General features: G+C 45.0%; 1 protein-coding gene across 1 annotated transcript; it reads right to left on the bottom strand.

Moving 5' to 3' along the window:
- Positions 1-43,450: 43,450 nt before the first annotated feature.
- On the bottom strand, positions 43,451-45,058 carry LOC123406692 (transcription factor MYB2-like). The gene is made up of 2 exons (XM_045099922.1): positions 44,618-45,058; positions 43,451-44,356 (listed from the first exon to the last, which is right to left on the bottom strand). The coding sequence occupies exons 1-2, from the start codon at positions 44,850-44,852 to the stop codon at positions 43,614-43,616; spliced, it is 978 nt and encodes a 325-aa protein (XP_044955857.1). The 5' UTR covers positions 44,853-45,058; the 3' UTR covers positions 43,451-43,613.
- Positions 45,059-144,179: the final 99,121 nt, after the last annotated feature.

The raw sequence follows: 144,179 nt of genomic DNA on the forward strand, positions 1-144,179 counted from the left end.
AGGTTCGACGTTGTTTTATGCGTATTTGAGTTATACGGTTGGTTGCCGAATGTTGTTCGGAGTCCCGGATGAGATCACGGACGTCACGAGGGTTTCCGGAATGGTCCGGAAACGAGGATTGATATATAGGATGACCTCATTTGATTACCGTAAGGTTTTCGGAGTTACCGGGAATGTACCGGGAATGACGAATGGGTTCCGGGAGTTCACCGGGGGGGCAACCCACCCCGGGGAAGCCCATAGGCCTTGGGGGTGGCGCACCAGCCCTTAGTGGGCTGGTGGGACAGCCCAAGAAGGCCCTATGTGCCATAGGAAGAAAATCAAAGAGAAAAGGAAAAAAAAGAGGAGGTGGGAAAAGGGGGGAGGACTCCTCCTTCCAAACCTATTTGGACTCGGTTTGGAAGGGGAGAACTCCCCCCCTTGGCTGGGCCGAAGTCCTTGGGGGTCCTTGGACCCCAAGGCAAGGCTACCCCTCCTCCCCCTATATATACGGAGGTTTTAGGGCTGATTTGACACAACTTTGCCACGGCAGCCCGACCACATATCTCCACGGTTTTACCTCTAGATCGCGTTTCTGCGGAGCTCGGGCGGAGCCCTGCTGAGACGAGATCATCACCAACCTCTGGAGCGCCGTCACGCTGCCGGAGAACTCTTCTACCTATCCGTCTCTCTTGCTGGATCAAGAAGGCCGAGATCATCGTCGAGCTGTACGTGTGCTGAACGCGGAGGTGCCATCCGTTCGGCACTAGATCGTGGGACTGATCGCGGGACGGTTCGCGGGGCAGATCGAAGGACGTGAGGACGTTCCACTACATCAACCGCGTTCACTAACGCTTCTGCTGTACGGTCTATAAGGGTATGTAGATCACACATCCCCTCTCGTAGATGGACATCACCATGATAGGTCTTCGTGCGCGTAGGAAATTTTTTGTTTCCCATGCGACGTTCCCCAACACTCCGTACCTCCCTATATGCGGACAATGCAGCTTTTTTCATGGAACCTATCAAAAGCGACATCGACAACCTAGCTAGGATTTTGCACCACTTCGGCGAGGTCAAGGGGCTGGCCACTAACTTCCTCAAGAGCTCAGTCGTGCCCATTCGTTGTGGGAACATCGACGTCCCAAATATATTGCAAAGTCTCTCGGCTGCCCAGGCATCTTTCGCCATAAAATATTTGGGTCTTCCACTCTCGGTGCGGCAACTAAAGACGGATGATTTTTAGTTCCTCAAGGACAAGGTGGCCTCCAAGTTAGTCACTTGCGATGGGAAAATATCACTGCTATTGGACGAGAAAATCTTGTCAAGTATGTCCTCTCTTCCCAAGCAACGTTCTTCATCACCCCTCTTGTTGTCCCCTTGGGCACCCTCCAAAGCCTTACCGAAATGGAAAAGGCCTTTCTTTTGGCGGGCACGGACAAAAAAACAGGTGCCAAATGTAAGGTGAAGTGGGCCACTGTATGTCACCCACTAGAATATGGTGGGCTTGGTGTGCTCAACATGGACAAGTTTGCAAGGGCGCTTAGGTTGCGATGGTTATGTCTTCGATGGAAGGAACCAGCGAAGCTGTGGATCGGGTTGGGTAACCCATGTGATGAGGTTGACCGTACCTTCTTATATGCCTCCACAACCATTATTGTTGAAAATGGTGCTCGCACGCCCTTCTGGGCGCCCCTTGGGTGATGGGTCGAAAGCCCAAAGACATTGCACTGTTAATTTTCAAGGCGTCCAAGCCGAAAAAATGGAAAATTATGGAGGCTTTGCAGGACGACGCATGGATATCCAAAATCAACATGACAGCCAACTTTACCATCGTGCACTTCATGGAGTTCTAGAGATTTGGGTCACTCTACGTGATTTCTAGCTTTATGAAGACATGAAGGACGCCATCACCTGGAAACACACCACCAACGGCCTTTACTCGGCGGCTTTCGCCTACAGTGCCCAATTCATGGGTTTGACACGGTCCCCAATGCTATGCACGGTGTGGAAGGTTTGGGCACAACCTAAGGTAAAATTCTTTGATTGGTTAGCGATGCAAAATCGAGTGTGGACTATGGATAGATTGGCTAAGATGGGCTGGCCAAACTGTGGGCTATGCCCTCTCTACAAGCAAGTGCAGGAATCAGTGGATCATCTTATATTCAAGTGTAGGTTGACACTCACGCTCTGGGGCATGATCAAGGGTTGGGTGCAGCTGGAACACCTTGATACTTCCACATGGCTACAACTATTTTCCATGAAGGGTTGGTGGATTAGCTTCTCCGACACTACTGTTCTTGACAGGATAGACATAGCTTCGATTGCAATGCTAACCTCATGAGCCATTTGGAATGAGTGAAATGCTCACGTCTTCCACTACAAATGCATGCTAGCAATGATCATAGTTAACAATATCAAGAAAGACGCGGCTCTATGGGTGGCCGCCGGTGCCAAAATGTTGGGTTCAATCATGCCGCGAGAGTAATTGATTTCTGTATCTTAGGGTGTTGTATCCTCAACAAACTCTATCCTCCTCTTAATTAATATAAGAGGCGAGTCTTTTGCCTCCGTTTCGAAAAAGCATCCACATTACACGAAGTGTGCACAAAATACAGAAAACGAAAGCGCCACCCAAAGATGATAAGTTTAGAGCATCTAGAACCAGATATCCCAAACCTGCCTCAAACATCAGAGCGGATAGTCCGATAACTGGCCGGTAATAAAACCGAGAATCAGATGGACGCCTCAAACCGGGCTCAAATGTCCAAGATGACCGACACCCTCATATCTAGACTAAATATAAGGCGGATATGAAGAGGCCCGGGTGTAATCACACCCGACGCATCCCGACCGACCCGATTCCACATATATTCGTTATGATCCCCTGTCCTGACCTAACCCCAACAACTTCACACCACTCCCCTTCACTCCACTCTGCCATGCAAGCTCCCGTCTGACGATCTTGGGCATTCTTCCACATGGCGGGCAACGGAGATCTTAGTCCTACTTCCTTTTCAGATCGATCGATCATGAGCTCATCCCACGCAGCCCCGAGAAGGAGATAACCGTTCGGCTTCCGCTCCACCGGTCCCGGGAGGAGGCCGCCCGAAAACAGCGGTCGGACTCCTTCCGTCGGGAATCTATGGCGTCCGCACAAGTGGTGCATGCATCCGCCAGTAGGGGTGCCATCGCTGCCTCACCAAAGGCGGTGCAGTCTGTGTGGCATCCAAACACGATGGCAGACGTGCAATGCCTCCGTTGCTGCATCGAGCTGGAGGACGCACCATGGGTGTCCTCCGACACAGAATAGGGCGTGACGTATCCGTCGTGCGAGTGAGAGAGCGCGGAAGGCGGCGACATCCCTTGCATCGGTGAACATTGATGAGGCGGAATCGCATTCTCCGATGTCGCATATGATGAACCGGTGCGACCACCATAACCGCGTCTTGATGGACGTCGACTCTTCTCAGGAGAGATCCATCATTGATCTCACATCCATCGGCATCGTCCAGGTTATGGGATCCGATAAAAAAGAGTATGGCATGGGAGATAGTGAGAGCTCCACTCTCGTGAGTCGGTTAGCGTTGCATGTCCTATTTTACCTCGTCGGTGACCGGACCAACATTCCGGAAAGTGTAGCTGGCTACCGGACATTGGTACGATGAAGGTGGATGAGCTCCGCTTACAAATAGTTTTACGTTACATGTAATAATACGAATTTAGGATTTCTAATTTACGAAAGGGAGAAACTTTGCTTCTTATCTTTTTTTTAAAGATTGACGAATCAAATGATATTTCTGTTCTAATTTCTGCCGCTTCTTCTCCCTCTGAATCAATTTTTTTTTGCCATAATGGGTTCAATTCATTCGGCATTTCCATTTCCAATTGGTAAGTTATATTTTCTCCTTATCTGATTATAGAAAAGATTATTTAGGGTATAAGTGCAACTCCAACAGGGCCACCCATTTACGATGTCCGATTATAGAACATAAGTATTTCCCTCCGTTTGGGTCGGCGCGGACACAAAAGTTGGCCCAACGCGCCGACCCAAACGGACGCATGTCCGCTATTCGTCCGCGAGCGACCATTCCCGACCTATTTTTGAGCCGTATATGGATCAGCGCTCTTACGTCTCCAACGTATCTATAATTTTTATTGTTCCATGTTATTATATTATCTGTTTTGGATGTTTTATATGCATTTATATGCTGTTTTATATTATTTTTGGGACTAACCTATTAATCTAAAGCCTAGTGCCAGTTTCTGTTTTTTCCACATTTTTGAGTATTGGAGATAAGGAATATTAAACGGAGTCCAAACGGAATAAAATTTTTGGAAAGATTTTTCTTGCACCAGAGGACACGCAACAGGCTTGGAGTAGGGAGCAAGGAAGTTGTCGGGAGGCCACAAGTGTGCAGGGCGCGCCCTGGGGGGTGGCCGCGCCCCTGGCTTGTGGCCCCCTATAGGTCTCCTAACCCTAATTCTTGGCCTATAAATACCCAAATTTTCCCGTATGGCCAAAGAGAGCAACGAAAACAGTTTTACGCCGCCGGGAGCCTCTGTTCCCGAAAGATTCAATCTGGGAGCCTTTCCGGTAATCTGTCGGAGAGGGAATTGATCACGGAGTGAGTAGTTTATCACAGACCTACGGGTCCATAGCTAGTAGCTAGATGGCTTCTTCTCTCTTTGATATTCAATACCATGTTCTTCCTAATCTTCATGGAGATCTATCCAATGTAATAAAATTTTGCACTGTGTTTGTCGAGATCTGATGAATTATGAGTTTATGTTCAGATTATCCATGAATATTATTTGAGTCTCATCTGAATTCTTATATGCATGATTTGATATCTTTGCAAGTCTCTTCGAATTATTTGTTTAGTTTGGCCAACTAGACTAGTAAATCTTGCAATGGAAGAAGTGCTTAGTTTTGAGTTCAATCTTGCGGTGTCCTCACTCAGTGACATAGTACGGGTAGCAAGGCACGTATTGTATTGTTGCCATCAAGGATAAAAAGATGGGGTTTTCATCATATTACTTGAGTTTATCCCTCTACATCATGTCATCTTACTTAATGTGTTACTCTATTCTTCATGAACTTAATAGTCAAGATACTGGCATGAGTCGGTCGATGTGTGGAGTAATTGTAGTAGATGCAGAATCGTTTCGGTCTACTTGATACAGACGTGATGCCTATATGCATAATCATTGCCTTCGATATCTACATAATTATTTGCTTTTCTATCAATTGCTCGAGAGTAATTTGTTCACCCACCGTATTATTTTCCTTTATGAGAGATGCCTGTAGTGAAACCTATGGCCCTCAGGTCTATTTTCCTTATTATATTTTCATATCTATAAACCAAAAGTACCAAAAATACCTTGCTACAATTTATTTACTTTTGTTTTACTTTCACATCTATCACTACTTTATACCTATCTCTATCAGATCCCATCCTTGCAAATAACTCTGAAGGGATTGACAAACCCTTTATAGCGTTGGGTGCAAGTGTTTGATTATTTGTGTAGGTACTACTATTGGAGCCTTGCTTGATCCTCCTACTGGATTGATACCTTGGTTCTCAACAAACGGAGGGAAATACTTATCTACTTAGTTGCATCACCCTTTCCTCTTCAAGGGAAAACCAACGCAAGCTCAAGAGGTAGCAAGAAGGATTTCTCCCGCCGTTGCCGGGGAGGATACATAGCAAGATCACGCTTACCAAGTACCCATCACAAACTCATCTCTTGCATTTACTTTATTTGTCATTTGTCTCTCATTTTCCTCTCCCTACTTCTAAAAATACTTTCAGAATATACCAAAAGGATTTGCCTTTTTATTCGCCCTTTTCTCATTCGTCTTTTTGTTTGCTTGCTTGTGTGCTAGATTGCTTTGTTTGTCACGATGGCTCAAGAGAATACCAATTTATGTGATTTTTAAACTACTAATAATAATGATTTTATTAGTACTTCGATTTCTCCCGCCACTAGTGTGGAATCTTGTGAAATTAATGCCGCTTTGCTCAATCTTGTTATGAAAGAACAATTTTCTGGCAATCCGTCTAAATACTTTCGTTGAGTTTTGTGATATGAAGAAGAAGACAGATGTGGATAATGAAATTGTTAAATTAAATCTATTTCCTTTCTCATTATGAGATCGTGCCAAAACTTGGTTTGCATCTTTACCTAAAAATAGTATTGATTCATGGCATAAGTGTAAAGATTCTTTTATTTGCAAGTACTTTCCACCCGCTAAGATCATCTCCGTTGGGAACAACATAATGAATTTTAAACAACTTGATCATGAACATGTTGCACAATCTTGGGAGAGAAGGAAACTAATGATTAGGAATTGCCCCGTGCATGGTTTGAGCTTATGGATGATTATACAAAAACAATTATGCAGGATTGAATTTTCCTTCTAGAAAACTTTTAGATTCAGCCGCGGGTGGTACCTTTATGGAAATAACATTAGGAGAGGCTACTAAACTCCTAGATAATATTATGGCAAATTACTCACAGTGGCATACCGAAAGATCTCCAACTAGTAAAAAAGTGCATGCTATGGAAGAAATAAATACTTTGAGTGGAAAGATGGATGAATTAATGAAATTTTTTTCTAGTAAGAGTGCTCCTATTGATCCCAATGATATGCCTTTGTCTTCTTTGATTGGAAAAAATAATGAATCTATGGATGTGAATTTTGTTGGTGGGAACAATTTTGTGAATAACGCATATAGAGGTAATTTCAATCCTAGGCCGTTACTAATTCCTCTAATAATTATGGAAATTCCTACAACAATTCTTATGGAAATTATAATAAGATGCCCTCTGATCTTGAGAATAATATTAAATAATTCATTAGCTCTCAAAAAGGTTTCAATGCTATGATTGAAGAAAAATTGCTCAAGATTAATGATTTGGCTAGGAACGTTGATAGAATTTCTCTTGAGATTGATTCTTTGAAAATTAGATCTATTCCACCCAAGAATGATATTACTGAGTGTTTAAAATCTATGAGAATTTCTATGGATGAGTGCAAATAAAGAATCGCTAGAATACGTGCTAAGCGCGAATAGCTTGAAAAAGTGTTTTCTCGTGAAAATATTGATGAAGATCTAAAAGTGATTGGTGTGACACCTAATGAATCTTTGTTTTATAGCATAAAACTTGAAAATATGGGACTAGAGATGAGTCAGCTTTAGCTTAAAGGCATCCAGTGACTCGGAGTTCATGGATCTTAGTGATAATATTGATAAAAGTGGGATGGAAGAGGTCAAAACTTTAAATAGCAATGAGCCCACTCTTTCGGATTTCAAGGATGTTAATTATGATAGTTGCTATCTAGTTTATTGTGTTTCCTTGTTGAAATGCATGTTGAATTCTCCGCATGCTTATAGTTAAAATAAAGCCTTTACTAAACATATTCTGGATGCCATGATTAAATCTTTTGAAGAGAAACTTGAGTTGGAAGTCTCTATACCTAGAAAACTTCATGATGAGTGGGAACCTACCATTAATATTAAAATGAAATATTATGAGTGCCATGCTTTGTGTGATTTGGGTGCTAGCGTTTCCACAATTCCAAAAACTTTATGTGATGTACTAGGATTCCGTGAATTTGATGATTGTTCTCTAAATTTGCATCTAGCGGATTCTACAATTAAGAAACCCGTGGGAAGGATTAATGATGTTCTTGTTTGTTTTGCTTTTTTTTGTTTCTGTTTTTTAGTGTTGCACATATTATTACCTCTGTAATAATTTTGTTTTCTTGTTTTAATTAGTGTTTGAGCCAAGTAAGACCTTTGGGATAGTCTATGATGTTTGCACGTTGATTTTCTGAAAAACATAAACTTTCGCTCTCAGTCCAGGAATTTTACAAATTCACTGGAACGTGCTTTTGATATGAATGTTTTACACAATATTGGTTTAAAAATTTCCCAAAATTTCCTAATTTTTCAAAAAAATTGGATTACATAAGTATTCCAAGTAAACAGATTTCTACGGACTGTTCTGTTTCTGATAGATTCTGTTTTCTTTGTGTTGTTTGCTTATTTTGATGAATCTATGGATTGTATCGGAGGGTATGAACCATGGAGAAGTTGGAATACAGTAAATATTACATCAGTATAAATAAATAATGAGTTCACAACAGTACCTAAAGTGGTGGTTTATTTTTCTTGTACTAACGGATCTCATGAGTTTTCTCTTGATTTTTGTGTTGTGAAGTTTTCAAGTTTCGCGTAAAGATTTGATGGACTATGGAATAAAGAGTGACCAAAGCCTAAGCTTGGGGATGCCCAAGGCATCCCAAGTCATATTCAAGGATACCAAAGAGCCTAAGCTTGGGGATGCCCCGGAAGGCATCCCCACTTTCGTCTTCAATCCATTGGTAAATTTACTTGAGGCTATATTTTTATTCACCACATGATATGTGTTTTGCTTGGAGCGTATTGTATGATATGAGTCTTTATTTTTTAGTTTGTCGCAATCATCCTTGCTGAACACATCTTTTGAGAGAGACACACACACACTGAATCGTGAATTTATTAGAATACTCTTTATGCTTCACTTATATCTTTTGAGCTAGGCAATGTTGCTCTAGTACTTCAGTTATATCTTTTAGAGCACGACAGTGTTGTGGAATTACTAAACTCTTGTACCTCGCTTATATTATTTTGAGAGTTCTTTAAACATCATGATAATTGGTCTAGGTTATGAATTTAGTCCTAACATAATAGGCATCTGTCACATCCCTGAAACCCTAATCAAGTTAGCATTGTGCTCATCTCTTCTTTGCATTGCATCCAAGAAAATTTCAACAAGAACAAAGCAAGTGGTGAAGAAAACTCAAAAACCCTAGCCACTTCTCAAATTCAAAGAAATTATAAACTTGTTCAAATCAATGAACCCAAAATGGCCTCAAGAAAAGTTCAACTTTTCTGATAATTCTTGAAAGCAAATAAGCAATGAAGAAAACCATTTTCTTAATACATTTAGCATTTTAAATAAATGCAAAAGGCTACTAGTTTCAAGTTTTAAATTTGAATTCAAAAACTTTAAGTTTTCAAAAATGCTGAAAAACTTCAGGAATGGTTGGATATATTCCAACAAATATTCTGGTGTGTTCAAAATATTTTTGGTAAACTATTTTGGAGCTGAAATAAAAAGCAAATCAAAATAGTTAGCAAATCAGAAAAACAAAACAGAAAAAAATGGAAAGAAGCTTACATGTCGCCTGAGGAGGCCCAGCCCACCAAGGGCAGGGGCGTCTTCTTCCTTGTGCCTTCTGGCACAAGACCGAACGCTCACGGCGGCTCCTCCACCTCCTGCTTCGCCGTGGCACGCTCGGGTGCTCCCCAGGACAGCGCGACAGCGGGGATAACCTCCCCGAGCACGTCCCTATCCGTTCCCGTGCACCATTCCCCCCTCCTCTCGGTTCTCTCCTCCCCCTTCTGCCGCCATTGACAGGAGCTCGAGCTCGAGCTACCCGTGCCTCTGGCCCCTAGATCTCTCCCCCGAGTGCCCCATTCGCTCCGCCTCGACGAGCTGGTCCTCCCTGCAGAAGTAGAGGGTCCCCCGAGCCCTGCAACGCCCACGGCACCGTCGTCTTCAAGCTTCGGCCACCGACGAGCTTCGATCGATCGGTCGGCTACAGCCCCTCCCCGAGCAGTTTGAGCCCAGCTTCGCCTCCACCGTCAGCTTGCGAGCATTTCCCCTCTGTTTCCCCTCTCTCTCCGGCACTCTAGCCCCAAGACCCATGAACCCGAGCTCCGGCAGCCGCCTCGGCTCGTCGCAGGCATGCTCCGTCCACCCATAGCCCCTCCTGATGCCCGTGGAGGATGAGGCCGAGCCTAGGGATCATCCCAGTGCTCTCGGCACTCGATTTCGAGCACCACAGCGCGATTTGGTGCGTCTCCGGCGAAGATCCTCCGCGGATCTGGTCGCCGCCGATCAATCTCCGGCGGGGGACAACGTGGCCGGCCTAATCCCGGTGGATTAGCACTAAGCAGCCACTGAAAGTGGGCCCTAGCAGTGAGCCAAACCCACTTAGGGGCTGGTCAGCGCGGGATTAGCTCGTGGGACGCTGACCAGTGGCCCCCACCTGTCAGGTTTGACCTGATCAGGTTAGTTGACCTACTAACGCAACGCTAACGTGGTTATGACGCAATAAAGAGTTTTCTGATTTAAAAGAATTCTAGAAAAATGCCAAAACTTCTAAAAATCATAGAAATTAATCTGTAACTCCAATGAAAATAATTTATATATGAAAAAGTATGAGAAAAATCCAAGGAATCTGAATATGTCATTTTCAAACAGGTTTGAAAATGTTACTGGACCAAACATATAGAATAATGACTAAGTTAAATTTTATAAATGCTTTGCAGATGGAATTTGAAAATCATTTGAATTCCACTTCAAATGCTATGACCAAACATTGTTCAGTCACAACCAGCAACTTAACATATCATTTCCATGCATGTTAAAAACAAGTTGATCTGAGCATCAGGTCGAATCAATTAAAATGGTATTCGAGAATACCTCGTTTGAAGTGATATTTGAATCTGATTCAAATCAACTTCAAACCTAATAAATGTTAGCTATATTAGCATACCACCTTGCATCCTCATTCCAAGCTCATGCATCATCTTGTTGCATATGATTGTTATTGATTGTTGTCATTTCTTTCGGTAGGCTCCGCTCCTCCGGATTCCATCGAATATCCGACGGACGGATATTGTCCCTCCTCTGAGCAACAAGGCAAGCAACCATTTTGATCATCCCGATAAATCTCATGTTCTCGCTCCTGCACTTACTTATTGCATTAGGATCAAATGCTTCAAATGCTTTTGCCACGTTAGTTGAACCCACTTCCTTTGCATGACCTGTCTTTGTCACAGTAAATAGCCGAACCTTGCAACCTAGCATACCTGGTAGATGCTTGAGCCATGAAGTGCCTTATCCTGCTATGCATGCTATGCTTAGAGTTGTGTATGGTCTGTCATCTGGGAGATGAACAGAATTGTGAGAATGTGTTCAGTAAGTAAAGGTTGTGTGTTGAACCTGATTTGGTAAAGGTACCGGTGAAAGGCTATGTAGGAGTACATGGCGGGTTGTTTCATTGGAACCGTCCTTAGGAACTGAGTTCCGTGTATGTAATCCAAGACGAGATACTACCACATGCTGGGCCCTGAAATATGACCCCGCTCGACTTATTAATCGCTTAGTACTCGGTCCAGGAGTTGCAAGTAGTTTCTGGTGTTTATAGACATGCTGGAGGCCGTGCATAGCGCTGACCTGAGAGGTGGGCTGTGATGCGGTAGGCAGTGGCACGATGTACCAAGTGGCACCCGAATGGTGGGCTTGGGAACCCTGCGCACATCGTTTGAGGCCGTGGCGGAAACCTCGGCCGGACTTCCGTGCGGGTTATCCTCAGATAGGCGATAGACCTGGACTAAGTATTAGCTTGGTTAACGGTCGTGGCCGACTCCCTCGTTGAGCTTCCGCTTGAAGGTTGCCAAGGTGCATGACGTGCACATGGCGATAAGTGGTGAGAGCGTGTGTGAAGAAGTACACCCCTGCAGGGTTATAATCTATTCGAATAGCCGCGTCCGCGGATACGGACTACTTGGAGACATATGTTGTTCATAGATAACTTCAACGGCTACTCATAAAATTGTCAAGATAAGCGTGAGTGTCGTGGACGATATTTCCGTATGGAGACGGAATGATTGCATGATGGAGTATTGTTGTGGTGTTAGTGGACTCGTGTGCGAGAAATAAAGTTGTCAAAAATTGTTTTAAAATACAAGTTGTCTAGCCACGAGTCAAATGCTGGCTTTCCGCATGAAACCCCACAATTCCTTATTGATACATTGCATGAGTAGATAGTTACCCTAAAGTCTTGCTGAGTACCTCCGTACTCATGTTTGCTTAATATTTGTTGCAGAGGTTGTTAATGACCCTAACGGAGGGTTCTTCCTAGACATCGACGACGACAAGTAGCTGGTATCCCAGCTACGATCTGGCCCTAGGGTGGGTCTGTAGTATAGTCAGGCCACGTGCCTTCTAGTTTCATCTGTCTGTACTCAGACAGTTTATGTACTTCCGCTGGCTTGTAACTTGAATGACTGTTATGATGGGTCGTGAGACCCTACTGTGTAATATTATGTGTTTGGCTCTTCCGAGCCTTCTAAATAAAGCTTGTATGTTTATGGTTATGTAGTGATGCCATCGATGTATCTATACATATGGGTATGCCATGCATAGGTGTGTCGTACTAGATATGTATGGGGTTCGATTACCTAGCCGTAGACTTTAGTAGCATTCCTTACAGGGAAATGCCCCTTTGTGATCCAACGAGCCATGGTAGCTCGCTACTGCTCCGGATACATTGGTTGACCGGCGTGCGTCCTTCTTAGCTGTTGTGTCTGTCCCCTTTGGGGAAATGTCACGCGATGTGATGGAGTCCTTGTAGCTTGCTACGACTCGTCTACATTCGCTGGTGACCGACACCTGCTTTGCTGGGTCATGTATGCCTATCCCTGTGCGGAACTGCCACTTTGGTTTATGACTAGACATGTCGATCCGGGTTCTTTGTCATTGGATTGCTAGCGACACAATTGCATACGCGGGTCAAAAAGTGCAAACGGTCCCGGCTAAGGTAAGGCTGCAGCCGTGGGGTCAACCGTGCGTGAGACCGCAAAGAGATGCGATGTGTTACAGGCTGGATTCCTATGGCTTAGAATCGGGGTCCCGACAGCGTTGGTATCAGAGCCTGACTGACTGTAGGACTACTAAGCCAAACTAGTCAAAGTTGAGTCTAGAATTGCTTTAGCTATATATAAGGGAATTGTTTGTGGAAGGGAACGTAAGACTCTTGTTCTCTTCTCAAGTTATTCTATTCTGGTCATCCTCGTCTTTTCTACGGGAATTAGGGACTAGGTTACTCATCTTCTTCTAGGCTCGTGTTTCTGATCGATAGATTATAGGACTATGGGTCGAGAGATATTTGGGTTTCTTTCATCCCTAGGAAAAAGGAAGTAAGTTTGATGATCAGAGAATTGAACTTGATAGTTGAGTGGTTACGCTATTCTATTTTTGGGTTGTCTCAAAATTGTTTTTGAGCATTTACACCCGTTATGCTGCCCAATTTTGCATTCAGAGCTCTAATGCTTTTGCATTACTCTCTATTTTTTCAGATGCCTGGTCGTCCTTCTCGTCAGGTGGTTCGTCTGACCAGGTGCATTGATGTGCCGGGTCATATAGCCATGCTGGTTAGGGTGATGTCGGTGTGCGGTTACCGCTGGTACCCAGAGTACACAGTGGAGGAATAGTATCGAGACTTCAACCAGAGCCATTATATCTGCACTGTTAGGGTATTTCCAGACTACACTGGAGCCTAGGAGCCAATCCATTGGTCCTATGGATTGGGAGTCACTGTTGACATGGCAGTACAAGATGCTGCCTATTCAATGCTGACCATTATGAGGGCGAGACATGCACTGTTGCAGAATTCAGAGTTCTGCTATGTTCCTGCCTCTCAGCCAAGTGAAGAGGGATACCTCAGCGGGGTCTATTTTGATTCCTCTATGGAGGATCCGTTACTGCAGTCCACTGCTGAGATGCTAGAGAACAGAGACAGGGATGCTCGTGCTCTCTGTATGGAGCTTTATGCCACACGTGCCCGTCTGTGGACGGCTTTGACGCAGCTGGCACCGGTAGTCCAGACAGGGTATGGAGATATGGAGATGCTGAACCCTGTTAGGACCCATCTTCCGGCCCATGTTGACTGCCCCGCTATAGGAGGAGTCACCCCTCTTCGGGGACCCCTACTACCACCAGTCAGGGGACCAAGGCCACATCCGTGTCCCTATGGATCCCACGGATCTCAGGCCAGAGTATTTCCTAATCCGCAGGTTGAGCTTCCAGGCCATGGAGGCAATCTTTATGAGATGTTCTATGCGGATGCCTGAACCATGAGTGGAAGGATAGTATGGTAGTAGTTGTACTTTCACAGTCCTGTGTGACTTGTGAAGTATGCTTGTGATGTGAAATGAATTCTCGAGGCTTAGATAAATAATGTATAGGAAGCTTGTAAGCCTCTGATGAGTAGTTTCATAATTTCAGTAGTTTGCTCTTCGGTTAAGGTTGTACTGAACTATGTAAGGGTGTGTATGAACCATGGTGTATATATAGCAGTTGCTTGTTACCATGTTGTTCGGATATTCATTTCGGCATTCCATGTGTTCAGTGCATTCTTAATCCATAGCTAGTATTGATGATGATATTGGTCTAAGCTGTGAGTTTGTTTGTCAGGATGGTGTTCACCAGGTTGAACCGTGCCCCTGCTCATAAGCAAGGCGAGGGTAATCAAGCGTCGCAGGAAGACCTGCCTCACCCGCCCTCTCTGGCGGAAGTGATGCTTGAGGCAGAGAGGAACAAAAGGGAGACCAACCGACTGTTAGAGCGTATTGAGCAGAATACGGCTCGTCAGCCTAGGAATGCTGCAGTGTCCCTCAATGACTTTGTGAAGCTGAATCCTCCAAAGTTCCATCACTCCGTCGATCCCCTCGACGTTGATGACTGGCTGTGCAGCTTCTCACGTAAGATTCACTCTGTTAATGTTTCTGAGGCCGACAAGGTGACCTTCGCGGCGTATTTTCTGGAAGGACCCGCCAATCTGTGGTGGGAGAACTTTGAAGCTATGCGTCCTGCTGAACCAGCAGCCACATGGGAAGACTTTAGTGCAGCCTTCCATGTGCACCATATTCCAGAGGGCCTGATGGACAGAAAGAGAGAGGAGTTTTGTGCATTCACCCAGGGAAAGTTGACCGTGGATGCCTATAGCCGTGAGTTCGGTAACCTCGTCTGCTATGCAACAGAGGAGGTGTCTACTGACGCCAAGAAGCAAGCAAGATTCCGTAAGGGTCTAAGCCCTGAGCTTCGCCGTGATTTGCGCCTCCATGAGTGTGCCAGCTTCCAAGCCCTGGTCAAAAAGGCGATCAGTGCCGAGACTGGTCATACCGACTTCGAAGCCACAAAGAAGCACTCCCGTGACTTTGGCTTGTCATCTGGTTCTGCGTTTCCAAAATGCAGGCTGTGGGTTCCAAACAGTTCTCTGCCGCCAAGATACACTCCGAGGCCATCCTATGTGGCGCCTCAAACGAATCAGACCAACCCTCCAGCAAAAACCTATGGTGGTCCAGCTAGCAATGCTGGACCACGTGCCAACCAAGTGATATGCTACAAGTGTGGAGAACCAGGGCACTATTCCCGTGAGTGTCCTTAGAATGTGGGTTCCAAACAACCCGGAAAGTCCGTCGGGCAAAGCTTACTATGTGAAGCCAACTCCTGCATGTGGCCATGTGAACTATGTCTCAGCAGAAGAAGCTGCAGAGGATCCCGACGTCATACTGGGTACACTTCTTGTTAATCATCACCGAGCGTCTGTTCTTTTTGACACTGGGTCTTATCATTCTTTCATTTCAGAAAGTTATGCACAGTTGCATAACATGTCTTTTTGTGATATGCCAATTCCATTGGTTGTCCAAACTCCTGGTAGTAAGTGGCAAACCTCTAGGATAACCTATGACAATGAAATTATAGTAGACAGGCTAGCTTTACTAGCCTCATTGATAGCCCTGAAATCTTCGGATATTAATATCATCTTGGGTATGGACTGGATGTCAGCTCACTATGCCAAGACTGGTACTCATTCTAGAAATTCAGCTTACCCATCCCTCGGGTGAGATAGTCAATGTCTCTACCCGAGTTACCAAATGCCAACTCTATTCCCTCAATGCCAACCCTCTTCCGGAACATGAAGACATTCCGATAGTCCGTGACTTCCCGGATGTTTTTCCATAGGAACTGCCAGGAATTCCACCTGACAGAGATGTAGAGTTCGTGATAGATCTTGTTCCGGGAACTGTTCCAATAGCTAGAAGACCATATAAGATGGCACCCCTGGAGCTATCCGAACTTAAGAAGCAACTAGATGAGGCCTTGAATAAAGGTTTCATTCGTCCTAGCTCTTCTCCTTGGGCTTGCCCTGTCCTCTTCGTCAAGAAGAAGGATGGAACGGATCAGATGGTTGTAGATTACCGACCAGTTAACCTGGTCACCATAAAAAACAAGTATCCGCTCCCCAGGATCAACGACCTGTATGATCAGCTCGCTGGATCCTCAGTCTTCTCCAAAATGGATTTGAGGTTGGGATACCATCAAATCAAGATCTAGAATGGGGACATTCCAAAGACGGCTTTTGTTACTCGTTATGGCCAATACGAGTACACCGTCATGTCCTTTGGTTTAACCAATGCTCCAGCCACCTTCTCTCGCCTGATGAATTCAATCTTCATGGAGTATTTGGAGAAATTCGTCATGGTATACCTCGATGATATTCTCATCTACTCGAAGAACGAACAAGAACATGCCGAGCATCTAAGGCTGGTATTGATGAAACTTCGAGAGCATCGCCTTTATGCCAAGTTTTCAAATGTGAATTTTGGTTACCGGAAGTGACCTATCTAGGTCACGTAATCTCTGGTAAGGGTATTGTTGTCAATCCCGAGAGAGTTCAAGCTGTCCTTGCTTGGACTCAACCTGAATCGGTTAAGCAAGTTAGGAGTTTTCTTGGTTTAGCGAGCTATTGTCGCCGCATTGTCAAGAAGGATAAAAAGTTCGAGTGGACACCACAGTGTGAGCATAGTTTCCAGGAACTGAAAAGATGCCTGACTTCCGCACCTGTGTTGCTACCACCAGATTTTTCTAAGGACTTTGTTATCTATTGCGACGCCTCGCGACAAGGATTAGGTTGCATTCTCATGCAAGATCGTCATGTGATTGCATATGCATCTCGACAGTTGCGTCCACATGAGGATAATTATCCCACACATGATCTTGAGCTTGCAGCTGTAGTCCATGCACTAAAAACCTGGCGACATTACCTTCTGGGTAATCGTTGCAAAATATTCACTGATCACCAAAGTCTGAAATATATCTTCACCCAGCCGGATTTGAATCTCAGGCAAAGACGGTGGGTTGAGTTGATCTCGGATTACGACTTAGGGATAACTTACACCCCGGGGAAGGCCAATGTCATGGCTGATGCACTAAGTCGTAAATCTTATTGTAACAATTTGATGCTACAACGAGGTCAACCACATCTCTATGAGGAATTTCGGAAGTTAAATCTTCATATTGTTCCTCAAGGATTCCTTTCTACCCTGGTGGCGAAGCCTACCCTTAGGGATCAAACTATAGCTGGCCAAAAGCGTGATAAGGGGATATCACGGATCAAGGAGAATATTATTAGCGGAAACGCTAATGAATTCTCCATGAATGATCAAGGTGTTGTGTTCTTCCAGAATCGTCTAGTGGTTCCTAAGAACCCACATCTAAGGCAGTTAATCCTCAAGGAGGCTCATGATTCTCCTCTCACCATTCATCCCGGTAGTACTAAGATGTATCAGGACCTAGGCCATAGGTTCTGGTGGACTAGGATGAAGAGAGAAATTGCTGAGTTCGTTGCTAACTGCGACGTTTGTTGTCAAGTTAAGACAGAACATCAAAGGCCTGCTGGCACCCTTCAACCTTTAGCTATTCCTGAATGGAAATGGGATAAAGTCAGTATGGATTTCATTACCGGATTTCCCAGGACCAAGAAAGGACATAATGCTATCTTCGTGGTCATTGACCGTCTCTCCAAAGTAGCTCATTTTCTTCCAGATCGTGACAGTATAACAGCTAGCCAGCTGCAGAGTTATATATCTCTCGAATAGTGTCTCTTCATGGTGTCCCCCCTGGAGATTAACTCAGACCATGGGAGTATCTTTACTTCTCGCTTCTGGGAAAGTTTTCAGAATGCTATGGGGACTCATTTATCTTTTAGCACTGCTTTCCATCCTCAATCAAGTGGTCAAGTAGAAAGAGTGAATCAAATCCTAGAAGATATGCTCCGAGCTTGTGTTATATCGTTCGGTATGAATTGGGAGAAGTGCCTTCCATTCGCTGAATTTGCTTATAACAATAGTTATCAATCAAGCTTGGGCAAAGACCCTTTTGAAGTTCTCTATGGACGAAGATGTCGAACACCTCTTAATTGGTCAGAAACCGGAGAGAGGCAACTCTTTGGCCCGGATATGATCCAGGATGTAGAAGAGCAAGTTCGCATTATTCGTGAAAAGTTGAAAACAGCCCAGTCTCGTCAAAAGAGCCAATATGATCGTCATCATAAGGCTGTGACCTTTGAAGTTGACGAGAAGGCTTACCTTCGGGTTACACCTTTGAAGGGTACCCATCGATTCGGTATCAAGGGCAAGTTGGCTCCTTGTTACATTGGTCCTTTTCACATTCTTGCCAAACGAGGAGAAGTTGCCTACTAGTTGGAACTTCCTCCGCGTCTTTCCAAGGTTCATGATGTCTTCCACGTCTCGCAACTCGGGCGTTGCTTTTCGGATCCTATCCGTGAAGTGAACCACGAAACGCTTGATCTCCAAGATAACCTTTCATACCGAGAATACCCTATGTGTATTCTTGATCAAGCTGAGCGTACCACTCGACGTCGAAACCTCAAGTTTCTTAAAGTTCAATGGTCAAACCATTCTGAAAAGGAGGCAACTTGGGAAAGAGAGGATCGTCTCTGACTTGAGTATCCTGCGTTATTCCCGACGACTTCTAAATCTCGGGACGAGATTCTTTTGCGTGGGGGCGAGTTGTCACATCCCTGAAACCCTAATCAAGTTAGCATTGTGCTCATATCTTCTTTGCATTGCATCCAAGAAAATTTCAACAAGAACAAAGCAAGTGTAGAAGAAAAACTCAAAAACCCTAGCCACTTCTCAAATTCAAAGAAATTATAAACTTGTTCAAATCAACGAACCCAAAATGGCCTCAAGAAAAGTTCAACTTTCTGATAATTCTTGAAAGAAAATAAGCAATGAAGAAAACCATTTTATTAATACATTTGGCATTTTAAATAAATGCAGAAGGCTACTGGTTTCAAGTTTTAAATTTGAATTCAAAAAATTTAAGTTTTAAAAAATGCTGAAAACTTCAGGAATGGTTGGATATATTCCAACAAATATTCTGGTGTGTTCAAAATATTTTTGGTAAACTATTTTGGACCTGAAATAAAAAGGAAATCAAAATAGTTAGCAAATCAGAAAAACAAAACAGAAATTTTTTTGGAAAGAAGCTTACCTCTCGCCTAAGGAGGCCCAGCCCACTAGGGGCAGGGGCGTCTTCTTCCTCCTGCCTTCTGGCAGAGGAGCGAACGCTCACGGCGGCTCCTCCACCTCCTTCTTTGCTGTGGCACGCTCGGGTGCTCCCCAGGACAGCGCGACACTGGGGATAACCTCCCCGAGCACGTCCCTATCCGTTCCCGTGCACCATTCCCCCTCTCCTCTCGGTTCTTTCCTCCCCCCCCTTCTGCCGCCATTGACAGGAGCTCGAGCTCGAGCTGCCCATGCCTATGGCCCCTAGATCTCTCCCCCGAGTGCCCCATTCACTCCGCCTCGACGAGCTGGTCCTCCCTATAGAAGTAGAAGGTCCCCCGAGCCCTGCAACGCCCACGACACCGTCGTCTTCAAGCTTCGGCCGCCGGCGAGCTTCGATCGATCCCTCGGCTACAGCCCCTCCCCGAGCAGTCTGAGCCCAGCTTCGCCTCCACCGTCAGCTTGCGAGCATTTCCCCTCTTTTTCCCCTCTCTCTCCGGCACTCTAGCCCCGAGACCCATGAACCCGAGCTCCGGCAGCCGCTTCAGCTCGTCGCCTGCATGCTCCCGCCACCCATAGCCCCTCCTGATGCCCGTAGAGGATGAGGCCGGGGATCATCCCAGTGCTCTCAACACTCGATTCCGAGCACCGCAGCGCGATTTGCTGCGTCTTCGGCGAAGATCCGCCGCGGATCTGGTCGCCGCCGGTCAGTCTCCGGCGGGGGACGACGTGGCCGGCCTAATCCTGATGGATTAGCACTATGCAGCCACTCACCGTGGGCCCTAGCAGTGGGTCAAACCCACTTAGGGGCTGGTGAGCGCGGGATTAGCTCGTGGGACGCTGACCAGTGGCCCCCACGTGTCAGGTTTGACCTGATCAGGTCAGTTGACCTACTCACGCAATGCTAACGTGGTTATGACGCAATAAAGAGTTTTCTGATTTAAAAGAATTCCATAAAAATGCCAAAACTTCTAAAAATCATAGAAATTAATCTGTAACTCCAATGAAAATAATTTATATATGAAAAAGTATGAGAAAAATCCAAGGAATCTGAATATTTCATTTTCAAACAGGTTTGAAAATGTTACTGGACCAAACATATAGAATAATGACTAAGTTAAATTTTATAAATGCTTTGGAGATGGAATTTGAAAATCATTTGAATTCCACTTCAAATGCTATGACCAAACATTGTTCAATCACAACCAGCAACTTAACATATCATTTCCATGCATGTTAAAAACAAGTTGATCTGAGCATCAGGTCGAATCAATTAAAATGTTATTCGAGAATACCTCGTTTGAAGTGATATTTGAATCTGATTCAAATCAACTTCAAACCTAATAAATGTTAGCTATATTAGCATACCACCTTGCATCCTCATGCCATGCTCATGCATCATCTTGTTGCATATGATTGTTATTGATTGTTGTCATTTCTTTCGGTAGGCTCTGCTCCTCCGGATTCCACCGAATATCCGACGGACGGATATTGTCCCTCCTCTGAGCAACAAGGCAAGCAACCATTTTGATCATCCCGATAAATCCCATGTTCTCGCTCCTGCACTTACTTATTGCATTAGGATCAAATGCTTCAAATGCTTTTGCCACGTTAGTTGAACCCACTTCCTTTGCATGACCTGTCTTTGTCACAGTAAATAGCTGAACCTTGCAACCTAGCATACCTGGTAGATGCTTGAGCCATGAAGTGCCTTATCCTGCTATGCATGCTATGCTTAGAATTGTGTATGGTCTGTCATCTGGGAGATGAACAGAATTGTGAGAATGTGTTCAGTAAGTAAAGGTTGTGTGTTGAACCTGATTTGGTAAAGGTACCCGCGTGAAAGGCTATGTAGGAGTACATGGCGGGTTGTTTCATTGGAACCGTCCTTAGGAACTGAGTTCCGTGTATGTAATCCAAGACGAGATACTACCACATGCTGGGCCCTGAAATATGACCCCGCTCGACTTATTAATCGCTTAGTACTCGGTCCAGGAGTTGCAAGTAGTTTCTGGTGTTTATAGACATGCTGGAGGCCGTGCATAGCGCTGACCTAAGAGGTGGGCTGTGATGCGGTAGGCAGTGGCACGGTGTACCAAGTGGCACCCGGATGGTGGGCTTGGGAACCCTGCGCACATCATTTGAGGCCGTGGCGGAAACCTCGGCCGGACTTCCGTGCAGGTTATCCTCAGATAGGCGATAGACCTGGACTAAGTATTAGCATGGTTAACGGTCGTGGCCGACTCCCTCGCTGGGCTTCCGCTTGAAGGTTGCCGAGGTGCATGACGTGCACATGGCGATAAGTGGCGAGAGCGTGTGTGAAGAAGTACACCCCTGCAGGGTTATGATCTATTCGAATAGCCGCGTCCGTGGATATGGACTACTTGGAGACATATGTTGTTCATAGATAACTTCAATGGCTACTCATAAAATTGTCAAGATAAGCGTGAGTGTCGTGGACGGCATTTCCGTATGGAGACGGAATGATTCCATGATAGAGTATTGTTGTGGTGTTAGTGGACTCGTGTGCGAGAAATCAAGTTGTCAAAAATTGTTTTAAAATGCAAGTTGTCTAGCCACGAGTCAAATGTTGGCTTTCCGTATGAAACCCCATAATTCCTTATTGATACATTGCATGAGTAGATAGTTATCCTAATGTCTTGCTGAGTACCTCTGTACTCATGTTTGCTTAATATTTGTTGCAGAGGTTGTTAATGACCCTAACGGAGGGTTCTTCCTAGACATCGACGACGACGAGTAGCTGGTATCCCAGCTACGATCTGGCCCTAGGGTGGGTCTGTAGTATAGTCAGGCCACGTGCCTTCTAGTTTCATCTGTCTGTACTCAGACAGTTTATGTACTTCCGCTGGCTTGTAACTTGAATGACTGTTATGATGGGTCATGAGACCCTACTGTGTAATATTATGTGTGTGGCTCTTCCGAGCCTTTTAAATAAAGCTTGTATGTTTATGGTTATGTTGTGATGCCATCGATGTATCTATACATATCGGTATGCCATGCGTACGTTTGTCGTACTAGATATGTATGGGGTTCGATTACCTAGCCGTAGACTTTAGTAGCATTCCTTACAGGGAAATGCCCCTTTGTGATCCAACGAGCCATGGTAGCTCGCTACTGCTCCGGATACATTGGTTGACCGGCGTGTGTCCTTCTTAGCTGTTGTGTCTGTCCCCTTTGGGGAAATGTCACGCGATGTGATGGAGTCCTTGTAGCTTGCTACAACTCGTCTACATTCGTTGGTGACCGACACCTGCTTTGCTGGGTCATGTATGCCTGTCCCTGTGCGGAACTGCCACTTTGGTTTATGACTAGACATGTCGATCCGGGTTCTTTGTCATTGGATTGCTAGCGACACAATTGCATACGCGAGTCAAAAGGCGCAAACGGTCCCGGCTAAGGAAAGGCTGCAGCCGTGGGGTTAACCGTGCGTGAGACCGCAAAGAGATGCGATGTGTTACAGGTTGGATTCCTATGGCTTAGGATCGGGGTCCCGACAGCATCCAAGAGGGATATAATAAAAACTTTCATATTAAGTGCATTGAATATGATGAGAAGTTTGATTCCTTGCATATAGTTTTGAGAGGTGAAGATGGTAATATGAGAGTCATGCTAGTAAGTAATTGTGAATTATAAAAAATACTTGTTTTGAAGCTTGTGATTCCCGTAGCATGCACGTGGTGAACTGTTATGTGATGAAGTCGGAGCATGACTTGTTTAATGATTGTCACCCTTTGTGTGGAGCTCGGGATCGCACGATGGTTAAGTCGTACCAACCCTTCACCTAGGAGCATGTGTTTAATACTTTGCTTCGATAACTAATAGGCTTTTGCAACAAGTATGCGAGTTCTTTATGACTAATGTTGAGTTCATGGATTATACACCCTCTCACCCTTCCACATTTGCTAGCCTCTCTAGTACCGCGCAACTTTCGCCGGTACATTAAACCCACCTTCCTCAAAAGAGCCACCATTTATTTTCCTCAAAACAGACACCATATCTACCTATTATGGCATTTTCATAGCCATTCCAAGATATATTTCCATGCAACACCACCGTCCCGTTTTTTATGACACGCACCATCACTTCCATATTGCTTATAGGGTCATACTTTGTTCTAGCTATCTAGTTTTAATCTTTGAGTTGTAAGTTCATAAAAGTGTGATGATTTGCATTATTAGAGCATTATCCCGTGCGAGAAAAGGATGATCGAACCTATGATTCCCTCCCAAGTTGGGATGAGTATCTGAACTTAAAAAAATAATATAATAAAAGATGCCAGCGAAGCCCATAAAAAATAAAAGAGGCCAAAGAAGCCCACAAAAAAAGATAAAAAAATATAAAAAGAAAAAAAGAAGAAACAAATGAGAGAAAGAGAGAAGGGGCAATGCTACTATATTTTTCCACACTTGTGCTTCGAAGTAGCACCATGTTCTTCATAGAGAGTCTCCTATTTTGTCACTTTCATATGACTAGTGAATTTACATATTTTGCACGACCACTTAGTTTCCTTTTTGAGATTTCATACACTTATATCTCTAGTGCATTTGTTGCATGGCAATCCCCACTCACTCACATTAATATCTATTGATGGGCATCTCCATAGCCCGTTGATATGCCTAGTTGATCTGAGACTATCTTCTCCTCTTTCTTTTGCAACCTCCACCACATTCTATTTCACCTATAGTGCTATATCCATGGCTCACACTCATGTATTGCGTGAGAGTTGAAAAGGTTTGAGAACATAAAAAGTGTGAAACAATTGCTTGATTTTCATCAGGGTTGTGCATGATTTAGATACTTTGTGTGGTGAAGATGGAGCATAGCCAGACCATATGATTTTGTAGGGATAACTTTCTAAGACCATGCTATTTCGAAAGGAAGCAATTACCTTATTAATATGCTTGAAGTATTATTGTTTTTATGTCAATATAGACTTTTGTTTTGAGTCTTATGGATCTGAATATTCATGCCACAATAGAGAATATTACATGAATAAATATGTTAGGTAGCATTCCTCATCAAAAAAATCTGTTTTTGTCATTTACCTACTCGAGGGCGAGCAAGAATTAAGTTTGGGGATGCTTGATACGTCTCCAACGCATCTGTAATTTTTGATTGTTCCATGCTATTATATTATCTGTTTTGGATGTTTTATATGCATTTATATGCCGTTTTATATTATTTTTGGGACCAACCTATTAATCCAGAGCCTAGTGCAAGTTTCTGCTTTTTTCCATATTTTTGAGTATTGCAGATAAGGAATATTAAACGGAGTCCAAACGGAATAAAATCTCTGGAAATATTTTTCTTGGACCAGAAGACACGCAACAGGCTTTGAGTAGGGGGCAAGGAAATTGCCGGGAGGCCACATGCCTGCAGACGCGCCCTGGGGGGTGGTCGCGCCCCCTGGCTTGTGGGCCCCCTACAGGTCTCCTAACCCTAATTCTTTGCCTATAAATACTCAAATATTCCCGTATCGCTAAAGAGAGAAATGAAAATACTTTTACGCCGCCGGGAGCCTCTGTTCCCGAGAGATTCAATCTGGGAGCCTTTTCCGGTAATCTACCAGAGAGGGAATTGATCACGGAGGGCATCTACATCAACTCCATTGTCCCTCCAATGATGTGTGAGTAGTTCACCACACACCTATGGGTCCAAAGCTAGTAGCTAGATGACTTCTTCTCTCTTTGATATTCAATACCATGTTCTTCATGATCTTCATGGAGATCTATCCGATGTAATACTCTTTTGCGGTGTGTTTGTCGAGATCCAATGAATTGTGAGTTTATGTTCAGATTATCCATGAATATTATTTGAGTCTCTTCTGAATCCTTATATGCAAGATTTCATATCTTTGCAAGTATCTTTGAATTATTTGTTTGCTTTGGCCAACTAGATTGGTAATTCTTGCAACGGGAGAAGTGCTTAGTTTTGGGTTCAAACTTGCGGTGTCCTCACCCAGTGACATAGTAGGGGTAGCGAGGCACGTATTGTACTGTTGCCATCAAGGATAAAAAGATGGGGTTTTCATCATATTACTTGAGTTTATCCTTCTACATCATGTCATCTTACTTAATATGTTACTCTGTTCTTCATGAACTTAATACTCTAGATACAGGCAGGAGTCAGTCGATGTGTGGAGTAATAGTAGTAGATGCAGAATCGTTTCGGTCTACTTGAGACAGACGTGATGCCTATATGCATAATCATTGCCTTGGATATCTTCATAATTATTCGTTTTTCTATCAATTGCTCGACAGTAATTTGTTCACCTATCGTATTATTTTCCTTTACGAGAGAACCCTCTAGTGAAACCTATGGCCCCGGGTCTATTTTCCATATTATATTTTCAGATCAGTAAACCAAAAATACCAAAAATACCTTGTTGCAATTTATTTACTTTTGTTTTACTTTCAGATCTATCACTACTTTATATCTATCTCTATCAGATCTCATCCTTGCAAATAACTCGGAAGGGATTGACAACCCCTTTATAGCGTTGGGTGCAAGTGTTTGATTATTTATGTGGGTACTACTATTGGAGCCTTTCTTGTTCCTTCTACTAGATTGATACCTTGGTTCTCAACAAACTGAGGGAAATACTTATCTACTTCGCTAAATCACCCTTTCCTCATATAGGGAAAAACCAATGCAAGCTCGAGAGGTAGCAGGCGTAGACACGAGACGGACCGCTCGCGCTCGCCTTCTGCTCCCCCGGGCCCGCTGGTCGATGGCACATTGGCCTCCCCCCATCCAACAACAACCCTCGCCCCCTTCGTCGTCGCCGCCACCGCCCATTTTTTCCTGTGACTCTGCCAGCTGTCGGCGCTGCAACATCTGCTCAGCATCGCCGCCACCTCCGACGTCGCCTAGGGAACCGACTGCTTCCCATTCCCGTTCCCCACCGACACAGCCGCGACCGCGACCAAGAAGCCACGTCGCCGCCCCCGGCCAGATCCTCACCAGCACGCGCGTCAGACGACGGCCCCTCGTCGGACGCCGGTAGGGCAGCTAGCTGGTCCGTGCGCGCCACAACTCCCTTCGCCGACCGTCTCCTTCATCGACGCCCGCAAGCTGTTCGATAGTTTGCCAAGGTACAAAATGGACTCCGCCGACGAGTTCTTTTTTTACAATTTCCTTTGCAACTCCGATGATTCGTCGTCCGATGACGAGAAGGATACTACCTGGGTGACGGTATCTATCCTCAGTGGACCACTATTGTCAAGATAATCCCCAACCCTCTCGGAGAGAAGAGGAAGAGATTTGCCCAAGAGCAAGAGAGTGCTAGGAAGGATGTCGAGCGTGCCTTTGATGTTTTGCAATCTCGATGGGGCATCGTTCGGTATCCTGCTAATACGTGGAGCATACAAAAACTGTGGGAGGTGATGACTGCTTGTATGATCATGCACAATATGGTAGTAGAAGATGAGTTCCCGGAGCGTCTATACGATCAAGGTTTCAGTTTTAGGGTCAGAATGTTGTGCCTGAGCATGGAGGAGCAGCAACGTTTGAACAGTTCATCCAATTCCATCATGACATGTGTGATTGGAAAACTCACGTACAACTCCAAAATGATTTGGTTGAGCATATGTGGACTCATGTTGACAACCAATAGATGTATCTTCTTTATTCGGCTTGCAAAACTATGCGAGACATTTTTACTTTTATTCGGCTTGTAAAACTATGCTATTTTATTCGGTTAAAACTACGTTATTTGACTATATGTTTGAATGAAAAAATAATGTAAAAAATGGGCTATTTATTGGAATATAGCGGACAACCGGTCACACCGACACATATGGGTCGACGTGTTGGGTGCAGTGTCGACCCAAATATAAAACAGGATGGATACTGGACGGGCGATCGATTCAAACGGACAAAAAATAACAAAATCGCCATCCGTTTGAATCGGCTAGTTGAAATTGCTCTCTAATTGGTCACTGTCCGCAGATGCCTCCGTTGACGTCCGCGGGCGTTTGCCAAATCCAGCTGATGGTCTAAGGTGACACCCAAACAGCTAGCAGGTGAGCGTCAGAAACAGACCGCGACATGCCTATGATCACCGCACTGTTGATCGACGCATCAGTCTGTCACACAAATGCAGACATCCATAACTTGCACCCGAAAGGGGGCTAGTGGAGGAACATGTCACTGCTGATGCGAAGCAGGATCGGCGTTCAAACTAGTTTGAAGTCTCTAGCTATAGCACTAGACAGTCAGCAGGCAAAGCCAAAGGCGATTCATCCAGTGCGATCAACCGATTTGGACGGTCGGGATCCTCCCCTGGTCTCCCAGCTCGACTAATCAGCGCCGGTCGTTTGGGTCCTGGGGGGAGCTAAACTAATTGCGGAAGCCGCACGAGTGGGCCTGGCCTGCCTTATCTGGTCTCCGACGTCATTGCACCACGTGGGGCCACGCCACGTTGACTGGACGACCGTCGCCGGAGACCGAAGACCGCAGCTTTGACCTCCCAGCTGGCTCCCAGGACTGAGCTACACGTGACACCTCATGCGCTTGGCCGGTTCGCTGGCGGCGGGCCTGCGGCTGCTCCCAGTGCACGTTTATAAGGAGATTTTTACGCAGTCCACTGGACAAAATCACAAGACCCTCCTTAATTGAATTCGAAAAATATCAAGCGAGCATAGCTTATTCGCAGCGTTCGTATGTATCTACAGTACAAAAATGCATTTTTTTTGCATGTGTAAGATAATGAAATTTTCGTTCAGTTGGAACTTCTTAGAAGAAATGGTTTGTGTCGTGTGTGTAAGAAAAAAATGACTTGGAGTAAATATGGCATGAAAATCAAAAAGGACAACCTACACCAGTTGCTATTTGGAGCAGTAATATTTCTGAGCTCAAATTCTCCACAATTATGCGGGTTTAACTCTGTAAATTGTGAATCCATCCATTCATGCGGCACACTTCTTTTGGTAATTGATTCACTAGTGTAAACAACTCCCGACTCCTAGTTGGTGTTCTACTACATGAGACCGTGGACTACACATTAAAACCATGAGCTCTTCTTCCGTACACCCCCCCTAAACGTATAAGGGCAGTATGATCATTGCACGTTCTGTACCGTATCTGTCGCCCCGTCTGCCCGCCCATCGTACATACGTCACGTCACCCACGCGTCGGCGATTTGGTTGAAAAAAAACCTACCTTCATCACTCCCGACTCCGCCGCCGCCGCACACGTCGCCTCCAACGCCCCCCCCCCCCCTCCCGCACATCTCCGCCGACGTGGCTCCACCCCCCCCCTCCCGCACGTCTCCGCCGACGCCGCGAGTCCAGCACACGTCGCCTCCAACGCCGACAGGACACCCCCACCGTCTCGTCTCCGCCGCCGCCGGTACGCCGCCGCACACGTCTCCACCGGCAACATGACCCTCTCCCTCCGCTTCGACGCCGGCGGTTGCAGTGACCGACGTGGCACCGACATCGAACGATGTCGATCAACCCTTCGACGACGGACAATAAGTTTTTTCATTTAATCCATACAATTTTTCATGATTTCATTGTACATAGATACAATACCTATTGAAAGGTTTATTAATAGATCAAGACAACACCGGATATGCCAGCGATGACTCTAGTAGTGAGGATGAATCTTCGTCATTGAATGCAAATAAATCACTCGCACACAACTATATGAGTCAGGATGAATCATATAGTGGTAATGTAAGTGTTGTGTACGTTGACTATAAATAATGAAAATATAAGTTATTACATTAACACTTACAATTGCTATTGAATTTAAATAGGTGCATGCTAATGATGACAATGACGATTATGATAGTGATGATCAATCTTATGCTGAAAGTGGAACCCAGGTATGTTTTAAATATGTTGTTGTATTATTACTAACATATAAATTGTATTACCACTTACACTTTTGAATCTGCACAGAGAAATACCGATGGTGACGCTGAGACGAGAACCTTACATGATGACAATGATGAGGATGATGACAATAATAAGGATGATAACAATGATGAGGATGGTGATAATGATGAGGATGATGATAATGATGAGGATGATGATAATGATGAGGATGATGACAGTGCATCTAATGAAGAAAATATGAGCGAAGTAAGTTATATTACATGTTCAAATTACTCATGAAAACTGAAAACATATCAAAAGACTGACGAACATGGTGATATGTTTTATTTTGCAGGGGGTGTTGATGGTTCTAATGGGAACGATGAGCATGTTGGCGATCTTGATTTTGACCTTGACATCGGCTATGATGAATATCAGCAAGAGACATTGGATAGGCATTGGGAAGTCATGGCCAAGACATTCAGGTCAGAAGGAGAGGCGTACATGTTCTATAACCAGTACGCCAAAGATCGTGGATTCAGTATCAGGAGGGACTTGAAAAGATTTGGAAAAGGTTCCCAAAAAGTTTTACGCATGAGGAGGTATCTGTGTTCCAGGACAGGAAATCGACAGGCCAAAATTTTAACCATGGAAGGCCGGACCCGCAGACTGAGACCGGAGAGTCGATGTTTCTGTGAAGCCCATTTAAAAGTGAAGCTTGATAGAAAGAGTGGACTTTGGTATGTCAGCAGTTTCTTCGATGATCACAACCATGTTCTTGGAAAACCGGACGAAGTCCCTTTCCTCCAGTCTCACAATGTAATCAAAGATTTCCAGAAAGCAAAGATTTTAGCTATGGCAGGAGCTGGGATAAGAAAGAATATCATTTTTGATAACTTTGTCAGCAGGTACGGTTCGTACGCTAAGACAGGGTTTGGAAGGAGGAAATTGTATAATATGTGCTACAGGGAGAAGATGAAACTGCTTGTCCAAGGTGATGCTCACACTGCTATAGGAATCATGTTGGCTAGAAAGGACAGGGATCCAGATTTCTTCTTTGAGCATACCGTTGACGCTGAAGGTAGGCTGAACAACCTGTTCTGGTGTGATTCGCAATCACGTCGGGATTATCTTGACTATGGTGATGTCACTGTGTTCGACAGATATGTACAAGATGAATAGGTATGGAATGCCATTTATCCCTTTTGTTGGTCTCAACAATCACCGTTGCACTACGGTTTTTGCATGCGCCATTGTTTCAGATGAGACTGAAGGTACGTATGTTTGGCTGCTAGAGACATTTTTGAAAGCTCACTGCCAGAAGAAGCCCCAGTATGTAATTACTGATGGAGATGCAGCGATGATAAGGGCTATCAGGAAGGTGCTTTCTGACGTGTGGCATCGTCTATGTTCATGGCATATTGAAAAAAACATGCAGAAACACCTCCACCACCAGTCATTGAAGGAATTCAGGTCACTCTTGTACTACGCCACCACACATGCAGTTTTTGAGGAGAGATGGGCCGCGTTTGTTCAGAAATGGCAGACAGAGAAAGCAAAACATGGCTCCATAGGATGTACAGGAAGAAGAAGCTTTGGGCTGCATCATATTTGTCTGGTGGGTTATTTCTTGGTATGCGTAGTAATCATAGGAGCGAGAGCCTAAATTCATGCCTGCACCTACATCTGGACTACGGTATGACAATTGTTGATATGATTGTGCACTATGAGAATTGCATCATGCGCCTACGCGAGAATGAATCGCATGACGATTGCGTGGCCTCACAGACTCTACCAGTAGCAGTGACTGAGTGTAAGACCATTGAGGTGTTTGCTGCCAAAGCATTCACGAAGGCAAACTTTTACATCTTGCAGGAAGATTTAAAAAAGGTACATCAGCTTGAGGTAATTGATAGATTAATAGGAGCAGACAGTCACAGATTCATGGTTGCTTGGAAAAATAACAGGGATCATAGGTTTAATGTGGACTACGCACCAGGTAACTCTGCAGAAACTATAAAGTGCAGTTGTCGAAGTATGACTCGCAAAGGCGTTGCTTGCAAGCATATTCTTCATGTTTTGAATGCACTCAACTTACCTGCAATACCTAAGTGTTGTATCCTGCGACGGTTCACGAAGAAAGCAAGATCTGGATTGCCCGTGAAGCGCACCAGCGATCTGTTTTCATGGGGTTGGATGGGTAAGGAGGCCAGAGCTAGATATAGTACGTTGAGCAGTGTATCTGCATAAGTTGCTCATATCGCATGTCATAATCCATTCTTATTCGACAAGATGCTGGCAGCAATGAAATAAATTATAACGAATAAGGACATCTTGAATAATGAAGAACCCAGTCAGCAAAGCTTTGTGAGTAATGATGAATTTCAGCCTAAGAAGAATCATATTCTTATTCGTGATCCACTGAAGGTGTCCACCAAAGAGGCACCTAAACAGAATATTAGAGGTCAGGGTAAGAATGCTCGTGAGGTGACCAAAAATGGAAGACCAAAAGCATTTGATGAGAAAAGCGGACGTCTATGTAGACTATGCACACTTCCAGGTCATAACAAGGCCACTTGCAACCAAAATCCAGAGTACGTATGTCGTTTGTTATTTTACTTATGTTGTTTCGTTTCGGTAATTATTTTCTTATAACCTACAATTTAATTCATGCAGTAATTGGGGTTGAAGACAGAAGCGGTGTTATTGTAATCTTTAGATTTTTATATCTGCAATAATATTGTGTTACATAAGACAATATGTATATGTTTTTCTTGTTATTTAAGATAATACGTATATGTTTTTCATGTTATATGTTGTTCATTTTATATAAGACAATACTACGAGCACTTCAGCCGACATCGATTGTGCTATTTTTTAAATGCAAAATGCATGTACCGACGCCATGACGACGCTGTGTGTTCTGGATAAAACCCCGTCGCGTCGACCGCATGCGCCGACGTCATGCGGGAGCAGTTGACCCCGTCGTTTTCTGGGCAAAAAACGTCGCGCCGACTGCATGCGCCGACGTCAACGCGGGGCCACTTATCCCGTCGTTTTCTAGGCAAAAAACGGCCCGTCGACTGCATCCCCCGATGCCACGAGAACGCAGATGCCCGTTGGTTTTTTCGTGCAAAAAAAGACGTCGCGGGGACTGCATGCGCCGACGTCACGCGCGGCCGTTGATCCCGTTGTTTTCTGGGCTAAAAACGTCGCGCCGACTGCATGTCGCGCCGACGTCGCGCCGACGGTATGCGCCGACGTCGCGCCGACTGCATGCACCAACAACATAGCATAGTTGATAGAATTTTCAACAACAACGTAATATTTATATATTACTAAAACTATATAATTACTATTACATATAAAATGTTTAAACACAAAATATGATGAAATCATCTAGTCCCCTAGAAAACTCAAACACGCATGAATCTCCTCTGATATCATATATTTCTTTCTCCTTGCAATCCTAATAACTTTGTCTTTAATTTCCCCAAGTGTGTTCTTTTTCCATCAACGAGTCTAGAACCTGGATCTCTTCCTTTTCCTTATGTATGACGACCGTAACTCAATGGGTGTTATCCTTGTTGAGAGCCGTATAAGTCTGCATAAAGAAAAAAAAAGAAAATATTAACTAGATCAATGCAACATTTTTAATACTACTGCATTATTTGTATACATTACAACCACAGGAACATACCTTAGGTGCTTTGAAACACTCGTTGATACACCTATTTACGGGTTCATTAGAATTTGACACTTTTTCATACTCATTACAGTTTACATTCTTATCCTTTCTATATTCAAGCAGCCACGTCACCCTCCAAGTAGGTATTATGTAACGTTCGTCTTTAGCTTCCCCCAACAAAAAAGATGAGTACGCATTCATAACCTCAAAATAATATAACAAATGTAATGATTGTACTTTGTTGTCAAATATAATTTTAAAAATACAAATAACTTACATCACCGCTTACCCATTGGCGGTTAAGAATCTGACAAGCTCTGTCTGCAGTCAAAGCGTCGGTCACACCATCATTGAAAATTTGTGTAGCTTTATATTTCTTTGAGCGCTTACATGCGCGTAAAAACATAACACTCGATTTTATCACATCGACGTCAGCACTACTTTTCTTACCATCTACTTTATTAAACAGTTCTGCAAATCACAAATTAAAATTAGTAAGCGTAACTCTACAATAAACTTTGTTCTACGAAAACAATATTGATTCATAACAATCTTACTCGCTTTGGCAGAACGTTTCGCATGCTTGATGGGTTTAACAACAACAAAAGGAGACTTTATGGCTCTTGATGCAGTGCGTTTACGTTTGCCAATCCCCTTTTCCACTTGCTCATCTACTCCATTATAATGACCCGATTCGTGTGATGAAATTTCATTTGTATCTAAAGACGTGACCGTCTTCTCATCTGATACCTCAGGTACTTCGATAAGATCACTCCAATCACTCTTGAAACTATTCAGATATTCTGGAGTGCAATAATAAGGTACCTTACCTTCGTCATCGTTCTTTTGCTTATTAATTTTACCTTGAGAAGGTGTGCGATAGTTGTCCTTATCAAACTGATAAACAAACTCCTTATGACCAAATGCACCATCATTTGTAGATTCATTAATGTCACCATATAGATTCTCTTCTTCTTCCTCCATGTTACCGGTTCTATAGAACACACCGGTTTTGTTCATTTTCTCAATCATCCTCTAAAAATATATTTATTAACAAGAGTTATTTAAGTCAATGAAATACATTATGCACGATAGTAAAATAGTGTTGCGTCGTTACCCGTGCGCATAACTCTGGCAAGCGACGCATTTCCTTGCGTATTTCCTTCAGCTCATGCCAAATGCGGTCCATAACATTACTCGCGGAAGCTTCTGATGTGTTGCTCTCTTTCTTCTTTCCACTAACAGTAGATTTTTTAGTACTTGATCTTTTATTATTTTCAGCTTGTTCTTGAGCAATTTTTTTCACCCTATACTCATATGTAATATTGTCATCAATCTACAAAAACAATAATTAGAGACCGATAATTATACATCTAATTTAGACAATAAGTCAAACCATGGAAATGTAACATTAAAAAATAAATTTAGAGAATATAAATTACCTTTCCAACGCCACGACCATAATCATAGTCGTATTTGTCTCTTTTCTCCGCGACATGTTCCGTCCAATTCCTCATCAAGGGGCTCATAAATGACAACGGATCATATTTTGGACCTATAATTGGTTGTATTTTCTCCCAATAGGCATACTACAATACACCAAATAATTTAAATAATATATATTTGACTAACAATACGTGAGTAATAAATCGAATAATACATGCCTGCAAAAGGGCAAGGTTTCCATGTGGCCATTCCCTCACACGGCCGTCCTCTAGAACCTTTCCAATATTCGAAAGAAATAATTTCAAAGTAAACTCGTTCTAGTTGAACTTACTTATCATCCTTTTGTCCTTAACTAAGGCATAATATTCTTTCGGAATATATTCATAGGAGACTGGTGCGATTACTGCTCCCAACAAAACTAGAAACGTCATCCGGACAAAGTCATCATCCGTGTTTTCATTCTTCACAATTTTATTGATAAGATCATCAATCATGATCTTACCCTTTTTTGTGTCCACAAAATTAGTTGGTATTCTTTTCATCATCATGCCCTATTGAAATAAGGCCTTTACTACCGGCTGACTCTTGAACCATGAATTTTTTGTTATGGCGATTGTAGCCTTGGATCAAAAAGTGAAGTAAAAATTCACACATCTTAACGGACGACATTTGTAACATGCCTTGCAAATCCGTTTCATAAAACGTAATTTTTTGAGTTGCTGAAAGTTTATCAACAAGACTAACCCACTTCTCAACAGAACATAGAATCACACCGTCGATTTCCATCCTTCATAATTTAAACAATTTGTCACGTACGATGCAATTTATTTGATATTTCAATAATAACATGAACATTATAAACATACTTACCCAATTATAATGCCGATGAAGGAAGAACGGACGAACGAACGGTGAAGGCCGCGGCGACGCACTGACGTACGGTCAAGGCCGACGGCGACGGACGGTGACGACCGACGGCGGACGGATGGTGATGGTGACGGACGGCGACACGCGGACGGACGGTGATGGCCGCGGTGACGGAGTTGTGATGGCGCGGCGTCGGGATGGATGGAGGGCGGCGAGATAACGTCGGCGTACGGCTAGGCGTCGGGGGAGAGGGGGTGGCGAGATCATGTCGGGTGCCGAGCAAGGCGTCGGGGGCGCGGCGGCGGCGAGATCACGTCGATGTGGCTAGGGTATGCAAGGTCGCTAATCCCGCCTTCGTGCGAAAACAATATGACGACGTGGGGTGTATTTTTTTCATTTTTTTCCATATGAATATTTGCAAGTCTCCTACATGAAATCTATCCATATGAATTTGCAACTCCCCTTCATGAAATTTTTTCATTTTTTTCCACGTTTCATGATGAACTTCACAAGGCGGCACGTCAAATTTTAGAATTTTCCACGAATCCATGCTTTTTTTATGAATTTTCATTCAAAAACCGGCAAAAACAGATGCCGGACGTGACGCAACGTGCGTTTGATCTCCGATTTCGTTGACATTTTGCGTGGAATCATTGCATGTGCATTCTCAGGTGCCGGCAAAAGTTGGATGAATTTCATGAATGCAAGCATGTATTTCATGTGCAACCCATGGGTGTCGGTATGGACGGAAGGGGTGCTACAACGCCATCTTGCAACTCCCCTTCATGAAATTTTTTCATTTTTTCCACGCTTCACAATGAACTTCACAAGGCGGCATGTAAAATTTTAGAATTTTTTGACAATCCATGCTTTTTTTTAAATTTTCCATTCAAAAACCGGCAAAAAAGATGCCGGACGTGACGCAACGTGCGTTTGTCTCCGATTTCGTCGAAATTTTGCGTGGCATCATTTCATGTGCATTCTCAGGTGCTGTTAAAAGTTGATTGAATTTCATGAATGCATGCATGTACTCCATGTGCAACCCATGGGTGTCGATATGGACGGAAGGGATGCTACAATGTCATCTTGCAACTCCCCTTTATGAAAAAATTTCATTTTTTCCACGCTTCAGGATGAACTTCACAAGGTGGCACGTTAAATTTTAGAATTTTCAACCAATCCGTGCTTTTTTTATGAATTTCCATTCAAAAACCGGCAAAAACAGATGCCGGACGTGACGCAACATGCGTTTGAACTCCGATTTCGTCGAAATTTTGCGTGGCATCATTGCATGTCCATTCTCAGGTGTCGGCAAAAGTTGGGTGAATTTCATGAATGCATCCATGTACTTCATGTGCAACCCATGGGTGTCGGTATGGACGAAAGGGGTGCTACAACGCCATCTCGCAACTCCCCTTCATTAAATTTTTTCATTTTTTTTTCAAGCTTCACGATGAACTTCACAAGGCGGCACGTCAAATTTTAGAATTTTCTGACAATCCATGCTTTTTTTTTTGAATTTCCATTCAAAAACCGACAAAAACAGATGACGGACGTGACGCAACATGCGTTTGGTCTCCGATTTCGTCGAAATTTTACGTGGCATCATTGCATGTGCATTCTCACGTGTCGGCAAAAGTTGGGTGAATTTCATGAATGCATCCATGTACTTCATGTGCAACCCATGGTGTCGGTATGGATGGAAGGGGTGCTACAACGCCATCTTGCAACTCCCCTTCATGAAATTTTTTCATTTTTTCCAGGCTTCACGATGAACTTCACAAGGCGGCACGTCAAATTTTAGAATTTTCCGACAATCCGTGCTTTTTTTTGTATTTCCATTCAAAAACGGGCAAAAACAGATGTCAGACGTGACGCAACATGCGTTTGGTCTCCGATTTCGTCGAAATTTTGCGTGGCATCATTGCATGTGTATTCTCAGGTGCCGGCAAAAGTTAGGTGAATATCATGAATGCATCCATGTACATCATGTGCAACCCATGGGTGTCGGTATGGACGGAAGGGGTGTTACAACGCCATCTTGCAACTCCTCTTCATGAATTTTTTTTCATTTTTAACGCTTTCTAATGAACTTCACAAGGCGACACGTCAAATTTTAGAATTTTCTGAAAATCCGTGTTTTTTTTGAATTTCCATTCAAAAACGGGCAAAAACAGATGCCGGACGTGATGCAACGTGCGTTTGGTCTCCGATTTTGTCGAAATTTTGCGTGGCATCATTGCATGTGCATTCTCAGGTGCCGGCAAAAGTTGGGTGAATTTTATGGATGCATCCATGTACATCATGTGCAACCCATGGGTATCGGTATGGACGAAAGGGGTGTTACAACGCCATTTTGCAATTCCCCTTCATGAAATTTTTTCGTTTTTTTCACGCTTCCTAATGAATTTCACAAGGTGGCACGTCAAATTTTAAAATTTTCTGACAATCTGTGCTTTTTTTTGAATTTCCATTCAAAAACAGGCAAAAATAGATGCCGGACGTGACGCAACATGCGTTTGGTCTCTGATTTCGTCGAAATTTTGCGTGGCATCATTGCATGTGCATTCTCAGGTGCCGGCAAAAGTTGGATGAATTTTATGAATGCATCCATGTACATCATGTGCAAACCATGAGTGTCGGTATGGACGGAAGGGGTGTTACAACGCCATCTTGCAACTCTCCTTCATGAAATTTTTTCATTTTTTTCATGCTTCCTAATGAACTTCACAAGGCGGCACGTCAAATTTTAGAATTTTCTGACAATCCGTGTTTTTTTTTGAATTTTCATTCAAAAACGGACAAAAACAGATCCCGGACGTGACGCAACGTGCGTTTGGTCTTCGATTTCGTCGAAATTTTGCGTGGCATCATTGCATGTGCATTCTCAGATGCCGACAAAAGTTGGGTGAATTTCATGAATGCATTCATGTACATCATGTGCAACCCATGGATGTCGGTATGGACGGAAGGGGCCCGGACGTCCGGCCCTTGGACGAGAGGAAGACGCCGGATGTCCGAGAGATTGGCTCTGTTGCTTGGCTTCGGATTTCCGAAGGTGTCGGATGACCGGGGTCCGGACGTCCGTGAGGCGCCGGACGACCGGACATTGGTTGATCTAGTTAGACTAAAGGAGTGGAGTGGTAATGTATTTTTAAGCAAGTTTATCGCGAAACTCCGTGATTCCCTCTTAATAGCGCGGGATCCCTATACTCAAAAATAACAAGTAGAAGGATAGACTACATCGTCTTGTTTCTTCGTTCTCGAGCCTATGTGTGGTCGTTCGGTGGCTCTCGGACGTACGGACCCCGGATGGCCGACGCCTTCGAAAATTCGGTGCCAGTGAACATACACAAATCGTCGGACCTATATCTAATAGGATCACTCATATCATACTTAATAAATAATAATAAGAACACTTAATTTAAAAAACATAATAAAACTTCTTACATAAGCATAGATCACGAACGATTACATTCGATTTTAATTAAACATTAATAAAACTAATATCTAATCTAATCGGACTCCTCGAGGTAGACGACGTCTGGCCCCTCCACCGCGCCGTCCCCGCCCGCGCCGTCGTCGTCGTCAGAACTATCGCTGAGGTTATCCCAGTCGATGTCGTCGTCGTCGTCGTCCCCGACGACGGGCTGCGGGTTCGGCCCCAATGCCGCCGCCGCCTGTATCGCCGCCGCGATTTCCGCCTCCTCCCTCACCGCCGCCGCCGCAGCCGCAGCCGCCGTCGCCTGAGAGGCCCGCAGGTCGACGAGGAGCCCCGGGGTGTCGTCGGGGTCGCCGTCCTCGCGGAGGCCGCCGGCGGGGGCTGGGGAATTGGGCCCCGACGCCTTTGGCGACGCTGGTTGCCGCCGCAGTTGCTGCCGCCGGGGTTGCCCGCGCGCCGGTGCTCGGCGATGACGCGCCAGTAATGCTTACCTTCCCAAAAGGCGTGACGAGCGTGGGCGTTGTACCGGCCGCCGCGGTGCCTCCGAAGCTCCTCATTCGTCGCCGGGGGCCCGAGCGTCGGAAAGCCGTCCGCCGAAACCTTCCATGGCTTCGCGAGCCGGCAACCTGGCGGGACGAGGAGGCCGTAGCTGTGGAGCTCCTCCGTCGCCGGCGTGTCGAGGCTCGTCGGCCAGTTGCTCTCCGGGGCATCGCCAGCGCCGGAACTGCTGCCGCCGGCGGAGGAGGCCATCGGCGGGACGGCGGAGGGCAGGGGATAGGAGAAGGGAGCGTCTAGAGGAGTGGCGAGACGACGAAGGGCAGCGGAGAGGAGAAGAGAGCGACGGGTGGACTGACGTGCCGTGGGACGACGGCTATATATAGCGCAGCGACGGAAGGGGAGGCGACAGGGCAGTTGGCCGGCGTTAGTCCCCCGGAGTGAATGCGACGGAATGGCGTTGCCTCGGGAACCGTCGAACCAGCGGGCCAGCGGCGACGACATCAGAAACCGACGCGACGGGGCTCTGACGACGCGGTCGCCATTAAGGGCGTCGCCTCGGGAGTCGGCGAACCAACGGGCCATCGGCAACGGGCGGCGGGTTTCGATGCGAGGGTGCACTGACGTGGTGAGTAATGGCGGCGGCTTCGTGAACCGACGCGTGATTAATGGCGCGACCTCGAGAACCAACGGTTGACTGAACCGAATCCGGCGCGACCGCGGTTAGGCCGACGTGCGTATGCCACATCACGCCGGGTGGACGCGGGTACGACACGTATACTAGGGCCCATGTACGTCGCCAGGCCGTCCGCTGGCGCTCGTCGGGCTGACGCGTGTACGTCGGAACGGGGGAAAACACCATTCTGCCCTTTGTTACGAAGGGGTATCGTTTAATCTTAGCCGTCGTTGTGTTTGGGGTTGTACCGAAGAAGAAGTGTAAAACCATTAGCTTAGGTCTCCATGCCTAGAGAAAGGTGGCAGTTGTATCAAGGAGAGCTTATCTAGGCATCCTTGAACAATGGATAATCAAGCCAAGTTGTGCCGTATTTGTACATATATTACGAAGACCAGACTTGCCATCTCTATCGAGTCCTTAGCTCGGTCCAAACTTCCAAATTAAAGTGTGCAATGAAGTACGTGGTGGAATCTCTCCAATTCACCGACCCCTTACCACACATTTGACTGGTTTTTTCTTTTCTTTTCTCCCTTCTCAAGGCATTGAAACCATTGGATAGGCGTAGTAGAAGATGCACTACAAGTTAAAGACATTGTGCACCTGCACAACAAAGTACAAAGACTCACTAATTCCGAGTTATTCGTGATTCTTTGTATCACATGAACTGAACACGTCGTCAATGGATTCCTACAGGATCAAGAGACACAGGAACTTTGCATAAGATGCCTTTGCAATGGTGGTGCACTAGAAATATACACAGGAATCATTTAGTTATGGATAAGATAGCCAAGTTTATTATTTGAGCATTAAAGGATCCATTTATATATGTGGATATTCTTTCATGTTCCTCTGGGTCAGCTTATGTGGATATATAAGATGCCAGGTACTTGAATTCCATTTGCGTTTTGTGCGAACTTAACTATACAATAAAATTGGTCACATTCATCCATCGATGCGGAGACTAGGGGTTCCCTTTTTCAAAAAGAAAAAAAGATGAGGATATTCGTCAATCAAATGGGGAACTTTCCTTGAGTAAATGGTACTCCTGCCTCATTCATAAATTTCACATCTTGCAAGCGCAATTGAGTGTGATTTGGAAAATGTCAATACTAACTAATTTTGGTTCATTCTAGCCTCTTTGGATGACAAAAACATGCGAATCGGGGGAAATGCAAAGTTGAGAGGTCATGAGCAGAAGATTCCCACATGGTCGGAAAACAATGAATTTTGCATGTCATGTCTTTGGATAGTGCACAGTAGATAAACACAGTTTAGAGGAGAATTTTCCTTAGAAACTTTTGGAGAGAGAGAGAGAGAGTATTGAATTTGAATCGTTGGAATATCACCTCCGAAAATGTGTTATTTTTATTTGAATACACTTGAAAAATCAACAAGTTTCTATACGTGTCTAGAATAATTTATCCATGTTAAGTATATTCCCTACGTCACAATTGTGCAACTTTTTTTCCTTAAATCTCAACCACCTAACATTGTAATATCATGCATGTTTGGAAAATCTGTCTGCAATTTCTATTATGTGTGTGTTGTCTACTAAATGAGGTCAGTATAACTTCCTGCGAAAAAATGATGCCAGTAAGACAATGGCTTGTATGAATCCAAAGGTTGGGAAAGGTGAATGTGGTTTAAAATATGTTTATTTGCAGAGATGGATTTAAAATAATCTAAAGCAACATTTTAACACATAATCACATTAAGTAAGCTTCGGCGCAATCGTATCATCCATGTTTATAGTTCCCTTCTGGAAAACTTGATTTGCTAACTTGGCAGAACCACTGTAATTTGCATGCTTATTTGCTTGTTTTGTCATGTAAGATTTACCTTTACATATAAGCACAAAAAAATCCAAATCTTGTAGCAATGTAGAGTATTGAATTTGAGTCTTTGGAATGTCATCTCCTAAAATGTGATATTTTTATTGAATTTTAACATGCTCCCTTGTACCCTCTTTTTTATGTGAGGTAAGAGCAACTACACTCGGACCATGCAAATCTGGCCCCTCAAACGCCCGCGGGTGTGCTCAGGTACGTCCGCGGACATTAACTGGTCAGGCCTCAAATTTCCCTCTTTACATCCACGTTTCTCATATTTCATCCCCTACTTCCATACACAAGCATTCAAAATAAAATGCCTATGTACTACATCGCACTATACTACTCATCGTCGTCGTCAGAGATTGTCCTGAGCCGCCTGCGCTGTCCGTGCCGCCTCCATTTGCTGTCAATGAAGCCCTCTGGCCTCCGCAGCTGCCTCCGAGCGGATGGAGTTCAGGATGGCCAGCTGCTCAGGCCACAGATCCACGTTCGTCGGCGCCTCCTCGCCCCTCACATCCAGCGAAGACGCCTCCTCCTCCTCTTCCACCCCTAGCTCCTCCTCCTCTTTGTCCTCCACCTCCTGGAAATCCTTCTCCGGATCAAGAAGTAGCCCTGCCCACTCCGGATCCGGACCTGCTCAAGGAGCCAGAGAAGGTGTCGGATTGTGTAGTACCGGTGGCGTGCGTGCACGACTGACGGGCTTGGATGGCGTGGCGGAAGGGAGGAGGTGGATGTGCTAGTGTTGGTGGACGTCTGGCGGCTTAAATAGCCGGCTATGGATAAGGGCGAGGAGCCGGAGCGGCGCCACGCGACGTTCACATCGTGCCGACGGTCGAGGCGCCCATCGAACCGCCAGGTTTCCCGATAAGACTGCATGGGGCCAAGCCGTTAGGCCGACGTGGTGGGCGTGCCCGGGATCCTCCATATCCACCCCATATTTGGGCTAGAAATGGTGGTGCCGGTTAGCCCGGGCATTTGAGGCCGGTTTAAGAGATCCGTCTTGGTCGCACTTTCGTGATCGGGCAATGACCGTACGGCCTGCCCGGGCGTTTGAGGCCGGTTTGAGAGACCCGTCTTGATCGCATTTTCGTGACCGGGCAACGACCGTGCGGCCTGCCCGGGCGTTTGAGGGGTCCGGCTGTAGATACTCTAAGAAGGTAATAGTTAACCAGACCACTAACTAATAAGATTAACGGGTCAAATCTATTATATATTTTTACCTCTCATGTGAAAAGAGGAGGGGGGGGGGGGGGGGGGTGGGTGTAAGACAGGAAGCATGTTAAAACTGCTCACACGAAAAATCAACAAGTTTCTACACAATGTCAAGAATAATTTATCAATGTGAAATATATTCCCTACGTCACAATTGTTAAAAAAAATGAAACCTCAACCATCTAAAATTGCAAATATCATGTATATTTGGAATATATAACTGCAATTTCTATTGTGTGTGTTATCTACTAAATGAGGTCAGTGTAACTTCCCGCGAAAAAAGAAGAGGTCTGTAAGACGATGACTTGGATGATTCCAAAGGTTGGGAAAGGTGAATGGGATTTAAAATATGTTCGTTTGCAGAGACGGATTTGAAATACTTTACAGCAACTTTTAGATACATAATCACATTAAGTAAGTAAGCTTCAGCGCAATATTATCATCCATGTGTAGCAGTTACCTTCTGTGATTGGCTAACTTGGCAGAACCACCGTAATTCGCATGGTTACTTGCTACTTTCTCCGTTTTAGATATAATTTTTTTGAGATTTTAATACGAACTATATATAGATGTCTATAGACATACTTTAGAGTGTAGATTCATTCATTTTGTTTTGTATTTGGTCTATAGCAAAAAATTTAAAAAAACTTATATTTAAAAATAGAGGAAGTAGGTTTTTTCACGTAGGATTTACTTTTACATATAAGCGTACAAAAACAATCCAAAATATATAGCCATGTAGAAGTAAAGAAGATGTTGTATTTAATATGCACATTTCTGCATGTAGTCCCTAATAAACTAGTCACCCTATGAACGCGAATTAGTTTCTTGTCAAATTTCCTTTTGTGCACCCTCTCTTTGTCAAATTTCATTTTTGTCGAGATCAGTTTGGCGCGCTGAGTTCACCATCAACAGTAAATGTCCTCTAGGCTCCACAAGTTGTCGTCGAAATTTCCGAACTCGAAGTCCGGGATATTGGTGGCGGCGAGGAGCTCCGACCAGCTCCCGCTGAGGCTGTCGCCGTGGATGACGCAATGATCGCCGCCTATGGCTCCACCGTCCACGGTGGCGCACTGCATCGTCGACCCATCTATGCTCGCCGTGGCAGTGGCAGCGCCCCACGCTGGGAAATGGGCTCCGTGAGACGCGTCCGCCGACGACAGCGAAGACCGGAGCGTGCTCGAGGTGTCGGGGCTCATGGTCACCGCCACCGGCCGGCTCGGCTCGCCGCTGCTCGCGTGATCGACGTAGTGGTACTGTGATGCACCAGCCGGCGAGCTCATCGCCCTCGTCAGCGCCGGGACACCCACGCCGGCGGCAGCAGCGGCGGCGGAGGAGGAGCTTTCGGCCTGGATGCGCTCGAGGAGGCGCGGCATCCAGACCTGCCTGACGACGTCGCGGAAGCGGTCGCTGTTGACGTCGCAGTGGAGCTGCTTGGCGTGCTTCTGCACTCTGGTCCGCCAGTAGTTCTTGACCTCGTTGTCCGTCCTCCCCGGGAGGCGCTGCGCGATCTTGGACCAGCGGTTGCCCCACCGGGAGTGCAGGTCGAGTATCAGCAGCTGCTCCTCCGGCGTGATGTTGCCGCGCCGGACGTCGGGGCGGAGGTAGTTCAGCCACCGGAGCCGGCAGCTCTTCCCAGTGCGCCTCAGGCCTACACGTGTCAAAACCAAAGCCCAGATTAGCAAATAAGAACATAAGGACGGACCTAAATGGATAATGAGCTGCAAGTGATCGGTGCCCGTAGCTTAGCTACACGCTAGGTACGGCCGGCGACGGAAAGCGGTAGCTCATCTTATCTCTTGCGACGTGATCGATCAGAAAGAAGTAAACTAAAGCAGATGTGATGTGACATGCATGATCTTGCTAGCTAGCTGAGCTCTCAGTTGCATACATAATTTAACTGATCAAGTACCTGCGCATCGAGCGAGCGAGTTCCAGCGCCCCTCGCCGTGCTTGGAGATGTAGTCGACGAGCAGCATGTCCTCCTCCGCCGTCCACGGGCCCCTCTTCAGGTCGCCCTCGTCCTCGCTCGCCGTGGCCACCGCCATGGCCGCCGCCTCCGTCGTCACCGCCGACAAACCGGCCGGGCTCATCGGCAGTGCCTCCATGCCCATGCAGGCCCTGTAGTACTCCTTGTCCATGTCCATGAGCAAGGTCGGTCGAGCTCGCTCGATCAAGCTTCACGAAGACGTACGCGCGCGAGTGGTGGCCAGATACCTAGCTGTATGAGTATTGGTGATTGACCGGCAGGCTGTGGATGTGTAGCTTGAGGAGAGTGAGACGAAGAGATGGATCGATGGGTTTATATAGGGAGCGATGGATGTCGAGAGAGCCGACGACGACTAATGGCGACTGTGGTTGAGGCCGCAATGAGCTTAAGGATTTGGACTGGTATAAAGCCGAGGGGGGCGCGCGCGTGCGTGTCGCCAGATTAAACAACTCAAGCGGATTAAGAAAACAGCGTGTCTGATTCCGTCCCCGCCGGTCCACCTTTGACCGCTGACCAGCGCACGCAACGGCGGAGAGCCAGCTGGTAGTAATTCTTCTTCTCCATCCTTCGGCTCCGGAGGGAGAGAGTGAGCTTTGCCGCCTTCTTATTTCTAGATCCTTCTTCGGCACAGCCGTTCCAAACGCGATGCCAAACACTACTTCCGTTCCATTTTGTAAGGTAAAGTTTTGATGATAAATCAATTTATTAACATATAATTTATATTTTTTATAACTAACAGAAAACATTGTTTAATAAAATATATAACGATACTTTTTTTAGGAAAAATATATAACGATACTTGTTAGAGATATATTTGATGTATATGTATTTGTAATCCGGAGATGCAAACTAACTTGTGGTTGGATAGTTCAAGAGACACTAGTATCCTGAGCCCACCAGGATTCAAATCATCGTGCTTGCATTATTTCTGGATTTATTTCAGAATTTTCGGTGATACGCTTTCACTGGAAGGAAACGTTCCCGTCGACAACGAGGCGTCTACGATGACTTCATAAATTCCAAGATGATATAATTATCTCTAGGAGAGACTTATTACCCTTTAAGTTTGTACTCCTCGGTATACTCATCCATAAAGCTCAATACAACATCCATCATATTTAACATACATCTCTCTCTATCCCTTCCAACATGGTATCTGTCGTAAGTTTCTAAACTTAGCCACCGCTCGTCACTTTCGCCCCAAGCGTCGCTGCTGGGGCGGTCGGCCTCCATGACCGCCGTCGGGGACCACGTCGATCGTATCTAGGGTTCGTCCGCCGGTCATGTTGACTGGCTGCCCTAGAGTGTCTTTTTTATGATCCTTTGATCTGGGGTTTCCTCTCTTCCGCTGGTCACTTTGGTTGGCGTTTTCTTTAGGTTTGTGTTGCACGCCGCCGCCGTCGACCCCGCTCCTCTACTCCGACACCGGCGTGACCAATTGGCCTCTACTTCGACCGGGCAGCCTAGCCCGTCGCAGCGTCCCGTCACGGCCGTCATTCGCGCATCTGCCCGCCCGTCGCTCTACGCTGGCCATCGCCACCCCACGCCGAACAAAATGCCTGCATCACCCACCTATCATCTTCATCACCACTCGTCGGCCTTCTGGGGATCGTCGGCTGACTTAGGCCTGCCAGATGTCGGTTGCCTCCGCTTGTCGGCCCCCTCGCCGGCTGCCTTGGGCTTGACGGTTGCCGGCTGCCTTGGGTCGCCGGGTGCCTAGCTCGCCGGATGCCTCGGGCTCACAGGCCCATCGTCGGCCTCCTCTGGCACGCCGCTCCCCGCCAATCGCCGTCGCCTTAGTTTGCTCGACCACCGCACTTCAACGTCCATGATGTCGTCATCATCATCGAGCAGCACCCCCGACCTCGCGTGCGATCAGATTGATCATCCGCTCGCCGCGATCGACTCCATCCACGTCATGCGACTGACCTGATCAGCCTGTTGCATGCGCCTCGGCGGGTATTTGAAGGCTGTCCCCTACTACAGCGCGCCCCTCTGTCGATCGAGCAACGGGCTGCCATTGCATCGCCTTGTCGGGACACAATGACGCAGCCCCGTGGTTCTCCTTACGGTTGCCATGACCCGCGAGCCGCCGCTACACCGCCCCTTCGGGTTGTAGTGTCGCGGCAAGCGATCCCTGCCACCGCTCGAGGCCGTCCTCGTGGTTGTACCGACCCGTGCACCGCCGCTACGTCGCACCTTCATGACATAGCATCACAACACGCAGTCCATGCTGTCACCCCGAGGTGTTCCCGCCGTCACCCTTACCCGAGCGCTGTCGCTTTGTCCCCCTTTGGCAGTAGCATCGCGACGCGCGGTCTAGTCCTCCTTCCTCGAGAGTCGACTTCTACGTGGCATGCGTCGCTCCATCTCCCTAGGCGCGGGAACGCCACCGCCCTGTGCCATTCTTTGTCACGCCGTCGGGTTCTTTCTCGCCTACTTTGAGCATCGTTGTCGCGCTCCTAACCAGCGGTCGCCACCACCGCTCTTCTTCGGCGCCTGATGACCCACAAGTATAGGGGATCGCAACATTTTTCGAGGGTAGAGTATTCAACCAGGGGAAGCGAAAGAATATTCTCAAGCATTAGCAGCTGAGTTGTCAATTCAACCACACCTGAAAGATTAGTGTCTGCAAGCAAAGTATCAGTAGCAAAGTGGTATGATAGCAACGGTGCCAGAAAAGGGTCTGTTGACGGCAGACTATTCCTAACTTGTTGTATCAATGGCGCCAGAAAAGTCTTGCAGCAGGTAACATCAAAGTAACAAGTAACAACAGTAGTGATAGCAGCAGCAAGTAACAGTAGTAGTGACAGCAGCAGCAAGGAACAACAGTAGTGACAGTAGTAGCAAGTAACAACAGTAGCGACAACAGTAGCAATAGAGTAACAGTAGAAGCAAAGTAACGTAGCAAGGACCAGTAGTAAAAGACTCGTAGGCATTGGATCGGTGATGGATGATTATGCCGGATGTGATTCATCATTTAACAGCTATAACACGGAGAGATATGTAACTAGCTCCCGTTCATCAATCTAATGTAGGCATGTATTCTGTATGTAGTCATACATGCTTAGGGAAAAGAACTTGCATGACATCTATTGTCCATCCCTCCCTTGGCAGCGGGGTCCTAATGGAAACTACGGGATATTAAGGTTCTCCTTTTAATAAAGAACCGGACCAACGCATTAACACTACGTGAATACATCAACTCCTCATACTATGGTCATATCCGGGAGTGGTTCCGGCTATTGTCACTCCGGGGTTGCTGGGTCATAACACATAGTAGGTGACTACAACTTGCAAGATAGGATCTAAAACACACATATATTGGCGACAAGATAATAGGTTCAGATCTGAAAGCATGGCACTCAGGCCCTATTAACAAGCATTAAGCATGGCAAAGTAGTAGCAACATCAATCTCAGAACATAGTGGATACTAGGGATCAATCCCCGTCAAAACTAACTCGATTACATGATAGATCTCATCCAACTCATCATCGTCCAGCAAGCCTACAAATAGATTACTCACGAACGGTGAAGAGCATCATGGAATTGGCGATGGAGGAAGGTTCATGATGACGATGGCGACGATTTCCCCTCTCCTGAGCCCAAAACGGACTCCAGATCTGCCCTCCAGATGAAGAACAGGAGGTGGCGGCGCCTAAAACGCGATGAATCCTTCTCCTTGATTTTTTCTCGGGCGAAACGGAATATATAGAGCTGAGATTGGAGGCGGTGGCACCACGTGGGCCCCATAAGCCTGGTTGGTGCGGCCTGGGGGGGTGGCCGCGCCCCCTGGGCTTGTGGCCCATTGGCTCGCCTCCTCCGGTGGATCTTTGTGCAGGTATTTTTCATTAATTCCAGAAAAATTCTCCGTAAATTTTCAGGTCATTCCGAGAACTTTTATTTCTGCACAAAAACAACACCATGGCAATTCTGCTGAAAACAGCGTTAGTCCGGGTTAGTTCCATTCAAAACATGCAAATTAGAGTCCAAAACAAGGGCAAAAGAGTTCAGAAAAGTAGATACGACAGAGACGTATCAACTCCCCCAAGCTTAAAGCCTTGCTTGTCCTCAAGCAATTCAGTTGACAAACTAAAAGAGACAAAATAAAAACTTTGACGAACTCTGTTTGATCTTGTTATTGCAACTATGTCTAACTCATAACCAGAATTTCAGCAAGATCACAAGCAAACCACATAAGCAAATGACATCTAGGTCTCACGGTAAACTCATATCAATGGCATAATCAACTAGCGAGTAAATAATAATAAGTCTCAAACGTCAACACTTCAATCAAAACAACATGAAGCAGTACGAATAGATGGTATCTCGCTAGCTCTTTCTGAGACCGCAAAACATAAATGCAGAGCACATTCAAAGATTAAGGGCTGACTAAACATTGTAATTCATGGCAAAGAAGATCCAGTCACAGTCATACTCAACACAGTTAAAAGCAAAGCATAAAAATGACAGAGGTGCTCTCTAATTGATGCTTTTATAAGAGGAGGATGAATCAACAGGAACATAAATAGACAGGCCCTTCGCAGAGGGAAGCATTGATTTGCAGAGGTGCCAGAGCTCAAGTTTTGAAAAGAGAGATAATAATTTTGGGTGGCATGCTTTCATTGTCAATGCAATGACTAAGAGTTCTCAACATCTTCCACGCTACACATGCTATAGGCGGTTCCGAAACAAAAAAGTAAAGTTTTGACTCCCCCACCACCAATCAGTCACACTCCACGGCTAGCCGAATCCTCGGGTACCGTCCATACCAACATCAATCCTGGGGGAGTTTTGTTTGCAATTATCTTTTCGATTTGAGCATGGAACTCGGAATTCCAATTACCGGCCCCTTTCTCGTGAATGATAGTGAATAAACACATATCGAGGATAGCATGCCTAGCATGGAAGATACTAATAGCCCCCTGTCACCATATGAGCAGTTCGGGCATGCAAAACAGATTATTTCTTGAAGGTTTAGAGAGTGGCACATGCAAATTTACTTGGAACGGTGGGTAGATACCGCACATCGGTAGGTATGGTGGACTCATATGGAACAACTTTGGGTTTATGGAAGTGGATGCACAAGCAGTATTCCCGCTTAGTACAAGTGAAGGCTAGCAAAAGACTGGGAAGCGACCAACTAGAGAGCGACAACAGTCATCAAAATGCATTGAGATTAACTAACATTGAGTGCAAGCATGAGTAGGACATAAATCACCATGAACATGAATATCATAGAGGCTATGTTGATTTTGTTTCAATTACATGCGTGAACATGCGCCAAGTCAAGCCACTTGAATCATTCAAAGGAGGATACCATCCTATCATACTACATCATAGTCATCTCAACATTCATGTGGGCAACCAAGACAAACCATTATAAGCTCCTAGCTAAATAAGCATGGCATCAGCAACTATGATCTCTAAGTTGTCATTGCAAACATGTTTCTCTCACAACAAAGATGAACTAGGAACAGTGAGCTAGTCATATTTACAAAAACAAAATAGATCGAGTTCATACCAGCTTTTCCAGGCTCAGTCACTTCATCATATATCGTCATTATTGCCTTTCACTTGCACGACCGAACGATGTGAACAATAATAAGAGTGCTCGTGCATTGGACTAAAGCTGGAATCTGCAGGCAAACACAAAGGAGAAGACAAAGTAATATGGCTCTTGATAGCTAAAGAGGTATGCATGCGAGAGCCACTAAACATTGTAACCATTATCTTCTACCTTGACCCAAAGAAAAAGAAAACTATTTACACGGGAAAGCTCCCAACAAGCAAAAGAAGAAAAAGAAAATCTTTTTGGGTTTTCTCAAACTAGACAGACACACGAAAAGAAAACGAGAAAAAAAACTAGCATGGATGATACAGTGGCAAAGTGTGAACACCGACGAACAAAGTGAAAGCATAAGCAAGAATGTAAAGTCGGTGAGAAACACGTACTCCCCCAAGCTTAGGCTTTTGGCCTAAGTTTGTCTACTCCCAAGGATGGTCCTGGCGACACCCAAAATCATAATGGGGGTTATACGGGAGCGCTGCAGCTACTGTCTGAATAGCTGTCTCACGGAGATGAGCAGCCTTTGCCTCCCTCTCATACTCTTGTGCCTCTCCTCTGGTTATGTAGTATCTCCGTTTTACCTGAAAGTCAAATAAGGCAGTAGCAAGAAGGGTAATACGGAAAACACGTTGTCGATTAAATATCAAATGGTATAGGAGGGATTCATAATTCCTCTCAAGGAACTGGTAGCGTGTCAAAGCGATGTGGTCAAGGAAAGCTATATGGAGCGGGGGATCTCCTTCGCGGATGGGTACTCCAAGAAAATTTGCTATGTGGGTGGCATAGATTCCACCAAAGAAATCCCCTTCATTAGCATTCTTATTCAGCCTCCTTGCTATTATAGCTCCCATGTTGAAACTCTTGTCACCCGTCATTGCGCTCTTAAGGATACTAAGGTTAGGTGCGCAGAGGTGACAATGCTCAATCTTGCCTTTAATGCATCTGCCTATGAAGAGGGCAAAGTAATGCAAGGCAGGAAAATGAATACTCCCCATGGTAGCTTGCGTAATGTCTCTAGTTTCTCCAACAGTAATACCAGAGAAAAAATCTCTAACCGTAGATTCAGGAGGATCACTGAGGCTACCCCAAATAGGTATTTTTCAAATTCCATTAAAATCCTCTAAATCCATGGTATACGATTTATCATAGAGATCAAACAATACCGATGTGTCCCGGCCAACTGAAAATTTGAATCTATGAACAAAACAGGTAGTGAGAGCAACATACTATTCACATTTATCGGAGATGAATTCTTCGAGTCCGACGTTGTGAACAAGTGCATCAAACTCATCTTAGAAACCTACCTCAATCATAAATTCATCAGAAGGCCATTCACATGGTTGTACCTGCGCGTCCCTTGGTTGGTAAGGATCGGGCTCCCGAATCGCAAGACGGGGACCTCTCTTGCTTGAGGAACCTCCATGATAGTTTTTTCTGAACATCTTCCTTTTATGAAATTTTCAGTGACCCAAAGGAAAGGTGAACAAGGTTCAACTAAACTTGTATCAACTACTCCCACAAGTTCCTAGAGGCCATATTACGCATCAAAACTACTTGGGACCAACTAAAATTAGCATGCAAAGCTCAAAAACAGGGTCACCAAGGTAGCAAAAATACGCGGAGTATAAGACACTAGAGCAAAAACTAATTGGACCAATGGAGGAGTCACTTACCAAGGAGTAATTTCCCCAAAATAGTTTGAAGAATGGTGCTTTGAGCAAAGAGATCGAAAATCCGAGCAAGAGGAGCAAGAACACGGGTTTGAGCTGCGAAACGATTTTTTTTTGGAGGTAGGAGAACCAGATGAGAGCAAGAATGAGTGGAGGGGGTGCCTGTGGGCCCCACAAGCCTGGGTGGCGCAGCCAGGGGGTGCCCGGGCCTCCAGGGCTTGTGGACCACTGATACAGCCCCCAGACAAGCTCTTCGTCTCAGTATTTTTCAAAAAATCCAGAAAAAATCATACTTGATTTTCAGGACGTTCGGAGAACTTTTATTTTCGGGGTATTTTTCTACGGGACGCTAAAACAGAAAACAGGGAAAACTAAACTAAATCTATCATTTTTCTTCTAAGCAACCGAAGGTGAAAGCTTGGAACAGAGGTTTGTGACTCCTCGATTCATCCATCTCATGGTCATCAAAAGAAATCCGTCAATGAGGTTGATCAAGTCTCCTCGACAAACCTTTTTGAATCGCAAAAGAGAACGGAGAATTTTCGAATAGTCACTAGGTCACCTCAATGGGGATGTTTATCTCCCCAACAAGCAAATCATACTTCATCTTGACACGAGGAATAGGGCATTCAAAGCTCCCAATAAGAATCGATGAAGTCTTTTTGATAGCATTGATGCAATGTACTCGATATTGTTTCTTCGGAAAGTGCACCGTATGCTCATTACCGTTGACATGGAAAGTGACATTGCCTTTATTGCAATCTATAACAACCCCTGCAGTGTTTAAAAAGGGTCTTCCGAGGATGACAGCCATGGCATCGTCCTCGGGAATATCCAAGATAACAAAGACTGTTAAGATAGTGACGTTAGCAACCACAACAGGCACATCCTCGCAAATGCCGATAGGGAAAGCAGTTGATTTGTCGGCCATTTCAGAGAGATTTCAGTGGATGTCAACTTATCTAGTTCAAGTCTACGATAAAGAGAGAGAGAGGCATAACACTAACACCGACTCCAAGGTCGCATAAAGCAGTTTTAACGTAGTTGCCTTTAATGGAGCAAGGTATAGTGGGCACACCGGGATCACCTAGTTTCTTAGGAGTTCCACCCTTGAAGGTATAGTTAGCGAGCATGGTGGAAATCTCAACCTCAGGTATCCTCCTCTTATTAGTCACAATATCGTTCATGTACTTAGCATATGGAGACATTTTGAGCATATCTGTCAGACGCATTTGCACAAAGACGGGTCTGATCATTTCAACGAATCCCTCAAAATCCTCATCATCCTTTTTCTTGGATGGTTTGGGAGGAAAGGGCATGGGTTTGTGAACCCATGGTTCCCTTTCTTTACCATGCTTCCTAGAAGCGAAGTCATTCTTATCGTATCTCTTGTTCTTAGGCTGTGGGTTATCAAGATCAACACTAGGTTCAATCTCCACATCCTTATCATTGCTAGGTTGAGCATCTTCATGAACATCACTATTGATATTATCATTAGGCTCATGTTCATCACCAGATTGTGTTTCAGCATCAGAGACACAAATGTCGTTTGGACTCTCGGGTGTAGCAGCAACAGGGTTGCTAGCATGCAGGTTCCTATCATCTCTCTTCTTCTCTCTAGGATGACTAGGTGCATCAGTGCTAACTCATTGAGAATCTTGTTCAATTCTCTTCGGATGACCCTTAGGACACAAAGGTTCCTGGGCCATTCTACCGCCTCTAGTGACGACTCTGACAGAATTGTCATTCAACTCATTGAGCAAGTCATTCTAAGCTTTAAGTACTTGTTCTACTTGAGTAGTAACCATAGAGGCATGTTTACTCAAAAGCTTAAGATCATTGACATTTCTGTCTACACAAGCACTTAAATGACTAAGCATACGAGCATTCTGTTCCAATTGTCTGCTAACATAATCATTGAAACACTGTTGTTTGGCAACAAAGTTACCAAATTCATCCATGCATAAGCTAGCAGGTTTATCAAAAGGAATATCACTCTCATCAAACCTACACAGAGAATTTACTTCTACTACCTGTGTCGGGTAATCAAGACCATGGATCTCTTCGACAGGTGGTAGATTTTTGACATCTTCATATTTAATGCCTTTCTCTCGCATAGATTTCTTAGCTTCTTGCATATCTTCGGGACTAAGGAATAGAATACCTCTTTTCTTCGGAGTTGGCTTAGGGGGTGGTTCGGGAGTAGTCCAAGCATTCTCATTGCACAAGATGTTATTCAATAGGATCTCAGCTTGTGCTACAGTTTGTTCCCTAAAAACAGTACTGACACAACTATCTAGGTGGTCTTTGGAAGCATCGGTTGTGACGCCCTCGGCTTAATCGTACGCTAAACATACACGCAAATGCGTACGACCAAACCCAAGGACTCACGGGAAGATACCACAACACAACTCTAGACACAAATAAAATAACATCAGCTTCATATTACAAGCCAGGGGCCTCGAGGGCTAGAATACGAAAGCTCGACAAACACACGAGTCAGCGAAAGCAATAAATATCTGAGTACAGACATAAAACATGGGGTGCCTTAGAGAAGGCTAGCACAAAAGATACAACGATTGAACGAGGCGAGGCCTCCTGCCTGGGAACCTCCTAACTACTCCTGATCATCAGCGGCCTCCACGTAGTAGTAGGCACCATCGGGGTAGCAGTCATCGGTGGCGGGGATCTCCGTCTCCTGGGCTCCATCATCTGGTCGCAGCAAATGGATCAAGGGAACAAGGGGGGAGCAAAGCAGCGGTGAGTACTCATCCAAAGTACTCGCAAGTCTTACATCAGAACTATTCTAATTATGCATCAGTATCAAAGAAGGGGGGTTATATGTGGACTGACTGCAGCAATTTGAGAATAGAGAGAGAAGGCCTAGTCCTATCGAAGACTAGCATCTTCGGGGTCTTGCAGCAATAGACGAGAGTAGAACAGGGGTAAAACATTAATAGTCATATTGTTGCAGCAAAATTAAAGTGAGGTCACGCCTAAAGATCCTCCCTAGACTCCCTGCGAGGAAGCAATCCCGAGGCAAACTAATTTCCTGTTAAGTAACAATTGTAGTTGTAAAAGATCGGGGCACAACTCCAAGTCGTCCTGTAACCGTGGACACGGCTATCCGAATAGTTAATTTTCATCCCTGCAGGGGTGCACCACATGTCCCGTCATGCTCGATAACACTCTGGCCGGACATACTTTTCTGGGTCCTGCCCGGCCTCGGAATATCGACACGTCGCAGCCCCACCTAAGACTAATCAGAGAGGCCAGCCCGCCGGTCTAAATCCTAAGCACAAAGGGTTCATGGGCCCAGTTCCCCTTCACGCTCCTGCACGTGGCGTGGGCGGCCGACGTCAGTCCTAGCATCCCTTAATCACAAGCGCGATGCATCTCGGGACCACTCGGGCGCGCACCGCTACATTGCTGGCATCTGAAAAGCTTCGGCTGATACCGCGACGCCGAGTACCCATAATTCTTCCCGCGTAGCCGGTTAGTGCGAAAAGGTCTCCGACCAACCCAGATCAAATACCCAAATCCATTAGCATTTTAATTAGGCCAACAACACAATCTCACGGGAATCCACCCGTCTTGCAACTAATCACCGAAGATCCCAGTAACATGGTCGAGTAACTGTGTGGTTGTAACATCGGGGGGGAATCCGAGGTATCACCCTCATTGGATTCCGAACGATGTACCCCTCAAGGTGGGCTTAGAGGAATCACCCTCGGGGGTCCCACACTCGCGGGGTTGCACGACAGAGGCGTCATCGGGAATGGTGAAAGAGGAGTCACCCTCGATAACCACGACCGACTAGCTATACTACAGAGATATCATCAAGAGTACTTAGCGAGGTGTCACCCTCGGTACCGATAGTATCCCTATAGCGTCGTACAACAAAGGGGGGTGAATGTGCTGTGTCGGGTCTGGCTCGTCGATCAGAGATCGAGATTTGAAAACAAGCGGGGCAACTGAACTACGGGGTCAGAGGGGATGACTGCTCCACCTATACTAAGCATATTAAAGGTACAGGGCTGAAAGTAGCAGTTCATCAAAAATAGGCTATGCATCAGATATAGGAGCTAACTACAACAGTAGCAAAATACTAATGCAAGCAGTAGGAAGAAAGACATAGGCGATATAGGAATGATCAAGGGGAGTTTGCTTGCCTTGCTGCTCTGCGGCAAAGGACTGATCGGCAGGGTCGTAGATGTACCCAGCAGCAGCGTCAGTCTCGGGGTCTACGAGTAAGAAGAGGGGGAAGAAACAATAAATAATAGCACCGATGCAACACAAAGTATGACATGGCAAGATGCAGGCTAGACATGAGCTAACGCAGTAACATCCGCCATAGACGGGTCGGAAGAATATCTGACGATATTTTCCGGGTCTCGGGCTACTACCGGTTATACTGGAAACGATGGAAAAGTTCCATGTTTGCTATGCTAGGGACGCGTGACAGACGAACGGGCCGTGTATCCGGGTTCGTCTCGCTTTGCTGATCAACTTTCATGTTGAAATTATTTTGATCTGACTTACGGATTATTTTATATTAATTTTCAAAGTTTTATTAATTATTTAGGAATTAAAAACAGATTTAAAAGATTTAATAAAATCCTATTATGACATCATCGCGATGTCATGCTGACATCACATTTGACTGGTCAACTGACCAGCGGGTCCCGAACGTCATAGGCACAAGTTTTTGTTAAGATTAAATATTATTTACTCACACTAATTTAGTGGAGGACCCGCGTGTCATACTCTAATTATTCTAATTAATTAATTTAACTAATATCTCTATTTATTTATTTATTTAATAAAAACATTTATTTTTATTTTTATTTTTAACTATCGCGTGGGGCCTCCCTGTCATAGACACCGGGTGCATTGGCCCCACCGGTAAGTGACCCTAGGCCAAAAACACATTTTTAATCACAAATACTTAACCATACCAATGTCGTATATCTCCACATGCCTATATACGCAAATACATACATTAATACGGGTATCAAATACATACATACATACATACGGAATACAACCTTTGTTTTTATTTTTTCTCAAAACTCTCATCTCCCTCTGTGTTAACAGAGAGACAGAGAAGTTCTTTGCTAACTCCACCTAGAAGAACCAAAAGTTCAATCCTTCCTACCGGAGTCTACCGTCGACGGATCGGGGTCCCGTTTGCCGGAACGGAACCGGGGCGGTGAGGAGATCGACATGGTGGGAGGAGCCCGAGGAGGGGCTCACCGACGGTGACGAGAGGGGCCGGTGAAGCCGGAGTTCGCACGAAGGTGAAGGTGACGACGGTGACGCGGTTCCGGTGAAGACGGGCGTGCCGGCGAGGAGGAGCCGGCCGGAGGTTCGTCGAGAGGGGCCCCGGTGAGGAGGGGCTCGCCGGCGTGGTGAAGGGGCCGAGGGGGGCCGGTCTCCCTGCCCGGTCCCTCCTGGACCGAGCGGGAGGAAGGGGGCGCGACGGGAAGGGGGGCCCCTCGGTGAGGAGAGGCAGGGGGGCCGCCGGCGGGATGGGGGGGGGGGCTCGCCGGTCGGGAGAAGGAGGCCGTGGGGGGGCTGCCGGCGGGAGGAGGAGAGGCCGCCGGGGGGCTGCCGGCGGGAGGAGGAGAGGCCGCCGGGGGGGCTGCCGGCGGGAGGAGGAGAGGCCGCCGGCCGAGGTGGGGCGAGGTGGAGGAGGGATCTGAGGGAGTGGGGCGACGGGAGGTGGGATGGGGGCTCTCGGTTGGTTGGAGTGGGGGGGGGGGGCGAGAGAGAGAGGGAGTTACGGGAGATGGGGCTCGTGGGGAGGGAGTTACGAGAGGGGAGGGAGGGCGCTGTCGATGGGGGGGGTGGGCCCCCCCACGAGGTGGAGGCTGGCGGCGGTGTGGGAAAACGGGGAGGGAGCGAGAGGGGCTCCCTCGCCAGGGGGAGAGGCGTTAGGGTTGCGGGATGGGGGTGGCCGGCTGGGCCTTTTGGCCCAGTTGGGCCGGTTGGTTTTTTTTGTGTGTGTTTTGTTTTTTTTTATTTTGTTTTCTTTTTCCCTTTTTATTATTTCTTTCTTTCAATTTTCTTTTCTTTCTTTTATCATTTTTTTAATACTTTCTTTTTTACATATATATTCTTTTGATATTTAACATGAATTTATAAAATACTTTTCTTTTGTTTTCAAATTTTGAATCCGGACAAAACTCGAATCAACGCGGGTCTGGGATGGGAATTCGATGACGTGGCATCATTAGCGGTTGATCACTGTAGATAAATTACAATAATTACTGTTGCAAAAGTCGAGGATGTCACAATTCTCCCCTACTAACAAGAATTCTCGTCCCGAGAATTAAGAGGTAGAGGGAAAGATCCCGGGGTATTCATCACGAAGATGATCCTCGCGTTCCCAAGTGGCTTCATCTTCAGAGTGATTTGACCACTGCACCTTAAGGAACTTGGTGACCTTGCGACGAGTTTTACGTTCAGCTTGGTCGAGAATGCGGATCGGATGCTCTTTATAAGAGAGGTCTTGTTGTAGCTCAAGCATATCGTGATCCACTGCTCGAATAGGGTCCTTGAAGCAGCGACGGAGCTGAGAAACATGGAAGACATCGTGAACCTGAGAAAGATTCGCCGACAGTTCCAATTGATAAGCCACTCTTCCGCGCCTTTCGAGAACAGTGAAAGGACCAATATAACGAGGAGCTAACTTGCCCTTGATTCCGAAACGGTGTGCACCTCTCATTGGTGTGACACGAAGATAAGCCTTTTCGCCAGGTTGATAGACCATATCTTGATGATGACGGTCATACTGACTCTTTTGACGAGACTGAGCAGCCTTCAGATTCTCATGAATAATGCGGACTTGATCTTCGGCATGTTGAATAATATCCGGACCGAAGAGTGATCGTTCCCCAGTTTCTGACCAATTCAGAGGAGTTCGACACCTTCGCCCATACAATACTTCGAAAGGGGCCATCTTCAGACTAGCTTGATAGCTATTATTGTAAGAAAACTCGGCATACGGGAGAGATTCCTCCCATTTCTTACCGAAAGAAATGACACAAGCTCGAAGCATGTCCTCGAGAATTTGGTTGACTCATTCAACTTGTCCCTGGGATTGAGGATGAAATGCAGTGCTGAAGGACAGATGAGTCCCCATAGCCTTTTGAAAACTTTCCCAGAATTTTGAAGTGAACAAGCTGCCACGGTCCGAACTGATTACCAACGGAATACCGTGAAGTGAAACAACTCTTGACATATAAAGATCTTCCAGCTGACTAGCATTAATCGTTTCTTTGACGGCCAGGAAAAGTGCAACTTTGGACAGTCGATCAATGACGACAAGAATAGCATCATTACCTTTCTGAGACCTGGGAAAACCAGTGACGAAGTCCATTTCAACGTGGTCCCATTTCCACTCGGGAATAGAGATAGGTTGCAGAGTTCCAGTAGGCTTTTGGTGTTCTGCTTTGATACGCCGGCATATATCACATTCTGCCACATAGCATGCAATGTCTTGTTTCATATTAGGCCACCAGAATCTTTGCCGGATGTCTTGGTACATCTTGTTACTACCCGGATGAATAGACAATGGTGTGTCATGAGCTTCTTCCATCACCTTCCCAGTCATCCTGAGATTTTCCTTCTTATTTGGGACGAATAGGCGACCCTTGAAATACAAGGTGCCACCTTCATCAACAGTGAAAAAGGAGGGTTTACCCTTCGCAATATAGCTCTTAATCCTGTCGACATCATCGTCAAAGTCTTGTATATTCTTTATGGAGCTCACAAGATCTGGTTCAACCACTAGGTTACTGAGGGATCCCTGATTAACAACACGAAGGTTCATCTTTTGATACTCTTCAGGAGGCGGAACAAGGTAACCCTGAGGAACAATGTGGAGGTTCAGCTTACGGTATTCCTCTTGCAAACGATCGTGAACCTGATGAACTTGGAGGTGGTTGCAGTATGACTTGCGACTTAAGGCATCAGCCATTACGTTAGCCTTGCCAGGGGTATATGATATACTACAGTCAAAATCTGCTATACGCTCCATCCATCTTTGTTGGCGCAGGTTCAACTCCGGTTGAGTGAACAAATACTTCAGACTTTGATGGTCGGTGTAGATTTCACAGTGATTACCGACAAGGTATTGTCCCCATTCCTTCAATGCATGAATGACTGCGGCAAGCTCGAGATCATGAACTGGGTAGTTCTCTTCATGAGCACGTAGTTGACGTGAAGCATAAGCGATCACCTTGCGATCCTGCATTAGGACACAACCTATTCCTTGACGAGAAGCATCACAGTATATGACGAAATCCCTTTTCGTATCTGGAGGAGCAAGTACTGGAGCGGACGTCAGTTTGTCCTTGAGTGCCTGGAAACTTTCCTGACATTTATCAGTCCATTCATACTTAACACCTTTGTGAAGCAGGTTGGTTAAGGGCTTCGCAATCTTGGAGAAGTTCTCGACGAATCGACGGCAATAGCTGGCGAGTCCGAGAAAACTTCTGACTTGCTTGACATTCTTCGGGGGAGTCCAGTCAAGAATAGCTTGAATTCGTTCGGGGTTGACCGCAATACCATCCTTGGAAATCACATGACCAAGGTAAGTCACTTCGTCTAGCCAGAACTCACATTTGGAATACTTCGCATAGAGTTTATGCTCCCGAAGCTTATCCAGTACAAGACGAAGATGTTCAGCATGCTCTTCTTTGTTCTTCGAAAATACCAGAATATCATCGAGATATACCACGACAAATTTGTCGAGGTAGTCCATGAATATATAATTCATCAATCGAGAGAAGGTTGCCGGTGCATTGGTTAAGCCGAAGGACATGACGGTGTACTCGTATGATCCATATCGAGTAACAAAGGCGGTCTTTGGAATATCCTCCTTGCGAACACGGATCTGGTGGTACCCCAATCTCAAGTCGAGCTTAGAGAAAACGGTGGAACCAGCAAGTTGATCATACAAATCATTTATCCGAGGTAGATGATATTTGTTTTGAATAGTGGCCTGGTTGATAGGACAGTAGTCTTGGACCAATGGATTTGTCCCATCCTTCTTCTTAACAAAGAGAGAAGGTGCTCCCCAAGCAGAGGAACTCAGACGGATGAAACCCAGACGGAGCGAGTTGTCAATTTCTTGCTTAAGTTCAAGGAGTTCATGTGGTGGCATTTTATAAGGACGCTTGGCAATAGGAGTGGTACCGGGTACCAAGTCAATGACAAACTCGACAGCTCGAGCAGGGGGAATCCCCGGAAGTTCTTCTGGAAAGATATCTTGAAATTCTCGGACCACTGGTATGTTTTCAATCCCTTCCAGAGGCGACGCATTTAACACATTCAAAGCATACAGTCGTGCCTCAGCATTACGGATGAGATGAGCATGGTAGCTTACTAGTTCATCTGAAGGGTGTAGGAGGTGGACGGTCTTGGTGGCACAAACGATCGATGCCGTATGAGCTTTCAACCAGTCCATCCCCAATATGAGATCAATGTTGGATGACTTTAGTAGGATGGGGTTGGCAAGGAATTCTAATCCTTCAATTTCAACTGGAACATGGGGGCAAACCACAGAGGTCCGGCATTCGCCCCCAGGGGTGTTTACCACTATCGGGATGTTCATCTCTTCGCTCCTAATGTCATGCATGTATGCAAAATTTTCCGACATAAAGGAATGCGATGCTCCTGTATCAAACAATACAGAAGCAGGTACTGAGTTAACGAGAAGTGTACCCATCACGGTAGCAGGCTAGTCTTGAGCTTGACCCATATCAATGTTGTTGGCCTGACCACGAACATAAGCAGGCTTAGCGTTGAAGTTGCGGTTCTGGTTGTTGCCACGGCCAGTTGCGGGAAGTGTCAGCTGATTCGGGTTCTGCCTGCAGTCTCTAGCACGGTGACCTGGACGACCACACTTGAAGCACAGCCCGTCCTCAGGACGGGAAGGAGGAACTCGAGGTGGTGGAGCTGGAAGCCTCGGCTGCCTAGGTGGTGGAGGAGGCAGGCGAGGTGCAGCATAGGACGGCCTCGGAGTAGGAGCAGGTGCATGGTACATGTTGTTGGGAATCCAGATCTTCCGCTTCTGTGCAGATGAGCCCGAAGATGAGCCCATGTCACGGTTGCGCTTGCTGCTATCTTTGTATTCCTGCAGACCAGTCTCAACCTGAATAGCCTTGTTCACCAGGGTGGCGAAATCAGCATAGTCCTGAACGAGGAGTGTGAGCTTGATATCAGGGTGGAGGCCTTCACGGAACTTCTCCTGCCTGCGTGCATCAGTTGCAATGTCTTCTTCAGCATAGCGAGATAATTCTAGAAATTCCCGCTGATAAGCATCCACAGTCTTGTTGCCCTGGACCAAGTTGCGGAACTCACGCTTCTTCCGGTCCATGATTCCCTGGGGAATGTATCGAGCACGGAAAGCAGTCTTGAACTCTGCCCAAGTGATGATAGTTCCATCGGGCTGAGAGCGCCTGTGGCTGTCCCACCATTGAGCAGCGGGACCCTTCAGAAACTAGGCGGCAAAGTTGACATCGCTCGCCAGGGGCACATTGGCAGACTCCAGCTCATAGGAAATGTCACGGAGCCAGTCATCAGCATCTAGAGGCTGAGTTGAGCTGCGGTAGATCGCAGGGTTGAGACGGCAGAAGTCTTGCAGTGTCACGCCTTGCGGTTGGTTCATGTTCGGCCTTTGGAACTGATCCATGAGCCCTTGCATAAACTGGCGGTTCAGCTCAAACTGTTGGATCATCCCCGCCATATACTCAGGAGGCGAGGGTGGTGCATCGTTGGCAGGGCCACGCGGGCAGCCAGCTGGTCTAACCATCCTGTTAAATATTTAGCAGGGGTTGTTTAGCTTAAAGTAATTGCAAAGGCATCGCACGCATTCATGAAGTAATTATGCATTATGAAAGGGAAATGCGATAGATACTCCATAGTAGTTGAGTTCGACATACAGACACATACATAAGTTCGATTACAGACTAACAATTACAAATTCGAAATTTGGCGATAGCCCGGACGCATTTGACGATACCCTGGACTCACTAGGCGGCGCGCAGGCACGCGGTGGAAGAGTACCACAACGAGATGTAGCGATAAGGCTACATCAACGTCGGAGAGGACGTTTGAATCCTGGTAGCTGGCGGTGATAGAAGGTAGGGACAGGACCCTGTGTCCCGTTGTGACTCTGGTGAGGGTACCGCATCCAGTCGAGGAGCTGAGGTCCAAGTGCAGGGGTTCTACCCCCAACATCAGTCCACTCGAGAGCTGATGGTAGCTCTGTCCTGCTCGGCTCGCGGATGCGCATAGGTGGAACCCTCGGACAGTGTGAGGGCTGTAGCTCTGTCAACGCGTCGTAAAGACGAGCGCGCGTAGCATACAGCTCCACAGTCAGAGCTCGGAAGGCACGATCCATTGCCTCAGTGTACTGCACCAGAATCCGCGCATCGTAGCGACGCGTCACGTAGGGGGCGCAGACAGCGACGTAGGAACGGTCGCTGCGCTCCCGAACATCAGAAGCGTAGGCAGTGAGATCAGATCCAGTCTCATCCCCAGCAGGAGCATGCGGGATGTATCTGAAAGGGCTCTCCTCCAGGTGAGGGTACGCTCTACGTAGACGGGTGATGGCGATGTAGGCCGCATCATGGACGGCCATCTCGACCGACACTCCAATACCACAGAACACGTGGCGCTCGAGGGTCTCGCCGCCCCTCTGGTCGAAGATGCGAACCTCCGCCTGGTACTGGTACTGGTTATACTCGCGGAAATCCTCGAACACAGTGTACTCGGGGTACCAGCGATATCCCAGCCTGGTCAGGAGATCGACCAAAATGGCCGGGAACCCAGTCGTCTCGGTGGCCTGTGTCAGGCGCACGTGCTGTCTTGCGGGACGCATTTGAAAATAAGATTGACGGATGTCAATGACAGTGTGTGTAATACATATTCAGGAGAAAAAGAGTAGATAGTCCAGCGCTCCGGATCGATGTGCTTCGAGAACCTAATGTTAGAGTTAGTAAAATCTTTGACCCGAGAGAGAAGAGAAAGTAGAGCCCAGAGTATAGGAAAGGAGTAAGATACTAATACCACCCAATTGAGATGTGGGCCCGTAAGCCACAACATCAGTGTTAGTAAAGTTTTTCAAACGCTAGACTCAACTTCGGCCAAGGAGTTGGAAAGGGGGCTACCTACAGGCAGTTGGCTCTGATACCAACTTGTGACGCCCTTGGCTTAATCGTACGCTAAACATACACGCAAATGCGTATGACCAAACCCAAGGACTCACGGGAAGATACCACAACACAACTCTAGACACAAATAAAATAACATCAGCTTCATATTACAAGCCAGGGGCCTCGAGGGCTAGAATACGAAAGCTCGACAAACACACGAGTCAGCGGAAGCAATAAATATCTGAGTACAGACATAAAACATGGGGTGCCTTAGAGAAGGCTAGCACAAAAGATACAACGATTGAACGAGGCGAGGCCTCCTGCCTGGGAACCTCCTAACTACTCCTGATCATCAGCGGCCTCCACGTAGTAGTAGGCACCATCGGGGTAGCAGTCATCGGTGGCGGGGATCTCCGTCTCCTGGGCTCCATCATCTGGTCGCAGCAAATGGATCAAGGGAACAAGGGGGGAGAAAAGCAGCGGTGAGTACTCATCCAAAGTACTCGCAAGTCTTACATCAGAACTATTCTAATTATGCATCAGTATCAAAGAAGGGGGGTTATATGTGGACTGACTGCAGCAATTTGAGAATAGAGAGAGAAGGCCTAGTACTATCAAAGACTAGCATCTTCGGGGTCTTGCAGCAATAGACGAGAGTAGAACAGGGGTAAAACATTAATAGTCATATTGTTGCAGCAAAATTAAAGTGAGGTCACGCCTAAAGATCCTCCCTAGACTCCCTGCGAGGAAGCAATCCCGAGGCAAACTAATTTCCTGTTAAGTAACAATTGTAGTTGTAAAAGATCGGGGCACAACTCCAAGTCGTCCTGTAACCGTGGACACGGCTATCCGAATAGTTAATTTTCATCCCTGCAGGGGTGCACCACATGTCCCGTCACGCTCGATAACACTCTGGCCGGACATACTTTTCTGGGTCCTGCCCGGCCTCGGAATATCGACACGTCGCAGCCCCACCTAAGACTAATCAGAGAGGCCAGCCCGCCGGTCTAAATCCTAAGCACAAAGGGTTCATGGGCCCAGTTCCCCTTCACGCTCCTGCACGTGGCGTGGGCGGCCGACGTCAGTCCTAGCATCCCTTAATCACAAGCGCGATGCATCTCGGGACCACTCGGGCGCGCACCGCTACATTGCTGGCATCTGAAAAGCTTCGGCTGATACCGCGACGCCGAGTACCCATAATTCTTCCCGCGTAGCCGGTTAGTGCGAAAAGGTCTCCGACCAACCCAGATCAAATACCCAAATCCATTAGCATTTTAATTAGGCCAACAACACAATCTCACGGGAATCCACCCGTCTTGCAACTAATCACCGAAGATCCCAGTAACATGGTCGAGTAACTGTGTGGTTGTAACATCGGGGGGGAATCCGAGGTATCACCCTCATTGGATTCCGAACGATGTACCCCTCAAGGTGGGCTTAGAGGAATCACCCTCGGGGGTCCCACACTCGCGGGGTTGCACGACAGAGGCGTCATCGGGAATGGTGAAAGAGGAGTCACCCTCGATAACCACGACCGACTAGCTATACTACAGAGATATCATCAAGAGTACTTAGCGAGGTGTCACCCTCGGTACCGATAGTATCCCTATAGCGTCGTACAACAAAGGGGGGTGAATGTGCTGTGTCGGGTCTGGCTCGTCGATCAGAGATCGAGATTTGAAAACAAGCGGGGCAACTGAACTACGGGGTCAGAGGGGATGACTGCTCCACCTATACTAAGCATATTAAAGGTACAGGGCTGAAAGTAGCAGTTCATCAAAAATAGGCTATGCATCAGATATAGGAGCTAACTACAACAGTAGCAAAATACTAATGCAAGCAGTAGGAAGAAAGACATAGGCGATATAGGAATGATCAAGGGGAGTTTGCTTGCCTTGCTGCTCTGCGGCAAAGGACTGATCGGCAGGGTCGTAGATGTACCCAGCAGCAGCGTCAGTCTCGGGGTCTACGAGTAAGAAGAGGGGGAAGAAACAATAAATAATAGCACCGATGCAACACAAAGTATGACATGGCAAGATGCAGGCTAGACATGAGCTAACGCAGTAACATCCGCCATAGACGGGTCGGAAGAATATCTGACGATATTTTCCGGGTCTCGGGCTACTACCGGTTATACTGGAAACGATGGAAAAGTTCCATGTTTGCTATGCTAGGGACGCGTGACAGACGAACGGGCCGTGTATCCGGGTTCGTCTCGCTTTGCTGATCAACTTTCATGTTGAAATTATTTTGATCTGACTTACGGATTATTTTATATTAATTTTCAAAGTTTTATTAATTATTTAGGAATTAAAAACAGATTTAAAAGATTTAATAAAATCCTATTATGACATCATCGCGATGTCATGCTGACATCACATTTGACTGGTCAACTGACCAGCGGGTCCCGAACGTCATAGGCACAAGTTTTTGTTAAGATTAAATATTATTTACTCAGACTAATTTAGTGGAGGACCCGGGTGTCATACTCTAATTATTCTAATTAATTAATTTAACTAATATCTCTATTTATTTATTTATTTAATAAAAACATATATTTTTCTTTTTATTTTTAACTATCGCGTGGGGCCTCCCTGTCATAGACAGCGGGTGCATTGGCCCCACCGGTAAGTGACCCTAGGCCAAAAACACATTTTTAATCACAAATACTTAACCATACCAATGTCGTATATCTCCACATGCCTATATACGCAAATACATACATAAATACGGGTATCAAATACATACATACATACATACGGAATACAACCTTTGTTTTTATTTTTTCTCAAAACTCTCATCTCCCTCTGTGTTAACAGAGAGACAGAGAAGTTCTTTGCTAACTCCACCTAGAAGAACCAAAAGTTCAATCCTTCCTACCGGAGTCTACCGTCGACGGATCGGGGTCCCGTTTGCCGGAACGGAACCGGGGCGGTGAGGAGATCGACATGGTGGGAGGAGCCCGAGGAGGGGCTCACCGACGGTGACGAGAGGGGCCGGTGAAGCCGGAGTTCGCACGAAGGTGAAGGTGACGACGGTGACGCGGTTCCGGTGAAGACGGGCGTGCCGGCGAGGAGGAGCCGGCCGGAGGTTCGTCGAGAGGGGCCCCGGTGAGGAGGGGCTCGCCGGCGTGGTGAAGGGGCCGAGAGGGGCCGGTCTCCCTGCCCGGTCCCTCCTGGACCGAGCGGGAGGAAGGGGGCGCGACGGGAAGGGGGGCCCCTCGGCGAGGAGAGGCAGGGGGGCCGCCGGCGGGATGGGGGGGGGGCTCGCCGGTCGGGTGAAGGAGGCCGTGGGGGGGCTGCCGGCGGGAGGAGGAGAGGCCGCCGGGGGGCTGCCGGCGGGAGGAGGAGAGGCCGCCGGGGGGGCTGCCGGCGGGAGGAGGAGAGGCCGCCGGCCGAGGTGGGGCGAGGTGGAGGAGGGATCTGGGGGAGTGGGGCGACGGGAGGTGGGATGGGGGCTCTCGGTTGGTTGGAGTGGGGGGGGGGGCGAGAGAGAGAGGGAGTTACGGGAGATGGGGCTCGTGGGGAGGGAGTTACGAGAGGGGAGGGAGGGCGCTGTCGGTGGGGGGGTGGGCCCCCCCACGAGGTGGAGGCTGGCGGCGGCGTGGGAAAACGGGGAGGGAGCGAGAGGGGCTCCCTCGCCAGGGGGAGAGGCGTTAGGGTTGCGGGATGGGGGTGGCCGGCTGGGCCTTTTGGCCCAGTTGGGCCGGTTGGTTTTTTTTGTGTGTGTTTTGTTTTGTTTTATTTTGTTTTCTTTTTCCCTTTTTATTATTTCTTTCTTTCAATTTTCTTTTCTTTCTTTTATCATTTTTTTAATACTTTATTTTTTACATATATATTCTTTTGATATTTAACATGAATTTATAAAATACTTTTCTTTTGTTTTCAAATTTTGAATCCGGACAAAACTCGAATCAACGCGGGTCTGGGATGGGAATTCGATGACGTGGCATCATTAGCGGTTGATCACTGTAGATAAATTACAATAATTACTGTTGCAAAAGTCGAGGATGTCACATCGGTAAGTCCATTATAGAAGATATCAAGTATTTCATTCTTCTCAAGATGGTGATCAGGCAAAGCATTCAGTAGCTGCATAAGCCTCCGCCAAGCTTGTGGGAGACTCTCTTATTCACCTTGAGCAAAGTTGTATATTTCCTACAAGGCAGCTTGCTTCTTATGGGCAGGGAAATATTTTTCAGAGAAGTAGTAGATCATATCCTCGGGGCTATGCATACAACCAGGAGCAAGAGAAGTGAACCAGGTCTTAGCATCATCCTTTAGTGAGAAAGGAAACAACTTGAGGATATAGTAGTGGCGAATCTTTTCCTCACTAGTGAATAGGTGGCTATATCGTGTAGTTTGGTAAGATGGCCTACAACCGTTTGAGACTCATAACCGTGAAAATGATCAGATTCGACTAGAGTGATTAACTCAGGGTCGACAGAGAATTCATAATCCTTATCGGTCACAAAGATAGGAGAAGTGGCAAACTTTGGGTCGTATTTCATCCTAGCGTTCAGAGATTTTTCTTTCCACTCGTGCAGTAAATTCTCAACATCATAGCCATCCTTACATGCAATAAAGTCCTCAGCTATCTCTCCCTCCATAACATAACGCGTATCAGGCATATCAGGCAAAATAGAAGGTTCTACTTCAATAGTATCAACTGTTTCAGAAGTATCATCATATCTAGCTGCAACTCTAGCAATTTGTGCACCAAGGAATGCACCTAGTGGCAAAGCAGTATCAAGCATAGCATCATCAGGCAAAGCAGTATCAAGCATAGCATCATTAGGCAAAGCAGTATCAAGCATAGCATCATCATAAGCATCATGGGCAGCAGAAGTAGCATCATCAAGCACAAGCGACATATCAAGATTTCTAGTAGGAGGTGGTGTCGCAAACTTACTCATAACTGAAGGTGAATCAAGTGCAGAGCTAGATGGCAGTTCCTTACCTGTCCTCGTAGTTGAGGGCAAGACTTTAGTTCTTGGATCTCTCAGATTCTTCATAGTGACCAACAGACTTAAATCCCAAGTAACTCAGAGAATATAGCTGTGCTTCCCCGGCAACGGCACTAGAAAAGTGTCTTGATGACCCACAAGTATAGGGGATAGCAACATTTTTCGAGGGTAGAGTATTCAACCCAAATTTATTGATTCGACACAAGGGCAAGCGAAAGAATATTCTTAAGTATTAGCAGCTGACTTGTCAATTCAACCACACCTGAAAGATTAGTGTCTGCAAGCAAAGTATCAGTAGCAAAGTGGTATGGTAGTAACGGTGCTAGAAAAGGGTCTGTTGACGGCAGACTATTCCTAACTTGCTGTATCAATGGCGCCAGAAAAGTCTTGTAGCACGTAACAACAAAGTAAAAAGTAACAACAGTAGTGACAACAGCAGCAAGTAACAGTAGTAGTGACAACAGCAACAAGGAACAACTGTAGTGACAGCAGTAGCAAGTAATAGCAGTAGCGACAGCAGTAGCAACAGAGTAATAGTAGCAGCAAAGTAACATAGCAAGGACTAGTAGTAAAAGACTCGTAGGCAATGGATCGGTGATGGATGATTATGCCGGATGTGATTCATCATGTAACAGCTATAACACAGAGAGATATGTAACTAGCTCCCGTTCGTCAATCAAATGTAGGCATGTATTCTGTATGTAGTCATACGTGCTTAGGGAAAAGAACTTGCATGACATCTATTGTCCATCCCTCCCGTGGCAGCGGGGTCCTAATGGAAACTACGGGATATTAAGGTTCTCCTTTTAATAAAGAACCGGACCAACGCATTAACACTTGGTGAATACATCAACTCCTCATACTATGGTCATCTCCGGGAGTGGTTCCGGCTATTGTCACTCCGGGGTTGCCGGTTCATAACACATAGTAGGTGACTACAACTTGCAAGATAGGATCTAAAACACACATATATTGGCGACAACATAATAGGTTCAGATCTGAAATCATGGCACTCGGGCCCTAGTGACAAGCATTAAGCATGGCAAAGTAGTAGCAACATCAATCTCAGAACATAGTGGATACTAGGGATCAATCCCCGTCAAAACTAACTCGATTACATGATAGATCTCATCCAACTCATCACCGTCCAGCAAGCCTACGAATAGATTACTCACGAACGTGAAGAGCATCATGGAATTGGTGATGGAGGAAGATTGATGATGATGATGGCGACGATTTCCCCTCTCCGAAGCCCAACACAGACTCTAGATCTCCCCTCCAGATGAAGAACAGGAGGTGGCGGTGCCTCCGTATCGTAAAACGCGATGAATCCTTCTCCTTGATTTTTTTTCTGGGCGAAACAGAATATATAGAGCTGAGATTGGAGGCGGTCGCGCCACGTGGGCCCCACAAGCCTGGTTGGTGCGGCCTAGGGGGGTGGTCGCGCCCCCTGGGCTTGTGGCCCACTGGCTCACCTCCTCCGGTGGATCTTTGCGCATGTATTTTTCATTAATTCCAGAAAAATTCTCCGTAAATTTTCAGGTCATTCCGAGAACTTTTATTTCTGCACAAAAACAACACCATGGCAATTCTGCTGAAAACAACGTTAGTCCGGGTTAGTTCCATTCAAAACATGCAAATTAGAGTCCAAAACAAGGCAAAAGAGTTCGGAAAAGTAGATACGACGGAGACGTATCAGCGCCCGTGCAGCTCGCTCACCCGAGTTGCGTCGCCCGCCACCCCCTTCATCTTCGTCCAACACCAGCTCATCGCCAGCATTGTTGTCGTCCTCCCTGGCCACTTCATCTACTCTTACCACCGCGAGCAATATCCCCCCTCCCCAATTTGTTGGGGAACGTTGCATGGGAAGCAAAATATTTCCTACGCACACCCAAGATATATCTATGAATATGTATAGCTAGGAGAGAGGGAGTGCATCTACATACCCTTGTAGATCGATAAGCGGAAGCGTTGAGAAATGCGGTTGATGTAGTCGAACGTCCTCACAGTTCAATCACGATCCGTATCGATCTAGTGCCGAACGGATGACTCCTCCGCGTTCAACACACGTATGGCTCGATGAAGTCTTCACCACCTCGATCCAGCAAGCATAGGTGGAATTGTAGATGAGTTCTCCGGCAGCACACGACATGGTGGTGGTGGTGGTGGTGGTGCAATCTCGGCGCCGCTTCGCCAAGTGTTGTCACGACGCGACGGAGGAGAAGAACTACTAGATAGAGAGGGAGGGCGCCATCAAGAACTTGTGTGTTGGTTGCCTCCCTCTCCTCTAATATATATATGGGGAGGGTGGAGAGGTGGCCGCCCTAGGGTTTCCCCTAGGGTTCGGGGCAGCGGCCAAGGGGCTGCCTTGGCCCCCAAGGAGAGGGGGCGACAAACACCTTTAGGCCAGCCCGACCCTTGGCCGCATGTGCCTTAGGTGGGAGGGGCGGCCAGCCCACCAGGGGCCGGTGCGCCTCCTCTCATAGCCCATGGGGCCCTCCGGGGCAGGTGGACCCTCGGAACAATTCTGGCAATTACGTCACATTTCCCGTAAGTCCCAGAACTTTTCCGGAACTCGAATACCAATTCCCCATGTATTAATCTTTACCTCTGGAGCATTCCGAAGCTCCTCGTCATTTCCGGGATCTCATCCGGGAGTCCAAATAACCTTCGATTACCAAATATACAACTCAACAATACTATCTCATTAGCAAACTTTAAGCATGCAGACCATGCGGGTTGGAGAACTATGCAGACATGACCGACACACCTCTACGGTCAATAACCAATAGTGGTACCTGGATGCCCATATTGGTTCCTACATATTCCACAAAGATCTTTATCGGTCGAACCACATTGCCAAGGATACAATCAATTTTGTACGCAGTTTCCTTTGTCCAGCGGTATGTTACTTGCCCGAGATTCAATCGTCGGTATCTCCATACCTAGTTCAATCTCATTATCGGCAAGTATCTTTACTCGTAATACAAGATCACGTGACTAACTCCTTAGTCACATTACTTGCAAGCTTCTTGTGATACTGTATTACTGAGTGCGCCCAGAGATACCTCTCCGTTATACGGAGCGACAAACCCCAGTCTCGATTCATACCAACTTAGTAGACACCCTCGAAGATACGTGTAGAGCATCTTTATAATCACCCAGTTAAGTTGTGATGTTAGATACACACAAGGCATTCCTCCGGTGTCAGGGAGTTGCACGATTTCATGGTCTTAGGAACATATACTTGACATGCAAAAAAGCGATAGCAATAAACTTAATATAGGATCACATGCTATGCTTACGGTTGGGTCTTATTCATTAGATCATTCTCCTAATGATGTGATCCAATTATCAAATGAAAACTCATGTCTATGGCTAGGAAACCTTAACCATATTTTATCAACGATCTAGTCTAGTAGAGGCATACTAGGGACACAGTGTTCTCTATGTATCCACACATGTATCTGCGTTTCAACCAATAAAATTATAGCATGGATAATAAAAGATTATCTTGAACACAGAAATATGATAATAACCACTTTATTATTGCCTCTAGGGCATATTTCCAACATGATTTGCGTCGCAACCATTGTCGAGTCCTTCTCTGCTAGTCTCCTTTACATCTTCATGGCATACCAGTTTATGCATGTTCCCGTCTACACATGCTTGGTGCTGGCAACACCAACACGTGCCTTCATCCCCAGTGTGTTCCTGGGCCTGGCAAACCTGGAGCAACACATCATCAACATCGCCTTCGTCCGTCAATGAATGCCCGATGCTGGCAACAACGATACGTGCCTTCGTCCATGACGTGTCCCCGGGTATGGCAAACTCGGAGCGACGTGTCGTCAACAACATGTTCTTCCCGATGCATCACTAGTTCAACACCATTGCACCTAAGACTAACTCGGAGCCTCTTTGCGCTCGCGTCTTCATGGAGACTTTCTCGACACCGGCTACCCCGACTCGACATCGACCAACGTGTTCTTCGCTGGCTACCTCGACCACTTCTACACCACTCTATGCTCTCGACTACCTCGACAACGGCACAAAGGGATATCACACTACTATAGAAAAGCCTAGCTATGGCGTGGCAAAAAGGGACCTTCTGGCGTCGACACCCGACGCCACCAATATGGCGCCACTGTTAGAATATAGTGGTGGCATTGGAGACTACGCCAACCGTATTTTGGTTACCTATGGCATTGGACAGAGTGGCACGCCAGCACTATCATATTAAATAAAAAAAAGTAACGTCTTCACAAACGAAATGTTTTAGATGTTCACAAAATATGCTACCAGCTCCACAAACTAAATGTTTCACGAAATTCACAAAAGAAAAATACCAAATTAACTTCTAACTATACAATGTATCAATTTTTTCCACTCTCAACACTACCTAGTTTTTCAAGGACTGACTTAAGCTCACGAAGCGTATTCCTGTTCATATCCCTGATGTTTGCTGTGTATCCCTTGCAACGACGCCAGAAATAGTTGTGTCGACGGCACTAGGAATCCTTCAGCTACGGCTACGCCTTAAGGGACTTCCTAGGCAAGTATGCAAAGGATTTCCCCCGTGGCCTTGAAGCCTTGAGTTGGTGTTCCCTCGAAGCAAAAAGGGTGATGTAGCACAGCGACGGTAAGTATTTCCCTCAGTTTGAGAACCAAGGTATCAATCCGGCGGAAGAGTATCTCAATATCCTGCACAAACACAAAAGCTTGCACCAAACGCTATGAAGGGGTTGTCAATCCCTTATAGATTGTTTGCCAAGTGAGAACTGAAAGCATCGAAGTAACAAAGCAAAGTAAAAGCGGAGATGTAAACGATGGATGTGAATAGACCTGGGGGCCGTAGTGTTTACTAGTCGCTTCTCTCATGAAAGCAAGTAGACGGTGGGTGAACAAATTACTGTCGAGCAATTGATAGAACTGTCCAGAGTCGTGACGATATCTATGCAATGATTATTTCTATAGGCATCACGTCCGAAACAAGTAGACCGATACTTTCTGCATCTACTACTTTTACTCCACACGTCGACCGCTATCGAGCATGCATCTAGTGTATTAAGTCCATAAGAACAGAATAACGCCTTAAGCAAGATGGCATGATGTAGAGGGATAATCTCAAACCAATGATAAAAACCCCATCTTTTTACCGTTGATGACAACTGCTTGATGTGTGCCTTGCTGCCCCTACTGTCACTGGGAAAGGTCACCACATGGCAGAACCCAAAACCAAGCACTTCTCCCATTGTAAGAATCATAGATCTAGTTGGCCAAACAAAACCCAAGGCTCAGAGAGACTTACAAGGATATCAAATCGAGCATAAAAGAAATCAGCAAGGACTCAAATATATATCATAGATAATCTGATCACAAGTCCACAATTCATCGGATCTCGACAAACACACCGCCAAAGAAGATTACATCGGATAGATCTCCATGAAGATCATGGAGAACTTTGTATTGAAGATCCAAGAGAGAGAAGAAGCCATCTAGCTACTAACTATGGACCCCTAGGTCTGAAGTGAACTACTCACGAGTCATTGGAGGGGCGATGATGATGATGAAGAAGCCCTCCAACTCCAAAGTCCCCTCCGACAGGGTGCCGGGAAGGGTCTCCAGATGAGATCTCGCGGAAACGGAAGCTTGCGGCGGCGGAAAAGTATTTTCGAGGCTCCCCTGATTTTTTGCGGAATATTTGGGAATTTATAGGCCAAAGACCTAGGTCAGGGGGTGGCCAGGGAGGCCACAAGCCTGCCCACAGCCGCCTCCCCCTGGTGGCGGAGTGGGGGCTTGTGGGCTCCCTGGAGCCCACCTGGCTTCGCCCAAAAGCGCCTGGACTTCTTCCGTTCGGGAAAAATCATTTTGGGGTTTTTCTTCCATTTGGACTCCGTTCCAAAATCAGATATGAAAAGAGTCAAAAACACGGAAAAACAGGAACTGGCACTTGGCACTGAATTAATAAGTTAGTCCCAAAAAGATATAAAAAAGGTACATAAAACATACAAAGAAGGCAAGATAACAACGTGAAATTATAGATACGTTTGAGATGTATCAAGCACCCCCAAGCTTAACTCCTGCTCGTCCTCGAGTAGGGAAGAGATAAGAATGAATTTTTGATGCTTTCATGCTACCTAGCATAGGTGTCCTTTGTAATTCCTCTTATGTGACGTGAATGTTCAGATCCATTAGATTCAAAACAATAGTTTGCTATTGACGTGGAAACAATAATAATTCAAGCAAACTAGCAAAGTAATCATGAACTTTCAAAATAACAAGGCCAAAATAAAGTTATCCCTACAAAAGCATATAGTCTGGCTATGCTCTATCATCATTGCACAACGAATTTAAATCATGCACAACCCCGGTATTGGCCAAGTAATTGTTTCACACCTTTACTTTCTCAAACCTTTTCAACTCTCACGCAATACATGAGCGTGAGCCATGGTTATAGCACTATAGATGGTGTGGAATGTGGTGGGGGTTGCAAGGCAAAAAGTTGAAGATAGTCACATTAACTAGGCATATCAATGAGCTATGGAGATGCTCATCAATAGATATCAATGTGAATGAGTAGGGATTACCATACAAATGATGCACTAGAGCTACAAGTATGTGAAAGCTCTTAAAGAAAACTAGTGGGTGTGCATCCAACTTGCTTGCTCACGAAGACCTAAGGCAATTTTGAGGAAGCCTATCATTGGAATATACAAGCCAAGTTATATAACGAAAATTTCCCACTAGCTATATGGTGGTGACAAAACGGGAGACTCTCAATCATGAAGATCATGGTGCTCAAAATGCACAATTGTGGAAAAAGTGGTAGCATTGTCCCTTCTCTCTTTTTCTCTCATTTATTTTATTTTGGTTGGCTCTTTGTCCTCTTTTTTTATGGGCTTCTTTGGCCTCTTTTATTTCCTCACATGTGACAATGCTCCAATAATGATGATCATCACACTTTCAAATCAAAACTTAGAGCAACTATGACTCTATATGGAATGCCTTCGGTAGTGTACCGTGGCAATGATCTTGCATGGCATAGACATCAATGGAAACATCATGCTAGCTATCTTACGATCGTGCAAAGGCAATGTAGACGTGGTGGCACACATCATGGTGGTAGTTGCATGGCAATATATCTCGGAATGACTTCGAAAAAGCCATAGTAGGTAGGTATGGTGGCTGTTTTGAGGGAGGCTAATGGTGGGTTTTGTGCACCGGCGAAAGTTGCACGACACTAAGAAGATAGTGATGGTGGAAGGTGAAAGTGCATCTAAACCATGGACTCAACATTAGTCATGAAGAACTCATATACTTGTTGCAAAAGTTTTATTAGTAATCGAAACAAGGCATTCAACGCATACTCCTAGGGGAAGGGTTGGTAGGTATAAACCATCGCGCGATCCCGACCGCCACGCAAAGGATGACAACCAATAGACTAATCATGCTTAGATTTCATCACATAGAGGTTCACCATACGTGCATGCTACGGGAATCACTAACTTCAACACAAGTATTTCTAGATCCACAACACCTTACTAGCATGACTTCAATATTACCATAACCACAACTCAAAACTAATTGAGATGAATCAAACTTCTCTAACTATTCAATGCACATAAAGGTGGAAGTTTTTGCATCCCTTTGAATAACTACCCCTTTTGAGACTACTTTCAAAGCATAGATCAACTACCAAGACACGCACCACTGTGCTCTAAAATATATAAGTGAAGCACACAGAGCAAAAGTATCTAGCTCAAAAGATATAAGTGAAGCACGTGTGAGCTGAATTGTCTACCAAAAGATATAAGTGAAGCTCGACAAAATCACGGTGTGTGCATGTATCTCTCTCTAGGTGTGCAGCAAGGATGATTGTGACACAACAAAAAAATAAAAGACTCCTACGATACAAGACGCTACAAGCAAAAATACATAACATCTGATGAATAAAAATATAGCCCCAAGTAACGTTACCGATGGATTGAAGACGAGAGAGGGGATGCCTTCCCGGGGCATCCCCAAGCTTAGGCTTTTACGGCATCCTTGAATCTCTTGGGGTGCCTTGGTCATCCCCAAGCTTGAGCTCTTGCCACTCTTTATCTTCTTCTCCATAAGAACTTCACCCAAAACTTGAAAACTTCACAACACGAAGCTTAAACAGAAACTCGTGATAACATTAGTCCAAGAAAGCAAACCACCACTTCCTTAGGTACTGTAGCAAAGTTAAATTCTACCTTTTCTGATGTTGGGTTACTGTACTTTCAATCTTCCATGGCTAATACCCCCCCGATACTATCCATAGTTTCATCAAAATAAGCAACCAACACAACAAAAACAGAATTTGTTAACAGCAGACCAGTCTGTAGTAATCTGTATGTTTCATATACCTCTGGTACTTCAGAAATTCTGAATAATTACGACATTCTGAAGAATGTGCGTAGCAATCACCAGCAAAAAGAATCAACTCAAAATATCTTACAGAACAATAATGAAAATTCTTTTCGTGAGCAGAAAGTTTCTGTCTTTTCCAGCATGACCAAACGATCATCCCCAAGACTAATCATAACGGTTTTGCTTGGCACAAACGCAAAAAGAAACACAAAAAACAAAATCATAACATAATTATGAAAGTGTGGAAAACAAAAAACATAAATAAAAAGGATAGATTAGTTGGGTTGCCTCCCAACAAGCGCTTTTGTTTAACGCCCTTAGCTAGGTGAAAGAGATGGAATCACGTATAGTCATCTTTAATGCTCAAACCATAGTTAGCGTGATCATTTATCATCTTAAGGTTTTCATCTTTATTAGATGAATCACCACTAGCTCTAGGAACAAAAACAGGCTTGACGGTCTTTTTGAGAGTAAGATTTGGAGTATTTTGCACAACGGCTAAAGCGGAACCCAAGTTGGTTATGACATCTTCTAATTTGCCAATTCTAGAAGAATCATTAACTATAAGTTCCTTCTCCTTTAATTTTTTAAAAAAGTTTCCCACTTTGGATCCGTAATGAGTAATTTGATTGTGGATCTTTCTATCCAAGCCCTCAATAAGTTCAACTGTGGCAATTTTGTTTTCAATAGCGTTAAGCCTTTGCATCACGTGTTCCAAGGTCAAGATAGTTCCATTAACCATGAGCAGGGATGAGCCTACCAAATTAATGATAGCTCTATGGGAGTCAATAGTATGGATCCCCAAAAATTTCCCGCCTACAATGGTATCAAGGATATACCTATTCCAAGGAGAAATTCCAACATAGAAACTGCAAAGGAGGACGGTAGTGGATTTCTTACGAGTAGATCTACTTTGAGCATTGGAAATCCTGTACCAAGCGTCCTTCAAATTTTCTTCCTCATTCTGCCTGAAATTGAGAACTTGATTTTCAGGGGTGTCGTTTGGAGTGGTGGGTCTAGCCATTGATGGACTATCTCACACACAAACAAGCAGGAAGAGAGAATGAAACGGGCAAAAAAGACAGCGAAAGTGAAAGGCGAATGAAAACGACAAATGTGAAGTGGGGGAGAGGAAAACGAGAGGCAACTGGCAACAAAAGTAAATGCAAGAGAAGAGTTTGTGAGACCTACTTGGATAGATCTTGATTTCTCCTCCCCGGCAACGGTGCAAAATTCTTCTGATGTTTTCTGTGTATCCCTTGCAACGGCGCCAGAAATAGTTGTGTCGACGGCACCAAGAATCCTTCAGCTACGGCTACGCCTTAAGGGACTTCCTAGCCAAGTATGCAAAGGATTTCCCCCGTGGCCTTGGAGCTTTGCGTTGGTGTTCCCTCGAAGCGGAAAGGGTGATGTAGCACATCGACGGTAAGTATTTCCCTCTGTTTGAGAACCAAGGTATCAATCCGGCGGAAGAGTATCTCAAGATCCTGCACAAACACAAAATATTGCACCCAACGCTATGAGGGGGTTGCCAATCCCTTATAGATTGTTTGCCAAGTGAGAACTGAAAGCAACAAAGTAACAAAGCAAAGTAAAAGCGGAGATGTAAACGATGGATGTGAATAGACCCGGGGGCCGTAGTGTTTACTAGTGGCTTCTCTCATGAAAGCAAGTAGACGGTGGGTGAACAAATTACTATCGACCAATTGATAGAACAGTGCAGAGTCGTGACAATATCTACGCAATGATTATTTCTATAGGCATCACGCCCGAAACAAGTAGACCGATACTTTCTGCATCTACTACTATTACTCCACACGTCGACCGCTATCCACCATGCATCTAGTGTATTAAGTCCATAAGAACAGAGTAACGCCTTAAGCAAGATGACATGATGTAGAGGGATAATCTCAAACCAATGATAAAAACCCCATCTTTTTACCCTTGATGGCAACTGCTTGATGTGTGCCTTGCTACCCCTACTGTCACTGGGATAGGTCACCACATGACAGAACCCAAAACCAAGCACTTCTCCCATTGCAAGAATCATAGATCTAGTTGGCCAAACCAAACCCAAGACTCGGAGAGACTTACAAGGATATCAAATCATGCATAAAAGAAAATTGCTAAGACTCAAATATATATCATAGATAATCTGATCACAAGTCCACAATTCATCGGATCTTGACAAACACACCGCCAAAGAAGATTACATCGGATATATCTCCATGAAGATCATGGAGAACTTTGTATTGAAGATCCAAGAGAGAGAATAAGCCATCTAGCTACTCACTACGGACCCGTAGGTCTGAAGTGAACTACTCATGAGTCATTGGAGGGGCGATGATGATGATGAAGAAGCCCTCCAACTCCAAAGTCCCCTCCGGCAGGGTGCCGGGAAGGGTCTCCAGATGAGATCTCGCGGAAACGAAAGCTTGCGGCGGCGGAAAAGTATTTTCGAGGCTCCCCTGATTTTTTGCGGAATATTTGGGAATTTATAGGCCAAAGACCTAGGTCAGGGGGCGGCCAGGGAGGCTACAAGCCTGCCCACCGCCGCCTCCCCCTGGTGGCGGATTGGGGGCTGGTGGGATCCCTGGAGCCCACCTGGCTTGGCCCAAAAGCCCCGTGGACTTCTTCCGTTCAGGAAAAAATCATTTCGGGGTTTTTCTTCCATTTGGACTCCGTTCCAAAATCAGATATGAAAAGAGTCAAAAACACGGAAAAAACAGGAACTGGCACTTGGCACTGAATTAATAAGTTAGTCCCAAAAAGATTTAAAAAAGGTACATAAAACATACAAAGAAGGCAAGATAACATCGTGAAACCATAAAAAATTATAGATACGTTTGATACGTATCAATCCCCCTCCATCATGTAATGGTTATTCTTCGTCTTCAATTGAATGTATTCATACTTCAGGACTTCTAACTCCTTCTTGTAATGACTTATGTCGGTCCCTATAAACTCGACCTCACGCTCGAGACTCTAAATCTTATGGCTAACAATAGCATTGTCATCAATAATCTTGTCCCTCTCCTTCTTCAAGGAAGCATTAAACTCCTTCACGGCCATGACATTACTCTCATGTGACGCGATTATCTCGTGATTGAGCACGTCGACGTCACATGTATTCTTCTCTTTGGGTGCTGGAGAAGGTGGAGCTCATACGTATGCCTAGCAAGGGTTTCAAAATACCAACAATTAATTACCTGGTTATATATTGATGATTCCAATGTCCTATCCATGTTTTTGTAATAATTACCAGGTTGGTGCTCACTTTGCCTTTATCTTTAGCAAACGCCGACCAGTGCTCATAGGAGCCTTCCCAAATGCTAGAGTCGGCCATGTTGTAGCATAAAAAAATTAGAAGAACTAAGTTTCTACAAATGTATCACTGAAACATGTCAAATGCATGCCAAAGAAGAATGAAGTTTCTAAAAATGTGTAGATGACTTTTTTTAGCTTCTGCATTTTTTACTACCATGTTTTGAAATGAGAAACTAAGTATCAGTGTGCTAGCTGCATAAAAGGAAGAGGCGGATCAATCGTGTAGATACCCATTTTCTTCTATACAACTTTGAAAGCTTGATAGATAAATAATTACAGAGATGGGGATTTGTTAATTCAATCTCTCATAGGAACCTATCAAATGCATGCCAAAGAAGAACTAAGTTTCTACAATGTGTAGATGACAATTTTTAGCTTCCGCATTTTTTTACTATCATGTTTCCAAATGAGAAACTAATTATGAGTGTGCTCGCTGCATAAAAGGAGGAGGCGGATCAATTGTGTAGATACCTATTTTTTCTATAGAAGTTTGAAAGCTTGATGGATAAATAATCATAAAGATGGGGATTTGTTAATTCAATCTCTCACTGAGACCTATCAAATGCATGCCAAAGAAGAACTAAGTTTCTACAAATGTGTAGACGACTTTTTTTAGCTTGTGCATTTTTTACCTATATTTTTTCTGAATTTTACAAAGTAGCTTGAACCGCATGACCTCTTAGAAACATCTCCTATGGTTGGCTAAATTTGGCAGCTACAATACTTCCTTACATACCTCTTTGGATATGACATGGTGGGTGACATCGGCAGGGCGGCGTCGGGCAAGGTGGCGTTAGGCGGCGTCGGGCACGGTGTCGGGCGGGGCGGCGTGAGGCGGCATCGGGCGCGGTGTCGGGCGGGGCAGCAACGGACGGCGTCGGGCGGGGTGGCGGTTGACAGTGTCGGTTGAGCATCGGGCGGGGCGGCGACGGGGATCGAGAGGAGGACAAGGGAGTTGGGGCTCGAGAGTGTGGGGGAGTAAGATGGGCGGCGGGGATTAGACATATTAGTGTTGGCGTGGGTCCAATGGGCCTAAAGTGCAATGCCGGGGTTAATGTTCAACTTGAGCACTAATCTGATAGCTATGACGTTCAAATTTGCCCAACGACAACACTATTTGAAAATATTAGTGTTGGCATTGGTTAAAGACGGCACGCCACGAACAAGAGTTGTGGCTATCCATTTCTCCAGTAGTGTCACCTCGCTTGAGCAACTCATCGACTTCCCCTACAGTCCATGCGTTCTTGACGCGACACCATCCCCGACGCTCTCGCTGTGACTGCAGGGGGATGTCAATCCGTCGGATGCTATTCTCTCCAATCTAACCATCTGCGACGCTTCTGTTGTTTGTAATGCTACCGCTGTGACTAGGGGGTGTTAGAGATGTATTTTTTGTATATGTATTTGGTAGTCTAGGACTTGTAATCCGTTTCCTACCTCATCTCTAGGGGAGGCTTCTTGCTCTTCAACTCTGTACTCCTATATATACTCGCCGATGAGGCTCAATACAACATCCATCAATCCGTCTCTATCCCTTCCAACAATACTAATTTCATATATCTATAAGCTTCCAAATAATACAAAATAAATAGAGCACCGGAGCATCAAATAGTCCTTTTGTGCTAGACCAATTATACTCGTGCTTCAGCAATTGATGTACACCAGAAGTATTACAAATTTACAATACACTCATCACAAATCTCGAGTTAGATTTATCAATCAAACTGACAATACATACATGCCTGGGAAATCATTAGCTGAGGTCTGATACGTCTCCGTCGTATCTACTTTTCCAAACTCTTTTGCTCTTATTTTGGACTCTAATTTGCATGATTTTAATGGAACTAACCCGGACTAACGTTGTTTTCAGCAGAATTGCCATGGTGTTCTTTTTGTGCAGAAATAAAAGTTTTCGGAATGTCCTAAAAATTTACGGAGATTTTTTCAGGAATAAAAGAAAAATACCTGCGCAAAGATCGACCGGAGGGGGCATGCCAGTGGGCCACAAGCCCACAGGCCGCGACCACCCCCCTAGGCCGCGCCGTGAGGGCTTGTGGGGCCCACGTGGCACCACCGCCCCCAAACTCAGCTATATATCTTCCGTCTCGCCCGGAAAAAAATTCAGAGAGAAGGTTTCATCGTGTTTTACGATACGGAGGCGCCGCCACCTCCTTTTCTTCATGTGGAGGACAGATCTGGAGTCCGTTTTGGGCTCCGGAGAGGGGAAATCATCGACATCGTCATCATCAACCTTCCTCCATCCACAATTCCATGATGCTCTTCATCGTTCGTGAGTAATCTCATCGTAGGCTTGCTGGACGGTGATGAGTTGGATGAGATCTATCATGTAATCGAGTTAGTTTTGACGGGGATTGGTCCCTAGTATCCACTATGTTCTAGATTGATGTTGCTACTACTTGGATATGCTTAATGCTTGTCACTAGGGCCCGAGTAACATGATTTCAGATCTAAATATGTTCTAGATTGATGTTGCTACTACTTGGATCTGCTTAATGCTTGTCACTAGGGCCGAGTGCCGTGATTTCAGATCTAAACCTATTATGTTGTCGCCAATATATGTGTGTTTTAGATCCTAGCTTGCAAGTTGTAGTCACCTACTATGTGTTATGACCCGGCAACCCCGGAGTGACAATAGCCGGAACCACTCCCGGAGATGACCATAGTATGAGGAGTTCATGTATTCACCATGTGTTAATGCGTTGGTCCGGTTCTTTATTAAAAGGAGAACCTTAATATCCCGTAGTTTCCATTAGGACCCCGCTGCCACGGGAGGGATGGACAATAGATGTCATGCAAGTTGGTTTCCCTAAGCACGTATGACTACATACGGAATACATGCCTACATTAGATTGACGAACGGGAGCTACTTACTTATCTCTCCGTGTTATAGCTGTTACATGATGAATCACATCCGTCATACTCATCCATCACCAATCCACTGCCTACGAGTCTTTAACTACTGGTCCTCGCTACGTTACTTTGTCCTGGCTTGTCCCTTGCTACAAAAGGGATTGGGCCACTTTGCTGCTACTACTGTTTCTACTTCTGTTACTCTGCTGCTGCTGCTACCGTTGTTCCTTGCTACTTCGCTATTACTTGTTGCAAGATTCTTTTACGACACTGTTGTCGGGGAAGAATAGTTACTCCTCCACGTGCAACCTACTGGCGCTGATGGGGTTATAGTCCCAGGGAAGTGTCATAGGCCTGCCCTATAGGTCCTACCCAAGGACTACCCTTCATAGAAGACAAGGCCCTTAGACAGTTCCAACTGAACTAAGAACGCCCCCATCATCCAGTCGGCGACGATCCACTCGGAGCATATTTAACGTACCGACTCGAATCCACTCTGTACATCGTAACCTCCCAGGAGGGCAACGGTCATACGTTTTCATGCACCATTATTAGCATTTAAAGCTTACGTTACCTGTAACGTAAGCATTTACTCGCCCTATTCCACCCCTGTCCATCGGGTCATTATGAAGGGCAGCGCACTCTATATAAACCGCCCTTCACCACTGGTACAGGGGTTGGCACTTGATGTAATCCTATAATCCACTTGACACTAAGCTCCCAAGAGCACTGAGACGTAGGGCTTTTACCTCCACCGTAGAGGGGCCTGAACTCATACATCCTCGCCGTAGCTATGGCTCTGCCCATCCTTTCGTACCCCATACATCTACTGTCAGACTTATACCTACGACAGTTGGCGCCCACCTTGGGGCAGGCGTCTAAGCGACTTCCGGCGAGTTTGCGATTTCATACTTTCGTCATGTCGTCTGGTGGATATCTGTGCATGGGTCATCAGATCCTCTTCGGTGGCCTCTCCTTCATCGCCGACGATTCAACATGGCTTCGGGACGCGCCCCTCGACATCGAGGCACTTCCCAGTCGCGGGCTACGCACTTCCGTGCTAGTTCCCACGGTGTTCTTCTTCTCCAGCCATCGACCCCAGTGTCAATCTTCGCCCCCGTCACGCGCCGCAACAAGCGATCCCGTCGTCTGCGGCTCCAGCGTTGGGTGTGACACGCCCAGTCGCGACAGAGCGCGTCCTCTCACGTGGCGGTGCTCGAATCCGTTGTGGTCCCGCGGCCATCCCAGTGCTTGGAGTCAGTTCCGACTGAGCTACCTTCCGAGTATCCGGGTCGCGGGCCTGCAGCCGAAGTTCTCATGGCCGATTCCCATGAAAGTCCCCTCCAGACCGGTCGGAACGAGCATGAGTTCGGAGAATCATCCGGCGCTCGTCGTCAACACCATCGTTCTTCCAGTCCACGCACTCGCCAGAGCAACGTCGAGGTGTTCCGCACACCCATCCTCAACTTGGCTGCGGCTGCCAGGATAGACGATTCTCTCCAGCCGACTGATTCAGAGGCTGGTAGAGGAATCGAACAGATCCGTGCCCTGTTGCATACGGTGCAACAACAAAATTCGACGGTCTCCCAGTCGCACAACAGGATCCACAACAATTATGTTCACGCGAACACGCATCGGTCGGTTTTCAGTCCCGATTCTCATGAACGACGCAGAGGGGGCACCCATTCCATGGACCCAAGTCGGAATCCGCTTCCCATTCGGTCTCATCCCGAAGATCGTCGCCGTTCGCGTACTCCTCCGGGGGTGGGCCTTACGGGCACCGGCATTACGATGATCGTCGTTCGGGTGGTGACGCGCATGATCCAAGGCCTGATGCGAGAGGGTACATCGCCCAAAAGAAGGTCGACAGAAGTCGAGCCCACCGTGATGGTCATGATAGAGACCGTCCGAGTGGAAGCAGGACCGTTGTTTCTGGCCCCGAGTGCTTCAGTCGGGCCATCCACTCGGCTGACATCCCTCCCAACTTCCGATTGGCGACGGGAATCAGTGATTTCACGGGAGAGTCCAAACCAGAAACTTGGTTGGACGACTACAGAGTGGCGGTCCATATCGGTGGCGGAGATGACCATGTCTCCATGAAACATCTCCCCCTGATGCTTGATGGTTCGGCGCGAGCTTGGCGAAACCAGTTAGCTCCGTCAAGCATCTACGGCTGGGTAGATCTGTCCCGAGTCTTCATCAAGACCTTCGAGGGTACGTGCAAATGCCCTGCTGGTCTCGTAGAGCTCCAGCACTGTGTCCAGAAGCAGAACGAGCCCTTGCACGATTTCATCCAGCGCTGGACGACCCTCTACCACACGGTGGGGAACATCACAGAGCACCAAGCAGTCTGCGCCTTCAAGGCAGGCGTGCGGTACAGAGATCTGTACCTGAAGTTTGGTCGGACAGGCGACATCTCCATGAGCAAGATGATGGAGATAGCCGCGCGCTATGCAAATGGCGAAGAGGAGGACCGCATACGTAGCGGCAAGCATAAGTCAGTCGTCGATGGAGATGGGAACAGCAATCGGAAGCAGAAGCAGAAAGCTCAATCCACTCACAGGCACAGGCAGCAGCCGTTACAAATGCCAAGTTCAAAGGCAAGGGGAAAGCTGAGTACACCCCCAAGAAGAGGCAGTCAGGAAACTCCATCCTAGATCAACCGTGTCCAATCCACACGAAGACGGATGAAGAAGGCAATGTCATAGTGCCGAAGCATACCACTCGGAAGTGTCGCCTCCTGATCCAAGGAGTCGGCGAAGGACAGCCGAGTGAGAAGGACACCGAGCAGGATGATGAGGACATGGAGGATCTGTTCCCCCAAGTCCATGCAACGTTGATGATTTTTGCTGATGTGGAAAGCAAAAGTCGACTGAAGCTGGTCAACAGGGAGGTAAACGTGGCAACCCCATCCACTCCCACGTTCCTCAAGTGGTCACAGACTGCGATCACCTTTGATCAGACAGACCACCCAGCACACGTACCCACCCCAGGGAGGCAGGCTCTGGTCGTCGACCCGGTGGTGGAAGGAGTTAGGCTACGCAAAGTCCTCATGGACGGCGGCAGCGGCTTGAATATCATGTACGCCGATACTCTCAAGGGAATGGGGATTCCGATGTCCAAACGTAGCGAGAGTAGTATGCAGTTCCACGGAGTCGTCCCAGGAAGAAAGGCCAAATCACTCGGCCAGATTGCGTTGGATGTCGTCTTCGGCTCTGACAAGAACTTCCGCAAGGAGAAGCTGACATTCGAGGTGGTGGACTTATAGAGTGCATACCATGCGATTTTGGGTCGTCCGGCATATGCGCGTTTCATGGCCCGTCCATGTTACGTCTATTTGAAGCTGAAGATGCCAGGTCCCAAAGGTGTGATTACGGTCACAGGCAATCGGCAGCGGGCCGAGGAGTGTTTGCAGCAGGGGTCGAGGATTGCCGATCAGCAGATGGCTATTCACGAGTTGGATGAGTACAAGAAGACCGCTGACCTGATGCGTTCAAAGAAGCCAGCTTTCGAGTCCGCATTTGAGTCGGCGGGAGACACGAAGAAAGTCAGCATCCACCCGACGGACGACGCCTCTGCCCCGACAAACATCTCCACCACCCTTGATCCAAAATAGGAAGCCGAGCTCATCCAATTCCTCCATGAGAACTGGGACATTTTTGCATGGAAGCCTGCTGACATGCGAGGTGTACCCAGGGAGTTGGCTGAGCACCGACTGCATGTGGATCCTGCTGCTCGGCCCGTCCGAGAACACCTGCTTCGGTCTGCCGCGCACAAGAGGAAGGCAATCGGAGGCGAGGTGGCTAAACTTTTGGCAGCCAACTTCATTCGCGAGGTACACCACTCCGAGTGGCTCGCTAATGTTGTCATGGTGCCAAAGAAGGACAAGTCTCTCCGTATGTGCATCGATTTCAAGCATCTCAATAAGGTCTGACCGAAAGATCACTTCCCGCTCCCCGCATTGATCAAATTGTTGATTCGACTGCGGGTTGCAAGCGCTTATCCTTCCTTGATGCCTATTCGGGCTATCATCAGATCCGTCTGTATGGTCCAGATGAATTAAAAACATCCTTCATCACCCCATTCGGGTGTTTCTGTTATATCACTATGCCATTCGGTTTGAAGAATGCAGGAGCAACTTTTATGCGTATGATCCAAAAATGCCTCCTTGACGAGATCGGTCGAAATGTGGAGGCATATATGGACGATATCGTAGTCAAGTCACGCAAAGGTTCCGACCTGCTGACTGACTTGGCAGAAACATTCGCCAACCTACGTAGGTACGATATCAGGCTCAACCCAGCCAAGTGTTCATTCGGCGTTCCCAGCGGGAAGTTACTCGGTTTCTTCGTTTCCGAATGAGGGATCGATGTCAACCCCGAAAATATCGGGACCATTGTCCGAATGGACGGCCGGTAAGAGTACATGATGTTCAAAGGCTCACAGGTTGCCTAGCAGCTTTGAGCAGGTTTGTTGCTCAACTCGGCGAGAAGGCGTTACCTCTGTACCGACTCCTGAAGAAGTCAGATACCTTCGAGTGGACAAACGAAGCCCAAATTGCATTCGACGACCTCAAAGCCCTGCTTTCCACCCAGCCGGTTCTTACTGCCCCGCTCAGTAAAGAACCCCTTCTTATGTACATCGCGGCTACAAATCAAGTCGTCAGCACCGTTCTGATAGTCGAACGCGAAGAAGAAGGCAAAGCGTACAAGGTTCAGCGGCCAGTTTATTATGTTTCCGAAGTCCTGACTCCTTCCAAGCAGAGGTATCCCCATTATCAGAAGCTTATTTATGGGATCTACATGACTCCAAAGAAGGTGGCTCATTATTTCCAAGACCACTCGGTGTGTGTCATATCTGATGCTCCATTGTCGGAAATTCTCCACAATCGGGACGCATCAGGCCGAGTGGCAAAGTGGGCAATGGAGATGCTATACTGTGACATCAAGTTCGAAGCCAAGAAAGCTATAAAGTCTCAAGCTCTTGCTGACTTCATAGCAGAATGGGTAGAACAACAGCAACCGACTCACATCTACTCGGCTCATTGGACCATGTTCTTCGATGGGTCCAAGATGTTGAATGGCTCCGGCGCCAGCGTAGTGCTCATATCCCCAAAAGGTGATAAACTCAAGTATGTGTTGCAGATCCATTTTGATTCTTCCAACAACGAAGCAGAGTACGAAGCTCTCCTTTACGGGTTGCGCATGGCCATCACACTCGGCGTCCGTCGCCTGATGGTCTATGGCGACTCAGATCTAGTGGTTAATCAAGTAATGAAGGAATGGGATGTAAGGAACCCCACCATGACTGCATACTGCAACGCAGTAAGGAAGCTCGAGAAGAAGTTCGAAGGTCTGGAACTTCACCATGTTCCCCGACTGAAAAACCAAGCAGCAGATTAATTGGCAAAACTTGGGTCAACTCGGAGACCGGTCCCGAGTGATGTCTGCCTCGAGCACCTACACCTTCCCTCAGTAAAAGAAGACCCTTTTACAGAGGAACCAGTACAACCGAAGAGCTCAACAGATCAGACTGAAGTCGAGGTCCCCGCTGTGGTTGATTTGACCATGGAGATTCTAGCTGTCATTCCCGAATGGACTGTGCCATTCATTACATACATCCTGAGGCAAGAGTTACCAGAAGACGAAGTCCAAGCTAGGGAAAGTGTTTCAGGCGTCCTTCAACGGTGTATCTCTCCTGAGGAGGGGCAGTTAATCTTGGAAGAAATCCAATCGGGAAACTGCGGCCATCATGCCTCCTCAAGGGCAATCGTCGCCAAAGCATTCAGAGCTGGTTTCTTCTGGTTGCACGCGAATGAAATGGCAAAATATATGGTCGACCGTTGCGAAGGTTGTCAATTCTATTCAAACAAGTCCCACAAGCCAACGTCTGCGCTGAATACAATTCCTCTTGCTTGGCCATTCGCCGTGTGGGGATTAGATACAGTCGGACCATTCAGGACAGGCCAAGGAGGATTCACTCATCTGCTCGTAGCAGTCGACAAGTTTACAAAGTGGATTGAAGCCAAGCCCATCAAGAAGGTTGGTGCCCTTACAACCATCAAATTTATCAGAGCATTCATCGCCAGATACGGGGTTCCGCACAGCATAATCACCGACAATGGCACAAACTTTGACTCGGACAGGTTCAAAGGTTTTTGCACAGGCCAAGGTATCCGAGTGGATTTTGCATCCGTGGCGCACCCCCAAACAAACGGGCAAGCTGAGCGGGCGAATGGACTTATTCTTCAAGGGTTGAAGCCTCGGCTCCTGCGAGAAGTTGGACATGCCGCCGGCACGTGGGTCACCGAGCTGCCTTCGGTGCTGTGGGGCCTCCGCACAACTCCGAATAGATCAACAGGGCGATCCCCGTTTTTACTCGTTTATGGAGCAGAGGCAGTCCTTCCGAGTGACTTGCTTCATAACTCTCCACGAGTCGAACTCTTCTCCGAAGCCGAAGAAGAGCAAGCCAGGCAAGACGGAGTGGATCTTCTAGAAGAAGAGCGCGAGATGGCACTGATCCGTTCAACAATTTATCAACAAGATCTGCGGTGATTCCATGCACGGCACGTCACGAGCCGCACATTCCAAGCAGGCGACTTGGTGCTCCGAGTGGATCAGCAGAGACCACACAAGTTGGCTCCCGCCTGGGAAGGACCGTTCATCATATCTAAGGTGCTGAACAACGGAGCATATCGACTCTACAACCTCGACAGGGAAACGGACGAGCCGCGAGCATGCAATGGAGATCTACTGAAGCGCTTCTACACATCACCGCCAATGGACACAATGTAAAGAACAAGTATCACTTAAGTAATACAAAGCAGATTGATTTCTTGCCGATTCAAAATTCTTCCGCGTTTGCAGACTCCGGTCTAAAAAACTAACTCCGAGTGTGCACTAAAAGTCACACTCGGGGACTTAGCTGCGACCCAGAATCGCCTAAGTACAAACTCGCTCCGATTGTGCACAAAAAGTCACACTCGGGGACTTAACTGCGACCCAGAGTCGCCTAAGTAAAAACTCGCTCCGAGTGTGCACTAAAAGTCACACTCGGGACTTAGTTGCGACCCAGAGTCGCCTAAGTAAAAACTCGCTCCGAGTATGCACTAAAAGTCACACTCGGAGACTTAGCTACGACCCAGAGTCGCCTAAGTACGAACTGGCTCCGAGTGTGCACTAAAAGTCACACTCGGAGACTTAGCTGCGACCCAGAGTCGCCTAAGTACAAACTCGCTCCGAGTGTGCCCTAAAAGTCACACTCGGAGACTTAGCTGCGACCCAGAGTCGCCTAAGTACAAACTCGCTCCGAGTGTGCACCAAAAGTCACACTCGGAGACTTAGCTGCGACCCAGAGTCGCCTAAGTACAAACTCGCTTCGAGTGTGCACTAAGAGTCACACTCGGAGACTTAGTTGCGACCTAGAGTCGCCTAAGTACAAACTCGCTCCGAGTGTGCACTAAAAGTCACACTCGGAGACTTAGCTGCGACCCAGAGTCGCCTAAGTACAAACTCACTCCGAGTGTGCACGAAAAGTCACACTCAGGGACTTAGCTGCGACTCAGAGTCGCCTAAGTAAAAAGCTTCCTCCGAGTGTATACTCAAGATACACTCGGAGGCTTAGCAGACCCTCATTGAGGCTCATGTGGATGTGAAGACAACTGTCACCTACATGAGTAGCAACTAGCTCCGAGTGCGCACTAAAAGTCACACTCGGAGACTTAGCTGCGACCCAGAGTCGCCTAAGTACAAACTCACTCCAAGTGTGCATGAAAAGTCACACTCGGGGACTTAGCTGCGACTCAGAATCGCCTAAGTAAAAAAGCTTCCTCCGTGTGTATACTCGAGATACACTCATAGGCTTAGCAGACCCTCATTGAGGCTCATGTGGATGTGAAGACAACTGACAACTACATGCTCCGCATGTTTGCCATTGGCTTCACCAAGAGACGCCAAACAAAAACCACGAGCCAAAATCGTGTCAAAAAAACTCAGCGGAAGAAGAGCAAAAGATCCGATTCGAATTCAAGTTGGATCTACGATCAGTCGGCTCGGTGTGAATCAAGTTTATCCACACCGAACCACGAATGTAACGGCCAGTAGTAGTGCCCAAAGTTTAATACAGATTCCACTCGGCATACCGAGGTAAATGTGCGTTCACCATAAAGTTTTTTCAAGCATCGCCGGGACTGGCAGGCTCCACAAAGGTGTCGAGGTCGATTCCGTCTGCAATGCGAGTGGCTGTGTCGAGGAAGGTCTCCATGAAATCTTCGAATCGAAGCTTCTTGATGTTGGCGACCTGCAACGTCTTCAGCTTGTCTTTGCGGGCTTCCTAGCAGTGCACTCAGACCAGAGACAGTGCCACGTCCGCACCACACCGAGCGGCAGACTTCTTCCATGCCTGCACTCTGCTTGGGACGTCCTCCAGTCGAGTCATCAACCCCTCTATCTCGTTCCGGGAGTCATCTTCAGGCCACAGCTCCTTGTCGATTCGGCTGACAACTCTTCTCAGGCGGCCAATGAAAGGGCCCACCCTGTTAAGGCAAGAATGCACTCGAAACATGTCCCGGTTAGCTTCATCGCCGAGTGGAACATTCAAAATAAGCGACCGTTCAATTTCGGTTGTTTCAGCCTGAATGTACCGATAGAAGTCTACAAGGAAAAGACAAGCAGAAAATAAGCGCGGAGTGAACTCCAAAGTCAAGAAGCACTCGACAGCAACTTACCACCAAGTAGTGCGACCATCTTCCTCGCCCAGTCGCCGACGTAGTTCTCCTGTGCTATGCACCGAGTGTTCATTACCTTCAGCTGGCCCATCCATTCGGATCTCTCCCAATTCATTTTTCTACTTCGGCTAGCAATGCCTTGTTGGTCTCCCGAGACTCCTCCAAAGATTTCTCTCGGTCAGCAAGAGCCTTCTTCACGCCAGCCAGATCATTCACGGCCACCTCCAAGTCCGCAGCAAGTTGGGTCTTCTCAGCCTTCAGAGCATTATAAGCCGATCCCATTTCACAAGTCTTCTGTCAAAGAGACACAAAGGGAGGATCAGCCACATTCAACAACGAAAAAGTCTCCACAGATATGGCAAAAAAATCAAAGATCAAAATTCTTCAGACCCCTGCCGATGCAAGCAATCGACAGCGGTCTCGGGGACTACACCCAGTGGGTTCACTGAGAGTGACCCCACTGGTATGAAGCTCGAACAGGTTGGCCCTATTGAGCTCCATAGCAAACCAACAACACTATGAGATTACTATTACTCGACCCGAGTAACACTACTCTCGGGGACTACACCCAGTGGGTGCACTCGGAGTGCCCCCACTGGTACCATTCGGGCAGATCAGCTCTGATCTGTTCAGATTACGGAAAATACATATAAAGACAACTGTCGGTGCAAGCACTCGGCAGAAGTCTCGGGGACTACACCCACTGGGTTCACTCGGAGTGAACCCATTGCAAAATCATCCTACTGTATCCAAGTATATCGCTGAAACCTCCAGTGGGTACCAAGAGGAATGTAAACACTTACTAGCGCACTTACTCGGATATCGTCCCGAAGCTCCAAGCTCTTCTTGTAGAGGGACGCGATGGAGTCATACGCTCCCTTGGCGTCGCCCACCATCAGCTCCACCTGCACCATGGCGTCCTTGGCGGCTCCCACCTGATCTTCCGGGAGGCGTCGGGCTTCATATTGAACAGCCGACGGACCCGGCACGGCAGAAGGCTCCTTGGGCATCCTGAGCTCTGCTCCAGTCGGTTCCGCTGTGAGGGCCACCGTCTCAGTCGGTGGCACCATCTTAGTTGGCGGCACGTTCATCGCACGATTGACCGCAGGTTGGATAACCCCGGGGATAGGCGCCAAAGCTGGCTCCGACCTCCTTTGGTCGTCGTCGTCCAGATGGATCACCTCCGAAGGAAGCCCGACTGAACAAAATAAAATTACAGAAAAAGGTCAAGATCAAAGACAGCACTCGCGAAACAGTAATACAGCTCTCGGAGTCGTGACAATGTACCTTGCTGGGACGTGGCGGCGTTATCCGTGTCCATGGGATCATCGTCCTGGCGCGGTAGAGAGGTGGCGGAGGTAGCAGCTCTGTTGAGTGAAATCCACTCTACGGATAAACATGAGTTCCCAAAAAGAGGAGTTCAATCGGATACTGAAGGAAGATGAAAGAGTAAAGATACTTACGCTGAGGCGACCGGAACAACGATCCTCATCCGGGGCAAGGCTTTCCGAGGTTTAGGCCCACTAGGTTTAGCCACCTTGGACGGCTGGTTCGCGGGCTCAGCAGAAGCACCCCTGGTTCTCTTCACACTCCGAGCACTCGGAGCCACGGGAGGAGCTGGCGGAGCACTCGGGGCCGCGGGAGGAGCCGGCGGAGCAGCGGGGTCATGATGGCGTTTGGTTCGGTGCTCTGGTGGTGAGGGTGGCGAGCGCTCCACTCCACTCTCCTCCTCCTCCTCTTCCGTCTCCTCCTCCATCTCCCCACTGTCGGAGACGTACTCGGCGCTATCCATGCTGCCCTCCTGGCTGCCCTCCTCTTCCTCGACTGGATTCCCGTTCGAGACTGCGGAATGCCAGTTTGTCCACTCCTGCACAAAACACAGTCGGCAACGTCAGTGAGCGAGACAAGAAAAGCAATAAAGCTGAGAAGGTTAAAAGCACTCGACAACATGTACTCACCTCATTCGGAGGAGGATTTTCGGCGCGGAAGGGCTTCACCCGCCGGGTTCCCACGGGGTTATCACACGCGCCTGTGATGCTGCGGACCCACACACTCATAGTCTCCCCGCTCACGTCCTCTGGATGAGACCGACTGGAATCCGAAGGCCCCGCGTAATGCCACATGGTGTGGTCTCGGGCCTGCAGCGGCTGGCGCACCGACCCAGAAAAGTCTCCAGCAAGTCCATGCCGGTGACTCCCCTCCAGACGACAGCTATCAGCGCGTCGACCAAAGGCTGGATCTGGGTTCTTTCTCCCTTAGAGAGCGCAAGCTTCCTGGGAGGGCCCGGACGGTCTAAACTGAAAGGTGGCAACCCACTCGAAGCATTCGGACAAGCAATGTCCTGGCAATAGAACCAGGACGATTGCCAGTTCCTAACTGACTCGGATAGCTGGAGAGAGGGGTAGCTACTCTTTGTTTTCTTCTGGAATCCTAAACCCCCGCAGAGCTGGAGGATGTGCGTCTTATCATCCGACTGGCTAAGCTTTTTAACAGTTTGGGATCTAGCGGAGAAGACATACTTAAAGAGCCCCCAGTGGGGAGGACATCCAATGAAGCACTCGTAGAGGGTGACGAATGCAGAAAGGTGAGCTATTGCGTTTGGAGGAAAGTGATGGAGCTTCGCCCCGAAGTAATTCATGATACCTCGGAAGAAGGGATGGGGAGGCAAGGAGAAACCTCTGGCCACATGGTTGAGCAGCAGAACGTGCTCCCCCTCCTTCGGCGCCGGCTCCATCTCGCCTTTCGGCAGCCTCCAGGACTTGTTGACGACCATGCCATGCTCCACCAGCTCCAGCATGTCGTTCTCCGTCACCGAGGAGGGGAGGAAATCCCCCTGGATCCAACCCGCAGGCAGCACCCGCTGCCGCTGCTGAGTAGGGGCCGTCCCCTTCTTCTTCTTCTTCTTCTTCTTCTTCTGCGACTCGAGCTTGCTGTTCTGCCGCTTTGTCATGGCGAGGGCGACGGATCCGCAGAGGAGGAGGGGAAGGAGGTGGCTTGAGGTGTGCAGAGAGCTGCAGGAGGAGCGAGATTAATGAGAGGAGGATGAGCAGCGCAACAGGAAATCCCGCCGGGGAGGCTTAAATAGGCTTCCAACTGGGTCACTAACAGGTGGACCCAAGATCTTATCCCCCCAACCGGCCGCTGCAAGATTAGTGGAGAAGATAACGACGCGGTAATCGAGGAGGCAAAACCTACTCGATGGCGATGTCGTCATCCCCGCTGAGCGCGCGGCAACCGAAATCTGAGGATCTCGGAAAATCCGGCGCTGTCAGTTTGACCAGTCATGTCGAAAGATTCCGTGGAAGCACTCGGTCCCTGACGGTTCGTTTCACTGGTATATTCACTCGGATCACTGGTTGAAAGGATAAAATGGATCGAGGCAAACAACGCTAAAGTCACCTCCATACCAGTCGGTTCCATACTCCAGACATCACTTCATCGTTCCAACCTCGATCCATTCGGGGACTAATGATGGGGTTATAGTCCCAGGGTAGGGTCATAGGCCTACCCTATAGGTCCTACCCAAGGACTACCCTTCATAGAAGACAAGGCCCTTAGTCAGTTCCGACTGAACTAAGTACGCCCCCACCATCCAGTCGGCGACGATCCACTCGGAGCATATTTAACGTACCGACTCGAATCCACTCTGTACATCGTAACCTCCCAGGAGGGCAACGGTCATACGTTTTCATACACCATTATTAGCATTTAAAGCTTACATTACCTGTAACGTAAGCATTTACTTGCCACTATTCCAACCCTGTCCACCGGGCCATTATGAAGGGCAGCGCACTCTATATAAGTCGCCCTTCACCACTAGTACGGGGGTTGGCACTTGCTGTAATCCAATAATCCACTCGACACTAAGCTCCCAAGAGCACTGAGACGTAGGGCTTTTACCTCCACCGTAGAGGGGCCTGAATTCATACATCCTCGCCGTAGCTAAGGCTCTGCCCATCCTTTCGTACCCCATACATCTACTGTCAGACTTATACCCACGATAGGCGCCATTGATACAACCGTTAGGAATAGTCTGCCGTCAACAGATCATTTCTGGCACCGTTGTTATCATACTACTTTGCTACTGATACTTTGCTTGCAGACACTAATCTTTCAGGTGTGGTTGAATCTGACAAACTCAGCTGCTAATACTTGAGAATATTCTTTCGCTTCCCTTTTGGTGAACCAACAAATTTGGGTTGAATACTCTACCCTCGAAAACTGTTGCGATCCCCTATACTTGTGGGTTATCAAGGTCCCTCATGGGTAGTCGCCTTATCTTTCTCAAGAACGGACCGATGGTGTTCCGCTGCCACTGCCTCCACCGCCAGAGCTGGCTAGTCATGGTTGATTGTGGATGGGAGGTCATTAATTATCCTAGAGAACCAGCATCCTATAAAAGAAACCCCCCAAAGTCCTGATGGTTTGAAGATCCACATATCCAAGATCCCATCCGCCAAAAAGGTTCAGAGGCCTCATGACATCATTGGAGGCCGCACCGACATGGTGGACTGTATATTGGAAGACAAAACTACAAAGGAAGCCACCACCACTACCAAATAGATAAACACTATAAGCTCTAACCCCATTGACAAGAAACACCTACATAAGTCTGCGCCAACAAGCCACTAACGACCAACGCAGGCAACACCATCGAGATGGTGAGGTTTGACGAGCCACCATGTAACTATTGTAATATTAGGTAAATTCATGATTAATTTCAGTGAGTAATTCATGAATAAAGCAGAAATTAGCATGCAACAATCTAGCATACTAGGTGAAAAAGAGACCAGGCACATCAACTTCACACATGAAACAACAATAACAGATAGAGACATGAATAGATCACGATGAACATATTGTGTGTTAGTTGCTGCATGAGCGACATTATTGATGATGATGTTGGCGACGATTTGTTGTTGATGGCGATGAAGACGATGATGAGTAGCATTGTCTGACTTGGACGGAAGACGGTCCGTATTCACGAACTTGAGCAGTCGTGTAGAGCGCTTCCTAAAAAATCTAATTATTCTTCTACCGATGCAGGATTGAAAGCATATATGCTCCCTTGGTGGTTTTGATCATTCATGACAACATACATTGTCTCTTTAAATAATACTTTTATCTAGTATATTTCGGATATAGCCCCGCAGAGGATTGGTTAAGGATTGTCAGGAGAAGCACCAAGGAAGGAAAAAAATAGGATTGGCCAAGCTTCAAGACTCTACATTTTATATTTTGTGAGAAATAACACTTGAGTCTGTAGGAAATCCAGTACTATTAAAAGGGGACGAGGTGACTATGATGATCTGGTTGCTCAAGTGCTTAGAGATTAGCCAAAAAAATACTCATGAATTGTCCGACAAATATTTTGTCCAGAATCCTAAATATCCAAAATTCGATGCCACCACTTTTTCCATTTGGCCCTACCAAGTTTTACGTCACATAGATCCTATGCCAAACCCTAGTTTCTCGGTGACACCAAGTCTGGTTTCGATCTGAGTGAGAATCAGTAACCAACTCTTTGTCTACGTGTTTCTAAGATTCAAAATTGTCAAGTTTTAGAAATCAATGCCACCGAGTCTGGTAACTGCTGAGGCCAGCCAAAATCAGACCCACTGAGATTCATATATAGATCTCACCAAAACACCGAAAGTTGCCGCATTTTGCACTAGTCGGTGCAACCAACTTATTACTTCGGTTTCACCGAGTTGGGAAATATGTTATAACGGTTGGATTTTTGGACATGACTACATATACCCCTTCACCACCTCTCATTCAAAGAGGAAGCTCTGAGAACATACAAACACTTCCCCCATCCATTTTTCTAAAAGAGAGCCACCTACTCATGTCATGTGTTGAGATCATGATATTCCATTCCTACCATATTAATCTTGATTTCTAGCCTCCCCAAGTTTCTTTCCACCCAATCAATATCTTCTACCCAAGACAAATCTGTGAGAGAGTGATTGGGTGTTGAGGAGACTATCTTTTGAAGCACAAGAGCAAGGAGATCATCATACTACCACATCTATTACCTTTTGGAGAGTGGTGTCTCTTATATTGGTTAGGTGTCGCTTGGGAGCCTCCTACTTCATGTTGTGGAGTTGAACCAAGAAGTTTGGAAGGGCAAAGAGATCGCCTACTTCGTGAAGATCTACCCCGAGTGAGGCTAGTCCTTCGTGGATGTAATCCATGGTGCAATAGACAAGGTTGCTTCTTCATGGACCCATTGTGTGTGGAACCCTACGTGGACTCCCGCAGTTGTTACCCTCCATGGGTTGAAGTCTCCATCAACGTGGACGTATGATAGCACCACCTATCGGAACCGCACCAAAAATCTCTCTGTCAATGTTTGCATTTGATCTTCCTAAACTCTACTCCTTACTTTACATGTGCATGTAGTTACTTTCCGCTGCTATACTCATAGACTTGCAGGTGTAGGGTGTGTTTGACTTGCTATAGATGCTAAAATATGCCAACCATTAAAATTGAGAAAAGGCTAGGTTTTAATTTGTGAAGTAGTCTATTCACCCCCCCTCTAGACATTCCTTCTAGTGATCCCACAATTGGTATCAGAGCTTTGGTCTCCAGAGCCTTGGTCTAATCACCATTGGAGGAATATGGATGTGTCTAGTTTGAGGAATCTTAATTGTAGAGTTCTTATTCTCAATGGGGAGTACTATAGTCAATGTAAATGTGAAATGCCTGATATATTTGATGAATTTAATTTGCGCAAGTATGTAGAAAATTCCTATATGCCTCCCATTGATTCCTTACATCCTTCTCTTGAGGAAGAAGTTAATATGCTTTGCAACCTTAAAACTATTAATCTTATCATTAGAGATTGCCAAGAAATGTGCTTAATGAAATGAAGAACTTATAGTGTGCTTATAATTTGTGCAAATATTTGGAGAAAATATATCATGACTACTCCCTGAAAAATCTTGATATCAGTTTCCAAAAATCTATTGTCTTTCATACAATGAAGCCAGATTATCCAAACTTTGATAATCAACTATTTGAGCTTCGTGACCTCATGCATGCTAAAGTAGATGCCAATACCGTCAAAAACATCATTGCTGAAGTTATTTACATTCACAAAATTAACATTATTTTGATGACAATTCTAACGAATCTTTTGATTCTTGTGACGAGGATATTCCATTTGACGATTGCAATGTGGAGCATGGATACTACGATGAGGATGAGTGATTTGACATCAAATATGAGAAGACCATGAGGAGCCTAAGTCTTATGGCAAACCTTAGAGACTACTCGGCCGAACGAAAGGAGTGGATTCTCGACAGTGGATGCATCGATCACATGACGCGGGATAGAGACATGTTTCAAGAGATCACACCAAACCATGGACCACGAAGGTATGTGACTTTTGGAGACAACCCCAAAGGTAAGGTACTTGGTCTTGGTAAGGTAACCACATCTCATGATAGTTTCGTTCTGAATGTCATGCTTGTTGAATCTCTTGGCTAAAATCTTCTTTCCGTATCTAGACTAGCGGACTTTGGTTTCAATGTTCTATTTATGGAAGTTTATTGCCAAGCGTGTCATCAATATAGTCATAACATGGTATTTACCAGCTTTCGTGGAGGTGATCTATACATTGTCGATCTCACTAAAAAATCCAAACCTCCTACATGTCTTATTGCAAAATCTTCTAAAGATTGGTTATGGCATAGAAGGCTAGGACATGTTGGTATGCGTAATCTAGACAAGCTTATCAAAGGTGATCATATTCTTGGTGTTAAAGATGTTACCTTTGACAAAGATAGACTTTGTAGTGCTTGTCAAGCATGGAAACAAGTTGGCGGACGTCATCCCGTGAAGAATAACATGACTACGAGAAGGCCACTCGAGCTGCTTCACATGGATCTCTTTGGTCCCAATACTTACAAGAGACTAGGTGAAAATTCATTTGGTCTAGTTATTGTTTATGATTTTGCAGATTTACGTGGGTATTCTTTCTTGATGACAAGTCGCAGGTACAAAAGATCTTCAAGAACTTTCCTCTAAAAGCCGAAAATCAGTTTGAAGTGAAGATCAAGAAAGTTCGGAGCGAGAACGGACCAGAGTTCAAGAACACAAATGTGGATAATTTTCTTGACCACACCTCAAAAAATGGAGTTATTGAGAGGAAGAATCGGACTCTCATAGAGATGTCTAGAGTGATGCTTGACGAATAGAAGACGCCAAGATACTTTTGGGCAGAAGCCGTGGAAACATCCTGCCATGCCACAAATCGACGCTACCTACACAAGCTTCTCAGTAAAACGGCATACAAGCTAATCACCGGTAACAAACCCCAAGTTGGATACTTTCGGGTATTCGGCTCAAAGTGCTACATTCTTGATAAGCATCGTCATTCTAAATTTGCTCCTAAATCTGATGAAGTTTTCCTACTTGGTTACGGATCAAACTCTCACACTTACCAAGTCTACAACTTCACTCAAAAAGTTGAAGATGTGGTAGGTGTGAAGTTTGATGAATCTAATGGTTTGCAAGTCGAACAATTGCGAAATGATCTAGGAGATAAGGAACCTTCACAAGCCATTGAAGACGTGTCCAATGGCAAGATTTGTCCCAAGGAGGTTAAGGAAAGTACTTCATCAACACAAGTGGAAGCTCCTACTTCGCTTCAAGGATAACCACAAAAATACATGGAGGCATCCGCAAGTGGTACACGATAGGATGAAGAGAAGGAAGAAGTACATCGTGATGATCCACCTCAACCTCCTTCACAACCACCTCAAGAGATGACACCTTCAATGACAATGAAGAAGAAGATGATGATTAGGAAGCTCCACCATCCAACAAGCAAAAGCTATCACGATTTCAAGCATAAGTGAACAAGAATAATATGCTAGATTAAATCTCGATGACATACAAACCGGGAGAATCACTCGCTCTAAAACTCATTTAGCTAACTTTTGCGAGCATTAATCATTTATTTCTAGCATTGAGCCTATGAAGGTAGAAGAGGCACTTCAAGACTCGTATAGCATGAATGCCATGCACGAAGAGCTACACAACTTCGAGAGGAACGAAGTATGGATAGAAGTGAAGAAGCCCAAGGACGAGCACAACATGATTGGTACAATATGGGTGTTTTGAACAAGCAAGATGAAGACAGCCAAGTTGTACACAACAAGGCACATCTCATAGCTCAAGGTTACACGCAAGTCAAAGGTATGGACTAGGGTCAGACCTATGCCCCCGTTGCTAGACTTGAAGCCATTCACATTCTTCTCGCTTATGCCAATCACCATGATATTACTCTCTACGAAATGGATATGAAAAGTGCTTTTCTAAATGGTGAAATAGAGGAGGAAGTTTAAGTCAAACAACCTCCCGGCTTTGTGAACCCTAAGAAATCTAATCATGTTTATAAACATTGTAAAGCTCTATATGGACTTAAACAAGACCGTCGAGCTTGGTTCAAATGCCTAATAAAAGTTTCTCATTGAAAAGGGTTTTGAGATTGGAAAAATTGATGCAACCTTATTCACTAAAAGAGTTAATTTCAAATTATTCATATTCCAAATTTATGTGGATGATATTATCTTTGGATCTACAAACCCACATGTAAGTGAAAAGTTTGGAAGGTTGATGTCCGAAAAGTATGAGATGTCCATGATGTGTGAGTTGAAATTATTTCTTGGTTTGCAAATGAAACAAATGAGAAAAGGTATATTTATTTCTCAATCCAAGTATAACAAGTACTTAATTAGGACATTCAACCTGCAAGAATGCAAAGGTATGAAAATTCCCATGCCAACTAGTGGACATGTTGACCTCACCAAGGAGGACAATCTGGTAGATCAAAAGGTTAATTGATCAAATTTCATTGATATATCTATGTGCCTCCCGTCCCGATATCATGCTAAGTGTGTGCATGTGTGCCCGATATCAAGCGGCACCCAAGGAGTGTCATCAAAAGCCGTGAAAAGAATTGTGAGATACTTGATACATACACCAAACTTTGGCATTTGGTATCCCAAGGGATCTTATTTTAATCTTGTTGGCTATTTTTACTCGGATTATGTCAGAGACAAGGTTGATAGGAAATACACCTTGAGTACATGTCAATTTCTTGGGATATCTATTGTGTCTTGGTTATCCAAGAAACAAAATTCGGTATCCCTATTTACCACCGAAGGAGAATACAGTGTCACCGGATCATGTTTTGTGCAATTACTATGGATGACGCAAACTCTTAAGGTTTATGGCATTCATGTGAAACATGTTCCATTGTTGTGTGACAATGAAAGTGCTATTAAAATTGCTCATAATGTTGTGCAACGTTCTCGAACTACACATATTCAAGTTCGACATTATTTCATCTGTGATCATGTTAGTAAAGGAGATATTAATCTCAAGTGTGTACGCACAGATAAACAATTAGCCGCTATCTTTACCAAGCCACTTGATGAGAAAGTGTTTTATCACTTGAGGAGTGAGTTTAACATCATTGATACTTCAAACTTGAGCTAGACTGACTCGGATGCATGCGAGGGCAAGAGCTTACTTGATTACTCCATGATGCTATTGATATCACACTATCTTATATCTTGGAAAACTATATTCCCTTGTATTTTATCTAGCCTTCTGTAGGTACTTGGAAGAACTACACTCCACAAGATTTCCATCAACTCACATCAAAAGCAATCTTGTCATGGCCAAGTATCAACAACTCTTTCTTTCGAGATGGAGGAAGAAGACAAGAAAATCGTATCCTTGACAACTATTTGATGAATAAATTCACTCATGTCATTTGGAAATATTATGTTCTTCCTTGCATGACTAACCAATGTAGGTCATAAGTGAACGGAAACATCAAGGATTGCTGCCAATTCAAGATGAACTTCATCAACATTGAGCATACACGACAAGTTCACCTACACGCCATGTCATCAAAATCTCTCAAAGGTATGTACTCATATCCTTGAGTAAACTTTACACCAAGTCATGAGGTAAAGCAACTCAGGTGATATGAAGACATTAAAATGCTTAACGGAAAATGGTAACCCCATTTTCAGCTTAACGATCGGTATGACCTATGATCAAGCATTCTTGCTTGCCTCCTTAAGTCAATATACTCTAATATAGATGACCTAGTTGTTCGGGGATATCGCATGGGAAACAAAAATATTCCTACGCACACCCAAGATCAATTTATGGAGATATGAACCTATGAGAGGGGGAGTGCATCTACATACCCTTGTAGATTGCTAAGTGGAAGCGTTAAGAAATGTGTTGATGTAGTCGAACATCCTCGCGATCAAATCACGATTCATCCCGCGATCCAATCACAAATGTCCTTATCAAGTTCTGAACGGACACCTCCGCATTCAGCACACGTACAACTTGATGATGCCTTCACCATCTCGATCCAGCGAGCGATGGTGAAGTAGCAACTTGAGTTCTCCGGTAGCACTACTGTGTGGTGGCCGTGGTGGTGGAGCTGTCCCGACAAGGCTTCACCAAGCGGTGCCATGACAGGAACGGGAGAGAGGAACTATGAGAGAGAGAGGAGGGCTGCGTCGTGGCCCATGGGGTGTGACTGCCCCCCTCTCCTTTAGTGTATATAGGAGGAAGGGACGAGAGGTGTCTCCCTTGGGTTTCCCCTAGGGTGGGCCGCGGCCACCAAGGTGGCTTGGCCCCCAAGTTGGGTGGGGCGGCGAGCACTTCTGGGACAGCCCACCTCCTTGGCCGCATGGGCCTCAGGTGGGAGGGGCGACTCATACTTGTGATCCATGTTGGGATTTTCGTGGAGAGGAATGGGTTATCGCAGAACAATGTGGTTTATCGAACCAATAGGAATATCAACCACAACCATCTTCAGCGCACCATGCATTGATATTCCTATTGGTTCGATAAACTTGGTTTCATAACCGAGGGAAATACTTACCAACTTTGTGCTGCGCTAACCCTTTCCTCTTCACGGAAAACCCAACGCAGATCACGAGTATTAGGAAGGATTTCTGGCGACGTTGCTGGGGAATATCATCATCAACTACCAAGTAACTCCACACAAAATATCATTCACTTGTTCCTCTTTTTATTTTCTAGTATATTAAGTTTGTCTCTAAAAAATAAAAATACAATTTTTTATATCTTTTCTTGCTTAATCTTGTCACTAGATTGCATCTTCGCTTTCTAGTTTGCTTGAAAGTTGCTATCATGTCTATGTTTGAAGTTAGTAGTACTTCTGCCTATAGTGCAAAAACCCTTGATTTGCCAACTTCACCTTGCAATGGGAATGCTAAAAGAAATTTTTATGAAGTTACTAATGAAAAACTTGATAATCTTGCAAATGATGATCCACCTAAGGTTGAACCTATTATGCAAACTAAGACATTCTGCATAGGAAGTGGTAATATTGTTAGAAAGAGTGTGATCCAAGATTTTTTTCACTTGTGCGGGATCATTACCTTTGATAGGAGGTTCTATTGTTGCTATAACTACAAGTTATGTGTATGCAATATCTTTGCTTATAGAAAAATTGGAAAGAAAATTTCTGCACATGCATCCTTTCATACAATGGTTGATCCCAGAATTCTCTAATATCCATGAAGCTTCCACTAATCGTCTAGCTACTATATTACTTTATCAAGAATTTAGTAATATCATACTAGAATCTATGGATATTTTCTCATTATAGGGTTAATGGCGAGTGCACATCCATAGATGGAATTATTTACGAGTTGGAAGAAATAAGAAAACTAAGATCTACGGACTATATTTCCTATGATGAGAACCTTAGAAAGAGGGTACCACTTAATGTTCTAGTTGATAAGATTTCTGAATACAATGATAAATTTTCTATACCAAAACTTGGATTGGATTATGAGCTTCAAACAAAATTAAGAAAACACGTTCACAGGAATTTATACAATGATGAACTAACTAACACTTATGAAAAAACCCGAGGAAGAGCCTCATGTTCCTCCGAAAGAAGACCTTTCAGATTCTAATGTTGTGCCATTTAGCCCCTTTAATTATTTTTGCTTATCTATCATAAAGCTTGCTTCTAAAAAAAGGGAATATGGTTATATCATGATGGGTCATTCTTACAAAGATGACAACACTTGAAACTATGCAATATGCCTAGCTAGGGGCATAAAACAATAACGTTTGTTGGGAGGTAACCAAATAGTTATCTTTAATTTTTTCTTTTTACTTCTATTAGTGTGTGATAACATGATTATTGCTTCTGTAACTATTGTGTTTTTATGTTTTAATGGTATTTGTTCCATGTAAAACCATTGGGATGATTTACATGATGAGTAGAATTGATACGGTGCAAAAAACAGAAACTTTGACGCCCAATGCAGAATTTCTCTGATTTTACTGGTACGTCTTTTTAAGCTGAACTTTTGTTTTACACATTATTGCTATAAAACTTCCTAAGTTCATCGTAATGTTTCAGAATTTTTGGAGTTACATAATTATTGGTTTATTACAGATTACTATAGACTGTTATGTTTCAGTCAGATTCTGTTTTTTGCATGTTTAGTTTGCTTGTTTTGATGATGCTATGGATTACATCACGGGGTATAAGCCATGGAGGAGTTAAGATACGACACCCTATGATAAAATAAAATAAGAATCAATCTGTAAGAGCACCTGAAAGTATTTGATATATTGCTTATACTAACGGATCTCATGAAGTTTTGTTGAGTTTTGTGTGATTGAAGTTTTCAAGTTCTGGGTATTGTTCCGATGGACAAAGGATTGAGGAGTAGCAAAAGCCTAAGCTTGAGTATTATCGAGGCACTCCAAGGTAATATTCTAGAAAGACTCAAGCTTCTAAGCTTGGGGACATCCCGGAAGGCATCCCCTCTTTTCGTCTGAGTCCATTGGTATGTTACTTGGAGTTATATTTTTATTCACCACATGATATGAGTTTTGCTTGGAGAGCCATTTGCTTTTGTTTGCTTTTATTTGCAGTATGCCACCACTAGTGGAGAAATGGCTAGCCACAACTCTTGTTGGTGGCGCACCATTTTCATACAATGCCAACACTATTTTTTCAAATAGTGCTCGCGTGGATACTTCTAGCGACATCACATATCTATTGGCTCACTTGCACTCGCTATCTGGAATATAATGTTGGCGTTGCGTTTCCGTGCACGCCATATATAATTAATTAGTGTGAGTGTGCCAGCTTGTTGTACGTGAGACACTATATTTCCACTTGAACAGGTATTTTGAGTATTTAAAGATTATATATGCTAGTTACAAAATAGCAAACATTTCATTTTACATTTTGGACATAATTATTGTTAACACTTCTAATTTTGAGTATTTAATTATGTTTAGTCTTTCATTAAACTTAATTAGTCAGTTCTTATCCGGGCTTTTATTAGCTATGGTGTTGCATTTTAGCCCCGTGCCACCAAAGGACCACCATAAAAGACCTAGACCGACACGCCTTAGTACATGGCCTTTCATTTCAACTCTCCCTGGACCAACCGCAACCCGTCACCGCACTGTCGCCGCTTCGTCTTAGCTCCTTCGCCGCGCCGTCACCACTCGTCGTGCCCCTTCGCCGACCAACAAGGTTGAATCCTCTCCTTCCCCTCCCGTTGGATCAATGTGTGGTATTCATCTATATGTTGATTTAGGATTGCTTTGTGTAGATATTTTAGTACATATATATAATGAATTGCTTTGTGTGATGTAGAATTGAAATTTGCTTCCATGGATTGTTTTGTGTACAAATTTTAGTGATAATCCGATGTAACATCCAATTTAATAGTGCAATTTGAGTAGAAATGTTTTGAGTATCTAAAACGTTAATGATTCTAGTTCAACTTAATTTGGTTGTGTACTCTAGAATGATAGCGGATTAAACAAACGGATTAAACAAAATTAACTCCTAATGTAACATTTTGAGTATAATTTGTTTAGCGTATCTCCCTCCATGGATTTTGTTTATTTGTGTATACATGTTACTATTGTAGAATTATACATGTTACTTATTATGGTTCACTAGTCTAGAATCCGATTATATACTTAGTTTTCAATATGTTTTGTGTAGAATGGCGCAACCACCACCATGTCGAGTGTGCAAGTCAAGGTGCTCAACTAGCCTTGCAACTGTCATGCTGCCCGGCATTTACTTACAGTCGTGTTTTGTTCCTGACGCGGTAACAAATTATGAACCTTCTATTAGTTTGTGTTTTTTGTTGCTATTTCACTAATGTGTTGTTTGTTTGTTTTTGGATTTTCTTACACAAATCGTTCCTTGCAATGTGAGATCGGATTTTAATGAGCTCATATCTAGAGACACTATCATCTTTGACGCTCCTGCGGGCCCCTACACTATGAAGGTCACTAAGGGATGGAAGATTACCCAGATTGCAGATGATAAATGGGATCATTTCATCGCCCGCATGCATCTCAGTGGGCGTGAATTGATCAGATTTTCATTCAGAAGAAAAACTCCAAGGCATGCTATTATATAAATCGACTATGAGGAAGAAGATGACGACCCACTTGATGAAGCATTCTTCGCCCAAAGAATGACCAGACTGAGCGAGGATGAAACTTACATGCTTTGGGAAAAACTTCCGCCACGTGCTGCCTACGTCGGGATGCCATTCGTGACCCGACTGACACAGACTATGTTACTTATTACTGTAGTAATTTGACATCCTTAGTATTTATTAATGTGATGATATGCTGAATGTAGAATGTGATGATATGCTTAGTACGTATATTAATGTGACGATATGCTTATAGTGTAGTAATGTTACATGGTCATCTTGTTTTTTGAGAAATTACCTAAGAGTCTTTGTGTGAGATGTGGCATCAAGTTGGATGAAGAAGGCATTGCTGGACTACACCTTACTACAAGGGGCTCCATCACCACCTCTGCTTATGCAGTGCACGCAGACGGGCACACTATCTTCAGTGCGGATGGGTAGAGCAACTTCCTCGCTCGCCAGAATCTCTGGGTTGGACATGCCTTCTTAGTCACTATTAGTAACACCCCACGCCATGACTTGAGGATTATGATCGTTATCGACCTCCTTTAAGTATGTTATATATAGTTTTCTCGTGCAAAATGAACTCCTTATTAAATATGCTCATGTTTGTGAGGATTGTTGTTAATACATGCTTGTGAGCTTGGCACTTATTATTAACTGGAATGCATTGTTTTATTAGACTAGTTCCTCATATGCAATGCTAAATGATAAATGTTATATGTTGGGATTTTTTGGTTGTACAAAACATTCCTCGCGTGCAATGTACATTCACCGCCGCTACGTGAATGATTATAGTGGTGGTGTTACCTACGTGGAAAGCCATCAACACGTAGAATACTGCTGAAGTAGGACCCAACGTCACTAATATTTTTTAACAATGACGCGATATTGGTGGCGTAGGGCTAATACGCGAGCACAGATATTTTTTTGACATGCCATAGCTAGGCTTTTCTGCACTAGTGCACAATCGTGGTTTGCTGGACACACCTACTTGAGAGAGATCACATCATCACAATTTTTTAGGATACTGCTTGCTTTTTTTATGCGTTGGTTTTTTCCTCCAAGTGTAAAGGGTGATGTAGCACATCGACGGCAAGAATTCCCTCAGTTTGGAACCAATGTATCCAACCAGTAGGAAGATCCATAAGACTATGTAAGCAGTACCTGCACGCAAAAAACAAATCCTCACAACCCAACGCGTGTAGGGTTTGTCAATCCCTCATTGGTAAGATAAATCGGTAAATAGATAGATTGATAGATGCAAATAAAGTAACGGAAAATAAAATGCAGCAACGTATTTTTGGGTTTTTGATAATATAGATCTGAAAATAAAAGAGAAAATAAATTGGAAACGCAAATAGCAAAATACATCTTGCTAATAGATGATGGAAACTAGACCCGAGGTCATAGGTTTCACTAGTGGCTTCTCTCAAGAAAATAGCATACGGTGGGTAAAAAAATTACTATTGGGAAATTGATAGCTGAGCGAATAACTATGAAGATATCCAAGATAATGGTCATGTATATAGGCATCACGTCCAAGACAAGTAGACCAACTCCTGCCTGCATCTGCTACTATTACTCCACACATCGACCGTTATCCAACATGCATCTAGTGTATTAAGTTCATCGAGAAATGGAGTAATGCTTTAAGAATGATGACATGATGTCGACAAGATCTATTCATGTAGGAAAAGACCCCATTATTTTATCCTTAATAGCAATGCTACATGCGTGTCATGTATCCTCCTATCACTGAGATTGAGCACCGCAAGATCGAACCCATCACAAAGCGCCTCGTCCCATTGCAAGATAAAAAGATCAAGTTGGCCAAACAAAACCCAAATATTGGAGAAGAAATACGAGGCTCTAATAACGAAGTATGGATATAATTTCATAGATCAGATCATAAACTCACAGTTCATCAGATCCCAACAAACACACTGCAAAAGAAAGAGTTACATCAAATAGATCACCAAGAGATCATTTTATTGAGACGAAAAATGAGAGAAATTCCATCTAGCTACTACCTACGGACCCATAGGTATGATATGAACTACTCACGCATCATCGGAGGAGCACCAGTGAGGATGATGAACCCCTCCGTGATTGTGTTCCCCTCCGACAGGGTGCCGAAAAGGTCTCTAGATTGGATCTTGTGGCTTGTGCAACTTGTGGAAGATGGAAAAAATTGTTGACTCCTCTAGGGTTTCTGGAATATCTAGGTATTTATAGAGTCAAGAGGCAGTGGAGGAGGTGCCGGAGGCCCCACTACCCACCAGGGTGCGCCAGGGGCCCAGGGTGCGCCCTGGTGCCTCGTGGGCCACCTCGGCCTCCCCTGGTGAGCTTCCTTGGTTCTCACGTTTCTTGGTCGAAAAATATCCAAAACATTTCGTGGCATTTGGACTTCATCTGCTATTGATTTTCTGTGAAGGAAAGAACAAGCAAAAACAGCAACTGACACTGGGCACTATGTCAACAGGTTAGTCCCAAAAAATGATATAAAGTTGCTATGAAATGATTGTAAAACATCCAAGAATGATAATATAACAACATGGAACAATAAAAAATTATAGATATATTGGATATGTATCAGCATCCCCAAGCTTAATTTGTGCTCGTCCTCGAGTACGTAAATGATAAAAACAGATTTTTTGATTTGGAATGTTGCCTAACATGTTAATCATATTCTTTTCCTTATAGCATGGACATATGGACTTGTAGGTGATTCAAAGCAATAGTCTATAATTTGACATGAAAATTTTAATACTCAAGCATATCCACAAGCAATCAAGTCTTTCAAAATATCAATGCTAAAAAACGCTATCCCTAGCCCATCATGCTAAATCATTGATCCATTCATGCAACACACCAAAATATTAGCTACATCCGATGCTCAAGTATGATAACAGTGTTCCGTAGTTGGTGTTTTATAAGAGAAGATGGAGACTCAAATATAAAATAAAAAAATTATATAATGTCACATCCCTTGAACCCTAATCAAGTATAGCATTGTGCTCATATCTTCTTTGCATTGCATCAAAGGAAATTGCAACAATATCAAAGCAAGTGGTGAAGAAAAACTCAAAAACCCTAGCCACTTCTCAGATTCAAAGAAATTATAAAATTGTTCAAATCAATGAACCCAAAATGGCCTCAAGAAAAGTTCAACTTTTCTGATAATTCTTGAAAGCAAATAAGCAGTGAAGAAAACTATTTTCATCACACATTTGGCATTTTATTTAAAAGCAAAAAAGCCACTGGATTCAAGTTTAAATTTGAATTCAAAATCTTTAAGTTTTGAAATTTTTTGAAAACTTCAGGAATGGTTGGATATATTCCAACAAATACTCTGGTGTGTTCAAAATATTCTTTGCAAACTGTTTTGGAGCTGAAATAAATAGAAAAACAAATAGTTAGTAAAACAGAAAACAAAACAGAAAAAAGGAAGAAACACCTACCTGTCGCTTACCTGGCCCGGCCTGGCCCAGCTTCTTACCTGTCGTCTTCCTCCCCCGCTAGTGGGCAACAGGAGGTGGCCGCCGCGTACTCCGGCGCGGCCACGCACCTGTTCGCTTGCCTGGCCGCCGTTTTGCGCTGGCACGCGAGGGGATAACCCTCCCGAGGCGTGCCCGAGCTCATCCTCTCCTCATTCTCCCCCTTTGCTTCGTTCCCCACTGCCGCCATTGGAGCCCGAGCAGAGCTCGAGCTCGCCGTCGTTCTAGCCTACCTCTTTCCCTTCTAAGCCGCGCATTAGAACCACCGCAGCTCCCTGAAGCTTCCTAGCCACGAGCCCGACGCCGAGACGCAGTGAAACGTTGAGTCGCAGTCTTCTTCCTCGGGTCACCGAAGTTCGTCGTCGGCGTTCTCCCTCTCCAGGTCGTCCCCGAGCAAGCTAGCGCCACCACTGCACTCCCAGTGAGCTTGCGCAGCTTTCCCCCAAGTTTCCCCCTTCGATCCCTTCCTCTACCCTTGATTTCACCGGAGCCCGACGATATCCGCCGCGGGAGCTCGTCGCCGGTAGCTCTCCCGTGAACAGATCGTTCTTCTGAGGCCACCAACAGCTTCAGGCCGTCGCGTAGATGCCGTAGGAGCTCAGTCCCGTGCGTAGCTCCCTCTGTTTCGATGACCCCGATGACGCCCGGACTTTGGCCGAAGCCAAAGTCATCGCCGGCGTCATCTCCGGCCAGATCAACCCCGGCTAAGTGCAAAAATGAACCTGCCGGAGTCGTGTCGTTCCTCTCGTGCACTCCGAGCAGAGTTTGGCCGCCTGTGCGCCATTTCCGAGCCCCTCCGCTGTACTGGTGGTCGTCGGAGGCTCACCGTCGGCGAGGACGACCTCGCCGTCGGTGGATCTCAGCTCGCCTGAGCCACTGACGCATGGGGCCATCCTCTGGAAGTTTTGGATTAATAAAAATAAAGTTAATCAATGTAATAAGTCACTGACATGTGGGTCCAGTACTGTTAATTAGCTAATTAAATTTAAAACTAATCTAAAACTGACCAGAGTCACTGACCAGTGGGTCCCACTGGTTAGGTTTGACTTTCAACGGCCAGTTGGACCTGCTGATGTCATGCTGATGCAGTAAAGATTTTCTGATTTAAAATAATTCCAGAAAAATGCCAAAATTTCTAAAAATCATAGAAATTAATCTGTAACTCCAATGAAAATAATTTATATATGAAAAAGTATCAGAAAAATCCAAGGAATCTGAATATGTCATTTTCAAACATGTTTGAAAATGTTACTCGACCAAACTTGTAGAATAATGAATAAGTTAAATTTTATAAATGCTATGGAGATGGAATTTGAAAATCATTTGAATTCCACTTCAAATGCTATAATCAAACATTGTTCAATCACAACCAGCAACTTAACATATCATTTCCATGCATGTTAAAAACAAGTTGATCTGAGCATCAGGTCGAATCAATTAAAATGGTGTTCGAGAATACCTCGTTTGAAGTGATATTTGAATCTGATTCAAATCAACTTCAAACCTAATAAATATTAGCGATATTAGCATACCACCTTGCATCCTCATGCCATGCTCATGCATCATCTTGTTGCATATGATTGTTATTGATTGTTGCCATTTCTTTCGGTAGGCTCCGCTCCTCCGGATTGCACTGAATATCCGACTGACGGATACTGTCCCTCTTCTGAGCAACAAGGCAAGCAACCATTTTGATGATCCCGATAAATCCCATGTTCTCGCTCCTGCACTTACTTATTGCATTAGGATCAAATGCTCAAATGCTTTTGCCACGTTAGTTGAACCCACTTCCTTTGCATGACCTGTCTTTGTCACAGTAAATAGCTGAACCTTGCAACCTAGCATACCTGGTAGTCGCTTGAGCCATGATGTGCCTTATCCTGCTATGCATGCTATGCTTAGAGTTGTGTATGGTCTGTCATCTGGGAGATGAACAGAATTATGAGAATGTGTTCAGTAAGTAAAGGTTGTGTGTTGGACCTGATTTGGTAAAGGTACCGGTGAAAGGCTATGTAGGAGTACATGGCGGGTTGTTTCATTGGAACCATCCTTCGGACCCGGGTTCCGTGTATGTAATCCAAGATGAGATACTACCACATGCTGGGCCCTGAAATATAACCCCGCTCGACTTATTAATCGCTTAGTACTCGGTCCATGAGTTGCAAGTAGTTTCTGGTGTTTATAGTCATGCTGGAGGTCGTGCATAGCGCTGACCTGAGAGGTGGGGTGTGATGCGGTAGGCAGTGGCACCGTGTACCAAGTGGCACCCGGATGGTGGGCTTGGCAACCCTGCGCACATCGTTTGGGGCCGTGGTGGAAACCTCGGCCGGACTTCCGTGCGGGTTACCCTCAGATAGGCGATAGACCTGGACTAAGTATTAGTGTGGCTAACGGTCATGGCCGACTCCCTCGCTGGGCTTCCGGTTGAAGGTTACCGAGGTGCATGACGTGCACATGGCGATAAGTGGCGAGAGCGTGTGTGAAGAAGTACACCCCTGCAGGGTTATGATCTATTCGAATAGCCGCGTCCGCGGATATGGACTACTTGGAGACATATGTTGTTCATAGATAATTTCAATGGCTACTCATAAAATTGTCAAGATAAGCGTGAGTGTCGTGGAAGGCATTCCCGTATGGAGACGGAATGATTCCATAATGGAGTATTGTTGTGGTGTTAGTGGACTCGTGTGCGAGAAATCAAGTTGTCAAAATTATTTAAAAATGCAAGTTGTCTAGCCACGATTCAAATGCTGGCTTTCCGCATGAAACCCCACAATTCCTTATTGATACTTGCATGAGTAGATAGTTATCCTAAAGTCTTGCTGAGTACCTCCGTACTCATGTTTGCTTAATATTTGTTGCAGAGGTTGTTAATGACCCTAATGGAGGGTTCTTCCTAGACATCGACGATGACGAGTAGCTGGTATCCCAGCTACGATCTGGCCCTACGGTGGGTCTGTAGTATAGTCAGGCCACGTGCCTTCTAGTTTCATCTGTTTGTACTCAGACAGCTTATCTACTTCCTCTGGCTTGTAACTTGAATGACTGTTATGATGGGTTGTGAGACCCATACTGTGTAATATTATGTGTGAGGCTCTTCCGAGCCTTTTAAATAAAGCTTTTATGTTTATGGTTATGTTGTGATGCCATCGATGTATCTATACATATCGGTATGCCATGCGTATGTGTGTCGTACTTGATATGTATGGGGTTCGATTACCTAGTCGTAGCCTTTAGTAGCATTCCTTATAGGGAAATGCCCCTTTGTGATCCAACGAGCCATGGTAGCTCGCTACTGCTCCGGACACATTGGTTGATCGGCGTGTGTCCTTCTTAGCTGTTGTGTCTGTCCCCTTTGGGGAAATGTCACGTGATGTAATGGAGTCCTTGTAGCTTGCTACAACTCGTCTACATTCGCTGGTGACCGACACCTGCTTTACTGGGTCATGTATGCATGTCCCTGTGCGGAACTGCCACTTTGGTTTATGACTAGACATGTCGATCCGGGTTCTTTATCATTGGATTTCTAGCGACACAATTGCATACGCGAGTCAAAAGGCACAAACGGTCCCGGCTAAGGTAAGGCTGCAGCCGTGGGGTTAACCGTGCTTGAGACCGGAAAGAGATGCGATGTGTTACATGCTGGAATCCTATGACTTAGGATCGGGGTCCCGATAGCGTTGGTATTAGAGCGTGACTGACTGTAGGACTACTAAGCTAAACTGGTCGAAGTTGAGTCTAGAATTGCTTTAGTTATATATAAGGGATTTTTGTGTGGAAGGGAACGTAAGACTCTTGTTCTCTTCTAAAGTTATTCTATTATGCTCATCCTCGTCTTTTCTGCGGGAATTAAGGACTAGGTTACTCATCTTCTTCTAGGCTCGTGTTTCTGATCGGTAGATTATAAGACTACGGGTCGAGAGATTTTTTGGGTTTCTTTTTTTCCCAGGAAAAAGGAAGTATGTTTGATGATTAGAGAATTAAACTTGATATTTGAGTGGTTACGTTATTCTATTTTTTGGGTTGTCTCAAAATTGTTTTTGAGCATTTACAGCCGTTATGCTTCCCAATTTTGCATTCAGAGCTCTAATGCTTTTGCATTACTCTCAATTTTCAGATGCTTGGCCATCCTTCTTGTCAGGTGGTTCGTCTGACCAGGTGCATTGATGTGCCGGGTCATACGGCCATGCTGGTCAGGGTGATGTCGGTGTGCGGTTACCGCTGGTACCCAGAAGACACAATGGAAGAACAGTACCGAGACTTCAACCAGAGCCAGTATATCTGCAGTGTTAGGGTATTTCCAGACTACCCTGGAGCTGAGGAGCCAATCCATTGGTCCTATGGATTGGGGGTCACTGTTGACATGGCAGTACAAGATGCTGCCTATTCAATGCTGACCATTATGAGGGCGAGACATGCACTGCTGCAGAATTCAGAGTTCTGCTAGGTTCCTGCCTCTCAGCCAGGTGAAGAGGGATACCTCAGCGGGGTCTATTTTGATTCCTCTATGGAGGATCCGCTACTGCAGTCCACTGCTGAGATGCTAGAGAACAGAGACAGGGATGCTCGTGCTCTCCGCATAGAGCTTTATGCTACACGTGCCTGTCTCTGGACGGCTTTGACGCAACTGACACCGGTAGTCCAGACAGGGTATGGAGATATGGAGATGCTGAACCCTGTTAGAACCCATCTTCCAGCCCATGTTGACTGGCCAGCTATAGGAGGAGTCACCCCTCTTCGGGGACCCCTACTACCACCAGTCAGGGGACCAAGGACACATCCGTGTCCTTATGGATCCCAGGGTTCTCAGGCCAGAGTATTTCCTGATCCGCAGGTTGAGCTTCGAGGCCATGGAGGCAATCTTTATGAGATGTTCTATGCGGATGCCTGAACTGTGAGTGGAAGGATAGTATGGTAGTAGTACGTTCACAGTCCTGTGTGACTTGTGAAGTATGCTTGTGATGTGAAATGAATTCCGGAGGCCTAGATAAATAATGTATAGGAAGCTTGTAAGCCTCTGATGAGTAGTTTCATAATTTCAGTAGTTTGCTCTTTGGTTAAGGTTGTACTGAACTATGTAAGGGTGTGTATGAACCATGGTGTATATATAGCAGTTGCTTGTTACCATGTTGTTCGGATATTCATTTCCGCATTCCATGTGTTCAGTGCATTCTTAATCCATAGCTAGTATTGATAATGATATTGGTCTAAGTTGTGAGTTTGTTTGTCAGGATGGTGTTCACCAGGTTGAACCGTGCCCCTGCTCATGAGCAAGGCGAGGGTAGTCAAGCGTCGCAGGAAGACCTGCCTCACGCGTCCTCTCTAGCGGAAGTGATGCTTGAGGCAGAGAGGAACAAAAGGGAGGCCAACCGACTGTTAGAGAGTATTGAGCAGAATACGGCAAGTCAGTCTAGGAATGATGCAGTGTCCCTCAATGACTTTGTGAAGCTGAATCCTCCAAAGTTCCATCACTCTGTCGATCCCCTCGACGCTGATGATTGGCTGTGTAGTATTTCACGTAAGATTCGCTCTGCGAATGTTTCTGAGGCCGACAAGGTGACCTTTGCGGCGTATTTTCTGGAAGGACCCGCCAATCTGTGGTGGGAGAACTTTGAAGCTATGTGTCCTACTGAACCAGCAGCCACATGGGCAGACTTTAGTGCAACCTTCCGTCTGCACCATATTCCAGAAGGCCTGATGGACAGAAAGAGAGAGGAGTTCTGTGCATTCACCCAGGGCAAGTTGACCGTGGATGCCTATAGTCGCGAGTTCGGTAACCTCGCCCGCTATGCAACAGAGGAGGTGTCTACTGACGCCAAGAAGCAAGCAAGATTCCGTAAGGGTCTGAGCCTTGAGCTTCGTCGTGATTTGCGCCGCCACGAGTGTGCAAGCTTCCAAGCCCTGGTCAACAAGGCGATCAGTGCCGAGACTGGTCATACCGACTTCGAAGCCACAAAGAAGCGCTCCCGTGACTTTGGCTCGTCGTCTGGTTCCGCGTTTCCAAAACGCAGGCTGTGGGTTCCAAATAGTTCTCTGCCGCCAAGATAAACTCTGAGGCCATCCTATGTGGCGCCTCAGATGAATCAGACCAACCCTCCAGCAAAAACCTATGGTGGTCCAGCTAGCAATGCGACACCACGTGCCAACCAAGTGATATGCTACAAGTGTGGAGAACCAGGGAACTATTCCCGTGAGTGTCCTTAGAATGTGGGTGCCAAGCAACCCGGAAAGTCCGTCGGGCAAGGCAAGTCAGGCAAAGCTTACTATGTGAAGCCAACTCCTGCACGTGGCCGTGTGAACTATGTCTCAGCAGAAGAAGCTGCAGAGGATCCCGACGTCATACTGGGTACGCTTCTTGTTAATCATCACCCAACGTCTGTTCTTTTTGACACTGGGTCTTCTCATTCCTTCATTTCAGAAAGTTATGCAGAGTTGCATAACATGTCTTTTTGTGATATGCCAATTCCATTGGTTGTCCCAACTCCTGGTAGCAAGTGGCAAACCTCTAGGATAACCTATGACAATGAAATTCTAGTAGACAGGCTAGTTTTTCTAGCCTCATTGATAGCCCTGAAATCTTCGGATATTAATATCATATTGGGTATGGACTGGATGTCAGCTCACTATGCCAAGATTGATACTCATTCTAGAAATGTTCAGCTTACCCATCCCTTGGGTGAGATAGTCAATGTCTCTACTTGAGTTGCCAAATGCCAACTCTATTCCCTCAATGCCAACCCTTTTCCGGAACTTGAAGACATTCCGGTAGTCCGTGACTTCCCAGATGTTTTTCCAGAGGAACTGCCAGGAATTCCACCTGACAGAGATGTAGAGTTCGTGATAGATCTTGTTCCGGGAACTGTTCCAATAGCCAGAAGACCATATAAGATGGCACCCCTGGAGCTAGCCGGACTTAAGAAGCAACTACATGACGACTTGAATAAAGGTTTCATTCATCCTAGATCTTCCCCTTGGGCTTGCCCCGTCCTCTTCGTCAAGAAAAAGGATGGAACGTATCGGATGGTTGTAGATTACCGACCAGTTAATCTGGTCACCATAAAGAACAAGTATCCGCTCCCCAGGATCAACGACCTGTATGATCAGCTCGCTGGATCCTCAATCTTCTCAAAAATGGATTTGAGGTTGGGATACCATCAAATCAAAATCAAGAACGGGGACATTCCAAAAACGGCTTTGTTACTCGTTATGGCCATTACGAGTACACCGTCGTGTCCTTTGGTTTAACCAATGCCCCAGCCACCTTCTCTCGTCTGATGAATTCAATCTTCATGGAGTATCTGGATAAATTCGTCGTGGTATACCTCGACGATATTCTGATCTACTCGAAGAACGAACAAGAACATGTCGAGCATCTAAGGCTGGTATTGATGAAACTTCGAGAGCATCGCCTTTATGCCAAGTTTTCAAAATGTGAATTTTGGTTACCAGAAGTGACCTATCTAGGTCACGTAATCTCTGGTAAGGGTATTACTGTCAATCCCAAGAGAGTTCAAGCCGTCCTTGATTGGACTCAACCTGAATCAGTTAAGCAAGTTAGGAGTTTTCTTGGTCTAGCGAGCTATTGTCGCCGCTTTGTCGAGAATTTCTCCAAGGTTGCAAAGCCTCTAACTGAACTCCTCAAGAAGGATAAAAAGTTTGAGTGGACACCACAGTGTGAGCATAGTTTTCAGGAACTGAAAAGACGCCTGACTTCCGCACCTGTGTTGCTACCACCAGATTTTTCTAAGGACTTTGTTATCTATTGCGACGCCTCGCGACAAGGATTAGGTTGCATCCTCATGCAAGATCGTCATGTGATTGCATACGCATCTCGACAGTTGCGTCCACATGAGGATAATTATCCCACACATGATCTTGAGCTTGCAGTTGTAGTCCATGCACTAAAAACCTGGCGAAATTACCTTCTGGGTAATCATTGCGAAATATTCACTGATCACCAAAGTATGAAATATATCTTCACCCAGCCGGATTTGAATCTCAGGCAAAGACGGTGGGTTGAGTTGATCTCGGATTACGACTTAGGGATAACTTACACCCCGGGGAAGGCCAATGTTATGGCTGATGCACTAAGTCATAAATCTTATTGTAACAATTTGATGCTACAACGAGGTCAACCACATCTCTATGAGGAATTTCGGAAGTTAAATCTTCATATTGTTCCTCAAGGATTCCTTTCTACCCTGGTGGCGAAGCCTACCCTTAGGGATCAAATTATAGCTGGCCAGAAGTGTGATAAGGGGATATCACGGATCAAGGAGAATATTATTAGCGGAAACACTAATGAATTCTCCATGAATGATCAAGGTGTTGTGTTCTTCCAGAATCGTCTAGTGGTTCCTAACAACCCATATCTAAGGCAGTTAATCCTTAAGGAGGCTCATGATTCTCCTCTCACCATTTATCCCGGTAGTACTAAGATGTTTCAGGAGCTACGCCAGAGGTTCTGGTGGACTAGGATGAAGAGAGAAATTGATGAGTTCGTTGCTAACTGCGACGTTTGTCGTCGAGTTAAGGCAAAGGCCTGCTGGCACCCTTCATCCTTTAGTTATTCCTGAATGGAAATGGGATAAAGTTAGTATGGATTTCATTACCGGATTTCCCAAGACCAAGAAAGGAAATAATGCTATCTTTGTGGTCATTGACCGTCTCTCCAAAGTAGCTAGTTTTCTTCCAGTTCGTGAGAGTATAACAGCTAGCCAGCTAGCAGAGTTATATATCTCTCGAAGAGTGTCTCTTCATGGTGTTCTCCTGGAGATTAACTCAGACCGTGGGAGTATCTTTACTTCTCGCTTCTGGGAAAGTTTTCATAATGCTATGGGGACTCACTTATCTTTTAGCACTGCTTTCCATCCTCAATCAAGTGGTCAAGTAGAAAGAGTAAATCAAATCCTAGAGGATATTCTCCGAGCTTGCGTTATATCGTTCGGTATGAATTGGGAGAAGTGCCTTCCATTCGTCGAATTTGCTTATAACAATGGTTATCAATCAAGCTTGGGCAAAGCTCCTTTTGAAGTTCTCTATGGACGAAGATGTCGAACACCTCTTAATTGGTCAGAAACCGGAGAGAGGCAACTCTTTGGCCCGGATATGATCCAGGATGCAGAAGAGCAGGTTCACATTATTCATGAAAAGTTGAAAACAGCCCAGTCTCGTCAAAAGAGCCAATATGATCGTCATCATAAGGCTGTGACCTTTGAAGTTGACGAGAAGGCTTACCTTCGGGTTACACCTTTGAAGGATACCCATCGATTCGGTATCAAGGGCAAGTTGGCTCCTCGTTACATTGGTCCTTTTCGCATTCTTCCCAAACGAGAGAAGTTACCTACCAGTTGGAACTTCCTCCGCATCTTTCCAAGGTTCATGATGTCTTCCACGTCTCGCAACTCAGGCCTTGCTTTTCGGATCCTATCCGTGAAGTGGACCACGAAACGCTTGATCTCCAAGATAACCTTTCATACCGAGAATACCCTGTACGTATTCTTGATCAGGCTGAGCGTACCACTCGACGTCGAAATCTCAAGTTTCTTAAAGTTCAATGGTCAAATCATTCTGAAAAGGAGGCAACTTTGGAAAGAGAGGATCGTCTCCGACTTGAGTATCCTGCGTTATTCCCGACGACTTCTAAATCTCGGGACGAGATTCTTTTGAGTGGGGGTGAGTTGTCACATCCCTGGAACCCTAATCAAGTATAGCATTGTGCTCATATATTCTTGGCATTGCATCAAAGGAAATTGCAACAAGATCAAAGCAAGTGGTGAAGCAAAACTGAAAAGCCCTAGCCACTTCTCAGATTCAAAGAAATTATAAACTTGTTCAAATCAATGAACCCAAAATGGCCTCAAGAAAAGTTCAACTTTTCTGATAATTCTTGAAAGCAAATAAGTAGTCAAGAAAACTATTTTCATAACACATTTGGTATTTTATTTAAAAGCAAAAAAGCCATTAGATTCAAGTTTAAATTTGAATTCAAAAACTTTAAGTTTTCAAAAATGTTGAAAACTTTAGGAATGGTTGGATATATTCCAACAAATATTCTGGTGTGTTCAAAATATTCTTTGTAACTATTTTGGAGCTGAAATAAATAGCAAAACAAATAGTTAGTAAAACAGAAAATAAAACAGAAAAAAGGAAGAAACATCTACCTGTTGCTCACCTGGCCCGGCCCAGCTTCTTCCCGATCGTCTTCCTCCCCCGCCAGTGGGCAGAAAGAGGTGGCCGCCGCGTACTCCGGCGCAGCCACGCACCTGTGCGCCTGTCTGGCCACCGTTTTGCACTCGCACGCGAGGGGATAACCCTCCCGAGGCGTACCCGAGCTCATCCTCTCCTCATTCTCCCCCTTTGCTTCGTCTTCTTCCTCGGTTCACCGAAGTTCGTCGCCGGCGTTCTCCCTCTCCAGGCCGTCCCCGAGCAAGCTAGCGCCACCACTGCACTCCCCGTGAGCTTGCGCAGCTTTCCCCCAAGTTTCCCCCTTCGATCCCTTCCTCTAGCCTTGATTTCACCGGAGCCCCACGAGATCCGCCGCTGGAGCTCGTCGCCGGTAGCCCTCCGATGAACAACTCGTTCTTCTGAGGCCACCAACAGCTTCAGGCCGTTGGGTAGATGCCGTAGGAGCGCAGTCCCGTGCGTAGCTCCCTCTGTTTCGATGATCCCGATGACGCCCGAACTTTGGCCGTCGCCAAGCTCGTCGCCGGCATCATCTCCGACCAGATCAGCCCCGGCTAAGTGCAAAAATGAACGTGCGGGAGTTGTGTCGTTCCTCTAGTGCACTCCGCGCAGAGTTTGGCCGCCTATGCGCCGTTTCCGAGCCCCTCCGCTGCACTGGTGGTCGTCGGAGGCTCACCGCCGGCGAGGACAACCTCGCCGCCTGTGGATCTCAGCTGGCCAGAGCCACTGACGCGTGGGCCGGCCTCTGGAAGTTTTGGATTAATAAAAATAAAGTTAATTAATCTAATAGGTCACTGACATGTGGGTCCGGTACTGTTAATTAGCTAATTAAGTTTAAAACTAATCTAAAACTGACCAGAGTCACTGACCAGTGGGTCCCACTGGTCAGGTTTGACTTTCAACGGCTAGTTGGACCTGCTGATGTCATGTTGATGCAGTAAAGATTTTCTGATTTAAAAGAATTCAAGAAAAATGGCAAAACTTCTAAAAATCATAGAAATTAATGTGTAACTCCAATGGAAATAATATATATATGAAAAAGTATCAGAAAAATCCAAGGAATCTGAATATGTCATTTTCAAACATGTTTGAAAATGTGCTGGACCAAACTTGTAGAATAATGAATAAGTTAAATTTTATAAATGTTATGGAGATGGAATTTGAAAATCATTTGAATTCCACTTCAAATGCTATGATCAAACATTGTTCAATCACAACCAGGAACTTAACATATCATTTCCATGCATGTTAAAAACAAGTTGATCTGAGCATCAGGTCGAATCAATTAAAATGGTATTCGAGAATACCTCGTTTGAAGTGATATTTGAATCTGATTCAAATCAACTTCAAACCAAATAAATGTTAGCGATATTAGCATACCACCTTGCATCCTCATGCCATGCTCATGCATCATCTTGTTGCATATGATTGTTATTGATTGTTGTCATTTTTTTCAGTAGGCTCCGCTCCTCCGGATTCCACTAAATATCCGACTGACGGATATTGTCCCTCTTCTGAGCAACAAGGCAAGCAACCATTTTAATCATCCTGATAAATCCCATGTTCTGGCGCCTGCACTTACTTATTTCATTAGGATCAAATGCTCAAATGCTTTTGCCACGTTAGTTGAACCCACTTCCTTTGCATGACCTGTCTTTATCACAGTAAATAGCTGAACCTTGCAACCTAGCATACCTGGTAGTCGCTTGAGACATGATGTGCCTTATCCTGCTATGCATGCTATGCTTAGAGTTGTGTATGATCTGTCATCTGGGAGATGAACAGAATTGTGAGAATGTGTTCAGTAAGTAAAGGTTGTGTGTTGAACCTGATTTGGTAAAGGTACCGGTGAAAGGCTATGTAGGAGTACATGGCGGGTTGTTTCATTGGAACCGTCCTTAGGACCTGAGTTCCGTGTATGTAATCCAAGATGAGATACTACCACATGCTAGGCCCTGAAATATGACCCCGCTCGACTTATTAATCGCTTAGTACTCGGTCCAGGAGTTGCAAGTAGTTTCTGGTGTTTATAGTCATGCTGGAGGCCGTGCATAGCGCTAACCTGAGAGGTGGGCTGTGATGCGGTAGGAAGTGGCACGGTGTACCAAGTGGCACCCGGATGGTGGGCTTGGGAACCCTGCGCACATCGATTGGGGCCGTGGCGGAAACCTCGGCCGGACTTCCGTGCGGGTTACCCTCAGATAGGCGATAGACCTGGACTAAGTATTAGTGTGGTTAACGGTCGTGGCCGACTCCCTTGCTGGGCTTCCGCTTGAAGGTTGTCGAGGTGCACATGGCGATAAGTGGCGAGAGCGTGTGTGAAGAAGTACACCCCTGCAGGGTTATGATCTATTCGAATAGCCGCGTCCGCGGATATGGACTACTTGGAGACATATGTTGTTCATAGATAATTTCAATGGCTACTCATAAAATTGTCAAGATAAGCGTGAGTGTCGTGGATGGCATTCCCGTATGGAGACGAAATGATTCCACGATGGATTATTGTTGTCGTGTTAGTGGACTCGTGTGCGAGAAATCAAGTTGTTAAAATTATTTAAAAATGCAAGTTGTCTAGCCACGAGTCAAATGCTGGCTTTTCGCATGAAACCCCACAATTCCTTATTGATACTTGCTTGAGTAGATAGTTATCCTAAAGTCTTGCTGAGTACCTCCGTACTCATGTTTACTTAATATTTGTTGCACATGTTGTTAATGACCCTAATGGAGGGTTCTTCCTAGACATCGACGACGACGAGTAGCTGGTATCCCAGCTACGATCTGGCCCTAGGGTGGGTCTGTAGTATAGTCAACCACGTGCCTTCTAGTTTCATCTGTCTGTACTCAGACTGCTTATCTACTTCCGCTGGCTTGTAACTTGAATGACTGTTATGATGGGTCATGAGACCCCTACTGTGTAATATTATGTGTGAGGCTCTTCCGAGCCTTTTAAATAAAGCTTTTATGTTTATGGTTATGTTGTGATGCCATCGATGTATCTATACATATCGGTATGCCATGCGTATGTGTGTCGTACTTGATATGTATGGGGTTCGATTACCTAGCCGTAGCCTTTAGTAGCATTCCTTACAGGGAAATGCCGCTTTGTGATCCAACGAGCCATGGTAGCTCGCTACTGCTCCGGACACATTGGTTGACCGGCGTGTGTCCTTCTTAGCTGTTGTGTGTGTCCCCTTTGGGGAAATGTCACGTGATGTAATGGAGTCCTTGTAGCTTGCTACGACTCATCTACATTCGCTGGTGACCGACACCTGCTTTGCTGGGTCATGTATGCCTGTCCCTGTGCGGAACTGCCACTTTGGTTTATGACTAGACATGTCGATCCGGGTTCTTTGTCATTGGATTGCTAGCGACACAATTGCATACGCGAGTCAAAAGGCGCAAACGGTCCCAGCTAAGGTAAGGCTGCAGCCGTGGGGTTAACCGTGCGTGAGACCGCAAAGAGATGCGATGTGTTACAGGCTGGATTCCTATGACTTAGGATCGGGGTCCCGACATATAAGTAAATAGATAGGCCGTTCGTAGAGGGAAGTAGAGATTTATAGCGGTGTTAGAGCTCAAAGCAAAAAAAATGAGAGATAAAATATTTTGGGTGGCATGCTTTTCTTGTCAACGAAAACGACTAAGAGTTACCAATATCTTCCATGCTAAACAAATCACAGGCGGTTCCCAAACTAAAAATAAAGTTTATTCATTTTTCCGCCATTCTTTCACACTCCACGGCTAGCCGCATCCACGAGTACCGTCCATACCAACACTTTCCAAGGAATTTATTATTTGACAACATAAAATAAATTTCCTTTGCATTTTAGGACTGGGCACCCTATTACCGCCATACGCTCATGCAATTACAAGTGAGTAAACACTCATATTGAGAATAACCTATTTAACATGGAAGATACCGGCCACTCCTTGCCGCTTCATGAGCGGTACGGGCACACATAAAAGTTTTTTTTAGAACGACACTGAAATACTGCATATAGGTAGGTATGGTGGAATCATTTGGCACAACTTTTGGTTTAGGATTTGGATGCACAAGCAGCATTCCCGTTTAGTACAAGTTAAGTCTAGCAAATAGATTGTGAAGCACATAACAAAGGAACAAAAACTCTCATAAGCAACATTAGACATAACTAACACCGAATAATGCAACACAAGTAGGATGTAATTTCATAGCATAATTATTGACTTAATGTCCATGCATAGGGAATCACAAACCTTAACACCAATATTATTACTAAAACATAATTAATCATCAACACAACTCATATATCACTATCTACATATCGCAAAACTATTACAAAGAATCCAGTTTAACATCCAAAGATCTTCATGGAAGTCTTTATTATATGTCCCCTGGATATCTATCTCTTTGGAACCAATTTCATTTAAAGCAAATTTTCATTGCTAATAACAAGTTCTCAAAAAAATATAAGTGAAGAATGAGAGCGCAAGTTTCTTTAAAATTTTCAACTCTCAAAATAATATAAGTGAAGCAAGAGAGGATTTTTTTCAAAGTTTCTACTAACTCTCAAAATAAACTAAGTGAACCATGTGACCATATTTCTTCAAAATAACAGCAACACCATTCTTAAAAAGATATAAGTAAAGTACTAGAGCAATTCCATGGCTCTAAAAAATTTAAGTGAAGCATAGTGAGCGATTCTAACAAATTATAGCATAATTTGGCTCTCTCAAATAGGTGTGTGCAGCAAGTATTATTGTGACAAACTAACAAGCAAATCAAGCAAAGACTCGTATAATAGAAGACGCTCCAAGAAAAACTCACAATATGTGGCGAATAAAAATATAAATCCAAGTAAAACAACCGATGGTTGTTAGAAGAAAAAGGGGATGCCTTCCGGGGCATCCCCAAGCTTAGTTGTTTGGTACTCTTTGGATATTACCTTGGGGTTCGATGGGGCATCCCCAAGCTTATGCTTTTGTCACTTCCTATTCCTTCATCCATCGTGATCTCACGCAAAACTTGAAAACTTGAATCACACAAAACTCAACAAAACCTTCGTGAGATCCGTTAGTATAAGAAAACCAATCTTTGCTTTCAGTACTATTGAAAACCCATTCCAATTTTATTTTTGCATTATACCTACTATATTATCACTTTACCATGGCTTATACTCCCCCAATACAATCCATAAATTCATCAAAATAAGCACACAATGCAAAGAAAACAAAATCTATCAAAAACAAAACAGTTTGTAAAGACTCGAATTTTACTCATACTTCCGTAACTCAAACAATTCTGAAAAATTAGGATAGCATAGGCAATTTGTATATAAATCTTGTATAAAATATTCAAACACTTTCGTCGCTTCTATGATTTTGTAAAATTCTTCTACTAGATTCAAAAGTTTCTATTTTCCAACAAGATCAAAGAAACTATCACCCAACATGATCCTAAAGGCTTTACTTGGCACAAACACTAATTAAAACATGAAAACTCAATCATAACAGTATCATAATTGTGCAAACACGCAAGAACACAAAGCAAAAGTTAAAAATAAATTTTATACATTGGGTTGCCTCCCGACAAGTGATGTCTTTAGTTTTGTCATCTTTAGTTTTTCATAATAGTATCATAGGTTTCAAGTATTGTCATCTTTAGTTTTTGCTTTCTTTGTAAGAAATTTCTCCAACACTAGTGTCTCTCTTCGTTTCGCAATATACTCAATAAAAGAGACCATCTTAAGATCCAAAATATCCAACCACTTATTACACAAGGTAATGAAAGTATTCTTGCGATTGAGGTTTCCACTCATATGCTTAAGAGGTTCATAAAAATTTTGCAATTCAACAAAAAAAAATTGTAGATCACTCAATTAGTCTAATATTTGAACCCCTTCTTGCGTAACAGTAAATCTCTTTTTGGGTGGTGGATCCCCCAATATTTCCTCTATTATTTCATAAACAACATTAGCATCAATCTCAACAAAATTTCCTTTAGTGGCAAAATCTAGAAGTTGTCTCTCATGCATGGTTAACCCTATGTAAAAAATGTGGAGCAAAATATTTGCATCCCATTTTAAATTGCAAACACCATAAGATTGTATCAACCTATACCAAGCATCTTTCAATTTTTCTCCTTGTATCTATTTGAAGTACAAAACTTCAAAATCCGGTGAAAAGGGAGGGGTAGTAATGCAAGACATAATAACAACGCAAAGAACAGATCCGGCAAGAAACGGCAAACGGAAAGAAGGAAAATAAAAGGAAAATATTTTTGTGAAGTGGGGGATATGAAAATGAGAGGCAAATGGCAAATAATGTAATTGCAAGGAAATGAGAGTTTATGTGTGGGAACCTGATAGATCTTGACTTGATCTTCCCCGGCAATGGCACGAGAAAGCTTCATTGGTTTTGCTGATGTGTTGCTTTTTCCATTCAAGTGTAAAGAGTGATGTAGCACAATAACAACAAGAATTCCCTCAGTTTGGAACCAAGGTATCGAACCAGTAGGAAGATCCACAAGACTATGTAAGCACTATCTACACACAGACAACAAATCCTTGCAACACAACGCGTGTAGGGGTTGTCAATCCCTCGCGGGTAAGATAAAATGGTAAATAGATAGATTGATAGATGCAAATAAAGTAACGACAAATAAAACGCAGCAAGGTATTTTTGGGTTTTCGATAGTATACATCTAAAACTAAAAGAGAAAATAAGTTGGAAAACGAATAGAAAAATAAAACTTGCAAATAGATGATGGAAAATAGACCCGGGGGCCGTAGGTTTCACTAGTGTCTGATCTCGAGAAAATAGCATACAATGGGTAAACAAATTACTATTGGGCAATTGATAGAAGAGCGAATAATTATGACGATATCCAAGACAATGATCATATAGATAGGAATCACGTCCAAGACAAGTAGACGACTCCTGCGTGCATCTACGACTATTACTCCACAAATCGACCGCTGTCCAGCATGCATCTAGTGCATTAAATTCATGGAGAAATGGAGTAATGCTTTAAGAACGATGAAATGATGCAGACAAGATCTATTCATTTAGGAATAGACCCCATCATTTTATCCTTAATACCAACTATACATGTGTGTCATGTCTCCTTGTTTCACTGAGATTGGGCACCGCAAGATCGAACCCATGACAGAGCACCTCTTCCCTTTGCAAGATAAAAACATCAAGTTGGCCAAACAAAACCCAAACATCAGAGAAGAAATACGAGGCTATAATAATCAAGTATGGATATAATTTCATTGATCTGATCATAAACTCGCAGTTCATCGGATCCCAACAAACACACCACAAAAGAAAGAGTTGCATAAAATAGATCTCCAAGAGACCATTGTATTGAGAAGAAAAAGAGAGAGAAATCCATCTAGCTACTAGCTACGGACTCGTAGGTTTGATATGTACTACTCACGCATCGTCGGAGGAGAACCAATGAGGATGATGAACTCCTCCGTGGTCATCTTTTCGTTGACTCCTCTTGGGTTTTTGGAATATCTGGGTATTTATGGAGTCAAGAGGGGTGGAGGAGGTGCCTGAGGCCCCCACTACCCACCAGGGCACGCTCTGATGCCTAGTGGTCTACCTGGGCCTCCCGTGGTGAGTTTCCTTAGTTATGACATTTGGACTTCATCTCATATTGATTTTCTGTTAAGGAAAAAATAATCAAAAAACAACAACTCGCACTGGCACTATGTCGACAGGTTAGTTCCAAAAAATGATACAAAGTTGCTCTTAAATGATTGTAAAACATCCAAGAATGATAATGTAACACCATGTAACAATCTAAAATTATAGATATCTTGGAGACGTATTAGATACTTGCTACGGCAACAGAAGTCCTTCCCCAGCAAAGCCAGGAATTCTTCTTGATACTTCTCTTGCTTGCGTCGGTTTTTTCCTTGAAGAGGAAATGGTGATGCAGCACAGGAGCAGTAAGTATTTCCCTCAGTTTGAGAACCAAGGTATCAATCCAGTAGGAGAATATTGTCAAGTCCAGAGTACCTGCGCAGACACAAAAGAGCTTGAACCCAACGCTATAAAGGGGTTGCCAATCCCTTCAAGATTGATTGCAAAGTGAGATCTGAAGGCGGAAAGTGCAATGAAGTAAAAAGTGTAAGGCTGAAAATATGGTGTGGAGTAGACCCGGGGGCCATAGTGTTCACTAGAGGCTTCTCTCAAAATAGCAAGTATTACGGTGGGTGAACAAATTACTGTCGAGCAATTGATAGAACCGCGCAAAGTCATGACGATATCTAAGGCAATGATCATACATATAGGCATCACGTCCGAGACAAGTGGACCGATACTTTCTGCATCTACTACTATTACTTCACACATCGACCGCTATCTAGCATGCATCTAGTGTATTGAGTTCATGACGAACAGAGTAACGCCTTAAGCAAGATGGCATGATGTAGAGAGATAATCTCAAACCAATGATGAAAACCCCAAAATTTTACCCTTGATGGCAACAACACGATGCGTGCCTCGCTACCCCTTCTGTCACTGGGTGAGGTCACCACACAGTATGAACCCAAAACCAAGCACTTCTCCCATTGCAAGAATCATAGATCTAGTGGGCCAGACAAAACCCACAACTCGAAGAGAATTACAAGGATATGAAATCATGCATAAGAGAGATCAGAAGAAACTCAAATAGGATTCATAGATAATCTGATCATAAATCCACAATTCGTCGGATCTCGACAAACACACCGCAAAAGAAGATTACATCGGATAGATCTCCATGAAGATCATGGAGAACTTTGTATTGAAGATCCAAGAGAGAGAAGAAGCTATCTAGCTACTAGCTATGGACCCGTAGGTCTATGGTGAACTACTCACGCATCATCGGAGAGGTCATGGTGTTGATGAAGAAGCCCTCCGTGTCCGAATCCCCCCTCCGGCAGAGCAGCAAAACGTGCCCCAGATGGGATCTTGCGGAGACAGAGGCTTGCGGCGGCGGAAAAGTACTTTCGATGATCTCTCGATTTTTTCTGGGATTTTAGGGAATATATAGGCACAAAACCTAGGGCAGAGGTGGTCCAGGGAGCCCACAAGCCTGGATGGCGCAGGCCCCCCTGGCCGCGCCATGAGGGCTTGTGGGGTCCCTGAGGACCCCCTGACTTGGCTCTCAAGTTTCCCGATCTTCTTCTGTTCTGGAAAAAATCTTTTCAGAAGTTTTATTCTGTTTGGACTCCGTTCAAAATCCTCCTGTGAAAGGGGTCAAAAACATGGAAAAAACAAGAACTGGCACTTGGCACTGAGTTAATAAGTTAGTCCCACAAAATATATAAAAGGCATACAAAACATCCAAAGTTTGACAAGAAAATAGCATGGAACCATCAAAAATTATAGATATGTTGGAGACGTATCAAGCATCCCCAACCTTAACTCTTGCTCGTCCTGGAGTAGGGAAGTGATAAAGAATGAATTTTTGTTGTGGAATGCTACCTAGCATAGTTGTCCTTTGCAACTTCTTTCACGTGACATGAATGTTCAGATCCGTCAGATTCAAAACAATAGTTTTCTATTGACATGAAAACAATAATACTTCAAGCAAACTAGCAAGGTAATCATGAACTTTCAAAATAACAAGGCCAAGGAAAGTTATCCCTACAAAATCATATAGTCTGGCTATGCTCCATCATCCTCACACAACTAATGTAAATCATGCACAACCCCGGTATTGGCCAAGTAATTGTTTTCCCACTCTTACTTTCTCAAACTTTTTATAACTATCACGCAATACATGAGCGTGAGCCATGGATATAGCACTGTAGGTGGAATAGAGTGTGGTGGTGGTTGTGAGACCAAAAAAAGGAGATCATCACATTGAATCGGCGTATCAAAGGGCTATGGAGATGCCCATTAATACATATCAATGTGAATGAGTAGGGATTGCCATACAAAGGATGCACTAGAGCTATAAGTGTGTGAAAGCTCAAAAGTAGAACTAGTGGGTGTGCATCCAACTTGCTTGCTCACGAAGACCTAGGGCAATTTTGAGGAAACCCATCATTAGAATATACAAGCCAAGTTATATAATAAAGATTCCCACTAGCATATGGTAGTGACAAAGCAAGAAGCTCTCAATCATGAAGAACATGGTGCTATTATGAAGCACAAGTGTGGAAAAAGATAGTAGCATTGTCCCTTCTCTCTTTTTCTCTCTTTTTTTATTTCTTATTTGGGCTCTTAGGCCTCTCTTTTTTCTGTTTTTTTTATTTTTGGGCTCTTTGTCCTCTTTTTTTATTCCTCACATGGTACAATACTCTAATAATGATGATCATCACACTTTTATTTACTCACACCTCAAAGCTTAGAATGATGATGACTCTATAGGAAATGCCTCCAATAGTGTACCGGGATGTGGAGCGATCTAGCTTGGTGTATGATGTTGCAACATCTCGCTAGCTTTCTTACGATCATGCAAAGGCAATATGAGAGTGATGGCACAAGTCATGAGACGGAACGGTGGGAGTTGCATGGCAATATATCTCGAAATGGCTACGAAAATGCCATAGTAGGTAGGTATGGTGGCTGTTTTGAGGAAGGCATATGGTGGGTTTGTGTACCGGCGAGAATTTCGCGGCACTTGAGAGGCTAGCAATGGTGAAAGGTGAAAGTGTATCTATAGCATGGACTCACATTAGTCATGAAGAACTCACATACTTGTTGCGAAAGTTTTTACTAGTAATCGAAACAAAGTTCTAAACGCATACTCCGAGGGGAAGGGTTGGTAGGTGTTAACCATCACGCGATCCTGACCTCAACACAATGGATGACAATCAATAGATCAATTATGCTCTGACTTCCTAACATAGCGGTTCACCATACGTGCATGCTACGGGAATCACTAACTTCAACACAAGTATTTCTAGATTCACAACAACCTACTAACATAGCTCTTAATATTACCAAATCCACGTATCAAAACTAATTGAGAGGAATCAAAACTTCTCTTTCTACTTAATGCACATGAAGATGGAGGTTTTTGTATCCTCTTTGGGTACCTATCATCTTTGGGACTACTTTCATAGCATAAGCCAACTACCAAGTCACGCACCGCCGTGCTCTAAAAGATATAAGTGAAGCACATAGAGCAAAATTATCTCGCTCAAAAGATATAAGTGAAGCACTATGAGCATTCTAGCAAAATCACGATGAGTGCATGTCTCTCTCTCAAAAAGGTGTGTGATACGTCCATTTTGCATCATGCTTTCATGTTGATATTTATTGCTTTATGGGCTGTTATATTACTTGTGGTACCATATTTATGCCTTTTCTCTCTTATTTTGCAAGGATTATTTGAAGAAGGAGAATTCAGGCAGCTGAAAATCTGGACTGGAAAAGGAGCAAATCCTAGTCCACTATTCTGCACATCTCCAAATGCCCTGAAAATTTACGTGGATTTTTTATGGAATATATTAAAAATACTGGGCGAAAGAACTACCGGAGGGGGGCCACCAGGGCCCCACAAGCCCCCACTCCGCCACCACCCTCCTGGTGGGGGTGGGCAAGCTTGTGGGCTGCCTAAAGGCCCACTAGCCCCCCTCTTTTGCTATATGAAGCGTCCTGGTCTGGAAAAAATACGGGGGGAGCTTTTTCGTGGTTTCGCCGCCGCCACGAGGCGGAACTTGAGCAGATCCAATCTAGAGCTCCGGCAGGACGATCCTGCCGGGGGGTTTACCTCCCGGAGGGGGGAATCGTCGCCATCGTCATCACCAACACTCCTCTCGTCGGAGGGGAGGCATCTTCATCAGCACCGTCTCCTCTCCAATCGCTAGTTCTTGTAACCAATCTTCTTCTTGCAACTCCGATTGGTACTTGTAAGGTTGCTAGTAGTGTTGATTACTCTTTGTAGTTGATGCTAGTTGGATTACTTGGTGGAAGAGTTTATGTTCAGATCCTTGATGCTATTCATTACACCTCTGGTCATGATTATGATTATGTCTAGTGAGTAGTTACTTTTGTTCCTGAGGACATGGGATAAGTCATGCTGATAATAGTCATGTGAATTTGATATTCGTTCGTTATTTTGAAATGATGTATGTTGTTTTTCCTCTACTGGTGTTATGTGAACGTCGACTACATAACACTTCACCATATTTGGGCCTATAGGATGGCATTGGAAAGTAGTAAGTAGATGATGGGTTGCTGGAGTGACAGAAGCTTAAACCCCAGTCTATGCATTGCTTCGTGAGGGGCTGATTTGGATCCACTATTTTAATGCTATGGTTAGACTTTGTCTTAATTCTTCTTTTGTAGTTGCGGATGCTTGCGAGAGAGGTTAATCATAAGTGGGATGCTTGTCCAAGTAAGGGCAGTACCCAAGCACCGGTCCACCCACATATCAAACTATCAAAGTAACGAACGTGAATCATATGAACATGATGAAACTAGCATGACAGAAATTCCCGTGTGTCCTCGGGAGCGTTTTTCCTCCTATAAGACTTTGTTCAGGCTTGTCCCTTGCTACAAAAGTGATTGGGCCACTTGCTGCACCGTTGCTACTACTTGTTACTTGTTACACTTTGCTTGCTACGTTTCACCTTGCTACACAATCACTTGTTACCGCTACTTTCAGTGCTTGCAGTTATTACCTTGCTGAAATCCGTTTATCAGAGCCTTCTGCTCCTTGTTGGGTTCGACACTCTTACTTATCGAAAGGACTATGTTTGATCCTCTATACTTGTGGGTCATCAAGACTCTTTTCTGGCGCCGTTGCCGGGGAGTGAAGCGCCTTTGGTAAGTGGAAATTGGTAAGGAAACATCTATATACTGTGCTGAAATTTATTTTCACTTGTCACTATGGAAACTCTTCCTTTGAGGAGTTTGTTCGGGGTATCTTCACCATGAACAGAAGCACAAGGAGTTTCTCCTCAACCTGAGGTACCTACTGAAAATATCTTTTATGAAATTCCTTTCGGTATGCTTGAGAATTGCTGGCTAATCCTTTTACAGGAGATGGATCTTCACATCCAGACTTTCATCTAATCTATGTAGATGAAGTTTGTGGTTTATTTAAGCTTGTAGGTTTGCCCGAGGATAAGTAATGAAGAAAGTCTTTCCTTTATCTTTGAAGGATAAGGCGTTGACATGGTACAGGCTATGTGATGATGCTGGATCATGGGGCTACAATCGGTTGAAATTGGAATTTCATCAAAAGTTCTATCCTATGCATTTAGTACATCGTGATCGAAACTTTATTTATAACTTTTGGCCTCGTGACAGGGAAAGCATAGCTCAAGCTTGGGGGAGGCTTAAATCAATGCTATATTCATGCCCCAATCATGAGCTCTCGAGAGAAATCATCACTCAAAACTTTTATGCTCGGCTTTCTCATGAAGATCGTACCATGCTTGACACTTCTTGTGTCGGTTCTTTTATGAAGAAGGATATTGATCACAAGTGGAATGTATTGGAGAGAATCAAACGCAACTCTGAAGATTGGGAGCTGGAGGAAGGTAAGGAGGCAGGTATGAATTTCCAGTTTGATTGCGTTAAATCTTTTGTTGAGACAAACATTTCTAGAGATTTTAGCGCTAAGTATGGACTTGACTCTGAGATAGTAGCTTCTCTATGTGAATCTTTTGCTGCTCATGTTGATCTTCCCAAAGGGAAGTGGTTTAAATATCATCCTCCAGTAGAAAGCAACATAGCCAAAACCAATCTAGTTGAGGAGAAAATCATAGCTTTTAGTGATCCTGTTGTTCCCTGTGCTTACACTGAGAAACCACCATATCCTCCTAGGATAAAGGATTATTCTAAAGCTCCAACTGTGATACGTAGGGGTTACATTAGACCACTTGCACCCCCTGAGGAAATTAGAGTTGAACCTAGTGTTGCTATTATCAAAGATCTCTTAGCCGAAGACATAGAAGGGCATGTTATCAAATTCTGTGAGGACTCCGCTAGAATTGCTAACCCTCACGTGAAAGACAAACACGGGCCTATAGTTGGTATGCCCGTTGTTTCTGTTAAGATAGGATATCAGTGTTACCATGGTTTATGTGATATGGGAGCTAGTGTTAGTGCAATACCCTGTTCTCTATATGATGAAATCAAAGATGAGATTGCACCTGCTGAGTTAGAACCCATTGATGTCACTATTACGCTAGCTAATAGAGACACCATCTGCCCTCTGGGAATTGTGAGAGACGTAGAAGTCCCGTGTGGTAAGACGAAGTATCCTACTGATTTCCTCGTCCTTGGTACTACACAAGATAGCTTTTGTCCCATCATATTTGGTAGACCCTTTCTCAACACCGTCAATGCTCACATTGATTGCATTAAGCATACTGTCACAGTAAGTTTCGAGGGTGTGTCTCATGAATTTAACTTCTCCAAGTTTGGAAGACAAACCCATGAAAGAGAGTCGTCCGGTAGAGATGAAATCATTGCTCTTGCCTCTATTGCCGTACCTCCTACGGATCCTTTAGAGCAATATCTGCTTGAGCATGAAAATGATATGCATATGGAGGAGAGGGATAAGATAGATAGAATTGTCTTAGAACAACATCCTATTCTCAAGAATAATCTGCCTGTTGAACTGCTTGGGGATCCTCCCCCACCAAAGGGTGATCCTGTGTTCGAGCTTAAACATTTGCCTGATACTCTTAAGTATGCCTATCTTGATGAGAAGGAGATATATCCTGTCATTATTAGTGCTCTCCTCTCAGAGCGCGAAGAGAAGAAGTTACTAAAAACTCTGAGTAAGCACCGCGCTGCTATTGGATATACTCTCGATGATCTTAAGGGTATTAGTCTTACTCTATGTCAGCACAAGATTAAAACCGATCCTGACTTTAAACCAGTTGTTGATCATCAAAGGAGATTAAATCCTAAGATGAAAGAGGTCGTTAGAAAAGAAATATTAAAGCTTCTGGAAGCAGGAATCATTTATCCTGTTGCTCATAGTGATTGGGTAAGTCCAGTACATTGCGTACCTAAGAAGGGAGGTATCACCGTCGTTCCTAATGATAAGGATGAACTAATCCCACAAAGGATTATTACCGGCTATAGATTGGTGATAGACTTCCAAAAACTGAACAAGGCAACCAGGAAAGATCATTATCCTTTGTCGTTCATCGACGAAATGCTAGAAAGGCTATCAAAACACACACACTTCTGCTTTCTAGACGGTTATTCAGGTTTCTTGCAAATACCTGTTGCACAATCTGATCAAGAGAAAAGCACTTTCACCTGCCCTTTTGGTACCTTTGCCTGTAGACGTATGCCTTTCGGCTTATGTAATGCACCCGCCACCATCCAAAGATGTATGTAGGCTATATTCTCTGACTTTTGTGAAAAGATTGTCGAGGTTTTCATGGATGACTTCTCCGTTTACGGGTCTTCCTTTGATGATTGCATCAGCAACCTTGATCGAGTCTTACAGAGATGCGAAGAAACCAACCTCGACTTGAATTGGGAGAAGTGCCACTTTATGGTTAATGAAGGTATCGTCTTAGGACACAAAATCTATGAAAGAGGCATTGAAGTTGATAAGGCTAAGGTTGATGCAATTGAGAAAATGCCTTGCCCCACAGATATCAGAGGCATACGAAGTTTCCTAGGTCATGTTGGTTTCTATAGAAGGTTCATTAAAGACTTCTCTAAGATTTCTAGGCCTCTTACCAACCTCTTGCAGAAGGATGTTCCTTTTGTTTTTGATGAGGATTGTGAGGAAGCCTTTGAAATACTTAAGAAGGCTTTGATAACCGCACCTATTGTTCAACCACCTCACTGGAACTTGCCCTTTGAAATCATGTGTGATGCTAATGATTATGTTGTTGGTGCTGTTCTAGGACAAAGAGTTGACAAGAAGTTGAATGTCATTCACTATGCTAGTAAAACTCTAGACAGTGCTCAAAGAAACTATGCCACTACGGCGAAGGAATTTTTAGCAGTCGTGTTTGCATGTGAAAAGTTCAGATCTTACAAAGTTGACTCCAAAGTCACTATTCACTCTGATCATGCAGCTATTAAGTACCTCATGGAGACGAAGGACGCTAAGCCTAGGCTGATCAGATGGGTTCTCCTGCTATAGGAATTTGATTTGCACGTCGTTGACCGAAAGGGTGTTGATAACCCTGTAGCAGATAACTTGTCTAGGCTAGAGAATGTCCTTGATGACCCACTACCTATTGATGACAGCTTTCCTGATGAGCAATTAATGTCATCCGCACTTCACATAGTGCACCGTGGTATGCCGATTATGCAAACTATATTGTAGCCAAATACATACCACCCAATTTCACCTATCAACAAAAGAAGAAATTCTTCTTTGATTTGAGACACTACTTTTGGGATGATCCTCACCTTTATAAGGAAGGAGTAGGTGGTGTTATTAGACGTTGTGTGCCTGAACATGAACAGGGACAGATCTTGCAGAAGTGTCATTCCGAAGCCTACGGAGGGCACCATGCTGGAGATAGAAGTGCCCATAAGGTACTGCAATCAGGTTTCTATTGGCCCACTCTCTTCGAGGATGCCCCTAAGTTTGTATTGTCTTGTGACGAATGCCAAAGGATAGGGAACATCAGTAAGCGTCAAGAGATGCCTATGAACTATTCACTTGTCATTGAACCATTAGATGCCTGGGGCTTTGATTATATGGGACCCTTCCCGAGTTCCAATGGGTACACTCACATCTTAGTTGCTGTGGATTACGTTACTAAGTGGGTAGAAGCTATCCCCACTAAAAATGTTGATCACCACACCTCTATTAAGATGCTTAAAGAAGTCATATTCCCAAGATTTGGAGTCCCTAGATACTTGATGACTGATGGCGGTTCACACTTCATTCATGGTATTTTCCGCAAGATGCTAGCTAAGTATGATGTCAACCATAGAGTTTCATCTCCTTATCATCCTCAGTCTAGTGGTCAAGTGGAGTGGAGTAATAGGGAGATCAAATTGATCCTACAAAAGACTGCCAATAGATCTCGAAAGAACTGGTCTAGCAAACTTGACGATGCACTATGGGCTTATAGGACTGCTTATAAGAATCCCATGGGCATGTCATCGTATAAAATGGTTTACAGTAAAGCTTGTCATTTACCTCTTGAGCTGGAACACAAAGCTTATTGGGCAATCAAAGAGCTCAACTTTGATTTCAAACTTGCCGGTGAGAAGAGGTTGTTTGATATCAACTCATTAGATGAATGGAGAGCCCAAGCATATGAGAATGCCAGGTTGTTCAAGGAAAAGGTTAAGAGATGGCACGACAAACGAATACAGAAACGAGAGTTCAATGTAGGTGATTATGTCTTACTATACAATTCTCGTTTGAGATTCTTTGCAAGCAAGCTTCTCTCCAAATGGGAAGGTCCCTATGTTGTCGAAGAAGTATATCGTTCCGGTGCCATCAAAATCAATAACACGGAAGGAAATTTTCCTAGAGTGGTAAATGGGCCAAGAATCAAGCATTACATCTCTGGTACTCCCATAAATGTTGAGACCAATATCATCAATGTCATAACTCCAAAGGAGTACATAAGGGATGTTTATCAGCCTGTTTCAGACCTTGAAAACGAAGATGTATCTGTTTCAGCAAGAAATTGGACTCTGATACTTTTCCAATAGGAAATTTCCTCAGTTTTGGAATTTTTGGGAAATTAGAAAAATAAAAAGTAGTCCAGAGAGCAAACGAGGCAGCCACAAGGGCCCACCCCGCCACCACCCCCCTGGTGGCGGTGGGCAAGCTTGTGGGCACCTCGTGTGCCTCCTGGACTCCGTTTTCTTGCGGAAGACTCCTTCTGGCCCAGAAAAAATCAATATATAGTCACCCGAAGGTTTTGATCTCCGTATCGTGTAGTTTTCCTCTGTTTTCATTTCGAGCTTATTTCTGCCGCAGATCTAGATCATCATGACTTCCCCAAACGCTCCTAAGGACAAGATCTTCGAGAAGGTCATCAATCCCTACCTCACGGAAGTGCTGAAACACCCTCAATCTATCAAGATGAGCGAGGGGATGTTGCACATCCGTGATGTTGAGGGGCCTAAGAAGACCAGAAGAGTGGAGACGAGGCTCGAAGCAATGGAGCAACAAGTCTTCAAGTGCCAAGGGATGGTTGAGCGTGGACTCCACGCCAACCACACGATGATCACAGAGTTCACTAGCAATCACAAGATGGATGCCATTGATATTGGGAAACACCTCTCCAGGCTCTACGATAGGGTTGAACAACTTCAGGGTCAGATCTATGACCTGTAGAATCAAAACTGTGAGTATGAGTACAAATTTAAATCAATAAGGTTGGCTGTAGATTTGAGGATTCCGGCGACTCGTTCATCCTGCCATGATGGAGCACCTATGCCTTGGAAGACGGAGGATCAGACTACTCCAACAACACCACCATCACCACCAAAGGAAGACAACTAAGCATTGGTATGGGAATCCCATTGGCTTCTGCCAAGCTTGGGGGAGTTGCCCTGGTATCGTATCACCTTTATATCTTTTGCTTTTTTGTTTTAGTTCTTTCCTTTTCAGTTTTTATTTCTTATTTTAGAGGAATAAGTCTTTAGTTTTTAGTTTGAGTCTTTTGCTTTTGTCTCTCCCCCGATGTATTCGAGCTTACGAGCTATATAATAAAGAGTGTCTTAGTCAAGGGCTTTGCTTTGTGCCATGATCAAAAGTATGAAAAGAACGATTGCATTAAAGATCATGAGACGATCTTATGGAAAGTGATAACTTCACTTATGACACGTATGATGATTGAAACTTGTTGAGAATAAATCAACATAGACATTAGTCATTGTTGCAATTAATAAGAAGTAATAAGGAAAGAGAGGTTCACATATAAATATATCATCTTAGACACTTTTTACAATTGTGAGCACTCACCAAACTATTACATGCCTAGGAGTAGATGATGGACAAGGAAGACAACATAATGAATTGTGTTTGCTTGGTTCCAAACAATGTTATATGATTAGAGATCCCTTAGCATGTGACGATTGCTTCCACCTCATATTAGCCAAAACTCCCGCACCAAGTAGAGATACTACTTGTGCATCCATAAACCTCCAACTAGTTTTGCCTTGAGAGTCCACCATACCTACCTATGAATTGAATAAGACCCTTTAAGTAAGTTGTCATTGGTGCAAGCAATAAAAATTGCTCTCTAATATGTATGATCTATTAGTGTGTGGAAAATAAGCTTTGTACGAACCTGTGATGAGGAAGACATAAAAGCAACAGACTGCACAATAAAGTTCTTTGTCACAGGAGGAAATATAAAGTGACGTTCCTCCGCACTAAGAGGACACGCATTCAAACCTGAAAAGCGCATGACAACCTCTGCTTCCCTCTGCAAAGGGCCTATCTTGTACCTTTACTTTTTACCTGTGTAAGAGTCATGGTGATCATCACCAATTCCCTTTTTGCCTTTGTCTTGGTACCGTCACATGCTTGGGAAAGATCTATATTCATATATCAACTTGGAGTTGAGTACTCATGCTTTATTGTTGTTGTTGACTTTACCCTTGAGGTAAATGGTTGGGAGGCAAAACTATAAGCCCCTATCTTCCTCTGTGTCTAGGTGAAACTTTGACACCATGAGTACCATGTGAGTTGTAACAATTGTGGAAAACAAAAGAGATGATTGAGTATGTGGGTTTGCCTTACAAGCTCTTATTTGACTCTTTCTGATGTTGTGATAAATTGCAATTGCTTCAATGACTATGGACTATTGTTGGTTACTTCTCGGTAAGATTTTTGCTAAGGAATTGTTACTCCCATAAGAATCTTTACGATGTATTGCTATTCTATGTGTCATCATGATGCCCTCATGTCCGTATTATTATTTATCGACACCTTCGTCCCCAAATATGTGGACATGTTTATGGAACTTGGTTTTCGCTTGAGGACAAGCGAGGTCTAAGCTTGGGGGAGTTGATACGTCCATTTTGCATCATGCTTTCATCTTGATATTTATTGCTTTTTGGGCTGTTATATTACTTGTGGTACCATATTTATGCTTTTTCTCTCTTATTTTGCAAGGATTATTTGAAGAGGGAGAATTCAGGCAGCTGTAATTCTGGACTTGAAAAGCAGCAAATCCTAGTCCACTATTCTACACATCTCCAAATGCCCTAAAAATTTACGTGGATTTTTTCTGGAATATATTAAAAATACTGGGCGAAAGAACTACCGGAGGGAGGCCACTAGGGCCCCACAAGCCCCCACTCCGCCACCACCCCCCTAGTGGCGGTGGGCAAGCTTATGGGCTGCCTGAAGGCCCACTAGCCCCCCTATTTTTCTATATGAAGCGTGCTGGTCTGGAAAAAATCAGGGGGGAGCTTTTTCGTGGTTTCGCCGCCACCACAAGGCGGAACTTGAGAAGATCCAATCTAGAGCTCCGGCAAGACGATCCTGCCGGGGGAATTTCCCTCCCGGAGGGGGGAATCGTCGCCATCGTCATCACCAACACTCCTCTCGTCGGAGGGGAGGCATCTTCATCAACATCTTCATCAGCGCCATCTCCTCTTCAATCCCTAGTTCATCTCTTGTAACCAATCTTCGTCTCGCAACTCCGACGGTACTTGTAAGGTTGCTAGTAGTGTTGATTACTCTTTGTAGTTTATGCTAGTTGGATTACTTGGGGGAAGAGCTTATGTTCAGATCCTTGATGCTATTCATTACACCTCTGGTCATGATTATGATTATGTCTTGTGAGTAGTTACTTTTGTTCCTGAGGACATGGGATAAGTCATGCTGATAATAGTCATGTGAATTTGATATTCGTTTGGTATTTTGATATGATGTATGTTGTTTTTCCTCTAGTGGTGTTATGTGAACGTCGACTACATAATACTTCACCATATTTTGTCCTAGAGGAAGGCATTGGGAAGTAGAAAGTAGATGATGGGTTGCTGGAGTGACAGAAGCTTAAACCCCAGTCTATGCGTTGCTTCGTGAGTGGCTGATTTGGATCCACTAGTTTAATGCTATGGTTAGAATTTGTCTTAATTCTTCTTTTGTAGTTGTGGATGATTGCGAGAGAGGTTAATCATAAGTGGGATGCTTGTCCAAGTAAGGGCAGTACCCAAGAGCCGGTCCACCCACATATCAAACTATCAAAGTAACGAACGCGAATCATATGAACATGATGAAACTAGCATGACAGAAATTCCCGTGTGTCCTCGGGAGCGTTTTTCCTCCTATAAGACTTTATTCAGGCTTGTCCCTTGCTACAAAAGGGATTGGGCCATTTGCTGCACCGTTGCTACTACTTGTTACTTGTTACTCTTTGCTTGCTACGTTTCACCTTGCTACACAATCACTTGTTACCGCTACTTTCAGTGCTTGCAGTTATTACCTTGGTGAAATCCGTTTATCACAGCCTTCTGCTCCTCGTTGGGTTCGACACTCTTACTTTTTGGAAGGACTATGATTGATCCCCTATACTTGTGGGTCATCAGTGTGCAGCAAGGATGATTGTGACACAATAAAAAGAAAATACTCCTAAGATACAAGACGCTCCAAGCAAAACACATATCATGTCGTGAATAAAAATATAGCTCCAAGTAATTTTACCGATGGATTGAAGACGAACGAGGGGATGCCTTCCCGGGGAATCCCCAAGCTTAGGCTTTTTGCTGTCCTTGAATTTGGCTTTGGAGGCCTTGGGCATCCCCAAGCTTGATCTCTTTACACTCCTTATCTCTTTGTCCATGAGAACATCACCCAAAACTTGAAAACTTCACAACACAAAACTTAAACAGAAACTCGTGATATCATTAGCACAAGAAAACAAACTACCACCTCTTTTGGTACTGTAGAAAACTTGAATTCTATCTATATTGGTGTTGGGCTACTGTATTCTCACTTTTACATGGCTAGTACCCCCCGATACTAACCATAGTTTCATCAAAACAAGCAACCAACTCAACAAAAACAGAATCTGTCAAAAACAGACTAGTCTGTAGCAATTTATATACTTCGTATACTTATGGTATCTCAAAAATTCTGAAAAATTACGAATGCCTGGGAAAAAAGGCATATAAATCATAAGAAAAAAGAATCAACTCAAAATCTCTTTTTGAATAAAAATGAAAAATCATTTCATGAGCGAAAAGTTTCTGTCTTTTTCCAGCAGGATCAAACAACCATTACCAAGACTAGTCATAAAGGTTTTGCTTGGCTCAAACACAAAAAGAAACACAAAAAACACAATCACAACAAAATAATGAAAGTGTGGACGCACCAAAACATAAAGAAAAAGATAAATTCATTGGGTTGCCTCCCAACAAGCGCTATTGTTTAACGCCCCTAGCTAGGCATAAAAGCGATAGAATTTCGTATCGTCGTCTTTGATGCTCAAACCATAAGTGGCCCTCATCATGGATTCGTAAGGCAATCTTATTTTATTTATAGGAAAGTGCTCCATGCCGTTCTTTAAAGGAAATTGAAATCTAATATTCCCTTCCTTCATATCGATGATAGCACCGATAGTCCTTAGGAAAGGTCTACCAAGAATAATAGGGCATGTAGGATTGCAATCAATGTCAACCACAATGAAATCCACGGGTACATAGTTCATATTTGCAATAATAAGAACAGCATTGATCCTTC

The sequence above is a fragment of the Hordeum vulgare genome, chromosome 1H (assembly GCF_904849725.1).
Source record: "Hordeum vulgare subsp. vulgare chromosome 1H, MorexV3_pseudomolecules_assembly, whole genome shotgun sequence".
Classification (NCBI taxonomy): Eukaryota; Viridiplantae; Streptophyta; class Magnoliopsida; order Poales; family Poaceae; genus Hordeum; species Hordeum vulgare.

Coding starts and splice junctions, on each gene's coding strand:
- LOC123406692 (XM_045099922.1), bottom strand. CDS start 44,852: ATGGACATGGACAAGGAGTACTACAGGGCCTGCATGGGCATGGAGGCA. Junction 44,357..44,617: donor CTCGCTCGCTCGATGCGCAG/GTACTTGATCAG, acceptor TGACACGTGTAG/GCCTGAGGCGCACTGGGAAG.